At 36.9% G+C, this 144,179-nt stretch overlaps 1 pseudogene; it reads left to right on the forward strand.

The window, feature by feature from the left end:
• Positions 1 to 12,466: 12,466 nt before the first annotated feature.
• Positions 12,467 to 69,577, forward strand: LOC101617148 (annotated as a pseudogene).
• The last annotated feature ends 74,602 nt before the right edge of the window (positions 69,578 to 144,179 follow it).

The raw sequence follows: 144,179 nt of genomic DNA on the forward strand, positions 1-144,179 counted from the left end.
ATTGTGTCTATGTGCCAAATTATCTTTATCCAGTAATCTATTGATGAACATCTGGACTGGCTCCATTTCTTAGTAAGTAGTACCACAATAGACATGGATGTGCAAGGATATTTCTGTGGAAGTAATTAGAATACCTTCAGTATTTACTCAGCAGTACTATAGTGGAGTCCTATAGTTGTTCTATTATTAGCTTTTATAGATACCTCCATACTGATTACCATATTGGTTGTATCAATTAAACCCCACTAGGAATGAATATGGGTTCCTTTTTCCACATATTCACCAGCATCTTCTTTTTTATTTGTTTGCTTATTGTTAGCTATTTTGACAGGGATGAGATAGAATCCCAAAGATGCTTTAATTTTAATTTCCCTGATGGCTATAAATGTTATGTATTTAAAAAATATATATTTACTGGACATTTGTGATTTAGTGAGCACTGTCTATTAAGCTCATGATCCCATTTTTGAAAGATAGAATTTTAGTAAATTAATGTTTACATTTATTATATATTCTGATATTCATTCCTTGTTGGAAGTATAATTGATAAAACTTTATTCTATTCTGTACTATCTCTTCATTCTCCTGAATATTTAGTTTGCTTTGCAGAAACATTTTAAATTCATGTAATTCCCATTTGTAAATTATGGGATTTTTTTTCTGTACTGTTGGAGTCCTTCTCAGAATGTTCTTGTGTATACCTATATCATGAAGAACTACATTTATGTATTCCTCTAGCAGTTTCATAGGTCTTGGGTCCATTTGAGTTGATTTTTGAGCAGAATGAGAGGTATAGATTCAATATTATTCTTGTGCATGTGGAAATATGTTTATTGAAGACATGTGGCTGTGGTGGTTAAGGTTTATTTTTAATTTCTGCATTCTACTTCATTTATGTGTATATCTTCTTTTTTCTTCCAATTCCATATAATTTTGTCACTACAACTTTGTAATATAATTTGTAATCAGTTATTATGACACCTCAAACATAGTTCTTTCTGCTTGGGGTTGTATTTACTACTAGGTTACTGAAAATATTTTATCATATCTAAAAGTTTCTTGGTGGTTCCCTTAGAGTCTGTTTATTACAGAATCATGTCACCTGCAAATTAGGATGATTTGATTTCTTTCTTTTGTCCTAGTGCTCAGATGACTTTGAGTCCTATAGTGAGTAGGAGTAGTGAGAGTGGCACACTTGTCTTCTATATTTTAGAGGGAATGCTAGCAACTATCCCTATTTAGTATAAAGTTTGATATTTTTAATATGAGCTTTTACTATGTTGATATATATTCTGTCTAATTTTAATTTCTTTAGGAATTTTATTATGAGGCAATATTGAATATTTCTAATGCCTTTTCTGCATTTATTAAGACAATCATGTGTTTTCTGTCCTTAAGTCTCTATATGTTTCATTGTGTAAAGATTTGCAAATGTTGCTAATCTTTCATTCCAAGGATATGTCCAATTTCAGCATGATCTATGTTCTTAATGTGTGCATGAATTTGTCTTGAAAGTTTTTGCATCTATGCTCAACACAGAAATTTATCTACAGATTTTTGTTCTGTCCTTATCTGGTTTTGGTGTGATAGTAATATTGGCTTCATAGTATCAGTTTGGTAGTAAACCTCCCCTTTCTGGTTTGAAAAACACTTTGAGAAGTATTACCTCAGCTCTTCCTCCAAGTTTTATAAAATTTCACAGTAAACCCATCCAGCGTTGGGGTCTTCTTTGTGGTAAGCCTTTTAGTTAACTGCTTCAACTTCAGCTCTTGTCAAAATTTAAATCCAATAGTTTCTTTTTTTTTAATTTAAACTTGGTGGGTCCTATATATCTAGAGCTTTATCCGTTTTTTATATGTCTTGAAGAATTTTAAAATATAAGTTTTGTGTTGGAGAGGTGGCTTAGAAGTTAAGGTGCTTGCCTGTGAAGCCTAAGGATCCAGGTTCAATTCCCCAATACTCACATATACCAGATGCATATGGTGATGGATATGTCTGAAGTTCTTTTCCAATGGCTAGAGGCCCTGTCATACCCATTCTTTTTCTGAAAAATAAATAAATAAATACATAAATAAAACTAAAATATTTTAAAAAATGAAAGTTTTCATTTATTATTTCATGGTACTCCGGTTTTTATGAGAATTTATTGCTACATTTTTCTTTTGTCTCTAATTTTATTAATTTTGTTGAATTTTCCCTTTCTTTTGATTAGTATGGCTAGGGGTTTCATAACATTGCTTATCTTTTCAAATAGCAAACTGATTGATTCTATTATTTGTTCAGTCTCTATTTCATTAATTTCTTCCCCAATTTTCATTATTTCTGGATATTTATTGCATTAGGCTTGGCTTGTTTTTGTTTTTCCAGAATCATCACCAATATCACAAGATTATTTATTTGAAACCAATCTGGCTTTAAATATATGTTCTTGTAAGTATGAACTTTACTTTTAAACTGGCTTTGGTGTATTTCAGTGGTTTGGGGAAGATGTATGATTATTTTAATTTGATAATAGGAACTTTTAATTTGGTCCATGATTTCTTCAATGACTCACTTTTGATTCAAATGGAAATTGTTCAGTGTACAAGTATTTTTATTGTTTCTGTGGTTTCTTTCCCTATTGGTATCTACTTGTATTCCTCTATGGCCTGGTAAGATAAAATAAATTGTTTTAATTTGTTTTTGTATTTGGCAAGGCTTCTTTTGTAGCTTATAATGTATCATTTTAGAGAAGGTTCCTTAGATGGTTGAAAAATATCTGAATGCTTTCTTGGTGTTAATATATAGTAGAAGCCACATGTATGCTTACTTGTGTCCTAAACGAAGTGCAGAAACAGAGACATTAGGGGACTGTGGTCGTTTTTAATATATGGCTCTATGAACTTGCTTTTTCTGGGGGGGGGGAGGGTTAGGATCTCACTCTAGCTCAAGCTGACCTGGAATTCACTCTGTAGTCTCAGGGTAGCCTCGAACTCACGACAGTCCTCCTACCTCAGACTCCCGAGTGCTGGAATTAAAGGTGATTAAGATTGAGTTTACAACATGAGTCTAAAGTTGGTGTATACCTGGTGGGAGAAGGCATGTAACTGTGAAAGAATCTTAAGTCCAGCCCTACTAGGTATGTAGAGAGCCAGTTTGAGTTCTGCCTGTTTCTACTTGCTGTTTTTGTTTTTACTCTCTATGCTGCAGATGTAGGTTGGAGTAAGCCAGCTTCTTCTGTCATTGTAGAACTTCCCCTTGGATTCTGAAAGGTTGAAATACACCCTTTCCTTCCATAAGCTGCTTCTGGTCTGATTTTTGCTCCAACAGTATTAAGGCAACTTCAACAGATATTAATTGTGCATGGGAAAAGGAGAAAAGAAAATGTTAGAGCACTACTATATATAAATTAGAGTTATGAAAAATATGAGAAAATATTGTAGAATAGCTAGAAAGAAACAGCCATTATATGTGATTATTGAGGTGAAATTCAGGTTACCATACAAGAATTATACAAGTAAAATATCAAAGCATGAATAAAATTAAAAATTATAAAGATCAGCATACGTAAAAAATAAAATAAAATAGATGGTAACATTACTCAACATTTTACTCTAGTTTGTATGACATGGTTTCTCCTTCCACCTGAATTATCTTTTGTAGTAGTCTCCAATGTAGACAGGAGTACTAGCCTAGGTAGTTCAAATAAATTATATAAGTGCCCTTTGTGTGGGGGATATACTTGCTGCCTCAATTTTCCAGTGTGATCCTTGCCCCACCCTTACCTGCCAGTTACAGCTTTGTCTCTAGTGATTTGTAGACAAGTCTTTTCATGTCAAAGACTGTGTGACAATGTCTTTGCATGGGAGTGGGTGGCCCTTCCGTCTATGTTTACTTTTGTCAATGGGAAGTCTCTTCCCATCTACCTCCTTTAGGAGATTGAGACTTGTTCAACTTTACTCTAATTGAATTCCTATATAACTTTCTTACTCAGTGGCTGGAATGAAGGATAAAGAATTGACTCCCAGGATCTTGCACATAATCTCAGCTTCTAACTCCTACATCACCCTACTCCTCTAACTCCACAGCCTCCTCTGCTCTAGATGGCTTTCACAATGCTATACCAAACCTAGAAGTCTCTCCAGCTTGTTGTGCTCTTTATACCTTTCCTGTGATGGTCGAATACCACCCTGGTACCCACCATTTACACTACCTTACAGTCAGTTGTATGGTATGACTGGGCACCAGTTTGGCTATTTCTTTATAAGGAAAATGTGAACTAGACTCATTTCTTTTCTTTTTTAGTTCAGCTCCTTCTCTGGTAGAAATCTGTTATATTGTCTTTTATCTTAAATTTACTTTTCATCATGCCACACTGGCATGGCTTCTAATATTCTATCTTAATTGGGTGATATGGTCATACTTTTATAAACATAGTGATTGGCAAAATATAAAGGAAATACTGATTTAATTAAATTTTCCAAACAAGATAATTAAACTAAGCTATATGTGCATGCACATTTGATCTATATACATATATATTCTAGTATCAGTAATAAACATTCACATATTTAAGTACTTTCAATAAGAAAAATATCTTTGCTACGCCATTGTCAAGTTGGTATTATTCATGCTATTTTAATGTACTAGTTTCCATTTGTACTACTAATAATACTAAACCTGTTGCCTAGTACTTTTGACTGTTTTGCTAGAGGTGAGGTACTATATAAACTGCATTAAAATGGTAATTCTAATGAATCATAAAGCCATAAATATCATTAGGGCAAGATAAATAAAGTAATTTGTGTGAAAAATGTCATAAAGAAACCCAGTTATTTTTATCCTAACAAATTTTAAATACAAAAAAGAAGGAAAATTCCATTGTCTTCTAGCATGCTCTCTATATAATGATGCTTTTCTTTACATAAATAGGAAATGGTTTGTATTGGAAAATAGTTAAACTTTAATGAAAATAATTTAAAATTTATATTAATAAATTGTGTTATTATTGTTACATAAAATTAAATACAAATATATAACAAAAAATAAAGCCACTTCTAAAAAGTAAGGACATTTAACAAACCCTTACTCTATGACTCATCAATCTCATGCCTATTGCCAAAGTAATTTTAAAAAAAATCACAAAATTCCTTGTACAAAGGATTAGTATAGCCCTATTCATAATCATCTATTACTGCAAACAACTCTGATTTTTCCAGTGGGTGATTAAATAAACTGGTTCACCACAGAATGAAACACTACTGAGTATAATAAAGAAACAGATTACTGACAAATGCATTAACTACGTATGCTCAGTTAGAAGAGCTGATGGATGATAATTTTAACACATAAAATTTCATATACAGAAATTTAAGTTTGTTTATGAACATGTGTGAAAAATGAAATTGTAGTATTCTTTTTTTTTCATAAATTAGGAAATTCCAAGCAGAGGTTGAAGAATAAAAGTAGAACATACAATTTATAAAAGTAATATTAAGAGAAAAATATTTGTATCCTTTGGAAAGGCAATGTTATTTGGACACAAAGTCCACTAACAATAAAAGTTTAAATGGTTAATTTTGACTGCAATATTAAGCCTTGTAACTTTCACAAGACCTGATTACGAAAATGAAAATATAAGTTAAGCCTGGGAAAATACATTAGTGGGTCAAAGCATGTTTTCATTTTTAGGGTAAACAATAAAAGACATAGTGTAAAATATATTTAAATAAGAATAGATGTTTTTACATTCTTTCCATGTGCCATTCCATCATATCAAAATACTCATTTCCACAGATGATGAAATTGTTGGTTCCTAAAAGTTTCACAAATTGCTCTCAACAATTCACTATAGGAGAACATATGCCTTTATCTGGGGCAACCTGTAGTTAATGACTATAAGATGAGGTATACTCATGAGAACTGCCTTCACACTTAAGAACAAATTCATGCAGATTTAGCTGATACCTTCATTTTCTCTCCTTATCCACTCTTGCACTGTTCTAAGTCTTTAATCATGAGGAACACATCCCAGTTAAGTTCTTAGATGTATCACTTCTGTCACAGATACTTTTCTGGGGAAACTAACTTATGACATTTGGTTTCAGGAGCAATTTACGAAGTAAGTAAGTTGGAATACTTGTATTTGGTTTGACAACACATATAATAAAACTGGAACAATACAAAGAATAAGTGGGGAACCAATGACAGGGTCGTTCTGTTGTGCCAAGACCCTGACCAGGAGCCAAGACCCCGGGTCACCCAGGAGTCACCCAGAGAACCGCCACAGAAGCCGAGACACTCAAATGTAAAAGCAGCAGGTTTCTTTATTGCAAGCCTAGGCCTGGGCTGTCCACACAGTCCGGCACAGCCGCAGTGAGGGAGAGAGCCTCCACCCTCAGAGGGAAGGGGTTTATAAAGGAAAGCTTACATCATATTGTGACTTTTTAAATGATTGGTGCTAAGAGGGTGCACAGAGGAACTCTAGCCTACTTCTCTTAGGTCAGTAACTTGTTTGTAGAACCTATTGCAAGAGCTTTTTGCAGAACTTATCTTTAGTAAGAGGCCAGAGCCTGCGTGGCTAGGTATCTCTGGGATGTTCTTGGGTGGGGCTTCCCAGGAATCGGGGGTGGGGAGTGGTGGCTATAGCTAAGCAAACACAGACACAAAAACAAAAATAGCACATCAGTCAGCTAGTTCCTCATCTCAGCGGGGCCTGGGCTCTTTATTTACTCAAAATGGCTGCCTGATTTAATATGGCAGCGCCACTGTCCAGCCACTAGGTGAGGTCACAGAAGCCAGATGCAGCACATTACTTCTCTTTGGTCTCTCATTTCCCCTCTTTATGTACCACGAGGAGCCAATCTTGGATCCCAATTGAGTTAGTGAGTGGAGTCTGATGGTATATATTGTGATCTTAAAACCATAAGATGTACTGGTATTATAGATTTTAGACCTGTGTGAATTCCAGGGATCTGAACTCAGGTACTTATACTTGGTGGCATATGCTCTATCTAGTAGCCACCTCCTAACCCCTTTTGTCCTTTTGACAATAATTCTTACTAGCATGAGGCAATTTCTTATTACAGCTTTAATTTCCATTGACTAGATTACTAGTGATATTAGATGATATGTATGTTTTCCATATTTGTTAGTCACTTATGTGATTTTTATTATTGTGAAACTTCTACTTAGGTCTTCTGTCCATTTTTAAATGAGATCAGCTATGGTTTTATTATTGAGTTAGTAAAGTTAATTGTATCTTATAGATATTAAGCTCTTGTCATGTGGATAGTTTGTATTTCATCCCATTTTATACATTTTATCCCCCTTGTCAATCATTTCCTTTGCTGTCTAGAAGTTCATTTAAATAAATCCACTTTATCTGTATTTTCTTTTATTTGCTGTCCTTTTGACATCTTATACAAATTCTCTTGCAACTTTCAATGTCCTGAAGTATTTTTCCTAGTAGCTTCACAGTTTTCTGCCCTACATTTGTCTTCAATCCATTTAAATCTATATTATATAGTTGGCTAGGTAAATGGTTCAACAGTTAAAGGTGCTTGCTTTCAAGGCCTGCTGAGTTGAGCTCAATTCCCCAGTACCCACACTGAGCAACATAAACAAAGTGGCAATGAAACTTTTAAATTAAAGTAATTGGCAAAATACTGATTTAATGAAATATCTCAAAGCAGTTAGAGTTAACTATACATAATGTATGTGTATGCACCATAATCTATTGAAACATATTCCATTATCTCAGGCAGACATTTGCATATTTAGGCACTTCCAATAAGAAAAATAGTCTTTTGTATACCATGTTTTAATTATTAATGTTGTTTTTAAATGCTAGCTTCCATATGCACTAATAATAATGCTAAACCTGTTGCCCAATGTTCTTGAATATTCTACTAGGGGTGTGGCACTATCTAAAGTGCATTAAAATGTTAATTCTGACGAATTATAAAATCTAGCTTTGGGGCTGGAGAGATTGCCCAGCAGTTAAAAAAAATTATAGCAAAGTCTGATGGCCTGGATTCCATTTCCCAGTACTCACATAGAGCTGGAAATACAGAGTGGTGCATTCATCTGGAATTTGTTTGTAGTGGCAGATGAACATGGCATGTCCATTCTCTCCCCTTTTTCTCTTTTTCATCAAAAACAAATAAATATATTTTAAAAACTAAATTAAGGGCTGGAGAGATGGCTTAGCAGTTAAGCGCTTGCCTGTGAAGCCTAAGGACCCTGGTTTGAGGCTCAGTTCCCCAGGACCCACGTTAGCCAGATGCACAAGGGGGCACATGAGTCTGGAGTTCGTGTGCAGTGGCTGGACACCCTGGTGCACCCATTCTCTCAATCTCTCTCTAACTGCCTCTTTCTCTCTCTGTCACTCTCAAATAAATAAATAAAAATACACAACATATTTAAAAAACTAAATTTATATTATATGAAGAGAAATAGTATCTAGTTTCATTCATTCTTCTCTGAGTGTATATAGCTTCACTTATCCAAGAGACTTACCTTTCAATAAAGTGTGTTTTCAATATCTGTGTAGTAGAACAGGTTATAAACTCTTGAGTTTAATTATAGGATCTGTATTTTGTTCATCTGATCAGTACTTCTGTTTTTATGCCAGAGTCACTCTTTGTAAAGTTATTAACTTTTTGTAGTCTATTGTAAAGAAGTTATAGTGTAATGATCTTTTCTTTATCAACTTTCCTTGTTTACATTGGATATTCATGGTTCTGTATTTGTTTGATTGGGTTGACAAGTGGCAATGACATTTCCATAAGAATATATGGATTGCATTTTTCTACTTAGTTTCTTCTTAACCTGAAGGTAATAATGCCACTCAGTAGCTTCTATAAATAAGTCTTCAAACTTTTAATATCCCTAAAATGACATTTATTGTTGCCTTCATTTTCTTTCTTTCAAATATTTGAAATACTTTAATTCTGAGTATAAGAACCCATTGGATATTTGAGCTATTTGTGTATGCAAAAGAAACCATTTTTTAAAGAAGAAAAGATGTAATTTGTTTCTGAGAGGGTTAGGTTATAAGTCTCGAAACATAGCAGTTTATATCACCATAGCATAATTTTACCTCTCACTTAACGTACACACACATACACAGAGAAACAGGGAGAGAGACTTTCACAGCTGTCAAACTCTTAAGACTGATTTCTTAAAATGCTTTAGAATTCTCTACAACAAATATATTTCTGAATATTTCAAAAAGAGAAATTCTGGATACACCAATATCCCAATTATCACAACTGTGCCATATATATATATATATATATGTATATATATATATATATATATATATATATATATATATACATGATTATAATGTGTCAAATGAAATAAAATAGAATAAGAATTAGAACATCCTTGACAAGTAAAATTATCATTATTAAATCCCATTCTATAAACTACATGTAGACCCTTCAAAGTCCAAATAAGATTGTATGCTATTACAGATTTCTACTGAAATCTTGTACTGTATCACATGACAGATTTTCTACTGATAGTATGAATGTAATGACAGTTTTTATTTGATAATAACAGCCTATAGAAGTCCTTTAGGTAGACAGTAGACATGGCATACACTATCTGAGAAGAAAATTGTGGTCACTTGATAAATTAGGAAGCTGTAACAAAGAGATCCACTAACTGGCTCATAATCTGAGCTAAGTCCAATATTGTCCTGACTGAACCAATTATATTGCTTTAAAGTGAATAATGTTGCTTATACTATAGCTGTTGTAAGTCATGTCACTAGTTTTAAATCTCTGAAGCCTTTGTTTAATATGAAACTTGTACTGGGTGTTCTAGATCATGTCACAATGTAACAATAAACTAAAAAAATAAAACAGAACTGATGGACACCTTTATGTAAGAAACTGTGAGGCAACAGTTGGCCTTTCTCCCTAATTTTCCTAGCTTGCTTGGTTGATTTGTATTCATTCTCTATTGTTTTAGCCTGGACCATATCAAACAGTGGAATGATACCAAAACAGAGAGTAATAACTCAAGCATATGGAAAACACATTCATGTTTTCTAATATTAAGACCATACATCAATATACTGGAAAATAAGTATTTAGAGGCAGGAATGAGCTAATATGTATGGGTGAGGGCCACAGTATCTTAATGTGCAAACCAGATTCATCCCACAGGGGAACATATTTCATGAAAATGTTTCTTTCAAAACTGGCATTCTGTCATTAAGGGAAAGTTTCCAGCCAAAACATTTGCTGGGTGTCAGGAGAAAATAAAAAACAGTCTGTCAGTTTATTGCCTTTAGTATTAAAGGGAAAAAAAAAACACAGCTGTAAGTCTTTGAATAAATTTGGTCACATAGTTGCAAGAAGGGGTGACAAGACTCAGTTCCCAAAGAGAAAAGGAGACAGACTAGAAGACTGGGTAACCACATGTTGATCTCAGATACTTTGTCATGTCCTCTGGTATGAATGAAAGAAGCAGCCATTATGATCATTGCTCCAATTTTTAATTCTGTCCTAACCTGCTCCATTTATTCTAGCAAACATTTGCCTCCAAGGCACATGTCTGGCTTTGCATCCATAGAAGGCTAGATCTAGGCATAAGTAATGTAGGCAACATCACAAGGGGCATATCATGCACAAGTTTCAGAGGCCTCATTTTACAAGGTTTGAAATTCCAGTTTAGACAGTCATTCTTTGTTCTTGGGTGGGAGCAGGGATCAAACTTAGGGCCTTGTACATGCTACAGTCTTTCTTTTATAATCATTTCCCCGACAAGGAAGGAAACACTGTTAAGTGCATTCAATCCAAACTGTTTGGCATAATTAATTTACATTTTGTACTGAGAGGAGAATCCTGGGAAGATAAGAAGCTGCATTATCTGAGAGGAAGACAAGATATTGAAGAGCAAGAGTTGTGAAATGGGGCCACGACAGCAATGACACCATATGAGAAAACAAGAAACCCCAAAGATGAAAAGGTTTTATAGGATTGTTTCTGCTTTTACTATAAGGCAAGGACATCTATCTCAGTTAGACAAAAAATAAAAATTAACGCTGTTCGCACAACTTATAACTAGCATCCCCATGGGGAATACCAATAATCCCACAGACTATGGCCCTCACTGGTGTGGGGACAAGAAGGAGGGAAATGATAGAACTACCATGTGATGTGCCCATACAAAGTATATACTTAATAAAATTTTAATAAATGTATTTTTAATTAATTATTTATTTATTTGAGAGTGAAAGACAGACAAGGAGTGAAAGAGGCAGGAAAAGATAGATAGAGAATGGGCAGGCCAGGGTCTCCAGCCACTGCAAACAAACTCCAGATGTGTGCACTCCCTTGTGCATCTGGCTAAAGTGGGTCCTGGGGAGTCGAACCTCGAACTAGGGTCCTTAGGCTTCACAGGCAAGTAATTAATTGCTAAGCCATCTCTCCAGCCCTATGCTTAATAAAATTTAAACAAAGAAAAATCTCCAGATTCCTCTGAAGTAGGTTTTGCACATTTTAAAGTTGAAAATATTCACATTTATTGGTTAATAAATAACAATAAATCAAATTTTATTTGTAGTCACACAGTGTTAATGTATTACATCTCATCTTAAGTATTGGTAATTATACACGTGGCACTAAAAACAAGCACTAGGTACCTGTATGTGTATGTAACTGTACGGTAGGAACTGAGATAATAATTAAGCACAATCTATTTACTAAGAGACTGAAATTAAGCATGTCATTTGAATATCCATTCAATTCAAAACTTTTGGGAAAATATTTCCTCTGAGATTTTTCCCTTGTCACTTTTGCATTAGCTTCAATGCAAATTAATTTTATTTTCAGATTATGACCAAAAGTGATAAAACAACAGCTATTTCTGTTAAGGATCCAAATATCACTCAGAATAAATAGAAGACATAAACTGATGAGTTGAAATATCAGTTTATTACCAAAGAACAACAGCCATTCAGATTTTCTATCTGGAAATTTTAATCAAGACAAAAGTTTGCAAAAAAAAATCTTTGAAATTCATACTTTTTACCTTTAAGTCTCATAAACTTATATAGTGAGCAATACCAATATCAATCCTACAGTGTTTTGATTTATTGAATTGAAAAATATTTGATGTTCCCAGGAAAGAGGATATCTCAGATTGATCCAGTGCTGTGGTCAATACAGAGCTTAAGAGAGGACAGGGGCTGGAGAGATGGCTTAGTGGTTAAGTGCTTGCCTGTGAAGCCTAAGGACCCCAATTTGAGGCTCAATTTCCCAGGACCCACTTTAGCCAGATTCACAAAGGGGTGCACAAGTCTAGAGTTCATTTGCAGTGGCTGGAGGCCCTGGCACACCCATTCTCCTCTCTCTCTCTCTCTCTCTCTCTATCTGCCTCTTTCTCCCTCTGTCCGTTGCTCTCAAATAAATAACTAAAATTAAAATAAAAAAATAAAAAAAATCAAGACAGGCTGGAGGCTGGGAAGATGGATCAAGGGCAAAAGAGAGCGCTGTGCAAGTGTGACAACCAGACTTCAGATCTCCAGAACCCCCTCAAAACTCAGAAGCTAGCAGGCCAGTTAGACTGGCAAAGGCAGCCAGCAGTTGATAGCAAAAAGATATTGCTTCAAACAAGGTGGAAGGTGAGGACTAACACCCAAAGTTGTCCTCTGTCTTACACATGTACTTTGTAGCACATGCACAGCTCTACTCACAAACATGAATACAAACACATATTATACACACACACAAAAAATAAAAAGAGCAGATTGAAATTCTTTCTAAAGCTTTAGATTTTCTTACAGTATCATGTTCCTTTACTTAAGTGCTAATTTGCATTAATGATACTTAATTTTAAACTGTTAAACATGTATGCTAAATTCAAAACAATTAAAAGTTTTATACCCATGAAAACTTTTTAATTTATATTATTTATTTTAGAAAGAGGGAGAAAGAGAGAGAAAGAATGGGCATGCCAGGGACTTTAACCACTGCAATCAAACTCTAGATGCATGCACCATTTTGTGCATCTGCCTTACATGTGTCCTGGAGAATCGAACCTTGGTTCTTTGGCTTTGCTAAGCTATCTCCCCAGGCCCCCATATAATTTTGTTTTTTACAAATTTGTAAAATAATTGAATAATTCAAGTTAGTGTGACATATTACATTTTGTATAAGAATATTACATACAACTACTGTTTAAGATTAAAAATGTTTCATATGCATAGGTAAGTCAAATATACACGTAAGAAAGAAATATATACTTTTATGCATTGTTTCCATAAATGTACTACCTGTCTAGGAGAGAGTACCAATTTTGATTCGGTAGTATGTCATTTGTTTATGAAAAATTTTGAGTAGATATGCTACTTTCCATATTTGGCTTCCCTTGGATATATTTTTTCATATTATATGAAAAGCTAAAGTTGATAAAATAATCTCAGAATATGAGTAAATTTTATATAATTTCAGGCATATGTAGATTATTTATCACCCCTAAACTTTGGCTAGGGGTTAATAATAAATAGGTTGCAGATACCCAAGAAGACAGCAAACAGACAGCTACAAAGTTGCATAGATACATGCACATATACATGCATGCATACATAGGAAAATTAAAAGATAGTGAGACAAATTATTCTCTATTAAATGTTAGAACATCTGGGTGCTTATCTCAGCTGTAAATTGTTTTTATTCTAAGCCAAATATTAATCATATATTCTTGTCAAAATTACTGAAAGATCCAAAGCAGGGTATCAGAAACATGGAACAGGAGAATTTTTTTTTAATTTTTTTTTGTTTTATTTATTTATTTGAGAGCGATAGACAGAGAAAGAGGCACAGAGAGAGAGAATGGGAGTGCCAGGGCATACAGCCACTGCAAACAAACTCCAGACGCATGTGCCCCCTTGTGCATCTGGCTAACGTGGGTCCTGGGGAATCGAGCCTTGAACCAGGGTCCTTAGGCTTCACAGGCAAGCGCTTAACCGCTAAGCCATTTCTCCAGCCCGAGAAATTGTTTTTTAAATATATTGCATTTTTATTTATTTGACAGAGAGAAAGATGTATTGAGAGAGAGATAAAGAATGGGCATTCCAGAGCCTTCAGTCACTGCAAACGAACTCCAGACACATGTTCTACCTTATGCTTCTGGCTTACATGGGTCCTAGGGAATGGAACTTGGGTACTTTGGCTTTGTAAGCAAGTACTGTAACTGCTTGGTTACAAACAGAACAGGAGAATTTTTTAGTATGTCATGTGCACATATTTTTCCATATTTTCTCTCACTCCAAAATATTAATGAAGGGTGTCATTTATCAACTGAAATGGTAATGTTTAGATGTGTAGATATCTTCTTATACTCTAGTGATATTTTGTTGTTGTTTATTTGTGTGCTGCTTTAGAGATAGAGTCTCCCTCTAGTCCAGGCTGACCTGAAACTCACTCGTTCGCCATGGCTGAGCTTGAACACAAGGCAATTCCCATACCTTAGCCTCCCACCAGAATGCTGGGATTATAAGCATCATGCCACAACAACAGGATTACCATGTGAGTTTTTGTCATGTAAAAATAAAATCCAACATGCAGTGGGAAGTTTGGGCTAAGAATTCAATACTAAGTGTAAAATGGTGTCTTCATTAGCAAGTTTGCAAATGAAACATATTTCTTTATGTTGCTCTCAGTTCAATAAGCACACTTTGTTGGCTTATTATTTTCAAAACTAAACGTGGATATACAAAATGGTTACAAGCAAGGAGATAACTGTAAAAAAGTAAGATTCATCTTCCAAATCACATTCCAAGGAGATGACTGCTATCTACTATATTGAAAGATTCTTCCTGATATCCCATTATGAACTTGGTGTTTATAAGCCACTTATTCTCAAAGCACAGAGGAACAATCGTAGACTACAAGTAGCCTTCCTATGACTCTGCCAGTAAGAAGATTTGAGACAGTAAAAACATATTTTATTCAATTGTGTTTTGTCATAGCAGCCTGAAAACCTAGGATACTGACGACATGCCTGTCTGGGCCTGAGAGAACTGAGTTCATTACCAATAAGTGACATCTCATTATCAAGTGATAGTTCTCTTTCCTATAAAGGCCCAGTAGCATGCCTAGAGCTGTTTTTCAAAGTTCATTTAATTATCTAGTAGAGATAGCATAAACTTTGGCTAGAACTCTAGAGTTCTGTTTTGTGGTTCTCATATTATGGCTTACCATATATTCTGTGTGACATGTTTTCTCACCAATGATAGCTCTATTACAATAAGGCTGGTGATATCATATGACATAAGCAACAGGATCCTTACATTGCAGCACTGACATGATGCAGCGCCATTTCTTGGTCTAGGCCTCACTGAAAACTGACATCTTTCATAACATCTAGGCACAGAGGAAGGGAACAATATTTCCATTTAGGAAATATGCAACCTCTAATTCCCAAAATGGCATACTTGGTGTTGCACTTTCCTTTTAGTGGTGAGATATAGGAATTTCAACAGTTTTTCTTTGTTTTTGAGGATATGTGGCAGGATATTTCCAGCCATTGGACTCCGAAAGTATTCAGTAATTTGCTGAAATTAGAGTGAAGCAAGTAAAGACCTTTCCACAGGGGAAGGAGGAAGTAAAGTGGCAAATCCAGGATTTGAGATAAAATACCACTTTAGTGTAACATTTTAAAAATCAAGCAACATACATATTCAAATTCAAGATATTTCAAATATCAAATATTTAAATATAAACAGTTATTATCTGCTTTTCCTTTCTCCTGGCATTGCAATGTCAGTGCTACTTATATATAGAGAGAGAGACTTCCAATCTATTTGATAGTTCTCACTCATCTGGCCTGATTGATTATTGGTATAGTGGATTGATGTGACACTTTGCATAAAATCAGAAGATCATGTTCTTTTTGGACTATTGTGATGAAAAGTGGGACAGTTATAGCATTGAGACATCACAATCAATGTAAACATTTTCTTTCCCTACTAAATGTGAAGTTTTTTTTTTAAATTTTTATTTATTTATTTGAGAGCGACAGACACAGAGAGAAAGACAGATAGAGGGAGAGAGAGAGAATGGGCGCGCCAGGGCTTCCAGCCTCTGCAAACGAACTCCAGACGTGTGCGCCCCCTTGTGCATCTGGCTAACGTGGGACCTGGGGAACCGAGCCTCGAACCGGGGTCCTTAGGCTTCACAGGCAAGCGCTTAACCGCTAAGCCATCTCTCCAGCCCCTAAATGTGAAGTTTTGATCAATATTTCTAAATAGGATGAGAAAATATAGTTTATATGTATAACATAAATTTGAGGCATGCTTCTATATTTGATCAGAGATGTCACATGTATTACAAATAGAAGTAGGGCTACTGATGGTTTCAGTTCATGGTATTCTGCTGTCATCTTCTAGGATAGGTTTTGTTTTATAGAAGTCATTAACCTTATGGGCTACGGTTTTGAAAGCATGATGTTAATCTCTACAATTCATAGCAAGATGCAGTATTGGTTTTGTCCTTATAATCTTCGTTGCTGACATTACATGAAGTGACTTCTACTTGTCATTCCTCATGATAATAGTTCTTACCCTACTCACCAAAGAAATAAAGTTAGCTATGTGTCAGTTAATAAGTTTTCCATTTATATTTTTGAATACTGGATAAATGTCCACTGAGTGGCATGGTGGCCCCAGTGGACTCACTGGAAACTCGACCTGGTTCACAGAACTTAATTTATTATTTGTCCTTATTCACTATAACTTTAATATTGGGCTATTATTATTTTTACATGTCTGGTTATCAATCCTAATTGGAAGCAAGTCTTTTGAAATATTGGGGCTCTGAGTATTTGTGAGTAAAGATTGAGGGCATGATTACAATATATACTTTCCATGGTAGTATAGTTCTTATGCATGCTTACAAGCCTTATTTCTTCTACCTAGCTTCTAGGTCTCAATCATGACTTAGGTCCAGAAAATGGGCAAGGAATTGTACCACTGGAGAAGCTTTCTTCAGCCCACGCATATAACCTTGATTTCTTCTGTTTATACTAACTGATTGCACCATCCCATTTCCTTATCTTCATGTCTCTCCCTCTCTCTAACAAACAGAACTGTCTGAATTCCACCCTAACATGGCCACTCATGATATTTATTTTCCTGTCATTACCTATTTTTCTACTATTTGATAATCATTCTCCCTCCTTGCTATTGTTAAGCTAGGATTTTTAAGAAAACAGTCTTTTTCCTGAGAGGAGAATAATCGCTGATCTCTATGATGCTGACACCCTCTTCAAGAGTACTTCCTTATTTCATGGATAGGTCTCATATCAGTTCAGTATATCCTAGAAAAGATACTTATGCTGTTCTAGTCATAAATAATATACCCTCTCTAGTAGTCTCATTTCAATAAAACTTTTGTTCCCTTCTTCCAGCATTGTTATTTTTTTCAGGTCTGCCTTCTCCATTTCATGTATGATAGGTCACTGTTTATATCAGCTGTATAAAAATCATCCATGCAGTGTGGTTACCACTGTCGTCTGGGATTCTTACACAGATTGTAACTTTTCTTCTAAATAGAAGATTCTTGTATTGACTTTCCCTGATTCAATTTCCTAATTCATCAACCTAGGCTCATAAACCTTATGAAATATTGTGTAAAACCAGTTCGAATAGATGTATAGTCTTATAAGGCTAAGAAATATGCATCATATTAAGTTAAGTTATATGTTGTTTTTAAAATGCTATATGTGGGCTGGAGAGATGGCTTAGCGGTTAAGCGCTTGCGCGCTTGCCTGTGAAGCCTAAGGACCCCGGTTCGAGGCTCGGTTCCCCAGGTCCCACGTTAACCAGATGCACAAGGGGGTGCATGCATCTGGAGTTCGTTCGCAGAGGCTGGAAGCCCTGGCGCGCCCATTCTCTCTCTCCTTCTATCTGTCTTTCTCTCTGTGTCTGTCGCTCTCAAATAAAGAAAAAAAAAATTTAAAAAAATTATTAAAATGCTATATGTACAAAATTCAACAAGAACATAAGGTTCAGGGAAATTCTTAGATTCAAGTTTGTGCAGTCCTTTAGGTTTGATGCCCTCATCCAATACTTCAGAATAATTATTCCCAACTAGCAGATTTGCAAGGAATGCTGGGAGTTCATTAAATAGTTCTGCGATTATAATTCTTATGCATAACGTCTTAGCCACAACCATTTCTTTTTTGTTTTATGGCTATGAGATATGGCAGACATTATTTTGAATAAAAGAGTTTATCTGGTCTTCATAATTAACCACAAACACAATCACTATCTTGTTCTTCCTCCAATATTATCAACAGATGATTACCAGCCTTTTTGTATATCTCGTTACCACTGTATACTTTTGTACCAGTGAAAGTGTCAGCAATTTCATTACCATATGCTATGACATGTTTGTGTTTCATACACAATGATAGAGACATGAGACTCTCATGGGAAATTTAGCACAGAGACTGCAGTTGTTAATGAATAATTCTGCCTCAGACATATATACAGCAAAAATATAGATGCATAAAAGATAAAAAGTTAAGGTGAAAATGTACAGAAAAGGAGATCCTTACATACACACAGTGGACTACTACTTGGTCAAAAAAGTTTGAAATCCTGCTTTTTGTAACAACATGAATGGGATTAGAAATTACTATGTTAAGTGAAATCTATAAGGAAATGTTACAAACAGAAGAATGTTAAATGTCTCAGTCATTTCTGGGGCTTAAAAATCTTGGAATACTCTTGTGGGTAAGATGTCAGTGTAGGAGCCACACCAAAGCAGCCTAGTACAGGAATAAGGAGAAAAACAACAAAATACACTCTTCTACCAAAAAGTGAAGGTGCATAAGAAATTATCAACCACAGCAGAGAAGTAGGAGAGATCCAGAGCTTGTAGAGACCACTGAAGCAGGCAGAAGTGGCTCCAGCAGTGGCAATGTGGGCCCACAAGATGGCCAGGCTCTGCCTGAGCCACAAAAGAAAGCAGGTGAAGTGATTTTCTACTCACACTAGCCTCCTTGCAAACTCAAGAAACATGAAGGAGAAGACAGCAGGGACAAGTTGAGAAAGAGGATCCAGGGAACCAGCCATGCAGCTCCAATAAAATTTTAGGCAGCCATAACAGTCTCCCCTCCCCCAAATACCATTGGTGGCAGCCACCAGAAACCTGGGGAAGGGAACTCAGATAAACAGCACACATTACAGGTGATCAGAGTAGTCACCAAATCAGCCTACTTTAGCCCACAGTGCAGCTGTGGTGGTTTAATTAGGTGTCTCCCATAAATTTAGATATTCTGAATGCTATGTTCTCAGCTGATGGAGATTAGGAAATTAATGCCTCCTGGAGGGAGTGTATTGTTGGGGGTGGGCTTATGGGTGTTATAGCAAGTGTACCCTTGCCATTTTGTTTGGTAAACTCTACTGTTCCTATGGTCCACCTTATGTGGGCCAGGGGGTAATGTCCACCCTGTGCTAATGCCATCATTTTCCCCTGCCATCATGGAGCTTCTCCTCAAGTGAGTAAGCTAAAATAAACCTCTTTTTTACCCACAATATGTTCTTCATCAGGTGATTACTACCAGCAATGTGAGCCTGACTGCAAGAGTAAAGTGTAACCAAGGAGTGGAATTGCTGCTAGACACCTGACTGTGTGGCTTTGTCCTTTTGTAACTGTTTTTCAAGTGGAATGTGGAAGGATTTGAAACCTTTGCCTCACAGACAACTTGCAGTGCTGTAAGTCCAGTTTGATGGACTATTCTGGTCAGAATTGAAAGATCTGAATGCAGTAAGAACAATGGACTGTGAGGGTTGACATTTGATGGTCAGAAAGAGCTTTGCTTGGACTTGGCTAGAAGCAGATTTTGTGGGAAGCTTGTTGTTATGCTCATGTCCTGAGAAGTTGTGAAGGGTTGCTTTGCATAGAAATGAACTGGTGTGAGTAGAGTAATATAGCACAGAAAAATATAAAACCTTTGGGCCCAAACTGCTGCCCATTCACTTGCAAATTGTTTGAGAGATTGCAACTTTTGTGATTGGGCCAGCTGACCTGCACTGGAGCAACAGGAAGAATGTTGACTCTTTGCAAAGGGCCTGAGTGCTCAAGGAGTGTCCTGTTCTTCAAAGTCTGCTTTATTCCACCCTGGATTAACGAATTGGCTCCCCACCTGGCATTGTGGAGCATAAGAAATGCAAAAAAGAGAGGGTCATTGAATTTGCGACAGTCTTGTGTTTTCGAAATGGCCATGGGCAGCGTGAAGCAGGTTTGCTGGATGCCTGCATGGAGACCAAATGGAGCCATGAGGATGAACTGTGGATTTCAGTGGAGACCCAATGGAGTTGCTGAGACCACAGGATGGCTGCTAAGGAAAGCTGCTGGCACGGATGAAGTTTTCCAAGATTAGAGGGGCAGAATTAGTATACCAGACTTGTTGCTGGTTAGAATTATCAGACTTGGTGATTTGTCACTAGCTAGGATTGTTGGACTTGGAGCTACAGTTTGGTATTTGCCCTGTTTAAATCATGTATTGCTTGAGTATTCCTTTGCTGTGCCCAATGCCATCTTTTGCAGTGTGAATGTTTATTTTTTGCCATTATGTGTGTGTATTTTGGGTTTTTTTTTTTTTTTGGTATTATGGCTCAGTTAAAAGACCTTGGACTATGGGGATGTATGAACATCATTGTTATTGATAAACACTATGGGGACTTTTAAAATTGGACTGAATGTAGTACATTTTATATCATGTATCAATATCCATCTGTGAGGGCCAGGAGCAGAATGCGGTGGTTTAACTCATGGGTCCCCCATAAACTTAGGTGTTCTGAATGCTAGGTTCCCAACTGATGGAAATTTGGGAATTAATGCCTCCTGAGGGAGTATATTGTTGAGGGCAGGCTTAGGGGTGTAATAACCAGTGTCGCCTTGCCAGTTTTTGGCACACTCTCCTGTTCCTGTTGTCCACCTTATGTTGGCCAGAGGGTGATGTCCACCCTCTGCTCATGCCATCATTTCCCCCTGCCATCATGGAGCTTCCCCTCAAGCAAGTAAGCCAAGATAAACCTCTTTTTTTCCCTACAATCTGCTCTTGGTCAAGTGATTTCTACCAGCAATGTGAACCTGACTGCAACAGCAGTAAAGAAGAATGCTAGCAGACATGCCACATAGCTGGGACCAAAGCCATCCCAAAAGGCAACAGGGCCTACTTCCACCAGGTAAATATGGAAATACTAGATCTTCAAAACCATAGACTAATTAGACTTTGTATAAATCTACAGAGCCTTCCACCTCAATTCTATAGAATACACATTTTTCTCAGCAGCTCATGGAACCATCCTCAAAGTAGAACATATATTAAGACAAAAAGTATACATTCTCAAATCCAGGAAAATTGCTGCATCATATCTGAACACAAAGCATTAAAGTTATAAATTAACAAAGGAAAATTTATAAGTTAACAGGAGAAACAATAGAAAGTACACCAGTTCATGAAGACTGAACAAGATGCTATTAGAAATTGGAAGAAATCAAAAAGGAAATTATAAAATTTCTAGAACTAAATGATAATGAAAACACAACATACCAAAATTTATGGGACACAGACAGATGTTAAATTAATAACTGAAACATACACTTAATGGCATTGGGGGAAAATAAGAACACTCCAACCCTAGAAGGGCTGGATATAAAGATAAAAATTATAAAGATATAAAGAAAAAAATTAAAATCAGAGCAAATTAATAAGTTGGATGCTAAGAAAATTATTCAAAAATTTGACAAAATGAAAAGCTGGTTATTTGGAAAATTAAGCAAGGTAAATAAACCTCTGTCCAATTTAATCAAAAAAAAAGAGAGAGAGCTCAAATTAACATGAATTAACATGATTAGAAATAATAATGGGGATATCATAACTGACACCAATAAAATAGAAAGAATCATCAGGACATGATTTTAAAACCTCTACTCCACAATATTGGATAACCTGGAAGAAATGGATGAATTGCTAGATATGCCACCTACCAAAACTAAATCCAGAACAGAAAAATCTCCCAAACAAACAAATTACAACCAATGAGATTGAAAATGTAATTAGCACCCCCTAAAAAATGGATTCTCAAACAAATTCTATCAAACCTTCATTGAAAAACTGAAAGTAATTTTCTCAATTAATTTCACACAACTGAAAGACAGGCAGTATTCCCCAACTCTTTCTCTGAAGCCAGCATTACACTAATAGCAAAGCCAGACAGACGCAAGGAAAGAAAACTATAGATCAATATCCATGATGAGCATAATGGCAAAGATTCTGAACAAAGTCCTTGCAAACCAAATTCAACAACCCATTAAAAGCATTGTCCACATGCAGAATTTGCTAAATGTAATATATCAAATAAACAAACATAAGCACAAGAATTATGTGGTCATTTCAATAGATGTAGAGAAGGCCTCTGCTAAAATAGAACATTGCTTCCTTATCAAAACACTGAAGATGGCTGGAGAGGTGGTTCAGTGCTTAAGTCACTTGCCTGCAAAGGCTAACAACCTTGATTCAATACCTAATTACCATGTAAAGCCAGATGCACAAAGTGGCACATACATCTCAAGTTCACTGTAGCCACTAGAGGTCCTGGCATGCTCATTCTCCCTGCAAATAAATTTCATATGTGTATATATATATATATATATATATATATATATATATATATATAGAGAGAGAGAGAGAGAGAGAGAGAGAGAGAGAGCGCTGGAGAGACTAGGGATTGTGGGAGCATTTTGCAACATAATAAATTCTCAAATTATCCTAAATGGGAAAGACTCAAAGTGTTCCCATTGAGATGGGGAACAAACAGGAGTACCCACTCTCACCATTTCTCCTCAACATAGTACTAGCAGTCTTAACCAAAGCAATAATATAGGCGAATGATATAAAAGAGCTATAAAATGAAAAGGAAAAAGTCAAACTAATCCTATTTGGAGACGATATGATCCTATACATAAGTGACCTGAAAGATGCTACTAAAAAAAACCTTCTAATGATGATAACTTTCATCAGCAAAGTGGCAAGATACAAAATCAACACCAAAAGAATCAGTAGCCTTCCTATATGCAAAAGGCACATATACAGAGAAAGAAATCAGTGAGGCTGGCAGTTTTCAATAGTTAAAAAATTAAACTCTTGGAACATCGCTAAACAAGGAAGTAGAAAGAACTATATAATGAAAACATAAAAACATTCAACAAAGAAACTGAGGAGAACATTAGAAGATAGAAAGATCTTCAATGCTTATGAACATGTATAATTAATACTGTGAAAATGACCATTCTACCAAAAGTATTACAGATTCAACATAATACCAATAAAATATGAGAATAGTTCTTCTTAGAGTTAGAAAAAAAATCATCTGAAAATGCATATGGAACTCCAGAAGGCCTTGGATATGCAAAAATATCCTCAGCAAAAGTAAAACCTGGATTGCTGGGTAAGATGTCAGAGTAGAATCCATGCCAAAGCAACCTAGAAGGGGGATAAGCAGAAAAACAACAAAATATACTCTTCTTCTGAAAAACGGAAGTATATCCAAAATTATCAACCACAGCAGGGAAGTAGGAGAGATCTAGAGCTTCTAGAGTCAACAGAAGCAGGCAGAAGTGGTTCTAGCAGTGGTGTGTGTCCATGTGGCCACCAGGCTCTGTCTCACCTTCATGAAAAAAAACAGGTAGAGGAATTTTCCACTCACACCAGCTTCCGTGCATACTGAAGAAAGCTGAAAGGGAGGACAGGAGGAAACAGCTGAGTGACTCTTAAGGTAGAGGATCATGAAGATCAGCCACACAGCTGCAGTACAATTTCATGCACCCTTCACAGCCTCCCCTCCCCCAACAACCAGTGCCAGCAATCACTGGAGACCTGGGGAAGGTAACTTAGGTATATAGCACCTTGCATTATTGATCAGAGCAGTGACTCACAGTCCTAGCCTGCCTACCTAAGCTCAGAGCTCAGAAAAGATGGGCCCAATTGGGCACACAGCATAGCTGAGAAAAAAAGCCATCCCAAAAGGTAACAGAGCTAACACCAGGTCAGTAACCACCAAAAAAGCCAGACATATAGGCCTGCATTGGAAGTGCTAATTACACCTTCTATACCAGACCAAATTATACATTAAATCTGATGGTCATATTTGCCATTCTTAAATAAGCTATATTTGGGGGTTGTTAAGTATTGCTTCCTGATTTATAGTGCCTTTGTCTATTCCTCTGTCATGAGGGGGTCTCACTCTGCCACAGGTTGTCTTGGAACCCTTTACAGACCAGGATTAAGGATGTGGGGCAACATTCATCCTTAGGGATCTTAACTTTATTAGATGATATGTTTATTTTAATACCCACTCTTACATAAATACATCATGCTGGTTTGGATTGAATGTGTATAATGTTCATTTGAATTTTAGAATTTGACTGTATTTTGCTCCACCCAGTCTACTAGGATACTCACATAGCAGGCAAACGCAACACCTAGGGTCACTTTTGCTATTACTCTGAGAGTCATTTAGAGGCACAACTGACAACTTAAGCCCCTATTTGGAAGATATATAACATCAGATTTACACATCTAAGATTACTTCCAGATAATTAGAAAGCCAAAGCATCAAATTAGCCTAAGAAGCAAAAGTCTCTACATTATGATACAAGAAATACAAAACATCAAGACAACATAATTCCACCAAAAATTATAAATTCATCAGAAATGACCTCCAGTGAGACTGATTTAGATGAAATGCCTGAGAAACACTTCAAAGGAATGATTATAACTATGTTCAATGAAATCAAGGACAAAATCTAACGAATCAAAGAAGACAGGAAACCAACTTAATGAAATATGGAGGTCAATAAAAGACACAAGTAAGGAAATAGAAATACTGAAGAAAAACCAGTCAGAAATATTAGCAATCAAAAACACAGCAAGTCAAATAATAATAATAATAATAATAATAAACTCTATGGAAAGTCTCACCAGTAGAATGGATGAAGATGAGAACAGATTATCTAAACTAGAAGATCATGTGGAAGATCTAATAGAGTCCAACAAAGAGAAAGATAAACTAAAAGGAGGGTATGAATGGGAACAGGAATTTCAAGATATCCAGGACACTATGAAAAGGTAAAACATAAGAATTCAGGGTATAGTAGAAGAAGAAGAATTTTACTCCAGAGGCAAATTATAGAAGAAAATTTCCCCAAACTGAGAAAGAGATTCCAATGCAAATACTGGAAGATTTTAAAACACAAAATTGACAAAACCTGGAAAGAACCTCTCCTTGCCATGTTAAAATTAAACTTTAAAACATGCAAATCAAAGAAAATATATTGAAAGCAATTAGAGTAAAAAAAACATGTCACTAATAATGGCAAGACCATCAGGATAACAGCAGATTACTCAACAGAAACAGAAGAGCTTGGCATGATATATTCCAAGTTCTGAAAGACAACAACTCTCAACCAAGATTACTTTATCCAGTGAAACTATCCATCCACATTGAAGGAGATATAAGGACATTCCACAGCAGCAACAACAAAACAGGCTAAAGGAATATATAACCACTATGCCAGCTCTACAAAATATAGTTGAAGGGATCCTTCATGCTGAAGATAAAGCATAGCACACACATGAGTAAACAGGCAAAAATAAACAATACTCATATAACAGTTAATATTTAAGAGAGTAAAGGGAAAACAGGAAGCACTAGAATACAAGAATAATTACAAGAATAAATATATTTCTTTCCATAATAACTCTTAATATCAATGCTCCAACCCAAAGCCATGGGCTTTCATATTGGATTAAAAGTCAGAATGCTTCTGATTTTTGTCTACAAGAAACTCACCTCTCCAAAAATGATAGACACTATGTTATGGTGAAAGGATGGAATGTGGTATTTCAAACAAATGGGCCTAGGATAAAAGCAGGTGTTGCTATCCTAATATCTGACAGCCTAGGCTTCAAATCAACATTAATGAGGAAAGATCAAGAAAGTCATATTATATTGATTAAAGGAAAATTTCAACAGAAAAATATTACAATTCTAAGCATATACACCAAGCATGGGTGCTCTCAATTTCATCAAACAAACACAATTCGACGTAAAGTCGCAGGTAACACCATGCACAATTATAGTAGGTGCCTTCAATACCCCATCCTCATCAATTGACAGGTCATCCTGGCACAAACAAATAGGAAGACATCTGGAGTAAATAATCTCATAGAACAAGGGACCGAACAGATATCTACAGAAAAATTTGTCCAGAATTCGTGAAGAATACACATTTTTTTCTCAGCAGCACATGGAATATTCTCTAATATATATCATATATTAGGACACAAAGCAAATTTTAGCAAAACAAGAACATTGAAATAATTCTTTACACTATCTGATCACAGTGAGATCACAGGGTTATTAAAGTACAAATCTGGGTTTTCTCACGCTCACCATGCTTTTCAACATAGTACTTGAAGTTTTAGCTCAAGCAATAAAATAAACAAACAAAATAACCTCAAAATAAATGCAAATTGACATAGAAGAACTCAAACTAGCCCTACCTACAGAGAAAGTTTATGTATGTGTCCCAAAAGGCTCCACCTAAAAACCCTACAGGGGATAAATTCTTTTAGTAAAGTGGCAGGATACAAAATTAATACACAAAATTAATAGTCTTCCTATATGACAAAAATAAACATATGGAAAAAGAGATAAATGATGCTATACTATTCATTCCCCCCCCAACAAAAATTATATACCTTGGAATATCACTAACCAAGGTAGTGAAAGACCTATACAAATAAATCACAAAAACAATGAAAAAAAGAAATTCAGGAGGACATAAGAAGATGGAAAAACCTCCCAGGCTCATGGATTGGAAGAAATTAATATTGTCAAAATGCCCATATGACCAAAAGCATTATATGACTCAATAAAATTCTAATGAAAATTCTAGCAATGTTCTTAACAGAGATAGGAAAATGGTCTCACAATTCATATGGAAGAACAGAAAGCTTCTTCAGTAAAATAAATATTTCTGGATGTATCACCATACCTGATTTAAAGACATATCACAAAACCATAGTAACTAAAACAGCATAGCCTTGGCACAAAAACAGACATCCAGATCAGAAGAATATAAACTACGGCTAACTCATCTTTGACAAAGGAAGCAAAAACGCAAACTGGAGAAAATATAGCATCTTCAACAAATAGTGCTGGAGAAATTGCATAACCACATGTAGAAGAGTAAATTCAGATCCAATTCTCTCATCCTGCACTAAAGTCAATTCCAAATGAAATAAGGACTTCAATAATAGAGCTGAAACTCCAAAAACTGTAGAAGAAAAAACATTGGGAGCACTTCAATATATAAGTGTAGGGAAATGGAATTTCAAAGGGGAAAGGGTGGGGGGGTATTACCATGGGATTTTTTTAATAAACATGGAAAACGTTAATAAAATTAACAAAAAAAACCATTCCCCCCCAAAAAAAAAGTGTAGGGAAAGACTTCCTGAGTAAGACCCTAGTAGCTCAGGAAATTAGAGCAACACTTAACTACTGGGACCTCATGAAAATAAAAATAAAAAAAATACTGTACAGACAAGCAAAGTAGCAACAGAGTCAATAAACATCTAAATAATGGGAGAAAATTTTCACCAGCTATATGTCTAACAAAGGTCTAATATCTAGAATCTATAAATAACTCAAAAGACTAAACCACAAAAAAATCATACAGCCCAATAAAAAATGGGGTAGAGAATCAAACACAGAATTCTCAAAGGAAGAAATACATATGGCTATTATACACTTAAGGAGATGTTCAAAATATTTATTCATCAAAGAAATGCAAATAAAAATGTCTGAGATTTAATCTTACTCCAGTCAGGGTAGCATACATCAAAAAATCCAATGACAAGCTAGGCATGGTGGTATATACCTTTAATCCCAGCACTTGGGAACCAAAGATAGGTTGATCACCATGAGTTCAAGGCCATACTGTGACTACATAGTGAATTACAGGTCAGCCTGTGCTAGAATGAGACCCTACCTCGACAAAACCAAACGAACAAAAAACTCAAATAATAGAAAGTGCTGATGAAGCTCTGGAGGTAAAGAAATCCTTATACTCTGCTGATGGGAGTACAAACTTGTACAACCATTGTGGAAACCTGTATGGAGACTTCTGAAAACAATGAAAATAGATCTGCTATTTAACCTAACCATACAACTCCTGTTCATATATCCTGAAGACTCCACTCTTTACTACAGCCCAGATGCCTTATCACCCTCTACAAGTAACCAACTGTTCTCTGATTGGACATGATGGCCATTAAATAGGAAAAACATTATGTCTGGTACTGGAAACCAGGTCAGAATCCCATGGTTAGGAAATCCAGACTTCAGAGAGAAGCCCACACTGCTCTCTGAAAAAGAAGAATGGGCTTGCACTCTAAAAATCTCTCAAAAAAATTTCCATACCACCTTTAACCCAAACTGCTATCATGCTTGGATAGAGAATCTGTTTCATTTTACAGATAACAGAGAATATGGAGGAGAGCCTAGATCCATTAATAAGACAAGAAAATAGCCACCTGCCCAACATGAGATATGCCACGTCTATCACAACTGCTGTGGCCCAGGATAAATTGCAGTGGAAGCAATATCATGAACATTGCTTTTACTGCTAGCCTGATAACCAGCCCAAGGTTGATGGTGACAGACACAAATAGACAAAATCTATCAAAGCAGAAATATAGAGCCCCCAAAGAATTCAACAGTATATCAGACTGCCAAAAAACCTTCCATGGCTCAAGGATCATTATGGAAGAAGGACCAGAAATATTGTAAGAGTGACAGAGTGGGTACGAATATCCTGATGTATGGTCCCCCTGCTAACCCACAGGGACTTACTGAGGCCTTCATGATCCTACAGCGAATATCATAATCCTGCTGCAGAGGGGCCTCAGGGTAATGCAAGTCAAAACAAGGGAATAAAAGAGTATAATCTATTATGTATTTATGTGTAATATATATATATATATATATATATATATATATATATATATATATATATATAATTTTAATTGCAGGAAAAATGTCCTTCTAGGGTCACTAATTCAAATAAAATAATATTTAGCAAATTGTAAAAACAGTGTTGGAACTTTTACAGACTATGAGGACTTTTTAAGTTGGACCGAATTAATTTTGCATTATGAGATTGTCATGAATTTATGAAGACAAGGGGTGGAAGTTTATGATTTAACAGTGATATATTTGTGTGTCAAGTTGACAAGGCTGAAGGACTTGGGATGGTTTAGATTTGTTGTCAACTTGACATGACATAAAAACTCTTGCAAGGGATGATCTAGAATGGTTTAGCCTCTGGGCATGCCTGTGAGGTATTTTTGTTTGTTTGTTTTTATGGGGGTAGGGTGTCACTGGAACCCAGACTGACCTGGAATTCACTATGTAGTCTCAGGGTAGCCTTGAACTCAAAGTGATCCTCCTACCTCTGCCTCCCAGTACTGGGATTAAAGGCCCTGGTGGGTATTATTTTGATTAGATTAATTGAGGTGGGAAGACTCACTTTAATTGAGGACAACATTATTACATGGGTCAAGGTCATGCACTATATAGAAAGGAGATGACTAGATAAGCACCAGAATTCACTGCTGTCTGTTCACTGTCTGCTGTCTTCACTATGGACTGAATACGACCAGCTGCTTTAAACTCTTGCCACCATGCTTCCACCCAACTTCATGAAGGACTGTAACTTCAAGCTTAAGCTGAAATAAAACCTTCTTTCCCCTTTAACTTCTTTGTCTTGGATTTTTGAGGTAGGGTTTCATTCTAGCTCAGGTTGACCTGGAACTCACTATATAGTCTCAAGGTGGCTTTGAACTCATGGAAATCCTCCTACCTCTACCTCCTGAGCACTGGGGTTAAAGGTGTGCACCACCACTCCCAGCTGGTCAGGTATTTTTTTTTTTAATAGTGACATTTATTATATTTTTTGTTTTCCTGCTTACTTTGGAAATATGGATAACCATTCATTTTACTTTATTTATTAATAAACATTAATAAACATAATGTCATTATTATTAATATTAAATGTCCTGCTGCCATTGATAGCTTTACCATACTGTAAGTTTATATTTTTTGTAAGTTTATATTGCGCATTTTGAAATTACAATTAATCATTCACATCAGGTGAGTAAAGAACATAAAACTCTAACGTAATTATATATACATTTCTCATTTATTCACAGAGTTGAAACTTATGAGGAGAAGGTGTTTACTGTTGTTTTAACATTATAAAAAGTTTTTCTATGGTTGTGTAAGATTTTGGACAATTTTCCATCTTTTTCAAATTATAAGTATTGAGTAGATATTAAATTTGGGGACCACCTTTTACTAAGGAAAAGGCTTGTACTCTTCCATCAACAGTTTCCTAACAATGTCTTACAGTTACTCATCCAAATGACTATGAATAGGAAAGTTTTCCAATCTCTGGTCAGGTATTTTTACCTGTACTAAGAAGATAACTAATACCTACTAATGCTACTTAGTGTCAGATCTGCCAGCAGCAGAGACCAACACTGAACATTTGATATGGCACCATTACCCAAAGTGACCAGTCAGCAATTTGGTAGCAGGTTGAGTAAACTGTATCACTTCCATCATGGAAAGGGTAGTGTTTTGCCCTAATTGGAATAAATACTTGTTCTGAGAGTGGATTTCACTTTCTTGCATGTAATGTTTATGCCAAATCTACCATTCACAGACATACAGTATGTTTTGTCCACCATCATGGCATTCCCCAACATTGCTTCTGACAAAGAAACACACTTCACATTAGGCTCATGCTCACAGAATTTATTGGCCTTACTACGTTCCCCACAATCCTGATATATCTGACTTTATAGAACAGTGGAACAAACTTTCAAAGAAATAATTATGGCACGAACTAGGTGACAATATCCTGGATGACTGGGACAGCATTCTCCAGAAGGCTCATAATCAGTGTCCAATATATGCTACTATTTCTCCTATAGCTAGTATTCACAGGTCCAGGAATCAAGGAATAGTAATGGAGTGATATAACTCATCATTCCCACCAGTGACTCACTAGTCAGAATTTTGCTTCCTTTTCCTGTTGCTTTATCATCTGCTGGTCCAGAAGTCCTGATTCAAGAGAGTACAATGCTTCTGTCAAGATATATTGAAGAATCTCTTTCGAATTGGAGGCTAAGACTTTCCCCTGGCCACTTTGGACTTCATATTCCCTTCAGTTAACAGGCTAAAAAAGGAGTTGCAATATGAGCCAAGATAATGTGACCAGTTGCAGAACTGAGGATTATAATTCCAAGAAATTTACTATCTTATTTTGTTAAGAAGATACTTGTGTTTTGCTTTATTCTATTTTGCTTATACTATTTTCTTCCCATGCAACATAATATTTATTGAAATAATAACAGTAAGTTAATATTTTACAGCTATATTATCACAACTAAATTATTGATAGTAGAGATTAAGTATTCTTCATGAGTCTTCGTCATATATTTGAGAGAAAACAACAGTGTGTGTTGCTTGTACATGGGATAGTTAAATCGTGTTTGGTGGAATGATGACCTAGTTAATGTCTTCGATAGAAAATTGAGCATGGCATAAGGAGATGTAGTTTTGTGTCATACTGACAAGAGGTAGTCTTGTGTTGGTTAAGTTTTATTGCTAACTTGATCAGATTGTGAATGAAATAAAGTAAATATCTTTTGGGCAGGTCTGTGGACATGTTCCAGGAATGTATGATGGAGGGAGGAAGTCGTTCCCTGAAAACAGATGAACCATCTAGTGTTGGACTCTATATAAAGAAGCTCTGAGAGAAAATAGGGCTTTTTTCCTGGCTGCTGATAACACTTGCTGGTGTATTCATCTACCCTGTTGCTGCCAGCATTTGTGAACATTAGAACCCATATTCATTTGCCTTCCTATGTGAACTAAAAACCAAAAGATTTCCAGGAGTCCTCCAGGCATTTGGTGGCAGATTGTCACTCTTGAGGCCTATAGCCTCATGTACTAAGCAGCTATAGGGTTCTCAGATTCTCTATCTTGCAGACAGCTATTTTTGGACTACCCAGACCATATTTGGTATGACAATCTAATAAATTCCCATTATAATATATACTAATTCTATTGGCTCTGTTAATCTAGAAAATTGTGACTAATAGAGAGGTTGAGCAAAAATAGAAGTTATGAAGAACATTTTAAAGTAGTGGGAGAGATTGGAAAAGGTTGATCCATCGGTTCTCAGATAGAGGTAAAAGAAATTAAGAAGTTCTAGGATATTATTGTACAGTATAGGTGTGATGGATGACAGATATATATTTCAAACAGGTACAAGAAGGAGTTACACAAGGAAATGATAACTATTCCAGCAAATAAATATGATTAATGTATACATATATAGAAACTTCACTTGGCATCCCATAAGTATAGCTTTTATATGTCTACTTTTTAGTTAAATTATTTTTGTTTTTATTTATTTGAGAGAAAGAGGCAGATAGATAGAATGGGCACGCCAGGGCCTCCAGCTAACGCAAACAAACTCCAAATGCATGCACCACCTTGTGCATCTGGCTTATGTGGATCCTGGGGAATTGAGCTTGAACTGGGGTCCTTAGGCTTCACAGGCAAACAGTTAACCACTAAGCAATCTCTCCAACCCTTATGCATCAACTTTTTAAAAGAAAGAAAATCCACATGGTTTCAAAAGAGACAGAGGTGAAGTAAAGTGCTTGCCTTGTAGGCATGAACACCTGAGTTTGAGTCCCAGCACTCACAGGCATAGGGGTACATTCATGTAATCCCTGTACCAGGACAGCAGAGACAGGTGAGTGCTTGAATTTCCTTGACCAGCTAATGTAGCCTAATTGGTACACTCCTCACTAATGAGCAAGCCTGTTTCAAAAAGTTGGATGGGACCTGAGGAACACTGAGGACACTTACAGTTGTCCACTCATCTCCACATAAAATACATACATGTCTGAAGTGAAGGAGATTCTTTAAGGTGCCTGTTGGTGTTACTGTTCACTTTAATAAATGTCAATAGCAAACTACAATAATCCAATCAAGGTAGGGTGAAAATGGTAAAAAACCTTTGGGAATAAAGGTGTTGATCACCTCCACAGGGAAAGAACCAAGACCTGCTGAGGTACTTGCAGAGGGTGGAGAAAATACAGAATGTGTAGTTGAAGAATGTAGGTACAAATACCTATGAAGACCATGTGACTAGTTTCAATGCATACTAGTTTCAATGCATACATATGGGGATATATATATATATATATATATATATATATATATATATATATATGACCTGTGTTTTCTTTCTTCTGTTTCTTTCCCATGTAATATATATTTATTGAAATAATAATGGCAATCAAATGTTAAATCTACATTATCATAACTAAATTGTACACACCTACTCAAATATATATACTCAAAGACATATACATGTATGAAGAAAGAGAGAAAGATGGAAGGAGAGAGATGGGGGATGGAGAAAAAATAATCTATGGAATTACACAAGGCAGTCATTTCAGCATGTGTCTCTAGTGTAGCAGGTCATATCAACCACATCAAACTATGTCAATTTTATTTCTTTTCATTTTAATTTTTTTACTCAATGAATATATTCAACTTGGTACCATTGTTAGACTCCTCCCTGTCTATCCCCCTCCACTGGGACACTCCTTGTTGGGGTCTATGGGTCAAATTGCATATTTTAGATATTTTATTGGCTCCATGTTAAGACAATAATATGAAAATTAACATTGTGGAATTGTGTGGTATTTAAGCACATTTAAAAATAGAAAATTCCAGTGAGCTACAGAGGAACAGACCACAAGGTAGAAGAACACGTGGAACAGCAAGAGAACCAGAGCAGCTGCGGCTCCCTCCCCTCCCCCACCACCTGAGCCCAGCTCCGGCAAACAGAGCAGCGATCCCGGGACCGGCCATGCCAACCTGAGCTGACAGCGGGACCCAAGCAGGAGCAGAGTTCGGAGGCAACATCAGTGGCTCCAGCACCGGTTATAGCGGCCCAAGCAGCAGCAGACCCAGGAGCGGCAACAACAGCTGACCCAGCAACAGAAGTTTCAGCAGCTGACAAACCCAGCAGACGCAGCTTTCAGAGCAGCAGTTCCAGCAGCGGGGATGCTGATCTGCAGGGCCACAGTTCCCAGGCTTGGCTTGCCCCTCAGGAAAAGCCAGTGCCCAGCTCCAGAAATCACAACAGCAGCCCGTCGACCCAGGCAGCAACTTGACTGAGACCAAACTCATCCAAGGTAACTGGGTTTGCACCAGGGAAGGGTATCACTTGGTCGCAAGCTGACTTGGATCCCACAACAGACCAGAAATCTTAACCTCTATGTTGATAGAGGATCTGGTTGTTATAATAACTACTCTGGAATACATACTTGGGGCTGTTTTTGACAGAATGGGTACAGTGTTTAGTTAACTTTTAGAATCTAACTGTATTTTATTCCACTCAGCCTACTTGAATACCCCCATATCAGGGAAACTCAACCCCTAGGAGCCCCTTTGTAGTTACTCTCAGAGTATTAAGAGCCACATCTAACACCTTAAGCTCCTACCCTGAAAATATATAACATCAAACCAATTGATACAGCTAAGAATACACAGCTAGCTAGAAAATCCAAGCATTAACTTATTCCAAGATGCAAAAATATATACATTATAACATAAGAAACACTAAAAAGCAAGACGATATAAATCAACCTAAAAGTATTAATGCATCAGAAATGACCTCTAGTGAGAATGAGTTAGAGGAAATGCCTGAGAAAGACTTCAAAAGAATGATTGTAAATATGTTCAAAGAAGTCAGAGAACAAATCAAAGGAGTCAAAGAGGAACTTAAAGAGGAAATCAAAGGAATCAAAGAAGATGCAGGACACCAATTTTATGAAATAAAGAAGGCAATATAAGACATAAATAAGGAAATAGAAATAATAAAGAAAAACCAGTCAGAATTACCAGCAATGAAGAACACAGTTAATGAATTAAAAAACTCTGTAGAAAATCTCACCAGTAGAATGAATGAGGGAGAGGACAGAATATCTAAGCAAGAAGACCAGGTGGCAGATCTAACACAGTCCAACAAAAAGAAAGACAAACTTATAGAAAAGTATGAGTGGGAATTTCAAGATATTGGGGACACTATGAAAAGATGAAATATTAGAATTCAGGGCATAGTAGAGGGAGAAGAATTCCACTACAAAGGCATAGTAGGTGTCTTCAACAAAATCATAGAAGAAAATTTCCCCCAAATTGGGAAAGAGGTGTCAATACAGATAAAGGAAGCCTTTAGAACCCCAGCCAGACAAAGCCTGGAAAGAACCTCTCCTCGCCATATTATAATCAAACTTCCAAACACACACACCAAAGAAAAATTATTGAAAGCAGTTAGAGAGAAAAATAAAGTTACCTACAAAAGTAAGCCCATCAGGATTACAGCAGATTATTCAACACAAACTTTAAAAGCCAGAAGGGCTTGGAGTGATATATTCCAAGTTCTGAAAGATAGCAACTGTCAACCAAGGTTATTTTACTGCAAAGTTATCCATTTAGACGGAGAAATAAGGACATTCCATGACAAAAGCATGTTAAAGGAGTATTTGAAGACAAAACCAGCTCTAAAGAAAATCCTTGATAGAATCCTCCATGCTGAAGAAAAGGAAAAGCACACATATAAGGAACCTAGAAAAAAAAAGCAATACTCAAATACTTGTTAAAAGAGCACAGGTAGAATGGGAACCAAAAAAAAAAAGGCAAATATAAATACACACCTTTCAAAAATATCTCTTAATATCAACGGCCTCAATGCCCCAACGAAAAGACATAGGCTTGCAGACTGGGTTAAAAAGCAGGATCCTACAATTTGTTGTCTCCAAGAAACTCACCTTTCTACAAAGGATAGACATTATCTTAGGGTGAAAGGTTGGAAGATGGTGTTTCAAGCAAATGGGCCTAGAAAACAAGCAGGGGTTGCTATCCTAATATCTGACAAGGTAGACTTCAGTCCAACGTTAGTCAAGAAAGATAAGGAAGTTAAATTTAAATTGATTAAGGGCACACTCCAACAGGAGGACATTACAATCCTAAACATATATGCACCTAACATGGGGGCTCCCAAATTCGTCAAACAAACACTATTAGAACTAAGGTCACAGATAACAACAAACACAGTGGTGGTGGGTGACTTTAACACCCCACTCTCATCAATTGACAGGTCATCCAGGGAAAGAATAAACAGAGAGGCATCTGGACTAAATGAGGTCATAGAAGGAATGGACCTAACAGATATATACAGGACATTTCATCCAAAGGCTGCAGAATATACATTATTTTCAGCAGCACATGGAACATTCTCTAAAACAGACCATATATTAGGACATAAAGCAAATCTTAACAAATTCAGGAAAATTGAAATAATTCCTTGCATTCTATCTGACCACAATGGAATTAAACTACAAATCAGTAGCAAGAAAGGCTATAGGGCATACACAAAATCATGGAAACTAAACAATACACTACTAAATGATGAGTGGGTCAATGAAGAAATCAAGAAGAAAATCAAAAAATTTATAGAGTCAAATGATAATGAGAACACAACATATCAAAATCTCTGGGACACAATGAAGGCAGTTCTAAGAGGTAAATTTATAGCCTTAAGTGCCTATAGTAAGAAATTAGAAAGGTCACAGGTAAACGACCTAATGCTTGACCTTAAAGCCTTGGAAAAAGAAGAACAAGGCAAACCAAAAATCAGTAGATGGGAAGAAATAATAAAGATTAGGGCAGAAATTATTGAAATAGAAACAAAAAAAAACTCCAAAGAATTAATGAAACAAAGAGTTGGTTCTTTGAAAGGATGAACAAGATTGATAAACCCTTAGCAAATCTGACCAAAAGAAAGAGAGAAGAGACACAAATTAATAAAATCAGACATGAACAAGGTAACATCACAACAGATTCCAGAGAAATTCAAAAAATCATAGGGACAAACTATAAAAGCATATACTCCACAAAGCATGAAAATCTGAAAGAAATGGATGATTTCCTTGATTTATATGGCCTACCAAAATTAAATCAAAATGAGATTAATCACTTAAATAGATCTATAACAAACATGGAGATCCGAACATTTATCAATAATCTCCCAACTAAAAAAAGCCCAGGCCCAGATGGATTCACTGCTGAATTTTACCAGACCTTTAAGGAAGAGCTAAAACCATTATTTCTCAAGCTTTTCCAGGAAATAGAAAAAGAAGGAATTCTACCAAACTCCTTCTATGAGGCCAGCATCACTCTGATTCCAAAACCAGGCAAAGATAGAACAAAAAAAGAAAATTACAGACCAATCTCCCTCATGAACATAGATGCAAAAATTCTCAATAAAATATTGGCAAACAGAATACAAGACTATATCAAAAAGATCATTCACCCTGACCAAGTAGGCTTTATCCCAGAGATGCAGGGATGGTTCAATATACGCAAATCTATAAATGTAATACATTATATAAACGGGTTGAAGGACAAAAATCACTTGATCATCTTATTGGACGCAGAGAAAGCATTTGACAAAATCCAACATCCCTTCATGATAAAAGTCCTACAGAGACTGGGAATAGAAGGAACATATCTCAATATAATAAAAGCTATTTATGACAAGCCTATAGCCAACATATTACTAAACAGGGAAAAACTGGAAGCTTTTCCACTAAAATCAGGAACAAGACAAGGGTGTCCACTGTCCCCACTTTTATTTAATATAGTTCTGGAAGTATTAGCCATAGCAATAAGGCAAGAGACACACATAAAAGGGATACAAATTGGAAAGGAAGAGATCAAGTTATTATTATTTGCAGACGACATGATGCTATACATAAAGGACCCTAAAAACTCTACTAGCAAACTGTTAGAGTGGATCAAAACCTACAGCCATGTAGCAGGATACAAAAGAAATACACATAAATCAGTAGCCTTCATATATGCTAACAACAAACACACAGAGGATGAAATCAGAGAATCACTCCCATTCACAATTGCATTAAAAAAAATAAGGTACCTTGGAATAAGCCTAAACAATGAAGTAAAAATCTCTACAATGAGAACTTTAAAACCCTCAAGCGAGAAATTTCAGAAGACACTAGATAGTGGAAAAACATCCCCTGCTCCTGGATTGGAAGAATCAATATTGTGAAAATGGCAATCTTACCAAAAGCAATCTACACATTTAATGCAATCCCTATCAAAATTCAAAAAGCATTCTTCATGGAAATAGAAAAAACAATCCAAAAATTCATTTGGAATCACAAAAAACCTCGAATATCTAAAATAATACTGAGCAACAAAAAAGAGGCTGGTGGTATCACCATACCTGATTTTAACCTATACTACAGAGCCATAGTAACAAAAACAGCATGGTACTGGCACAAAAACAGACATGTAGATCAGTGGAACAGAATAGAGGACCCAGATGTAAGCCCAAGTAGCTATAGCCACCTGATATTCTATAAAAATGCCAAAAATACTCATTGGAGAAGAGACAGCCTCTTCAGCAAATGGTGTTTTGAAAACTGGATAAATATCTGCAGAAGGATGAAAATAGATTCTTCTCTCTCGCCATGCACAAGAATTAAGTCCAAATGGATTAAAGACCTTAACATCAGACCGGAAACTTTGAAACTGCTAGAGGAAAAAGTAGGGGAAACCCTTCAACATATTGGTCTTGGCAAAGACTTTCTGAATACAACCCCAATTGCTCAGGTAATAAAACCACAGATTAATCACTGGGACCTCATGAAATTACAAAGATTTTGCTCTGCAAAGGACACAGTGAAAAAAGCAAAGAGGCAACCTACAGAATGGGAAACAATCTTCACCAGCTATATATCTGATAGAGGATTAATATCAGGATATACAAAGAACTCAAAAAGTTAAATAATAAGGAATCAAACAAGCCAATCAAAAAATGGGCTATGGAGCTAAATAGAGCATTCTCAAAGGAAGAAATACGAATGGCATATAAGCATCTAAAAAAATGTTCTACGTCACTAGTCATCAGGGAAATGCAGATTAAAACTACTTTGAGATTCCATCTCACTCCTGTCAGATCGGCCACCATCATGAAAACAAATGATCATAAATGTTGGCGGGGATGTGGAAAAAAAGGAACCCTTCTACACTGCTGGTGGGAATGCAATCTGGTCCAGCCATTGTGGAAAACAGTGTGGAGGTTCCTAAAACAGCTAAAGATTGATCTACCATATGACCCAGCTATAGCGTGAGAAGGAAAATACTTGGTAGCAGAGGCCAGTAAGTTAAAAAGGAGACATAAAGGGAAGAGAAAGGAAGGGAGGAGGGTCCTTAATAGGTTGATATTGTACATATGTAAGTACAATGATTGTGACGGGGAGGTAATATGATGGAGAATTGAATTTCAAAGGGGAAAGTGTGGGGGGTGGGGAGGGAGGGAATTACCATGTTTTTTCTTTTTTATAATCATGGAAAATGCTAATAAAGACTTTAAAAACTTTAAAATAAATAAATAAAAATAGAAACTTCTGGGCTGGAGATATGGCTTAGCAGTTAAGCACTTGCCTATGAAGCCTAAGGACCCCAGTTCGAGGCTCGATTCCCCAGGACCCACGTTAGCCAGATGCACAAGGGGGCACACACCTCTGGAGTTCGTTTGCAGTGGCTGGAGGCCCTGATGCATCCATTCTCCCCTCTCCTTTCTCTCTCTCTCGCTGTGCATCTTGGCTGCCCCCCGTCACTCTTAAATAAATAAATAAAAATAAACAACTCAAAAAACAAAGGAAATAAATGCTTTATCCTAAATTATAAATTAACATCCTACTTACCCTATATTTTGCTATCCAACCATTTTTCTTGATCTTGTTCTCTGATTCCATACATTCCAGACTGTTGAATGGATTTATAATAGACTGTAAAAAATTGTCATTCATAAAATCATGCAAAAATGGTTAAAAATAAACTACTGAAGAAATAAAAAAATTAAAAAAAAAAACAAAAAAAACCCAGAAACTTCTTCCGTAGGGGGCCGGGTCTTGGGAGCCGACTATGAAGCCTGTAGTTTTCCAGGGCTGCTGGGGGTGCAAGTCTCACTTTCTTCTTTGTCCTGCCTCAGAAGGGCAGCCTCGCAAAGCCTGGCAGGTACTTTCTGGAGCCACGTGACCAGATCATTTCTACCTGGAAGCAGTTAACACTACCCTGGTACAAACCTTCAAGAAAGAAGACAGCATGAGTCGGCAAATGAAGAGAAAGGCCAAGAAAGGCAGCCAAAAAGGAATTTTATCCATTGAGCCCTTCATATGGTCATCTTGTATTTGTGTATTATTTCCTCCAATCCATGAACACGGGTGTTCCATTTATATAGGTCATTTCAATTTCAGCAATGTTTAGTTTTCAATGGTTATTTCACTTGCTTGGTTAATGTAAACATTCTATTATTATTATTATTACAAATAATAATAGTTTATTTTTTTCTGTTCATTTTTGGTGTAAAAGTGTGCAATTGGTTAAAATTTGAAAAAAAAAATGTTAAGGTAGACCTGTGTTTTTATCACTAATATGTAGGACATAATTTACAGGCACTAAAATTAAACAATGAATGTTTAGGTTTTGTTTTGTTATTTGTTTTTCAAGGGAGGGTGTGGCTATAGCCAAGGCTGACCTAGAATTCACTATGTAGTCTCAACCTGGCTTTGAACTCACAGTGTTCCTCCTTCCTCTGCCTCCCAAGTGCTGGGATTAAAGCCAATCACCACCACACTTGTTTGTATTTAATTTTTTGAGGTACCTCCATGCTGTTTTCCACAATGGCTATGTATTTCACCAGCAATGTCCATGGGCTTAATTTTCTGGACATCATTGTCAATACTTGTCTTATTGATAAATAACTGTTGTCACCTGTGTGAGCTGAAAACTCATTGGTTTCATTTTTTAGTTTTTGACACAGGGTTTCATGTAACATTGACTGCCTTCCTACTTCCTATGTACCTGAGGATAACCTTGAGCTACTGATCCTCCTGCCTCCACTTTTCAAGTGTTATGATTATAGGTATGTGCCACCATGACTGACTGGTTTCATTTTTATTTTACTTAATTTTTGTGGCAGGCTATCTTAGTCCAGGCTATCCTGTAGCTCTATGTAGCCAAGGCTGAGCAAAAACTCCCAGTCGTCCTTTGTGCTTTGGTCTCCTGACTGCTGGGGTGGCAAGTATGGGCCACCATCACAGTGCACTGGTACATTCCCATTGTCCGCTTGATACCAGATTATCTGCAAATATGAATTCCTTACATATTTTGAATGTTATTCCCTTGTCATAAGAGATTTTCAAATATTTTCAGTTTACTGTTTTCCTTTGCTGTGCAGAAGCTTTTGTGTTTGTGTGGGTCTGTGTGCTTGGTTTTCTATTTCTATGAAAAATGCTACTGGAATTATGACAGGGTTTGGGCCAAATTTGTAGATTACTATGGGAAGTATGAACATGTTGGCAATATTGTTTCCTACAATCCATGAACATGGGGTGTGCCATTTATATAGTTCATTTTAATTTCAGCAATGATTATGGTTTTCAGTGATTATTTTACTTGCTTGGTTAACATAAATATTCTATTATTATTAATATTATTATAAATAATAGTTTTTTTCTGTTCATTTTTTTGTGTAAAGATGTGCAATTGGTTAAAATTTGAAAAAAAAATGTTAAGGTAAATCTATGGTTTTATCACTAATATATAGGACATAGTTTACAGGCACTAAAATTATACAATGAATATGTATGTAAAATACAAATTGCATTATCAATTAAATTATATATACTTTTAAAAAGATTATAAAGCATTATTAGGTTTTCTGCAAAAAAATAAAAAAATAAAAATTGAAACTTTAAAAATAGTATTATATTTAATGTGTATTTACATTAATTAACTTTATTCTACATCTCAGTTAAATTTTGCATTACTAAATTATCTTTTAAAATGTATACAACTTCACCATTCTATTCCAAACTATGTGGCATACATAGGAAAAGTACATTTTATATATTATATTATTTATAATATTTTAAACTGTCAGTGATTATTAGGATTCATTGAGGCAGGGCCTAATTTTGATGTTGATAATATGACAGTTATGGAATCAATGCCACTTAACAGGAATTTGAATTCATTCCTTTAAAGAATCTATTTCAATAACAAGATATTTTGCACTCATTGATATTCAACTCTTTTTTCCTAAAAAGCACAGTTAAAATTAGAGTTTTCTAAGTAAGCACAATTCTTGCCAAAATAATTATTTGATTGCCTTATTCAATGCTTCAGAAAGAATAAAGTTTGCTTAGCAAATCAACATTCATATAATTCAGTATACTATCATTTCCCATTAAATTAATGAAGAGGAGATATTTTCAAAGGTGACTTAACCATATGCTTAGCTAGGAGACTTTTCACTTATATCAAAAATGAGAAAGCTTGATGGAATTAGAATTAAAAAATCTAATATTGAGGTTACTAATAACTTAATAAAATATTAAGAAGAAATCAATTTTACTTAGAAGTTTATTTTTATCCCATATTTTAGTGTACTGTATGAGTAAAATAGCATTATTATTTTTAATAATAGCAAAGAGTATGCTTTTCTTTTTTGTATGAAATAAATACCTAGTATTCTTACACGTTGGGGAAAAAAATCATAAATTTAAAATTCTGTGTGGCATGGTCCATATATAAAATATATTTGACTTAATATAGTATCACCTAGGACACTGGTGAAGCACTCCTGCTTATGTCTCTGAGAGTTTTTTTATACATATCTAAGTGAACAAGAGAAAACCCATCCTGGTTATAGTCCCATTACCTGGGCTTGGAACCAGAACAGAATAAAACAAGAAGGATCACCAGTACAGGTATTCCTTTTTTAGTTTTTTGGCCTTCCATGAGGTGAATGACTGTGCTCTGCCATATCCTCTCCACTATGATGGGCAGTGATATAATTTAAATCTGAGATGTTCTGCACAGTTCATATTTATTATTGTTGTTGTTATTATTATTGGTTTTTCTGTGTATATGCATGTGTTTGCATACATGTGTGGGGGTGAGAAGTCAACATCAGGGTATTGGTACTTTTATTCTATCATGTTTGAGACAGGGTGCCTTTGGTGGTTTTGTTGTTGGGAAGGGCAGTCTAAGTGGCATTTGAGCTTCCAGATTCTCCAGGCTACTCATCCCACTGTCATAGGTATGTTGGGATTACAGGTGTATCTGCAGCTAGCTTTATGTGAGTGCTGGGGATCAGAATTCTGGTTGGCAGGCTTGGGGCCTTAGCAACATCTCCAGTCCAGGTTCTTATTTAAAATTTGTTTCCCAAATGGTTTGGGGGTGTTTGTAGAACACTTAGGTGGTAAGATTATTATTTTGGGAGACTGTGGAACACTGAGGATCTAAGATTGGCTGGCAGAAGTAAACCAGTAGGGGTGACCCTCTAAGAATTATAGCATAGATAGATAGATAGATAGATAGATAGATAGATAGATAGATAGATAAGCATTGGTCTATACATGTATCTGTCTATCTATCTATCTATCTATCTATCTATCTATCTATCTTCTATCTATCTATCTATCTATATAAACAGATATATATATATATATATATATATATATATATCTTTCTCTTAAAGAAAATATCTATCTATATATATATATTTTTTTTTTCTTTAAGAGAAAGATTGTGCATAAATGCCATGTGCACTTGGGTAGTGTTCTGATCAGAAGCCAAAGATTGTTGCAAGAAAACTACAGTACCAGAAGTGAGATATCTTCCACACTCGTTATGCCTGGCCAGCTTGGTCAAATGTATTAATGTAGTCAGCTTCACATTCCTTGGAGGCACTTCCAAACCAGACACAGTTTTTGGGAGGAACAGGATTTATTTCAGGCTTACAGATCCAGGGGAAGTTCCATCAATGCAGAAAAATCTGACCCATTTTCATGCATACAAGCAGAGAGACACAATCACACAGTCAGCACCACAAGTAAGCAAGCATTAAGCCGCAGTAACAAGACCCCCCCCACCCCCTGAGCTCATTCTGCATACTTTAGGTTTGACTTCAGTTCTGCCCCCAGTGACATGCACCCCCCCCCCATAGCAAGAGTTTCCCTGCTAGGTGCAGAAGCTTTTAACTCAATTTTAGTAATAGCTCATTCTATGGGAGGCATATGTTCAAACTACTACAGGTGCCAGCTGATGCAATGATGACATGTCTTATATGCGGAAAGAAACTGTGTTCTGATTGGACTTGAAGCTCAACAAAGGGAGAGAATTCTAGTTAGGTAATGAACACCTAATCAAAAGCCTATGGCTGGGGAGGTAGTAAGTCCCAGGAGTTAAACTACTACTATTCTTTGATTGAATGGTTATGTTATTCCCACCAAACTGCCCTCTAAATATTAATGTTTATGCTCATATGTCAATGCTATTCTCACATTTGGTTAGAGAAACTTCTATTTTCAGATACCAATGAACACTGATGATACTCAAATCATATTAAATTGCTGAGAAAAAAATACAGTGGTGTGTTCAGCACTAAGTCAAATATTGCTATCACAACCTCTAAGGCTCAGAGACAATTGCCGAAGAAGTGACAAAGAGAATGTAAGAGCCAAAGAAAGGGGAGGAGTACTTTACAATATTGTCTTTCAGTTACTAAATGGCCTTGGCATTTATAATTTCACAGTAGCTATTACTACTTACATAAAAAGGATGACATCAGAATTGAATATGTACTATTTAGAAAGAGGAAGTGATTCAGTGAAGGAAAATGAGGATGGTGGGAGAGGATTAAGATAATGATATATATGGTATATCATGGTGTATTTGTATTGAGGTTTTCAATAAAATGTTTAAAAGTAAAAAATAAAAGGGTGAAAAATATGAGAAAGTTGCTAGAGATTGCTTGCTGGTTACAGACATTTGTTTGCAAAGCCTGATGGCCTGGGTTCAATTCCTCAATGTGCTGCACATGAAGCCACACACACAGAGTGCTACATATGTCTGGAGTTTGCAGCACCAGAAGATCCTGGCATGCTTATATTCTCTTTCTCTCTTAAATAAATAAATAATAAAATAAGTAAATATTTAAAAAAGAAGAAAGTTATGACCTAGATCTGGGTTCCAGTGGTAATAGAGCCTTATACTCCCTAATGTCATGTTTCTTTATTAGATTGCACTTAAATCTCTTATAAACATGAAGAAACACATATTTCTTACCTTAAGTATCTTTAGTCAGATATTTTGGTCACAAAATAACTAATGCTGATGGATATCACTGAAATCATGAGTTAAAACAAAGTTTTTATTATTTAAGTTGTCTCTGCCAGGATTTGTGTCAGTGAAGCACAAAAAAATCACGAATACAGTACAAGATATCTGGTAATTTCCTTAACCACATCATTTTTAGAAAGAAATTATATCCTATCTCATATCCGACATTCTTTGCCAGAGTTCATCCTGTACTAGCAACCATTTCTACTTGATGTTGAGTACTTTTTGAAATACCATATTTGATCCTAACCTTACAACATTTAAACACTCTTTTATACTTCTAGTCAATGAAATGCTTCACTCAAAAAACTATCATTCATTCATTCTAATGTTTTACTCATCCATAAATGTTCTAATCGACTAATGTTTATTCATGAATTTTTTTAATCTTCCTCATAATTGGAAATGATTATGTCTTTTGATACTGTTTTGTACTCCTTTAATAGGTGACATTAACTTTTGTCTCATGCTATAAATCAGTTGTGTGGTGGTTTGATTCAAGTGCCCCCATAAACTTAGGTGTTCTGAATGCTAGGTTCCCAGCTGATGGAGACTTGGGAATTAAGGACTCCTGGAGGCAGTGTATTGTTGAGGGTGGGCTTATGAGTATTATATAGTCTGTTTCCCCATACCAATGTTTGATATGCTCTCCTGTTCCTGTTGTCCACCTTATGTGGGCCAGGGGGTGATGTCCACCCTATGCTCATGCCATTGTTTTCCCTGCAATCATGGAACTTCCCCCTCAAGCCTATAAGCTAAAATAATCCTCTTTTATTCCTCCACAAGCTGCTCTTAGTTGAGTGATTTCTATTAGCAATGCTAATCTGATTGCAGCAAGTTAGATGCTAAATTCCATTGATATTACTAAGTATACTCAAAAGTATAACAAAATTTGTCATAACTGTTTTAGTATTTTCAATCTCTAATCTATTAGCACAGTACATATACTTCACATACCTTGATAACACCTTGATAATACTGGTTCTATAGGCATTAAATGTTTCATTATAGAAAATAGCCATTCACATAATAATGGGCTGCATTCTCCAGAATCTAATTACTTATTTATTCACATTCAGTCATCAGTGGTATGAGCTAATGCATTTTATTGTGGCAAGTACACAAATATGATTCAAATTACTGTTTTATATATGAAGATGTTGCTTTGATGATATGTGTGTTTTAGCAACACACAGATTGGTCTAGTAGAGACTGAGAAGCTCATGGCCATCAGACTTGCTTTGAATCTCAACTACTGCAAAGAATCTTCTTTTCTTTATAGATGACATACCAAGATTTAACTATCATTCATTCTGTTTACATGTGACATGTATTCTTTAATTCCTCCCTCACCCCTCTTCCTATTCATCTTTTCATGCTTGCTCTTAGTTACTATTCTATCTTTATAAGTATTAGCTACATTTGCTTCCCTTTATATGTGTACTTACATAGCCAACCTAGAGTTGACACATCAGAGATAATATGTAGTTTTGGTCTCTTCCTTCCCTTCTTCCTTCCTTTTTTCCGTTCTTCCTTCCTTCCTTTCTTTTTCATTATATTTATTTATTTGTTTAAGAGGGAGAGAGAGAAAGAGAGAGAATGGGCCTCTACCCATGGCAAATGAACTCCAGATGCATGTGCCTCCATGTGCATCTGGCTTATGTGGGTACTGGCTAATCGACCCTGGGTCCTTTTGTTTCACAGGCAAGCACCTTAACTACTAAACCATCTCTCTAGCCAAGTTTTGGTTTTTCTGAACTTGGGTACCTTAATATAACTATTTCTAGATCCCTCTATTTTCATGTAAATTTCATTTTTCTTTACTACTGAATAGAATTCCATTGTATTCATGTGCCACATTTTGATTATGCATTTATCTGTCCATAAGTGTCTAGGCTTACTACAATTCTTAGCTATTGTAAATAGGACAGCAATAAACACAGATGTGCAAGTATTTCTGTGGTAGAGTTTGGAGTCTGTGGTGGTTTGATTCAGGTGTCCCCCATAAACTTAGGTGTTCTGAATGCTAGGTTCCCAGCTGATGGATATTTGGGAATTAATGCCTCCTGGAGGGAGTGTATTGTTGGGGGCGGGCTTAAGGGCTTTATAGCCAGTTTCCCCATGCCAGTGTTTGGCACACCCTTCTGTTGCTGTGGTCCATCTTATGTTTGCCAGGGGGTGATGTCCACCCTCTGTTCATGCCATCGTTTTTCCCTGCTATCGTGGAGCTTCCCCTCGAACCTGTAAGCCAAATAAACCTCTTTTTCCCAGAAGCTGCTCTTGGTTGGGTGATTTCTACCAGCAATGCGAACCGGACTGCAACAGAGTCCTTTGGGAATATTCCCAGGATATAGCTGAATATGTTATTTCTAGTTCAGAGTTTTGAGATATGTCCATACTGATTTCCATGATTTCTGTACTAGTTTGCATTTGCACCAGAAGTGAATGAGAATTCATTTTCACATAGACTGCCTAGGGAATTGGAAAACATCTTTGACAACTATACATGAGACAAAGGGCTAATAACCAGAATGTATAAAGTTCTACAAAAAATAACCACCCAAACATCAAAATAAATAAATAAAACTTCTAATCACCTAATAGGCTAACAAACTGAACAGACAGTTCATAAGGGAAAGAACATAATTGGTCAATAATTACTTCATTAATTGTCCCCAAATTCTATTCATCAGGTAAATCAAATTCAAATAATTCCAAGATTCAGTTTTTACCCCAGTTAGAATGAATATCACCCAGAAAACTAAAAACAAATGCTGGCAAGGATGCAAAGAATGAGGAACTTTTAATCACCACGATTCTTTTCTGTGATCTAGGCTTGACTATAATCACATACAGTACAGAATCCAGCAGATCATGATCATTGGTCATATAGTGCTGAGCATAGCTGACAGCCAAAAAAAAAAAAAAAAACTATATTATGGATGTCCAGTTTTAGTTATGGCCCGATTTACTGCTAAGCCTTACTTCATTCACAGAGTAGACGTTGTATGAGTAGTGTGCTTTATAATATAATTTTCATATTTAGGGACTAGAACAATTGGTTTGAGCAATGGAATCACTCTACTATGTTACAGCATAAAACAATAAGCACCTGTACCAGTTCCCTTGTGTATTAGTCAACTTCTCATTGCTGGGAAACAATACCTGCTAGAAGTCACTTCAAAGGTGGAAGGGCTTATTTCACTTACAGTACCAGTTACAGTCCATAATAGTGGGGAAGACACAGTAGAAGGAGATTGAAGAAACTGGTCACATTTAGCAAAGTGAGGGAGAAGAGAGTAATGAATGTGGATCCTCAGCAAGCTCTCTCTTTTTGTATTGTCCATCATTCCTCCATAATTAATGTCAGTTCCCCACCTTGAAATAGGAAATTAATCTAATCAAGATAATCTTCACAGGTAATTCCAGGTCCTGTCAAGTTGATAATCATTATAAACCATCACATTCTCAATGGTTAGCTATAGCCTCCAAATAAGCTTATGGCTTAAAGTACTTCATTTGTGAAAAGGAGGTTTTAAGGTTATTATTTCTAGAATAAAACAACATATATAAACCCAATTTTATTTCTGGAAAACTAACCCTAAATTGTCTGTGAAAATGGAGTAGGAGCATCTGTGTCTACCATGTGTGTACACTTGACATTAGAGAAGAATATTCATTAAGTAGCAAGCAGGTGGGGAAATACACTCTGATACATCTCAAAATTCCTCAACAAATGAACTATTAACCAGAACATCTGTACCGGAACATGATACCTTTATTAAGAGATTATCCATCTCATTTTTTAGCTTGTGGGAGCACATACCCAATAAGCAAATGTTACATTTCTCTGTATAAAATTATATTATCACTTTTTTCCAATAATTGATTTATATTGTACACTTGAAGCAATTCAATAATCTTGCTAACTATAGCAGAGATTCAATTGGATTTTTAAATAACTATCGTTGGTTTTTATATATCAGTATGTGCTTTGAATATTTGTGTTATTTAATATTGTTTCATATTTTGGGGTTGCATAGAAATAATTTTGTAGACAAATATTAAAGATTTATACTTCTTTGAAAAAGGATTTTTAATGTGGAATCTATCAATAAAATTTATATATTATATGCATGTAGGAAAATATTAAAATGCAAAAATATATTAAAACAACAAATAAAACATTATCCATGAGGTAATAGCTCTAAAATCCTCACATGAATTATTAATAAATGACTTATAGATATATGTTACATAAAGCATAATTTTAAGAGAAAATAAGAATACAAAAAAATTTTTTGAATCTTAACAATTAGATGATATATTCATTTTATTGAAGAAGAGTTAACATGTGTTGTTTTTTTCTGAGAATAGCAGCAAGCTGTTTGGTGCTTTAGTGACAATAGTCAATGTTTGCCATAAGCTTGAGAATATGAGAGTATTACATACTTTCCAGTATTGTGTTCTCTTGTGAACCAATCCCTCTATTCCTCCATGGCTATAACCACAATAAATGAATGAACATACTCTAGTGAGTTATTAGAAGACATTTGGATATAGTTTGTGATATGCTTGATATAAAATCCAAAGTAATCTTTTCTTAAAAATACATAGATAGCCAGACATGGTGGCAAATGCTTTTTATCCCAGCACTCAGGAGGCAGAGGTAGGAGGATAGCCTTGATTCCAAGTCCACCCTGAGATGACATAGCAAATTCCAGGTCAGCCTGGGCTACAGTGAAACCCTACTTTGGAAAACCAAAAAAGAAAAAAGAAACATAAATAATAATTAACAAGCTGCTTAGATAAAGTTAGTGTCTACTGCTATCTTTCTGAATGAGGTTCCCAGGCTAACAGTAAGAGAATCACTCAATAAGATATATAAAGGAACTGAACATGACTCAACAAATGGAAGATCACAATAATCAATTGGTTAAGCTTAATGGAGACTTGGTCAAATGCAAGAATGTATTCCAGTAAGCATCAAGAAAATCAGAACTCAAACTGAAATAAGACCATAACAAAGAGATGGGCATAATTCAAAATAACACAACAGTAAACAAAAATTAAACAGAACATTAAAAAACCTCTATAGAACCCCTCAATAACAATTGCTCATGTGGAAGACAGAACCTCTGACTTGGAAGACAAGACAGAAGAAATTGATCAAGAGACCAAAATCTTTGCTAGGTTCAAAACAATCAAGTGAGGGCAGGAGAGATGGCTTAGTGGTTAAATGCTTGTCTGTGAAGCCTAAGGACCCCAGTTCAAGGATCGATTCCCTAGGACCTACATTAGCCAGAGGCACAAGGGGGCACACGTGTCTGGATTTCACTGGCAGTAGCTCAAAGCCCTGGCAAGCCCATTCTCTCTCTCTCTCCCATCTTTCTCTGTCTGTTGCTCTCAAATAAATAAATAAACACACACACACACACACACACACACACACACACACACACACACACAATCAAGTTAACAGGATATGAGGGAATTGTGAAATACACTAAAATGACCAAACATCCAGATCATGGGTATACCAGAAGGAGAGAAAATCCAGGCCAGAGGCATAGAGAATATATTCAATAACATTACTGAAGAAAATTTTCCCACTCTCTCAAAATAGAGGCCCATCTATATACAAGAAGCCCACAGAACATAAAAGAGACAACTACATACAAAGGCAATCTTATCAGGATTACCTCAGATCTCTCAATGAAAACCCTGAAAAAAAGAAGTGCGTAGACTGCAGCACTTCAAAGTCAAAAAACCCGTGGCTTCCAACACAAGGTACTCTACCCAGCAAAAGTATCCCTAATAATATATGGTGAAAGGAAAACTTTCCATGAAACATGTCAACTATATGAATACAAAACCAGACCTCCAGAGAATACTTCAGGAAGTACTGCACATAGAAGAGTCAAACAACTAATGTCAAGATACAAAAAGAATATTACAATATCCAAAAATATACTTAGCTCCAAAAATACAAAACACAAGAAAGCACCAAACTCCATGAAACACCTCATCATAGCAGGGATTAATTCAAACCTCACAGGAATAACCCTAAATATTAATGATCTTACCTCACTCATAGAGTTATCAGAGTGGATCAAGAAAATGGACCCTTCTATTTGGTGTCTTCAAGAGAACAACCTCACCACTAAAGATAGACACCTCTTCAGAATGAAAGGATGGAAATGATATTATAAGCAAATGTAAATAAAAACCAAGTGAATGAGTGTTGTTATATTAATATATGATAAAATACACTGAAAACCAAAAGTAGTCAAAAAGGAAAATGAAAGCCTTTTCTTACTCATCAAGAGAATGACCTAACATGAGAACATCATAATCATGAATCTATATGTCCCAAACACAGGTGCCCCACAGTTTATAAAACAAAATCTACTTGACAACCAAAATAGAACAACAGAAATAAACACCAACATCATCATAGTTGGAGACTTCAATAATTCACTATCATCAATAGGTCATCCAAGCAGAAAATCAACAGGGATATACTAGAATTCAACAACACCATAAACTAACTGGACCTAATGGACAGCTACAGAAGTTTCCACCACAACTCTACAAAATACATATTCTTTTCAGCAGTCCATGAAATAAATAAAACAAGAAATTAGAAAATACCTAGAATTAAATGATAATGAAAACACCACCTACCAAAACTTATGGGACACAATGAAAGCAGTCCAAAGGGGAAAATTCATAGCACTAAAAGCATTCACAACAAAGACAGAGAGATCCAATTTAAGAAGGTAACTGTCCACCTAAAGGCACTGGACAAAACAAAAAGAATACAACCCTAAGAGCTCCAGATGAAAAGAAATAATCAAGATAGGAGAACAAATTAATGAGTTGGAAACAAAGGAACATTTTTTTTTAAATGATGAAATGAAGAGCTTGTTCTTTGAAAAAATGAACAAGATTCATAAACTCCTGGCCAACTTGATCAAGAAAAAAAAAACATAAGAGAAGTTTCAAGTTAACAAAATCTGAAATTAAAAAGGAGAGGTTACAAAAGACATCAATTAAATTGGAAGAATCATTGGGACATACTTCCAAAACCTCTATGCCACACAATTGCATAATCTGGAAGAAATGAATGAATTCCTAGACACATACTATATATAAAGCAGTCAAAGCCTAAATAATACTTCATGGGGAAATGCTCAAGGAGTTCCCATTCAGATTGGGAGCAAGGTAGGGGTGCCCAGTCCCACCACTGCTCTTCATCATAGTACTGGAAGTCCTACCCCAAGCAGTAAGACAGGAGAAAGAAATAAAAAGGATTCAAATTGGAAAGAAAGAAGTCAAGTTAGTCCTAATTGCACATAACATATTCCTCTACATAAGTGATCTGAAAGTCTCCATCTCAAAACTTCTATAGGTGATTAATTCCTTCAGTAAAGTGGTAAGATTCAAAATCAATGCACAAAAATCAGTAGCCTTTCTATATGCTAAGGACAAATATAAGAGAAAGGAGTCAATAAGTCTGTCCCATTTTTCAATGGCAACAAATATATTTAATACCTTGGGATAACACTAACCAAGGATGTGAAAGACCTATACAACGAAATTATGTAAAAAAGAACTCAAGAAAGAGATGTAGGAGGAATTGAGAATATGGAAAGACCTCCTATACTTCTATATAGGTAGAATTAATAATGTGAAAATGGCAACTCTACCAAAAGCAATACAGAGATTTAATGTAATAACAATAAAAATACCAGCATCATTCTTTTTTTTAAATATATTTTTAAATTTTTATTAATTCATTTGAGAGCGACAGACACAGAGAGAAAGATAGATAGAGGGAGAGAGAGAGAATGGGCGTGCCATGGCTTCCAGCCTCTGCAAACGAACTCCAGACGCGTGCGCCCCCTTGTGCATCTGGCTAACGTGGGACCTGGGGAACCGAGCCTCGAACTGGGGTCCTTAGGCTTCACAGGCAAGCACTTAACCGCTAAGCCATCTCTCCAGCCCTACCAGCATCATTCTTCACAGAGATAGAAAAACATGATACCAAAATTAAATGGAATGGAAGCAGGCCTTGGATATCCAAAAATATCTTCATGAGAAAAATAAATAAAAACACATCTGGAGGTATCATCATACCTGATCTAAAGCTACATTACAAAGCTATTGTAACAAAACAGCATGGTACTGGAATAAGAACAGAAACATAGACCAATAGAACAGAACTGAAGATTTAGACTTTAGGTATAGTAACTACAGCTACTTTATCTTTGACAAAGTTTCTAGTAATATTGCTGGTGAGAAGATAGCATCTTCAACAAATGGTGTTGGTAAAACTGGATGACCATACATGGAAAAATTGAACTAAATGCATTCATCTCTACATATACAAAAATCAAGTCCAAATGGATTAAAGACCACAATACAAGACCTGAAATTCTTCTTCTCCTGGAAGAAAAAAAAAACAGGAAGCACTCTCCATGATATAGGAGTGGGGAAGGACTTCATGAACAAAACCCCAGTAGCACAGTAAATTAAGCAATCATTCAACCAATGGGATCTCATGAAGCTACAAAAGCTTTTGCACAAACACACCATAAGCAGAGCCAATAGATTACCCCCTAGATGGGTGAAAATTATTGCCAGCAATACCACTGACAGAAGCCGCATATCTAGAATATAAAAAGAATTCAGAAAACTAAACGATAAAAAATTAAATGATCCACTGCAAAAATGGGACAGAAAACTGAATAGGGAGTTTTCAGAGGAAGAATTACAAATGGCTAATATACACTTAAGAAAATGTTCAATATTTTCCCTAACCATTCCCTAATCAACATGTTCCTTAACCATTAGGCAAATGCAAATTAAAACAACCATGAGATTCCACTTTACTCCAGTAAGAATGACAATCATTTAAACACCTAACAACAACAAATGTTGGTGAGGATGTGAGAAAAGAGAGACCTTCATCCACTGTTGGTGGGAAAGTAAACTTGTACAACACTATACAAATATATTTGGAGATTCCCAAAAATGCTAAACACAAAGCTACCAACAGACCCATTTATTCCCTTACTGGGCATTTATCCCAAATGCTACATGCATCAATACAGACATTTGCTCAACCATGTTTATGGCTGATCAATTCTTTACAGCTATGAACTGGAAAACAACCCAAGTGCCCATAATTGGGTGGATTGATAATGAAGTTGTGATACATTTACACAATGGAATTCTACTCATCAGTAAGAAAAAGTAATGAAATGAAATTTGTAGGAAAATGGACAGACTTGGAGCCAGATCATACTCAGCGAACTCACATATTCACAGAAAGACAAATACCACATGGTATCACTTATCTGTAGTTCCTAACATTAACCTTCTTGAGTTTCTGACATTCTTGATAGGAAATTCAAGGACGAGACAATAGGGATGGAATAGTTTGGAGGAAGGGGAAAGGGAGCAAGGGGAAAAAAACAGAAAAGTAAATTCAAAATGAGCTGATACCATAGAAATCTTTATCCTTGGAAATACCTTAAAAGATAAAACCATCAAAAGGAGTAAGGGGGAGCACCTGAAAAGTAGGGTTCAGGTGAGGATGGAATCCTAAGCTTAAAATATTTATTTTTCTATCTTCCCAGTATCAGAGATTGGTTGCTAACCACACTGAGCAGAGAAATCTACAAAGTCACCAAATCAAGATACTTTTCCATCAAAGCACTTGATTATCTGTCTGAGGCAAAAGCTAAGACCCTATTGCTGAAGACACCATATGATGCTGATACAGAGCATGGAGAGACCTTGCTAGAATTCAGAAGAAATCCAGTCCCCATACAATTAGCCTGCCTAGTGCTGGAAAGCCCTACATGAGCTACTGGGGGAAAAGGGCCAACAAAAGTCTGAGCAACCAGAGTTCTAAGCTACTCTGAAGCAAACACTCTGATATGATGTATATGCCAGTGCAATAGTGGTACACAGCCTCAGTGGATAACCAATAGCTTTCTGATTGGCTAAGAGATCTGCTCAGTGTAAAGGAACCCATATCTGGCATTGGGAACTAGATGAGAACCCTCTGGAGACAAAGATTCTTCAGTATGAAGCTCTCACTACTCTTTAGCTATAAGAGGGATTAAAAACATCAAAGTTGGGCTGGAGAGATGGCTTAGCAGTTAGGCGCTTGCCTGTGAAGCCTAAGGACCTCGGTTCGAGGCTCAGTTCCCCAGGTCCCAGGTTAGCCAGATGCACAAGGGAGCTCACGCTTCTGGAGTTCCTTTGCAGAGGCTGGAAGCCCTGGCGCGCCCATTCTCTCTCTCTTTCCTCTATCTGTCTTTCTCTCTGTGTCTGTCACTCTCAAATAAATAAATTAAAAAAATTAAAAAAAAACATCAAAGTTTCTCTAAATTAATAATGCTTATCCCATTTAAGCTATGGTGACTTCACTCTCCATTGAAGTGTCTGTTCTTTTTTCAGAAGGTAGCAAGATTGGAAGAGTTAAACAACTCCTTGCACTTCAGGCAAGCCACAGCTGAATCCACAGAGGAATTGGGGAGATGAGCAAGAGTGCTGCTTCCATGCTGAACCTCATAATCAGCTCCGCTGTGTAGGAGAAAGATCCTGAAGATACTTAATACCTACCAAAACAGAGATCCAGGGGCTACTAACAGTTCATCACTGAAGTAGACTTGAAACTCACCCATTAAGGCTCAAGAAGAGGAGGTGGGAAGATTGTAAGAGCCAAAGGTTGAGACATCATGTACCGAGGTATTGCCTCCCCACCAAAAACAATGGACTACTGCTCCAACAACACATAAACCTCAGTCCCTGGGTAATACCTGCAACCCTAATGAGGAGCATCCCCAACGGAATGGGAGCAGGGATCGGGGGGGGGGGGGAAGAGTACCAACACATGATGTACCCATACTAACCATCTTGTTAATAATAATCATCATCATTAAAAGATCCAAATTAGTTGGGCTTGTGATTCTATATCTGTAATCTCAGTACTTGGCAGGCTGAGGCAGGAAGATCAGAAGTTCAAAACCAGCTGGAGCTACATAGTGAGGCAAAACAAAACTCCACACATTTAAATGAAATGCAGTAGCATATTATGTGTATTTATATTAACTTAAATCAATTTATACTACCAAGATTGATTAATGACAAGTATGGGTGAATTGCCAGGAATTATTACTAATAGATTAAAATGTAACTCATTGTTTCATATGCCTCTTATATATATTTTTTGGTATAACACATACAATAATAGAACTGAAAGAAATGCTGTGCTTACCATACAATGGACATTCTGAAGTAAAATACTCCACTGTAGCTATCTGCAAATGGGTTTTCTTTTCCTGATCCATAGCTAATTTCATGCTATAATGGCTAAAATAGCATGGCAAGGATATGAGCACTAATCATCATATAGGATCCTAAATATGAGATAAGATTTTACATCCAAATTGGATAAATAAAGATCTGTAGGGTATACTCATTCCAGCATGCATGTGTGTGCACATACACACACACACACACACACACAAAGACAACAATAAAAGGGGGAACCTAAATACCCCTGGAATATATGTGAAATTTTGCTTGGGCCTGACCTGGAATTAACTCTGTAGTCTCAGGGTGGCCTTGAACTCACGGCGATCCTCCTACCTCTGCCTCCTGAGTGCTGGGATTAAAGGTGTGCGCCACCACGCCCAGCAGATATATTTTTTTAGAATTATTTATTTACTTATTTGTGAGGGCAGAGAAGAGAGAGAGAAAGAGGTAGTATGAGCATGTCAAGGCCTGTTGCTTCTGAAAACACATTACCAGATGCATCTGCCATTTTCTGCATCTGGCTTTACATGGATACTGTGGCACCAAATCCAGGCCAGCAGGCTTTGCAAGCAAATGCCTTTAAACGCTGAGATATCTCCCCGGCCAGAAATATTTTCTTTTAAAAATTTAATCATGCATTACACTTAAATCTACATTACAGTACTTGACTTTAATTCCTAATTGTTTCTCAGTAAAAAGGTGATTTTATTTTAAAGTTTGAAGTGGGTTCCTGTAGAGATAGTAAGTGAATTATTATCATTTTCCCTAAAATACCATAGTGCTAAAAATGAGTAACAAATTTCAATGTTCACTCACCACTGAATTATTCACAATGATCCTAATAATGATACTAATTCTACTAATGATAACCAGCAAAGACATGAGTGTTTGAAGAAAAATGATCTTCATGCTTCCAGGTGCTGGTAGAAAACACCCAACCAAGAGAGTTTCTGGAAGGAAAGGGTTTATTTTGGGTTAGTGACTGGAGGGCAAGCTTCATGATGGCATGGGTAAATGATGGCATGAACAGAGGGTGGACATCATCTCTTGGGCAACATCAGGTGGACAACAGCCCCAAGGGAGTGTGCCAAACACTGGCAAGGAGAAGCTGGTTATAGCACCTATAAGCCCGCCCCAGTAAAATTTCACCTCCAAGAAGCTCTGATTCCCAAATTGTTATAAGCTGAGGAACTAGCATTCAGAACAAATAAGATTACAGGTAACACCTGACTCTAACCACCACACCAATGGACTAGAAACAGAATTGACAAACACTTGTAAATTCAAGATGGGGACAGAAGTTCCTCTTCCCACTGATAACATGGAATGAGAGATGTAGCAAATCTATGAGCCCAGCTTCATACTGCATTCCAATGCCTTGTTTATACCATGTTGAACAGAGGGCTTGGCTTCAGGCAGATGCCTGCTGTATCAAGGGAAGAAGTAAATTAAAAGTGTTGATGCCCAAATTATACAATTATTTTCCCTCTTAATGCTGTGCATGAGAGGAAATTTTGCTCTCAACTGCCAAAAAGTTTTTTTTTTGTTTTTTTTTTTAAATTATTTATTTATTTATTTGAGAGTGACAGACACAGAGAGAAAGACAGATAGAGGGAGAGAGAGAGAGTGGGCGCGCCAGGGCTTCCAGCCTCTGCAAACGAACTCCAGACGCGTGCGCCCCCTTGGGAATCTGGCTAACGTGGGACCTGGGGAACTGAGCCTCGAACCGGGGTCCTTAGGCTTCACAGGCAAGCGCTTAACCGCTAAGTCATCTCTCCAGCCCAAAAGTTTTTAATGCAATACTTTTAAATATCTTCAAAGAAGTGAAATTAAAAAGTTTTCAGTCCATGTAAACTACAGAAAAAATGCTCAATGAAAAAATAAGGTACAATAAAAAAAACTAATGGAAATGACAATACTGAAATTCAAAAATGAAAATTCTAAAGTTTGAAAATCAAAATATTTAGATAAATAAATAAAAACAGATTTAAAAAAAAAAGCAAGTATAATTTGGACTAAGGGTATACCTGGAGAAATTATACACACTGAAGACAAGAATGACAAACGCAAAGTAAAATGCTCAAAAACTCTTTAGAAAATATGTAATATTAGAATAACATAATGTTGAAAGGAGAATAAAGAAAGAGAATATGATAGAAAACAAAGAAATAGGAAATATCCAATTATCATGAAAGATGGAAATTTTCAGATATTAGGTAACACAAACCTAATAAAAATAATATGAATAATTAATATGAGTAGCTCTCTGGTCAAATTATTCACAATCAAGGAAGTGGATAAAGTGTTTTCTATTCAAAAATGAGTGCCTGAGTTGGTATGCACAGTACCAAGAAAAAATTCCAGGCTGGGGAGGTAGAGACAGGAGGATCCCATCAGCTTGCTGGCTATCTTGTCTACTGTAATCAATGAGCTTTGGCTTGCATGAGAGATTCTATTTTAAGAAAAAAAGTTAGATGGAAGTGATCAAGAAATACACTTGCCATTGACCTTTGGCCTCTGCACTTATGTGCACAGCAGTGCATGTACACTTGAACATACACACATGTACTCATACATATTTGAATATACACATACACATACACACATAAAGTCAATGAAGAAAAAAATATTGAGAATAGTATGAATACTTCAAATTCTGAAGCAAAAGTGATATACATGATGGCTGATTTCACATCAGAAACTATGAGGGCAAGAAGAAAGTTTAAGTGCTAGAAGGATATTTGTCAACTCAGAATTCAGTATCATGAAAAACCATTCAAGAATCAAAATAGAATAACATGGGCTGGAGAGATGGCTTAGTGGTTAAGTGCTTGCCTGTGAAGCCTAAGGATCCCAGTTCAAGGCTCGATTCTCCAGGACCCACGTTAGTGAGATGCACAAGGGGACTCATGCATCTGGAGTTCTTATGCAGTGGCTGGAAGCCCTGGCACGCCTATTCATTCTCCCTCTCCCTCTCTCTGTCACTCTCAAATAAATAAATAAAAATAAAATAAAAGAGAGTTGCTGACTTAAAAAAATAAAATAACATTTTAGAATAATGTACTGTCTTTTACATCTGTAAAAATAATCTGTGTTAGCCATAGTTTCAGTTTGAAATGAGTGAGTTTCATATGAGTATAACAAACAAAAGTAAAAGAAAAACTGAAAAGTAGTAAATGAATAACAGAACAAGTTTGAAAAGTGAGGGAAATAAATGACAAAATACATAACAGAACATCAGATAAGGCACACACAGGTGCTTACAACACTTAGCAAAAATGACTGGAGAAGCCTTATAAAACAGTCAGCTGGAGTCCCTGACTGATCAAGAACACTTTGTAGAGTATTTTCCCTCCCATGAGGTTCAACTTAGCAGTTCCCACTACAGGCATTTTAAGAACACAGGGTAGTATATGCCTCTACTCAACTCCTAAGATTTGTGGGGACAACACACAGTATTGGCCCAATACTTTTTCCCAAATAATTAAACCTCCTACTGTTCTCAAGAACATACTCTTTTGACTCATAGAATACGTTTTTCCATGGAATATTTTGAGACATGCTTGGCACCTAAGTGGAAGCAGATGTACCAAATTTCCATAATCAGCTTTAGAAAGGTGTAACTACAATTGCATATGGTACTATACCAATACAAATTATATTACACTATCTTTGTCATTTTAAATAATTTTAAATATTTCAGATGATACATAGGCTTAACTTCATTAATAATAATAAAAATAATGTATACACACATCAAACAACTACATGTACAATTTTTGTTTCTTATATATCAGTTTAGAAAAGTTAGTAAGACATTAGAGTACATGAATTAATCAGCATTTACAATGAAGTACAAGAAACACTAAAGATTTTTTTTAGAACAAGGGGATCTAGTAATAGGTTAAAATTCAGATTCTTAGAGAAGAAAGAAACAAAGCAGAAATAGTTACAATTATTGGGGGAAAAAATGGTTGAACCTTGAACAGATCATTCTCAGTGAACTTACACAATCACAGAAAGAAAATTGCCACATGGTCTCACTCATGTAGAGCACCTAACCTGAATCTACCCAAGATGCCTTACATATCCAGCAAGCATCTTGTGGACTAGATAATAGGATGGGTGGGGAGGGAGGGGGAGAGAAACACAAATCTAGACCCAAATGGCAATGGTGCCATAAAATTCTACATCCTAAAAGGCAGACCAAATGGCTGAACCTTCACCAGGCCCTTAGAGGGAACACCTGACCCACAAGACACTGGAGAGGGTATGATAAAGACTGACCTTAATTTTCTCAGATTCTCTCTCTCTCTCTCTCTCTCTCTCTCTCTCTCTCTCTCTCTCTCTCTCTCTCCTAACTCTTTTATATAAGTTTGAAAATGCTAAATTCATAGATATAATTATGGTCTATAAAGTCTTGACCTATGAAGTTTCAAAAAGGAAGAGAGAAGTTTGTTGGAACTTTACTACTGACAAAAAGGCTAGCTGCTTTCTTTTGCCCATATTCTGAGAATGTGAGCAAAGTTGAATTTAAAAGTAATAGACTGGTGTGCTTGGGAAAAGTATAGAACAGAAAGATATAAAAAGTGTACAGTATATCACAGAATAAATTCAAGTATGTTTGCAGTAACAGGCACAGGGACTGGTTTTAAATAGCTAAAGCTGCAAATGTTAAGGTGATTACTAACATTTAAAGTCGACCAATTATTTTGCACTGGGGCATTGGAAATGATACCCTGAGGGTGAAACCCACCCATGAAATTCTCAAGCTAGTAGGAATGGAAATTCTTTTGCAAGAAGGAGGCTTGACGGAAGAATTCTAAAGGAATGCCCTACTATTCAAGGCCAACGTTTATTTCCCCCTGTATTTACAAAGTTGGCTATGCTTTCCAACTAGTACTGGGTATGGAAAATTCAGGGAAGCTAAAAATGAAATCCACATGGTTCCAAAAGTCAGTGAGATGTGGCAATATGAAACAGAATTGAAATTGATTCATGGTTGCCCAGTATTGTATGGAGCCATGAAGATGAACTGTGGATGTTTTGGATGTAAGAAGAGTGTGGAATGGCCATCATGGAGAATTCACAGCCAAGCTGGAGAGATGGAATGCAGACTTTATCTCTGGTAAGAGGTGTTAGACCTGGAACTGCAAATGTTTGATGTTTGAATGATGGTTATTGATTTTATATTGGCCCAGTTATATTATGCCTTCTTTTAGCATTGTGGATGCTTATTATATTCTATTATGTGTTGGAAATATGTGACAGGGCTGATAGTTAAGAGAAAGACTTGTATCTCAGATGAGACTTTGGACTTTTGAATAATGTTAAAGTTAGCCAATTCTATGAGGACTTTTTTTAAAAATTTATTTATTTATTTGAGAGTGACAGACACAGAGAGAAAGACAGATAGAGGGAGAGAGAGAGAATGGGCGTGCCAGGGCTTCCAGCCTCTGCAAACGAACTCCAGATGCATGCACCCCCTTGTGCATCTGGCTAACGTGAGACCTGGGGAACCGAGCCTCGAACCAGGGTCCTTAAGCTTCACAGTCAAGCGCTTAACCACTAAGCCATCTCTCCAGCCCCTCTATGAGGACTTTTGTAAGTTAGACTGAGCACAGTTTTCATTCTAAATTGGTCATGAGTCTATGGGGTCAGAGGCAGAATGTGGTGTTTTGAATGTAAAGTCCCCATATCCTTGGGTATTTTAATAAAGATTAAACTTCCTACTTAGTCTTCAGGAATTGGCCTCTTCTGGAAAAGGTGTGTCACTGGGAGCAGATCTTTGTAACAACTCTACTAAGTGTGTTCAGAGTCAGCTCATGATGGTTCTGTGTTTTTTTCTCAGTGTATAGATATATGCTGAAGTGACCTAGCTTCTCCTGTAACAATGGACCTTCCCCTAGAAATTATTAATCTAAAATAAATACTTTCCTACCATAAGATGATTCTTTCTAGTTGAGGGTTTGTCCCAGCAACATGAATGTAAGTGAAACAGTGGAGTTATTGGTATTTATTTTGGGGTCACAAATGCACCAGTCAATCTTTGTAAGAGGACAATGTCTCAGGATACTCCTTCCTGTGGCTCTTACATTCTTTCCAACCAAAATTATGTAATTTTCCCTGAGACATAGAGGCTGTGTTATAAATGTTGAGCATTCCATAGCCTGTGATTTTCTGCTTTGATAAGTTTTGAATTTCCTTAATGTCTACTTCCTTCTCCCCAGAGGAGGTTCTGAGGCTAACATTAGCAATGAGATCCATACTTACATTTATTGTGCCACTTCCTCTGTAATGTCTCCTGATCCCTGTCAAATGTGATAGACATCTTTTGAAGTAAGCATCTGGCTTTCTTTTCTTGTCATAAGGATGAATTTTGGATCACTCAGGCATTCAATGCTATATATATAAAGCAAATTTGCCTACCAAGAGTAAGAGCAGCATGGATCAAAATGGAGAAACATGTACATTTAGAAGATTTTTTGATTGTCATAACCTCTAATTTTAGACAAATAACAGCGGTGGCCTCCCTCTATATTTTATGACCTTCTAAACCATAAGCTTTTGACTTGGTCTCAGTACAAGGTAAGAACTCCTTTCCACTGAGTGGGACTCATACCCAATCAGAGAGCCGATGATTACCACCAGAGCCTGTGTACTACTATTGCACTAGTGCATACACACTGCTTGACGGTTGATATTGTAGCTTGGAAGATCCCCTGCTTATTCACATTATTAGTGACCCTTTTTCCTCTGCATCTCACAAAGCACTTTTGAACACTATGAATGCTATCCAGCAAGGAGCTGGCTTCTCAGTTACATCATATTCTCTCAATGTTCTGAAACTCTAGCTTGTGGTGTTCTCAGCAATCAGATCTTATCATATAGATATGGTGGGTAACCAAATGCTTTGGCAATCATTATTTTGGTGCCTTCATGGGCTTCCTTGGTATCCAGCTCACTACTTTTGGGGTAACTCAGTTCTAGCACTCAGATTTATAAAAAAGACTAAAGATTAAATTTTAAACTTTTTCTGCCACTCTTATGTTGAGTCATATATTTTAGATGTTTTATTTATTTATTTAGCTATATATTTATTTATTGGAGAGAAAGAGACAGACATGGAGAGAAATAATGTGTGTGACAAGGCCTCTAGCCACTGAAAATGACCTTGAGACAAATGTGCAACCCTGTGCATCAGCTACACATGGGTACTGAGCAATTGAACATGGGTCATTAGTCTTTGCAGACAAGCACCTTAACCACTAAGCCATCACTTCAGCCCTAGTGTTATATTTTTCATTTGCCAAAGAAGAGGAATGTTTCTATGGTACTGATTCATTCTTTCATTAATATTGTTTATTTTTCCTATCCCACATTGCCTTTTCTCAGCTCTCCCAAGACACTTCCATTCTGTATTTTCAGTCCCTCTATTTGTCTGTTCAGTATACCCTTCTTTCATCCTTCCATGTTTTTTCTCCTACCTATTCTAGTATCCTTGTCAATATTACAACTTAAAAACACATTTTTTTATTGTCAGAAACTGCACAAGAAAGAGAACATGTAGTATTTGCTTTCTGAGCCTGTCTAACCTTGTTTAGTATTATGTTTTCCAAGTCCATCCATTTCCTGAATATTTCATTTTACCAGGTCTCTGAGTAGAATTCCATTATGTCTATGAATCACATCTCCCTTACCCATTCATTGGTTGATGGGGATTTCGGCTGATCCATTTCCTAGATATATCTATTGTGAATAGAGCAGCCACAAACATAACTGAACAAGTACCTCTGTAGTCTTTAGGGTATATGTCCAGGAGTAGTATCACTGAATTAAATAGTACTTCTAGTTTTAGATTAATAAGGAACTTCCATATTATTTGTATAGTGGCTGTAAAAGTTTGCACTCCTACCAGCATTGGATGAGCATTTCTCTTTTCTCACATCCTTAGAATATTTGTCCTCATTTTTAAGTAAATACTTATTTATTTACAAGAAGAGAGAGAGAGAGATTGTCAGAGAATGAGAATGTGCACACCAGGGCCTCTAACCACTGAAAATGAACTCCATATGCATGATCTGCTCCTGTATCTGACTCTACATGGGTATTGTGTAATCAAAGCCAAATCATTAGGCTTTGCAGGCAAGTGCCTTACCTGCAGAGCCAGTTCCCCAGTCCATCATTTAAGTATTTGAAAATAGCCATTGGGAGTGGAATGAGACAGAACATCAAAACAGTTTTAATTTGCATTTACTTTATGTCTAAAGATGTTGAACATCTTTTTAGGTATTTAGGGACCATTTTGTAGCTCTTCTTTGAGAACTCTGTTTAGTTCCCTACCATATTTTTTGAGTGGGTTGATTGAATTTTTTGGCTTAGTTTTTTTTTTTTTTGAGTTTTTTTTTTTATTGTTTGAGGTATTAAATCTCTTCTGGATGTATAGATAGCATAGATCTTCTCCCATTCTGTAGGTTGCCTATTAACTCTGTTGAAACTTTGACTAGCTGTACAATAGATTTTAATTTTATTCCACTTTCTTTTTCATTTTTTTTTTTCAAGGTAGGGTTTCACTTTAGCCAAGGCTGACCTGAAATTCACTCTGTAGTCTCAGGGTGTCCTCAAACTCACAACAATTCTCCTACCTCTGCCTCCCAAGTGTTGGGATGAAAGGCATGTGCCACCATGGCAGGCTAGATTTTAGTTTTATGATTTCAGTGCTTTATCTAATTCCCCTAGCTACTAGGGTCTTATTCAGAAAGTCTTTCTCTACTCTTGTAAGTTCTAGAGTTATCCATTATTTGTTTTCTTTTAATTGTTGTAGAGGTCCAGGTCTTATCATTGGGTACTTGATCCATTTGAAGGCGATATTTTTTATTTGTATAAATGGTGTTGAAAATGCTAATTTTTTATGTGTGTTTTTTTCCTCCACTGTGTGCTTTTGGAATCTATGTCAAAGATCAGGCAGCTGTAGATATTTAAACTTCTACCTAGATCTATTACTCTATTCCATTTATCCTTGTGTCTTTGTAGTGTCAGTGCCATGCTGTTTTATTACTATAGATTTGTAGTATATTTTATAATAAAGTATGGTAGTATTCATTTTGTTAAAGATAATTTTGTCTATAGAAGACCTTTTGTGTGTTCATGTGAGCTTTGAGACTGCTTTTTCTAACTGTGAAGAATGTTGCTGGAAATCTGAATGGAATTCCATTGAATCTGTATATTGCTTTTGGTAGCGTGGCCATTTTCATAATATTAATTCTTCCTATATATGAGTATGGGAGTTATTTCTCTCTCCACGTATTCCTAATAGTGTTTTCATTGTAGAGGTCTTTCACTTTTTTAGTTAGGGATATTTCAAGATATTTATTTTATGTGGCTATTGTAAATGCACTGGTTCCATGGTTTTTTTTTTTTATTTTTGTTTTTTTTTGTTGTTGTTTGTTTGTTTGTTTCTCCATGTTTGTCACTGTTACATATGATGGCTACTGGATTTTGTGTGTGGATTTTTAAATCTGCCATTTTGTTGAAAGGATGCATCACCTATACAAGTGTTTAGTGGAGTCGTTTGGGTAACTCATGTATAGAATCATATCATCTGCAAATAGGGCTACTTTGACTTCTTTCTTTTCAATTTGTATCCCTTTTATTTAACCCTATTTTCTTAGTGCTTAAGCTAAGACTTCAAATATGATGTATAATAGTAGTACTGAGACTAGACACCCTTGCTATTGTAATAGTGGGGTATTAGAGTCACTCACTATTATATTTAAACAAAATAAACAAAAATATATAAAAAATAAAAATAAATACAAAAATAAAAAATATCACCTTCAAATGGATCAAGTACCCAATGATAAGACCTGATGTGATTTATTTCTCATTTAATGTTTAGTAGATTTTGCTTTATAAAATTGGGTGTATCTGTGATTGGTGCACATAGTTTTATTATTATAATGTCCTCTGATGGAAATATTCCCTTGATCAGTATAAAGTGACATGCTTTATAACTAATTCCAGCAAGCAGAGACTATAGTTTCATCCATGTTGGAAGCATGATCACCTGGGACCTGGTCAGTGTACCTTACTCATGGCTCTGGGCTTGGAGTACAATCAGCTCCAGAGTCCCTATTGGTGACAATGTAGGCCCAGGGGTCCCTTAATGTCAGGTTTTTTTTTGGTTTTTTTTTTCTGCTTCTTCTTCTTAGTATCTGTAAAGTCACATAGCTGGGTTATTTTTGCCTTAAAATTTTAGTTTTTTATTGGAAAAAACTAATTTTGTCATAAAAATTTCATCACATAGAGTATATATTTCAAATACAAGTAGAACATTCCTAATGAAAAATCCAAAATATGAAATACTGCAAAATATGAAATGTTTTGAATGCCATCATAATGCCATGAGTGAAAAATTCCACATCTGAGCTCACCTCATAATATGTTAAAAATAACATACCAAGTTGCCTCAGGCTATGTGTATAAGGCATACATGAAACAAATAAATGTGCTAGATTGGGTCCTATCATAATATATCTCATTATCAAGGTTCAAATATTCAAAACTTTTAAGAGAATCTGAAATATGCAAGACTTCTGTCCCCAAGTATTTCAGAAGAGGGGATACTCAATCTTTATTATGTTCAAATTAATTAGAAAGAGACATTAAAAATCTATCACTTTAAAAATTATAACAATAAAAGAAGAATTTATTCAAAATATTGGCTCACCATTTATGCATTTCACTTTTTTGTTGATTATGTATACAATGAATACAGTCCTGTTGGTCCCATTGTTAGCCTTCTCCCTGTCCTTCCCCCTCTGCAGGGACCCTCCTTGTTGGGGTATATGGGTTGTGCATTGTGGGGTTAGCCATCGGTTATGGGTAGGAGGTAATGTGTCTGTGTATTGTGACTCAATGTGTGGCTCTGACATTCTTTCTGCCTTCTCTTCCACAAATTTCCCTGAGCCATGTTAGGTTCATTTTAGGTCTTCTTAATGATGAGGTCTTGGGAGCCTCTGTGTCTCTGGATTTCTGGTTTGGTAGGAGTTGAGTTCTCTATGTGTGTCTCCTTCATCCTTGTGCTGGTACCCAGTTCACAAAGGAAGCAGCACTCTTGCTCATTTCCTCAAATACTCTTAGTTTCATCTGGGGCCCTTTTGAGGTGTAATGGGCTGGTTCTTTCCTTAAATATGCGTTCATCTGAAAAAGAAGCAAATTCTACAATGGAGAGTGAAGCTGTTTTAAAACATTAATGTTGTTCCACTGGGTTTGTTATTGTAAATTTCAACCTTTTATTTTAAAATATTTAAATGATAAGGGCATAGTGGTGCAAAACTTTATTCTAAGCATTGTGGACGCAGCGGTAGGAGGATCACTATCATTTTGAGACAAGCATGGGCTGCTCCGTGAGCTCCAGGTCAGCCTGGGCTAGAGTGAGACCCTGCTTCCAAAAATAAATTAGAAAAAACAAAATCAATTAGGGCTTCAGAGATGACTTAGTGGATAAGGTGCTTGCGTATGAAGCCTAAGAATGCAGATTCAATACCAGTACCCATGTAAGCCAGATCACAAGGTGGTATATGTGTGTGGAGTTCATTTGCAGTCACTGAAGCTCTGGTGTGCCTATCTCTCTCCTTTTATCTCATAAATAAATAAATAAAATATTTTCAATATATACTTTAAAAATAAATAATATATTCAAATGATCCATAACTAAGTCCTTGATTTTATACACTTTTATAGTATACAATCCCCAACAATGATATATACACATTATTTCCAAGTATGCATTCTATGTCATAAAATAAGATCCATCCTCCTGATAAGATTGAAATCAAATGTGGTAGTTTGAATGTATGTCCCCCAATACACTCAGGAATTTTATTAAAGCTTATAACTTGGATTTCCAGTGGCCTGGCAGGAAGGCCCAGGGCTCATCCCAAAGCTTTGTTTTGAGGTGGACCTAATTTCCAGCCTTAATGTATGCAGAGTGTCTAAACTCTGCATGTGCACTTCTGTTTGTTGCTGATTTTGTGTTTGCTTGAGGTGCTGGGTGGTAGCGCTCTCCCTATCTATCTATCTATCTATCTATCTATCTTTGTAAAGCTTCTTCTGCCATTATGGAATTTTCCCCGGATCTGTAAGCTTAAAATAAATCACTTCCTCCCATAAACTGTGCTGGTTTGGAAGTTCTTACCAGCAGTATGAAGTTGAACAAAACACAAAACAGAATATATTTTTCTCTGACAGAAAATTAGTGAGATGAAGTGATTACAGCCTTTCGATTATGACCCCAGTGAGAAAAGTAAACACAAGTTTATGGTTCAGTCTATGTTTGCTCCACCTGACACTTCGGATATGGAGACAGTATGAAAGGAAGCAAAACCGGAAGACCTTATGGATTCAAAACTTAGATGTGTGTTTGAATTAGCAGCAGAAAATGATAAACCACATGATGTGGAAATGAATAAAATATCCACAAGTGCATCAAAAACAGAAGCACCATCGGCGTCTAAATCCTTGGCTTCGTCTCTGGAGGACCCCGAAGTGAGGAAGGTGATGGAGGAGTGCAAGCGACTGCACAGGGAAGTGCAGAGACTGCAGGAGGAGAGCAGACAGCTCAAGGAAGAAGATGGGCTTCGGATGAGGAAGATGGCACAAAGCAACAGCCCCATGGCTGCCCTAGCTAGCACTGGCAAGGAGGAAGGCCTCAGCACCCGGCTGCTGGCCCTGGTGGTTCTGTTCTTTATTGTCCACGTGGTCATCAGGAAGATAGCCTTGTAGAGAAACATGCGAAGGAGGCAGATTGCATTGACGGGTCGCTTCACCATGGGATTTAAGTTTGTCATAGCCATGCGTCAGAAGAAATCAGTGTGTGATGACTCTCATGGGTCTTGCCTTTAAATTACCCCTCCCCAGCACACACACACACACACACACACACACACACACACACACACACACACACAAATATAGCATAATATGAAGATCTTTTAGACAGTTAAACATTCGCAGTAAATGACTGGATGGACAGAATGATCTCTTCTAACGATAAGGAGGAGCACCATGATTAACCGCAGTGGCTTATTGTAGCTGCCACGTTAAACATGGGTAGGCCTTGGCACATGTTGGATCACCTCTCTCAAAGCAAGACGCTCTTCCTTGCCTGCTAGTGCTGGTCCCTGGGATGGGAAGCCCGGCGCAGTCCCTCCCCAGTCACCGGGCTGCTGCTCCTACCCCAGCGGCTCCCTCAGGTTTGCAGTCCATCCAAGCCATCGGTTCCTCAGGCCTGCAGAGCAGCCAAAGCCATGCAGCGCTGTGTAGTGGCTGCTCTGGTGTGCTTGTAGGTCACGTGTGGGGAGCATGTCATCTGACCCAGCACTTAGGAATAAGTCTGTGCTTTCTTCTATAAGTTACGTTGGTTCATGTAATAAAACTGAGGTGTTACGGGAAGTATTGAAGCGTACTTAACTTATTTAGTGTATTTCATCTCGTTTCTCACTGTCTCAAGTCACCTCTACTACAGACACCCTTGAGGGCCTGGCACTGCTGCCAGGTGCTATGACTCTCTGTGTCTGGAGGTTCTGGTTTCGAGGAGGGCTCTGCCTGATTGTCCTGACAGATGTGCTGGGGAGGGCAGTTCTTTGTAGTCCGCTGTGGGTTCTCCACTTGAATGGAGAAGACGAATGAGTCTTCTAGATGGTTCTTCCACTCCTCCCAGCTGCCATTCAGTCTTCAGCACACAGATCCCAGTCTGTCCTGCCCTCCTTAGGATAAAGAGTCAGGCTGCAGAGGGTGAGGTGCACGGGTGGGGTGAGGCGGATGGGCAGGAGGCTTCTCAATCTAGCTATCTGCGGCTGATGTAGTCTGACTGTGAGGTAACTCATGCCCTGGAAGCCCAATCCAATTCTGTTCGACTATGTAGCATCTTAAAAAGAAAACTAAAATAAAGCCCAAAATTAAAAAAATAATAATTAAATAAAATATAGACATGTATAAGAAAATCAAGAACCCCAGGATTTGAGATTAAACTACTTATTTATTAATGTATGAATCAAAAGAACAATTAGAAATTACATTATCTGAATGATCCTGAAATTAGAACATATCAAGATTTGTGTGATGTAGCTGAAGCAGTATGTGAAGAGATATGTCTACCTTTTAATATCTACATTAGTAAAAACACTAAGCTCTTAATTATATGACATAACTATATTTAAAAAACAAGTTTAGAAAAATAAATTCAACGTAAATTGAGAAAAAATTACTAAGAAAGAGAAAAGGTCCATTTAGTAAGAATCAGAAAACTTAGAGAAAATTTAAAGCAAACTGGTTATTTGAAAAATAAATAAAGTTGACAAAAGATACTCTATAGTAAAATATTGTAGATGGTTTATAATTTCATACCTTTCAGAAGTAAACATGTGGGTTGTTGTGATGGCTTGGTAGTTAAGGCACTTGCCTGTAAAGCTTAAGGGGCCAAGTTCAATTTCATAGTACCCACTACCCATGTAATCCAGATGCATAAGTTGGCACATGAATCTGGAGCTCATTTCCAGTGGCTGGAGACCCTGGTTGTTCCATTCTTTTTCTCTATCTGCATCTTCCTCTCTCTTCTTCTCCCTTTCAAAAAAATAAAATAGTTTTTAAAGTAAACATGAACAAACTTGTGAAAATAATTGTGACAACCTAGATGAAATGGAAAACTTAACAGATGAGTTACTGAAAATATCGCAATTTGTAAATTTTATATGTATTAATAAAATGCTCTGCAACTAAAAGCATTTTCAATGAGAAAGTGCTAAGTCAGGTTGAGGAGGTAGCTGAACTAGCTTGCCTAGCATTCATAAAGCCATGGACAGTCCTTATTGCCATATAAAACAAGCATGGCGATGCATTCCTGTAATCCCAGTATTTGAAAGGTAGAGGCAAGACTGAGCAGAAGTTCAAGGTCATCCTTGACTACATGGCTGCATCAGGAGTTAAAGGCCAACCTAGGATATATGAGACCCTAGCTTAAAAGAGCAATAATGAAGGAAGGAAAAGAGAATGAGAAATAAAGAGAGGGAGGGAGAGAAGAGAGAGGAGGGATATAGGGAAAGAAAAAACGAAAAGAAAATTCCCAAGTGGTTTTACTATTATTGAAACATGGATTTGATGAAATTCTTAAGGAAAGCACACTATTGACTTCAAAGAATTCCTTCATCAAAGAGAGAAAAAGCACATACTTACCAACTAATATTTTAAAACTAACATTATCCTGATCCCAAAACCAGATGAAAACACCATTAGAAAATTATGAACTAATATCTCTTGTTCCTACAGATATAAATATTTTAAACTATAAGCAGACACCAATATTCACTGACTAGAATTAAACAAACTAAAATCAACCCAAATATCAAGGAATGAATAAGAAAGTATTATATATAATATAATAATATGCAAAAGGTCAAAATATAAATGCATATATATTCACTGACTAGAATTAAACAAACTAAAATCAACCCAAATATCAAGGAATGAATAAGAAAGTATTATATATAATATAATAATATGCAAAAGGTCAAAATATAAATGCATATAGCATGGATGTTCTCAAAAACAAGAAAGAAAAATATTAAACATAAATGACTATGTGTAGCATAATTCCATTTATAGTCATGAGTCACTTAATGATATGAATATATTGTGAGAAATGTAAAATTCAGTAATTTTGTCATGTGGGAACATCATAGTGTATTATTCCAAAAATATAGGTAGTATCAATCAATTATTCAATGTATCATCTTAAGAGAATTTAAAGAAATGGTAACTATAACATTCATGAGAATGCTGTCAGCATAACACAGCATGTTGTCCTAAAGTAAAGTTATTTTTGAAAAGTAGTATTATACTATGAACTAATTTAAGTGCAGTATTTTAAGTATACAAAGTAATTATAGTCATTTATTAACTCATATGTACAGCAATTTTATAGAATGATATGTGCAGAATTTTTATAGAATATGTGCACACAAAAGCTTTACTTTTATAAACATCACCACAAACCCATGAATAATGTCTTAAGCTATGTTCCGGCAACTATTCTTATCCAAGTGATCTACATTTTCACCTCTGTTATAACTCTGTCTAGCCATTGCTATGTATGCAGGCTTGTGTTGACTGAAACATCACATGACAATACACAAAACTTTATAAAATTCATGATTATTATTATAGAAACAAAATAATTACTTGTATAAATCATGAATAGGAAGAGGATATAAAATGTTAAAGGTAAAAAATAAAACTTTTATAAGATAAAGGTTGTATATTTTGACTATGATAGAAGTTACATGATTTCAAAAAGTTATAAAACTTAATCAAACAACTCTCTTATAAACAGAGAATTTTACTTTATGTAGATCTTCAGTACAAAAACATGAAATAATTAATCACTGATTATAGAATTAGTAGATTAAAGAGAACTAAAGCCCTGAATGTTTACTTCTATTTTTATACTTTATCCACTAGGCCATACTTCATCTCAAATGAAGCAAAATTTTTTGAAGTGTTATTTCTCCTTGAAATGCTCTTTGCAGAATTTCCATAAGAAAGCTGTTAATGAATCCCATCCCACACAGTAATATCAATGCCCACACAGCCATCCAGTGTTCCTTCATAATCTAAAATTGTCATAATTAATTTGGATTTTCAAATTAACTATATTAAGATGACAACACATCTGCTTCTAAACTAAGAAAAATGTTTGCAACAGTACTTCTTATATGCTTAATTTGATACTGATAATATTTAGCATGTTAAAAAAGTAACTTTTAAAAAATATATTTTCTAAGATTTATTTATTTATTAGAGACAGAGAGAGTAAGAGAGATTGTGTGTGTGTGAACGGACACTCCAGGGCCTCTAACCAGGGCAAATGAACTCCAGATGCATGTGCCGCCATGTGCAACTATCTGGCTTACGTGTGACCTGGAAAATTGAACCTGGGTCCTTAGGCTTCACAGACATGCTCCTTAACAGCTAAGCCATCTCTCCAGCCCCAAACAGTAACTTTTTAATGTGTGCTTTCTAAAAGCTGAAATTCTGGACACTTTCACAACCTGAAAACTTTAAAGAGGGGTCAGACATCATTACAAATGTGAAAAATATTCTCAACATCTCCCCACAGACACACAAAGTAAAACAGATATCCACATACCAAATTAATGAAAACTAATGCAATCAGATAAGACAACAGAGAGCTCACATCTAGTATAATAAAAAACAAATACTAAAATGGTATATTGAAGAAACAGGAAGTATAGGTACCTACAACAAATCACTCATTTAACTCCAAGAAACCAAGCACAGAGTGGAAGAGAGAATGAAAACTAAGATCTGTACTTGAAACTCAATACTAGGCCCACCTCAATGAAATTTAGCATTACCTAATCAGTGTTTACACATAGGATTCTAAAATTTCCCCAGCATCAGTGAAAGAATTGTGCCTATGTGGAACAAACTCATGTTTCTAGATGCAGCAAAAGATATAAGTGCTTTCCCAAGATGTTCAAGTCAGGATGCTGCACAATGATAAACCCAGATTAGCATTATTTCAGGAGGCTGAAAATTTGTTTTAGACAACAAAATTGTAACCTCAGGATGGTAATAATTAAAACTGGGAGGATCATAATAGCTCACATCCTTAGACTTTCCTGTGCATAGAGCCTTGGGACCATCTGCCAAGCCAGAGGAAGGTGTACAGCCTGAGTAATAGAACTTCAATCCAAGCTAGCTTTACTTGCGGTTGGTTGTTGAAGTCTTAAATCACAAGTTCAAATTATCAGTAGGGAGTCCACACAATTGTCTTAATCCAGTATTGTGTTGGTCTTGTTAGGGTGTGAGCTAATTTTTTGGTGCATTTTGACAACTTTGGTGGCCACATGTATGTCATAGAATCCTGAAAAGTTTTCATACTCCTTTAATTGGCTCAAAGCTGTGCAGAATTCTACAGTACCAGACCACAGGCCAGAAATAGTTGAAGACACATCTAGACCTAACTTGTCTCCAGAAAGACACTTGTAGGGATAAACTATTCCATTCTCTAAATACTCTACTGTTTTTTTTTTTTTTTGAACCATACCCAAACTTGGAACAAAGTTGGTATTAGATTTCCCTCTAGTATTGAATGTGACAGTCGGAGGATGGAGAGATGGCTTAGTGGTTAAGCGCTTGCCTGTGAAGCCTAAGGACCCTGGTTCGAGGCTCGATTCCCCAGGACATACGTAAGTCAGATGCACAAGGTGGTGCATGCATCTGGAGTTCGTTTGTAGTAGATGGAGGCCTTGGCGTGCCCATTCTCTCTCTCTCTCTCTGCCTACCTGTCCCTCTCAAAGAAATAAAAATTAAAAAAAAAAAAAGAAAGTGACAGTCCATCACCTGTAGACTGCATGGAAATCTGAACCTGGGTAATTCTGGTGCAGTAGCAATAGAACTGATGTAAGGTTCGGGAAAAATAAACAACCTGTTCAGAATTTCTGGAAAGACAGGAATGAGTATAGCCTGATTAGGAAATCTAAAGTATTTATTTGTGGTCTATCATATTGAAAATATGTGACATTGTGGCACACCAACAAGCATCAAGAGCTTTAAAGAAACCAGTTTTCAAATTGGATGCCACAACTGACCAGGAAATAATCAGTATATAATGAATTTAACCAAATAAGTGAAACATACCTACAATGAAAATAGTGTTTTTCTTTAATTGCTAAAAGAAACTGAAGAGTACACAAAATATGAAAACCTATATTAATAAATTTAAACTGTTGATATTGGTAAAAAATTGTCACAGTATCAAAATAATATAAAGATTCAATGGAATTTCTGCAAAAAATCAAGGACATTCTTTACAAGATGAGAAAACATTCTAAAATGTTTACGGTAACTGAAAAAGTAGTCAAATACACCAAACTATACTGACAAAAAGAAGAAAACAAGAGATATAATACTACTTGAATTTAAAACACAATACAAAGCAGTAATGATCATGATATTGTACCCAAAGAGAACACAAGTACCAATGGAATAAAAGAGAGGGACTAGACCCACACCTCAACAGCCAGCTGATTATGGACAAACGTGGTAATACCATGTACTGGGAAAAGAAATGACTTTTCTACTGGCAATGTTAGAATATTTATATATCTACATGTTCATTTCAGCATTATTCATGCCAGCCAAAAAAGACAGTCTCATTGTGTATGAATGGCCAATAAATAAATTGGGGTACATATATGCAAATGAAATATAACCAGTTATAAAAAGAATAAATATATTTCATTTATGACAACATGATTGGAGATGACATGGAAAGACAGATACTCAACATCCTCACTCATGTAACAAAGGAAAAAAATGATCTTATAGAACTTGATAGCAAATATAGACAGCAACCATATACTGTAAATACTAGGGAGTCTGAAAAAAAAAAGTTTTGGGGGATTGATGGCAGCCTGAGCTACGTAGTGAGTTCCAGGCCACTCTGGACTACATAGTAAGACCTTTTCTTTTAAAATATGCTAACCAGGAAAGATGCCACATATCTCTAATTATAGCACTAAGGATGCAGAGCCAGGATAATCCCCACAAGTTTGAGGTTGTCCTGGTCTACACAGTGAGTGCCAGGCAAGCCAAAAATATATAGTGAACTTTCTAAAGAGAAAGTTCAAAAGAGAACAACAAAAACTACAAGAAAGGATTTATTTTTTCCAAGAAAACCTGAATTAAATAGTTTCCATTGTCTTCCTTCCTTCCTTCCTTTCTCTTTCTCTCTCTCTTTCTTTCATCTATCATCTATCTGTTTATCTATCTACCTATCATGTAACTATCTATCTATCTATCTATCTATCTATCTATCTATCTATCCATCTATCTATCTATTATAGTCAGGTTCACATTGCTGGCAGAAATCACCTGACCAAGAGTAGCTTGTGGGGATAAAAGGTTTATTTTGGGTTATAGACTCACAGAGAAGATCCTTGATGGCAAGGAAGAATTATGGCATGAGAAGAGGGTGGATAACACTTCCTGGACAACATCAGTTGGACAATAGCAACTGGCATGGAGAAACAGGCTATAATACCCATAAACCCACCCCCAACAGTATGCTGCCTCCCAGAGGCATTAATTCCCAAATCTCCATCATCTGGTAACCTAGCATACAGAACACCTAAGTTTATGGGGGACACCTGAATCAAACCACCACATTATCTATCCATGTAATATCTATCTATCTATCTATCTATCTATCTATCTATCTATCTATCTATCTATCTATCTTATCTATATATCTGTCTTTCTATCAATGATTTAAATAAGTTGAACACAACTTTCAAACTTAGAAATAAAAGCATCAAACACTGCATGGTACACTATCAACAGCCATGACATGTATTTTTGTATATCAGCATGAATAATATAAGTATTCACATAAAATTACAACTTAAGGCTAGGGAGATGGGTTAATGGTTAAAGTCACTTGCTTGCCAAATATGATGGACTGAGAGTTTGATTCCCCAGTACCCACATAAAGCCAGATGCACAAAGTGGTGCATGTGCCTGGAGTTCATTAGAAGTGGCAAGAGGGGGCTGGAGAGATGGCTTAGCAGTTAAGCGCTTGCCTGTGAAGCCTAAGGACCCCAGTTCGAGGCTTCATTCCCCAGGACCCATGTTAGCCAGATGCACAAGGGGGCGCATGCATCTGGAATTTGTCTGCAGTGGCTGGAAGCCCTGGCACACCCATTCTCTCTCTCTCTGCCTCTTTCTCTGTCTGTCACTCTCAAATAAATAAATAAAAATAAATAAATAAATAAGAAGTGGCAAGAGGTCCTTGTGCACCAGTTCTACCTCTTTCTCTTTTTCTCCTTGCAAACAAAGAAAAAAAATCTCAAAATAATAAAAGAGAAAAAATGTTTTATAAATAAAACCACATCATCAAGTCTAGTATCTTAAATCTTTTATCATATTAATGATGACTGATAATGGTGATTGAAACTATTATTACTCAAATATTTAACTTTATATTGAAATTCAGATGAGATTGTGTTAGAGAGTACTTACAATGTAATAATAGACTAAAATAATTTAATAGTAAATCCAACAAGAGTACAGTGACATTCAGGAAAGACTGCAGAAATATATATAAAAGGAGTAAGTGCAAACTTGTACAAGTATGATGAAATCAGTATGGAGACACCTAAAGATGAAAATGGAGTTACGATTTGATGCATCAATACCACTTTTGGGCATACACACTAAATATTCTGCTTTCTAAGACAGAGATACTTGCTCAACAATGTTTGTTGCAGCTCTATTCACAATAGCTAGGAACTGGAATCAGTCCAGATGCCCATCTACTGATGAATGGTTAACAAAGATATGGCCCATATACACAGTGGAAGTCTATTCAGCAAAAAGGAAAATGAAACTAGAAAATTTACCAGTAAATGGATGGAATTGAAAAAAAAAATCATTCTAAGCAAGATTACACAGGCACAGGAAGACAACCACCATACATACTCTCTTCTAGGATTAATTATAGATGAGTGCAAATAGTAGTCAGCACCAGAAATATGGACATAAAACTAGAATGAGACAGGTAGAGAGAAGAACTTGGGAGAGAGGAGTAGTTACCTGACAAGTCATGATAGGGCACAATACTGGGGATAGGGTGTTTTGGGAAGGATAGGGAGAAGGGAAAGTAGGGAGGGAATTATAAAAAAGTTAAGACAACATGAATCAGTCTGACAGAAATACTAATTTTCACTAGCATTTTACAAGTAATAACCACCAATAAAGGGGCATGGGAGAAAGTCTGGACAGAAGATGGGGGGAAAAAAAAAAACCCTTAAACTTCTTAAAACCACAAACACCAGCAGGTAACTTCCAGGCCCAGAGTTGGGTTGCTTCCCAATGTGAGCTGTTGGCCAAGGAGACCCATGACGTCCCCAAAACAATGTAGGCCATTGCCAAAATACTTGATTACCTGCAAGAACATAAGGGTAAGACTCTATTGCTGAGGATACCACAGGTCTGGTCACAGGACATCAATTTACCAAGCTGGAACAAACTGGCTTCCCCTGGTTAGCCCTCATAGTGCTGGAAAGCCCTGTGGGAGCTGCTGGAAGAAAATGGTTACTAATAGCATGAGTAAGCAGGGGCCCCTGCAGACTACAAAATCAACGACTGGATAAAAAGTACACACTTGTGAAATGGTGGCACACAGCCTTTGCAGGTAATCAATTGTTCTCTGATAGGACATGAAGTTTAATCAGTGGGAGAAAACTCATACCAAGTTCTGCAAAACCATGTCAGATTCCCATATTCAGGAAACTCATACTTCAGAGAGAAATCCCCTCTACTCTCTAGACAAGAAGAGTTGGCTTTGCACACCAAAAATCTCTCAAATAAATTTCCATGCCCCTTTTAAGCCAAGCTGCTCTTACCCTTGTTTGGAAGGAGAATCTTCTTTATTTTACAGATGGCAGAGAAAGCAGAGGAGAGTCAAGATCCATCAGTGAAAAAAATAACTTACTACCCCTTGTGAGACTTGCCATCTCATGCACATCTGCCAGGGCCAAGGAGAACTTGCTTTGGAAGTGCACCATGAACACTTCTTTTACTGCTAAACTAATAACCAGCTCCAGGATAATGGTGGTGGCAGTTACAGTGTTCAAGTACAACCTAACAAAGAAAAATGCCAGTGGCTACAAAGAACTTAATGTTCAATAAGAGTGCCAACAGGCTTGCCATGAATCAGGAGTCATTTCAGAGGAGCAGGCTTAAAAATTATGAAAGCCACAGAATTGATGGGAGTATTCAGAGGCATGGTCCCCCCCACCACACAATTGGGACTAATTTAGGCCTTCATGAGCCCACAGTAAATCTCATAACCCCACAGAGAAGGGCCCCTAGAAAATGGGATCATGGGAGAAGGAATAAAATGGTATAATCTGTTAAAAAATAAATAAATAGACTTGTGGCCAAGATGGGGACCACCTAGCTGTGCTGCAAATTGCGGGAAAAGAAAGGCAAAATATTAGGGGGTTTCTGTGCCTTCTTGTTAGTGGGAATCATGGATTCCCTCGCGGGTGGGTAGACCACCCCTCCCACCACATACAAAATAGCCACCATGCACGCAGCAGCCGCCGCGCTCCAATTGCAGGCCGATTGCACCAATCAAATGCCAATTGATCCCTGCATGCAGAAGCTTAAACTGCTCTGCACACTTGCCCACATTACTGCTCCTGCCACTGCATGTTCAACGAGCCCAGTCCCACAGCAACACCACACAAGTACAACTGTGTCTCTCGCTTGTGCCAGCTCAGGTGCCATCCCCAACCTTTCTGCCACACCAGCCATCCCCATTCTCCTGTGGTTGGGGAGCATAGACTGTTTCCAGGTCCCAGTGTGCCCAGCCAGAGATTAGGCTGCTTCAGGGCTTGGTACCTCAGTCCCCCTCCAAGCTCCAAGGCAAGTAGCTTTGGCACATTACTGCTTGAGAATTCAAGCAACTTTGGCGCCCCTCTCAGGCAGTAGATAGGCAACTTTGGCAAGTGGGAGCCAAAGCCCAGGCTGATTGGCAACAGCCCCAGGCTGCCTCACATTCCCATTGCGCTAGACCCAGGCTGATCCACCCACCTACCTGCCAATACACTGTCATGGGCAGACCACAATGCAAAAGAAATAACATGAAAAATCAAATTCAAGAAAATCCAGTTACATCACCCAGCCCTACAATGAATACATCCAACAAAAACAAAGAAGAGTCATTAGGATCAGAACATCAAATTGAAGCTATGAGCAATTCAACCCTGAACAACCTACTGGTAGAATTTACAGGAAAGCAACAAAGGACCGATAATAGTGTGGATGCTACCATCACTAAGCTAGAATAAATTGATAAGAGATTGGAAGGAGTTCAAAGAGAGTTAACACAGTTGAGGAAGAGCAAAAAAAAAAAAAAAAAGAGGACCTTAAAAATCAGCTGTCCATATTAAATGAAAACATAAAGAAATGCAAGGATGAATTCCAAGAATCATCAAGAAAATCAGAAAATGATGTGAAAAGGGAGCTTGACAGGGCAATGGACATGATACATAGAAAAGTAGTAGAAAATGCCCTAATTGAACAAGCCCAAAATTGTCTAAAGGCTCTCAGGAATACAGTCAGTGAAGTGAAGGATAGAAATGCTGATCTGGAAGACAAGGTGGAAGTAACAATTTGAGAATTCAAAAATTTCACTAAGTTCAAGAGTTCCTGTGAACAGAACATGAAGGAATTGTGGGATACACTTAACCATCCTAATATCAGAATCATTGGAATACCAGAAGGAGAAGAACTTCAGACCAAAGGCATGGAAAACTTATTTAACAAAATAATAGAAGAAAACTTCCCCAGTCTCTTAAAAGAAAGGCCAATCAAGATACCAGAAGCCAACAGAACTCCAAACAGACTGGAGCAAAGGAGAAACTCTCCAAGACATATTATCATTAAGACTCTAAACATTGACACCAAGAGAAAATCCTAAAAGCAGCTAGGGAAAAACAGCACACCACTTTCAAAGGTAACCCCATTAGAATTACTGCAGACTTCTCAATGGAAACCCTGAAGGCTAGAAGGACCTGGAATGAAACTCTCCAAAGTCTGAGAACCTATGGTTTCCAACCCAAACTACTCTACCCAGCAAAAGTGTCCCTCATAATAGATGGTGAAAGAAAAACTTTCCATGACAATACTCAGTTTTACAATTATATGAACACAAAACCAAACCTACAGAGAGTATTTCAGGAAATTTTCAACAGAGAAGAAAAAAATAACTAAACTCAAGTGCCCACAAGAAGCATATCACTATAACCAAACTCAGAGTAGGCACAAAAACTCTACAAAGCCTGTGAAAATACGAACACACATCTACCATCACAATATGGCAGAGATCAAATCAAATCTCACACTCATTGCCCTAAATATTAATGGCCTTAATTCACCCATCAAGAGACACAAGCTAACAGAATGGATCAAAAAATTAGACCCCCTCAATCTGTTGCCATCAAGAAACCCACCTTACCACTAAAGTCAGAAGCCTCCTCAGGGTAAAAGGGTGGAAAAAATATTCGAAGCAAATGGGAATAAGAAACAAACAGGTGTACCTATATTAATATCAGATAAAACAGACTTCAAACCAAAAATAATCAAAAAAAAAACCCCAAAAACAAAGAAGGCTACTTCCTACTAATCAAGGGAACGATCCATCAAGAGAATATTATAAACATAACTCTGCATGAACCAAACACATGGACACCACAGTTCATAAAACAAAACCTACTTGACAATAAAACAGAAATAACCACCAATGCCATCAGAGCTGGGGACTTCAATACACAATTATTAGTAATAGATCATCCAAACACAAACTCAACAGGGAAGTAAGAGAGCTCAACATAACCATAGATCACTTAGACCTAACGGACATCTACAGAACATTCCACCCCAAATCCACAGACTACACATTCTTCTCAGAAACACATGGAACATTCTCTAAAATAGACCATATACTGGGTTACAAAGACTGCCACCACATATTTAGGAAAATTGACATAGTTCCTTGTATGATATCAGATCACAATGCTATATTGCTAGAAATCAACAACACCGACCAAGAATCCCAATGGCACCTGGAAACTGAACAGCACACATTTAAACAATAAATGGATGGTGGATGAAATAAAAAAATGAAATTGCAAAATTCCTGGAATTGAATGAAAATGAGAACACATCATACGAAAACTTATGGGACACAATGAAAGCAGTCCTCAAGTGAAAATTCATAGCACTCAATGCCTTCATATAAAAGACAGACAGATCCCAAATCAATAACCTAAGCATCCACCTAAAGGCACTTGAAAAACAAGAAAAATCAAACCCAAAGAGCTCCAGAAGGAAGGAAATAATTAAAATCAGAGCAGAAATTAATGAATTGGAAACCAAGGAAACAATTAAGACAATTGACAAAACAGAGAGCTGGTTCTTTGAAAAAATAAACAAGATTGACAAACACCTGGCCAATTTGATCAAGCAGAAAAAGGAGAAGCTTCAAATTAACAAAATTCAAAATGAAAAAGGAGAGATTTCAACAGATATAAGTGAAATTGGGAGAATCATCAGGACTCATTTCAAAAACCTCTCCTCCACTAAACTGGATAATGTGGACAAGATGAATAAATTCCTGGATGCATACCATATATCAAAGCAAAACTCAGAGCATATTAATCACTTCAATGAACCCATCATGCTCATGGAGATTGAAAAATTAATAAAAAAAAGTCTCCCCAAAAAGAAGAGTCCAGGACCAGATGGCTTCTCAGCTGAATTCTATCAAACCTCCATGGAAGAACTCAAACAAATCTTCCTAAAACTGTGCCACACAATTGAAGAACAGGGAAAGCTACCCAACTCCTTTTATGAAGCTAGTATCACCCTAATTCTAAAACCAGCCAGAGATGCCAAAAGAAAAGAAATATACTGGCCTAATTTCCTAAGGAACTTTGATGCAAAGATCCTGAACAAAATGCTCGCAAACTTAATCCAAGAACACAAATAAGCATTATCCACCTTGACCAAGTGGGATTCATCCCAGGAACACAGGGGTGGTTCAACATATGGAAATCTGTCAATGTAATACACCACATAAACAAGGTTAAACATAAAAACCACATGATCATTTCGATAGATGCAGAAAAGGCCTTGGACAAGATACAACATCACTTCATGATCAAAACATTGGAGAGAATTGGCATGCTTGGTTCATATCTTAACATAATAAAGACAATATACAGAGCTTGGAAGGCCCAAAAAATACTTAATGGAGAGAGACTGGAGGAAATCCCATTAAGATCAGGAACAAGACAGGGTTGTCCACTCTCACCTCTGCTTTTCAATATAGCACTGGAAGTCCTAGCTCAAGCAATAAGACAGGAGAAGGAAATAAAAGGGATACAATTTGGAAAGGAAGAAGTTAAGTTATCTCTATATGCAAATGACATGATTGTATATGTAAGAGACCAAAGGGACTCCATCCCAAAACTCCTGAAGGTGATTAACTCTTATAGCAAAGTAGCAAGATACAAAATCAATGCACAAAAATCAGTAGCATTTCTATATGCAAATGACAAAGATACAGAGAAAGAAATAAGGGACATAGTCCCATTTTCAATAGCAACAACAACAAAAAATAATACCTTGGAACAACATTAACCAAGGAAGTGAAAGATCTATGCAGCAAAAACATAAAACCACTCAAAAAAGAAATTGAGGAGGACTTGAGAAAATGGAAAGACCTCCCATGCTCCTGGATGGGCAGAATTAGCATTGTGAAGATGATAATCCTACCAAAGGTAATATACAGATTTAATGCAATTCCAACTAAAATCTCTACAGTGTTCTTCACAGAGATGGAAAAAATGATCTCAAATTTCATATGGAAAGGCAGTAGGCCTAGTATATCCGAACATATCCTCAGCTAAAGAAATACCTTTAGTGGCATCACCATACCTGATCTAAAGCTGTATCACAATACCATAGTAATAAAAATAGCATGGTACTGGCATAAAAACAGGAGTATAGATCAATGGAATAGACTGGAGGACCCAGACTTTGGGTCAAGCAACTATAGCTAATTGATATTTGACTAAGGCACAAACAATATAGGCTGGAAAAAAGGCAGCATCTTCATCAAAAGGTGCTGGACAAACTGGGTAACCACATGAAGAAACTGAAACTTGATCTCCACATTTCACCATGCACTACAATCAAATCCAAATGTATCAAAGTCCTCAATATAAGGCCAGAATCTCAAATACTACTGGAAGAAAATTTAGGAAGTACTTTCCATGATATAGGAATAGAAAAAGTCTTCCTGAACTAAACCCCAGTAGCTCACAATTTTAACTGTCACTCAACCAATGGGATCACATGAAGCTGAAGAGTTTCTTTACAGACAAGCATACAATAACCAAAACCAATAGATTACCCACAGAATGGGAGAAAATATTTGAGGGTTATCCAACTGATAGAGGCCTAATCTCTAGAATCTACAAAGAACTCAATATCCTAACAGTAAGATGTCAAACACCCCACTCACAAAATGGGGCAAAGAGCTGAACAGGCAGTTCACAGAGGAAGTAACACAAATGGCAAACACACACTTAAGAAAATGTTCATCAACCCTAATCATCAGCGAAATGCAAATTAAAACAACTATGAGATTCCACTTTATCCCAATAAGGATAGCAAACATCAAAAAAATCAAACGAAAACAAATGCTGTCGAGGATGTGGAGAAGTAGGAACACTCATCCACTGTTGGTGGGAATGTAGGAATGTACAACCACTTTGGAAAGCAATATGGAGACTCCTGAAAAAGCTGACTATAGAGATACCAACAGACCCAGTTATTCCCTTACTGGGCATCTACCCTAAAACCTTCAAACGACATGCCATAGAGATTTGCTCAACCATGTTTTTAGCGGTTCAATTCATAATAACTAAGAGCTGAAATCAACCCAGATGTCAAACACTAGAAGAATGGATAACTAAGATGTGGTATATCTACACAATAGAATTATATACAGCAGTAAGAAAAAATGACACAAAGAAATTTGAGGAAAAATGGTTGAACCTGGAACAGATCATTCTTAGTGAACTTAGCCAGTCACAGAAAAAAAAAAAAATTCACCACATAGTCTGACTCATCTACAGCACCTAACCTGAATATACCCAAGACACCTTATATACCCAGCAAGCCTTTTATGTACTAGACACTAGGATGGATGTGGAAGGTGGGGAGGCCATCACAGTGGTGAGAAACACTAATTTAGACCCAAACAGCTATGGTACCATAAAATTCTACTTCCTAAAAGGCAGACCAGATGCCTGAACTTTTACCAGGCCCTTACAGGAAACACCTGAACCACAAGACACTGGAAAGGGTAGGATCAATTCTAACCTAAATCTTCTACATCTTCCCTCCTTCTATCTCCCTCTGTCTGTCTGTCTCTCTCCTCTCTAACTCTTGTACATTGGTTATTTTTTCTTTTCCTAATTTTCTTAGTGGGCACGACCTGTAACTCCCTCTACCAGTATGGGGCTACCATCCACAATGAGCTTTTGATCAAAGAAACCTACAAGGTTTCCTAAAAGAATGACAGATTTCTGTCAGAGTACTTGATGACCCACCGAAGGTTAGTGGTAAGACCCTATTGCTGAAGACACCATATGCAGCTGACACATAAAATGGAACAGCATGGCTGGAATCCAGGAGAGAGTCAGTCCCCAGGTAGTCAGTGTGTCTATTGCCAGAAGGTGCTACGTGGGCGACTGGGGGAAATGACCAATATCTGTCCAAGCAACTCATGGTCTAACCTGTTGTGAAGCCCGCACAAGTGCAATAGTGGCACACCACCATGGTGGGGAACCAACTATTCTCGATTTGGCTAACTAATCCCCTCAGTGGAAAGGGACCCATAGCTGTAGCTGGGAAACAAGTTAGAAACATATCCAAACATAAGCCTACTCTTGAATATCAAGCTACCATCAATCATGGGCTACAAGAGGGCCTACACCTAGTAAACTCTCTAGAAAATAGTATGGGTTATCTCATTTGTCCTGGTGCTAACTTACTCTCCATTGGAGAATCTGCTTCTCTTTTTCAGATAGATGCAGATCCTAAGGAGAGAGCCACCCCATCATACCTCAAAAGGGCCCTGGCTGGAACTAAGGAGCATTGGTGAATAAGCAAGGGTGCTGTTTTCCTGATGAACCAGATACCAACATAAGAGGGAAGGAGACCAACACAGAGAAAAATCAAGGCCCTCAACACCTCATCACTGAAGCAGACCAAAAATGAACCCAACATGGCTCAGGGAAATTTTGTGGAAGAGGAGGCTGAAAGAATGTCAGAGCCACATGTTGGGTCATGATATGCAGAGACATTTATTGTACCAATTAACTGTGGGCTAACTCCAGAATGCATGATCTATATACCTCAACAAGGAGGGGCCAATTGGGAGAGGGTAGGTCAAAGATGAGCCTAGTAATGCTACCAAACTGCCTGTATTTGCTGAATAGAAAACTAATTAAAAAATTGAGAAAAAAAATTTAAAAAATTAAAAGAAGAAATTAAGGAAAATATAAAATTGTTGAAATATTCAGATTTTATGAGCCAAGAAAGCAAGTCCTGAATCCATTAAAATAATGCTTGTGTCAAATACCAGAAGATATATTTGTACTTGGATTGAATAAGTATAGCTAGCATTGAAAAAAATAAATAAATAAAAAGAAATACTGATGAAAATAAAAAAAAAAAAAAAGGAGGAAGGTTACTGGGGATTGTAAGATGTTTCCATGGATAAAATACTTGCATGAGGAGTGAAATTTGGACCCTCAACATCTACATAATTACCATGTTGGTGACGAGTCCTTCCTATAATACCAGTATTAGGGAAGTGAAGATAGAGGAGCACTGGGGTAGCTAGCTGGCTAGATTAGCTGGAATTTGGGTGCTCTAAGTTGAAGTGAGTGACTGCTTCAGTAAATAAAATAAAATAAAAACAAGAATACAATTGAGGAATACTCATGATGTCAATCTCTGGCCTCCACGTGCATACATACACATGCATGCATTCACATATACACAGTGCAGCCATGCATATATGAACACACACACACACACACACACACACACACAGAGTTAACATATTAATATTACAAGTAAGCTAGATGCTGAACTGTGAGGAAAACCCACAGAAAACCAGATATTTTGCAGTGGACAGTAGTTAATGACTCATGTCTATTCAAAACTCTGAGAATAAGTAACAAACTGTTGAATGCTTAGCACTAAATAGGACATTTATATCACCCTCTCAAGTTTCAGGGAACATCACAAATGAGAGATAGAAAAAATGCTAGTTCTGGAAGATAAGCAGGAGTGAGGTGGAACACTGTCTTCTGGCCATGACGTGGCCTTGGTGCTCTTGAATTCACAGCAGTGCTTACTTACCCAAAGACCTACACCAGCTAGGGCCTGTCAACATTTCTCTATGGATGTGGAGGAGATCATAAGATTCCATCTCTCTATGAGAAGCTATTGTTAGCAGTTAAAGGTTGCCTGGAAATGAAAAGTTATTTGTTTCAGTGGTATAAGCATTCTGATGTTGCCCATACTTCACTAAATAACCACTCTGTTCATGCAACACTAACTAAATTCAGTGGGTTATAAAAACAAAGGCATATAAGAGGGGACCAAAAGATATTAATGGGAGTAAGTGTGATCAAAGTACATTATTTACACATGAAAATATCAATAAATAAATGAATTGAAAAATAGAAAAAAAATATACAAATCCTTTGGGGCCAAAAAAGCATAAACAAATCAACAAATTTGTACTACTTTATTAACATTTACAAAAGATGAGTGAGCATTGCTTCACAGTCAGGTTTTCAAAACAGTGTTTGATAGAAACAGTTGTCATCAAAAAACCACATGAAGCCAATACAACGTCACAAAAAGATTTTAAAAAAATGTATTTTCAGATTTGTTAGTAAAGCCTAAAATGTCCTTGCAACTATGTTAGTTATTAATACATCAGCACTCAGGCTTCCTAAAGGTCTAATCTGTGCAGGTACACATTATAGAAACTATCTGGTCATTCTTCCACATGTAATTGCTATTTTCATTCTTCTTTGGGACAGCATCCAATTTCTTTTTTTTTTTTTTACTTTTTAAAATATCACTGGCATATAATGAAGCAAACAAGGTATACTAAGTGAACTGATCTTCAGTTTATCAGTATTTATTAAGTTTGAGTTTAAAAGCAATCTGCATAAAGAGAGAAACTAACTGATTTATGTCAAAAGAATGAAAAAAGGTGCAATGTCTATTACTGACATAAAATTTAAAAGGGCAAAATTAACTTTATTTATTATTCTTTATATATGAAAATAGAGAGAATCTTCTTTAATGAATTTTCTTAGAAACTTGCTAGCTTTATATAGTCAGGTCAGCTTGAGTCGTGCTCATTTCAACAGTTACATATTCTTATAAACCCTTCAGACATGATCATCTTATCTTTTATTCATTAAAAATTTTCTCTGAACTGTCACTTAGACTCAGTCAGTAATTAGGATTAATATGTTAATTTTTGACCTTCTTGTTGAATGAACATTGTCCAATATGAAAAAAATTACTGATATATTTAATATCTCAAATGAATTTGATAATAAATGTTAGTGAGTAAAAAGTAAACTAGGACTTCTGGTTAAGATGGTGGCATAGGTATCATGCCAAAGCAGCCTAGGGGAGAAAAGCCAAAAAAAAAAAAACCTAGAAAATTACACACTTTTACTAAAAAGTGAGGTGTATAGAAAATTGAAACAAGCAGAGGAGAAGTAGGAGAAATCAAGAGAATCCAGAGCCCACACAGGCTGGCAGAAGCATCTCTGGTAGGTCCATGTGCATGCAGTGGTGGTGCGACAGCCAGCTGCCAGTCTCAGCTTGAGACACAGGAAAAGCCAGGTGAGGGGATTTTCTACTCACACCAGAGTTATCTGCAAACTCAAGAAATGTGAAAGGAGAATGGCAGTGAACAATGGATGAGCAGATCACAAGGTAGAAGAACACATGGAACAGGAAGAGAAGTAGATAAGCATCAGCAGCCTCCCCTCCCCCACTGCCAGTGTCAGCTCCAGTGAACAGAGCAGCAGTCCAGGGACCCAGCCACTCCTACTTGAACCAACAGTGGAGTTCAAGCAGGAGCAGAAACCAAAATCATCCCAAAAGTTAACTGGGATCACACCAGGTCAGTACCCACCTAATAATCCTGGTATATAGGCCTGAACCAGAAGTGCTAATTGCACCTTCCTTATCAGGATAAATTATATGGTAAATCTAATTGATGGTCAGATTTGCTATTATTTGTTATTTGTTCCTTCTTTTTTTTTTTTTTAAATTTTGTTATTTATTTGTTTGAGAGCGACAGACACAGAGAGAAAGACAGATAGAGGGAGAGAGAGAGAATGGGTGCGCCAGGGCTTCCAGCCTCTGCAAACGAACTCCAGACACGTGCGCCCCCTTGTGCATCTGGCTAACGTGGGACCTGGGGAAGCGAGCCTCGAACCGGGGTCCTTAGGCTTCACAGGCAAGCGCTTAACCGCTAAGCCATCTCTCCAGCCCTATTTGTTCCTTCTTGATTTATAGTGGCTTTGTTTCCTCTTCTGTTATACATTAGGGAAGGGACTCACCTGGTCACAAGCTGACTTGGAACCCTGTACAAACCAGAAATCATAACCTCTGTGTTGTCAGGATTAAGGGAGTGGGTGAGGCACCACACAGCCTAAGGGACAGACAGAGGATCTGGTTGTCATAATGCCAACTCTTGGATAAATACCCTGTACTGTTTTCCATTGAAAGTGTACAATGTTTAGTTAAAATTTAGAAACCATCTATACTTCGATCCACTCAGCCTACATGAATACTCTCATAGCAGGCAAACCCAACACCTAGAGTCACTTTTGTAGATACAAATTAATAAAATTAGAGGTGAAAAAGGTAACATCACAACAGATACCAGAGAAATTTAAAAAATCATAGGGACATACTATAAAAGTATATACTCAACAAAGTATGAAAATCTGAAAGAAATGGATGATTTCCTTGATTTATATGACCTACCTCAATGAAATCAAAATGAGATTAATCACTTAAATAGACCTATAATAAGCATGGAGATATAAACAGTTATCAGAAATCTCACAACTAAAAAAAAGCCCAGGTCCAGATGAATTCATTTTACCAGACCTTCAGGGAAGAACTAACACCATTGCTCTTAAGCTTTTCCATAAAATAGAAAAAGAAGGAAATCTACCAAATTCTTTTGATGAAGCCAGCCTCACCCTGATACCAAAACCAGGCAAAGATAGAACAAAAAAAGAAAATTACAGACCAATCTCCTTCATGAACATAGATGCAAAAATTCTCAAGAAAATATTGGCCAACAGAATACAAGAATATATCAGAAAGAACATTCACCCTGACCAAGTAGGATTTATCCCAGAGATTCATGGATGGTTCAACTTCTACAAATCAATAAATGTAATATATTATATAAATGGACTTAAGGACAAAAATCACATGATCATCTCATTAGATGCAGAAAAAGCATTTGACAAAAATCCAACATCCCTTCATGATAAAAGTCCTATAGAGACTTAGAATAGAAGGAACATATCTCAATATAATAAAGGCTATTTATGACAAGCCTACAGCCAACATATTACTAAATGGAGAAAAATTGGAAGCTTTTCCACTAAAATCAGGATCAAGACAAGGGTGTTTATTGTCCCCAATTTTATTTAATACAGTACTGGAAGTCTTAGCCATAACAATAAGGCAAGAGACACACATAAAAGGTATACATATTGGAAAGGAAGAGATCAAGTTATCATTATTTGCAGATGAAATGACTCTATATAAAAATGACCCTAAAGAATTTATCAGCAAAGTATTAGTGCTGACAAACCCTACAGCCATGTTGCAGGATACAAAATAAATAAACAGAAATCAGCAGCATTCCTATATGCTAACAACAAACACAGAGAGAAAGAAATCAGAGGACCACTCCCATTCACAATTGCATCAAAGAAAATAAAGTACCTTGGAATAAAACTAACCAAGCAAGAAAAGGATCTATACAATGAAAATGATAAAACACTCAAGCGAGAAATTGCAGAAGACACTAGGAAATGGAAAAACATCCCTTGTTCCTGTATTGGAAGAATCAATTTTATGAAAATTAAAATCTTACCAAAAGCAATCTACACATTTAATGCAATCCCCATTAAAATTCCAATGGCATTCTTCACAGAAATAGAAAATCAAACCAAAAATTCATTTGGAATCACGAAAAACCTCAAATATCTAAAATAGCACTGAGCAACAAAAATAAGTCTGGTGGTATCACCATACCTGCTTTTTACCTATACTACAGAGCCATAGTAACAAAAGTAGCATGGTACTGGCACAAAAGCAGACATGTATATCAATGGAACAGAATAGAGAACCCATATGTATGTACAGATAGATATACCCACCTGATATTCAATAAAAATTCCAAAAATACTCATTGGAATAAAGACAGCCTCTTCAGCAAATGGTGTTGGGAAAACTGGATATGTATCTGTAGAAGAATGGAAATAGATTCTTCTCTCTCTCCATGCACAAAATTAAGTCCAAGTGGATTAAAGACCTTAACATCAGACCACAAACTCTTAAACTGCTAGAAGAAAAAGTAGGGAAACCCATCAACATATTGGTCTTGGCAAAGATTTTCTGAATACAACCCCAATTGCTCAGGCAATAAAACCACAGATTAACAACTGTGACCTCTTGAAATTACAATGATTTTGTACTGCAAAGGGCACTGTGAATAAAGCAAAGAGGCAACCTACAGAATGGGAAAAAATCTTTGGCAGTTATATATCTGATAGAGGATTAATATCTAGGATATACAAAGAACTCAAAAAGTTAAATAATAAGATATCAAACAAGCAAATTTAAAAAGGGCTACTAGATAGAGTTCTCAAAAGAAGAAATACAGATGGTGTATAAGCATCTAGAAAATGTTCTACGTCCAAGTTATCAGGGAAATGTAGATTAAAACTACATTGAGATTCCATCTCACTCCTGTCAGATTGGCTACCATCATGAAAACAAATGATCATAAATGCTGGTGGGGATGTGGAAAAAGAGGAACCCTTCTACACTGTTAGTGGGAATGCAATCTGGTCCAGCCATTATGGAAATCAGTGTGGATGTTCCTAAAACAGCTAAAAATTGATCTACCATATTACCCAGCTATAGCACTCCTAGGCATATATCCTAAGGACTCATCTCATTTCCTTACAAGTAGGTGCTCAACCATGTTTATTGCTGCTCAATTCACAATAGCTGGGAAATGGAACCAGCCTAGATGTCCCTCAACTGATGAGTGGATAGTGAAGATATGGAACATTTATACAATGGAGTTCTACTCAGTGGTAAAGAAAAATGAAGTTATGAAATTTGTAGGAAAATGGATGGACCTGGAAAGGATTATACTAAATGAGGTAGCCCAGGCCCAAAGAGCCAAGTGCCACATGTTCTCTTTCATATGTGGATTCTAGCTACAGATGTTTGGGCTTCTGTGTGAGAAGGAAAAACACTCAGTAGCCAAGGCCAGTAAGCTAAAAAGGAGAGAGAGAGAGAGAGAGAGAGAGAGAGAGAAGGAGGGAGAGAGAAAGGGAAGAGAAAGGAAGGGAGGATGGTACTTAATAGGTTGGTATTTTATATATGTAAGTAGAAGAACAGATTTACAGGGGTGAAAAGGCCCAAAGTGAGGTCAGGGTAAGAGATTGAGTAAAGGAAAGGTGGAGGGAGGGCTAATCAAAATCTAAGAGGATATAAATAAATCATAAGGAATCCTCAGTTTTGGACAATGGAACACTCAAGAGCTGTAGATCGTTGCTAGAAAATTTTCAGTGCAAGGCATGGGATACCTTCCAGTGAGTTTTTGGCCAGGGAGTTCCCTGATGCCCCCAAAACATTATAGGCCATTGCCGAGGCCCTCGGTTTCCCACCCGGAATAGATGGTGAGACCTTATTGCTGAAGACTCCACATACTTGGGCTGCAAGGAAACTGAGAAATCCTGCTGGATCTGAGCTGATATCCTCCTCCATGTAGACAAGCTGACAGAAAGCTGGAAGAAGCCATTCTACATGTAGTTCAATGGGAGAAAGAGATATAACCAGTGAAGGTACTCAACAGTGGACACTTCAAGCCTTATAATTGGCCAGCCAGGCCAAATGGGCCAATGGATGCAATAGTGGCCCATCTATCATGGTGTTAACCAACTGCCCTCCAGTTGGTCTGGAGGCCCATTCCATGGAAGGGAATACATCCCTGATACTGAAAACTTAAAACAGGTGTAGTCATGAGCCCTAGGGATGTAACATCTGTTGATGTCTGGATAAATGTATATACTATGCTTATCAAACTGCCCAGTAAGCCCTTTTCTTAATATTTATACCCTTATATTAATGGTACTCTAACTTTTGTTATAGAATCTTCTTTTCAGATGGCAGTAACCTTGGGATGACTCATAAGGTATCATAGTGCTGGAAAGAAGTGACTGGAGTACTGAGTAACATCTTGGTCACAGCTTCCAAGGCTCAGGGTCTAATGTGGAAGAGATGGCAAAAAGAATGTGAGAGCCAAACTAAGGGTAGGACTCCTTACAACGTGCTCCCTCCAGACATAAAATGGCCTGGATTTCCATGACCTCATAGTGCTTGATACTACCTGCACAATACCATCATAAGAGGAGGAAAAGGTCATGACATCAAAATAAAAGACAGACTGATTGAGATGGGGAGGGGGTATGATGGAGAATGGAATTTCAAAGGGGAAGGGGGGAGGGAGGAAATTACCATGGGATATTTTTTATAATCATGATAAATGGTAATAAAAAAATGAGAGAAAAAAATATTTTATTAGCGAAGCACACGCCTTTAATCCCAGGTAGGAGGTAGGAGGACTGCCATGAGTTCGAGGCTACCATGAGACTCCATATGAATTCCAGGTCAGCCTGGGGTAGAGTGAGACCCTACCTCGACAAACCGATAAATAAATAAATGAAATTTTTAAAAAATAGTAAACTACCTCATTTTTCTTGGTAAGTATTTTTTAAAATTATTGCTATTAATTGTCTTAGAAAATCTGAATAATAACAATTAATGCAGTAATTACAACATTATTGACTGACATCCTTACAATAAAGATATGAAATGATATTTGATTTATGATAATGCTAAAGGTAATATGACATAGCAAGTCATAAACTGCTACAAAATTATAATATTTGAACTAGTCAATATTATTTCAAATCATGCAGTCGTTCACCTGTACACACTAGTGTACTTTGTACTTACAAATACATATGTGGCATATATGCATAGTACTATACTTCTCTGCAGAGCTATGAAACAGTTGTAACATTGATATATAACATTGCTTTTGAAAGTACTCCTGGGCTGGAGAGATGGCTTAGCAGTTAAGCGCTTGCCTGTGAAGCCTAAGGACCCCGGTTCGAGGCTTGGTTCCCCAGGTCCCACGTTAGCCAGATGCACAAGGGGGCGCACGCGTCTGGAGTTCGTTTGCAGAGGCTGGAAGCCCTGGCGCGCCCATTCTCTCTCTCTCCCTCTATCTGTCTTTCTCTCTGTGTCTGTCGCTCTTAAATAAATAAATAAAAATTTTAAAAAAAATCTTAAAAACAAAAAATATTAAAAAAAAGAAAGTACTCCTTTAAATATCTTGAGTCCTATCAAACTTAGAACTGCTTTAGAAGACATGTATTGTACTTCTATCTGTTTTCAATTTTTTCTTCGAAAAAATATGTTTTAACTATGATGGATGGAACAAGTTATTATTCATATGTGAAGGACATAAAGAAAGAATAAGCAGCCTGGCATGCTGGCACATGCCTATAATCCCAGCATTTGGGAGGCAGAAGTAGGTGGATCGTTGTGAGTCTGAGGCCACCCTGAGACTACACAGAGAATTCCAGGTCAGCCAACAAACAAAAAAAACAAACAAAAAGAATATTCAGTGAATAGGAAACATGAGTAGAATCAATGTAAAAATAAAGATATCTATATGAAAAAATTCAGACTAACAAGTTACAGTATCATTTTACAGCTATATTCCTAGTTCCACACTGAACTGTTCTTTCTTCTCACTCATGAACTTCACATACTAATGGGAACTGAAGTGTCTCACAAAGTGGGTGCTAAGTGTACCATGACCATAGCACCTGCATTAGGTTTTTATAAATTTTGACTTTATATCATTTCATCCTCACAAAAATTCTATTAAGGTGAATGAATGCTATTATTACACTGAAATAATTGTATGTGATGTCATTGCATATTAGTACATGATTGTGTGCCTTATGATTATACATTACTATTCACGTTTACTTCAGAGGAAACTAATGGGGACAATTTATAATCCCATGTCCCTTTCAACATTAAATGAGTAATTATTATTTAAAACTATGACAGTCAAACTTAATCCAGAGTTACAACTTTACAAACCTTGGCATGGATAGCAACAGTCTTGGCTAAAAAAAGCAGAAAAATTAAAATAATAGTAGAATATTGTTAAAAAATAACCCACACAGTTGTTTTTCTTCTTTGTTGATCATTCTTTCCCTATGCATCCCTCACATATTCATAATATTTTGAATTTTTCAAAGAAAAAACTAAAATAACATTATTAAATGCATTGCATAATTTAGTAATTTCAAGTTGTCTTATAATCCCTTTGAGTTTCACTGATGGTTTGAAATAAGATCAGTATGTGGACTACCTAAGGAATTGTATCTTCTTCCTGAAATTCATGCATAAATTCCATGTTCAGTTCTAAGATCCCTGCACATCTCCTTTTGGATGCTTAAGAAGTACCTCTGAATTAATGTCAGTAACAATCATCCATCATTTCAAATTCTGATTTCCTCCACTTGTTCTTCAGTTCCAGGGTGAGCAAACATCTTAGATTTTGATCTTGGCTACTTGTGAAAGTAAATGAGTTGAAAATTCTGGACTAACATGTACAAACCAGGACTTTCCTGAATAAACCCCAAAATATGGTCATTCTGTCATTTCAGTAAATGTTATCACCTACAATTCATTTCAAAATCCTGAATCACTGGAATTGGAATCATCTTATGATTTTTAATTCTGTGTGCATGTGTGTGTGTGTGTGTGTGTGTGTGTATGTGTGTTTGTTTACAGGTGCACAAGCTGTGGCACACATGTGAAGTAAGAGGACAACTTTAGTATTGGTATTGGTCATTGTCTTCCATTTTGTCTGAGGAGGGGTATCTCATTCACTTGCTAGGCTAGCTAGCCCATTAATTTCTGAGAATTTTCCTGTTTTCCCCTCCCTTCTCACCATAGAATGTTGGAATTATAGCCACTCACTACTGTGGCCCCGTTCAGATGGTTCTAGTAATTCAAACTCAGATCATCATGCTTGTACAGCAAGTTCTTCCACACACTGAGCCATCTCTCCAGACCCTTATGAGCTTTTTAACCTTACATACGCTGTTGAATTTTTCGTAAATTATTATTTGATATGATTTATTCTTGCATTACTTCACTGTAGTATTATAGCTGAGAGGGAAAGGACTGCCACCTGTAATCAGAACCAATGCCAAAGCATTTACAGATGAACCTAGAATTGACCAAGCCAAGGTCAAGATGTTTCCACCCTGTCTTTTTGACAGCCATGTATTTCCCTGAGATTGGGTGTGGTTCAATAGCATAGGCCTTTCCTGTGGTATGATGAAATACCAGCAGGGAATAGGAACTCTCCCTGCCAGTCCATGCCCTTTCATTTTTTGAAAGCTAAGTGTTGCTTCTTGGCCTTCACCAAGACAAAAGTAATGGAACCACTATTTTTTGGCAGGTCCTCCACTTTCTTTTCTTGGCTGATTTGCTCTTCAGATTGGGGCCCATGCTTTTTCCATCATTTATATACACTCAACAAATCAGAGCCCACCTGGGTCTATATAAACCTATGTGCCAGGCTATAAGTCTCAGACTTCTTAGACTCTCTGGATGCTGATGTGTAAGACCTGCTCAAAGAAAGAGGATCTGCCTCAGAGATCACAAGAAAAGCTTTGGCTTGGGCCTTGCAGGCAAACTAACCCAAGATCAATAGAAGAAGGGCTTCTGCACCCATCCTGAGGGCAGATACTCCTGATCTTTGGAGGAAGATTTCCTGTGCCTGTATTGGAGGCACATCTGCTGTTCTTTAATTCTAGTCCCACTACTTTGGCTACTGTTTTCACATGATCATTCTTGACATGTATTTCAAAGGTGATCAGTGATTCAGATCTACAACACATGACACCACCCGATTTGTTGACAACCCACATCAACAAAGAGTCAAAGCTGTAATCTCCACTATTGGGTCTTCTTGGTTGGCAATATCCCAGTACATTTTTCATTCAAGTTGTATTCCCATGTAAATAAATGTTTCTTATTTGGCCACTGTTCTGTGCTTCTGTCTTTGGGATTAGAGGCATGAACCCATAAGAATCACCCATTGCATAGCTATACACAGAGAACTATAATTCCTGGTCTGGATTATTGCAGCTGACTTCTAAATTATCTTCTTCCTCTCTCTCTCTCTCTCTCTCTCTCTCTCTCTCTCTCTCTCTCAAATAAATTATAAAAAAATAAACAATTTAAAAAAAAAATTTTAAAAAGGGCTGGAGAGATGGCTAAGTGGTTAAGTGCTTGCCTGTGAAGCCTAAGGACCCCGGTTCAAGGCTCGACTCCCCAGTACCCACATAAGCCAGATGCACAAGGTGGTGTATTTATCTGGAGTTCGTTTGCAGAGACTGGAGGCCCCGGTGTGCCTATTCTCTCATCTCTCTCTCTCTCTCTCTCTCTTTCTGTTGTCCTCAAATAAATTATAAAAAATAAACAATTTTAAATTATCTTCTTACTTTCACCTTTATCTCTCCATAACCCTTATTAAGACACAGCATCTAACACAATTCTTTGAAACCATAAATCATATATTGACACTCAAAACATTTTCATAGCTTTGACAAAATGTACTATTTCCTATTTATTCCTTTTTTCTTGTACAATGTTTTACTTTCCTTTAAACTTTTCAGACACATTTTAGTCTTTGACCTTCTCCATCCAAACTGATCTCCAAATACTCTTGGCTCTTTCATCTCCCAGATATCATCTTTGCCCAGTTTAGCATATCATTCTCATTTGGGCCCAGTACAAAACACTAACTATTCCCTAAGCTCCCTGTTTAAATTATATTCATGAGTCCAAACATTCTATTTGTTGTCCTATCCCATGTATGTATTGTCTGTAACCTACAACTATGATTAAATTCATGAGGGCATGAGGATATAAATCTATCTGTTTACTGCTCTTATCTACTTTAGGACACAGAACAATATAATGAAATTTTTTTACAGGATGACTGGCAAATTTTGTAAAAATACAGATAAAGCATATACCGAGCATTCTGTAAATGTAGGACATATCTACTAGAAAAAAATGAAAATAGTATCTATATAAAACATATTTTACTGATTACCCAAAATATATAACAATTATTTATACTGCATTACTTACTAAAAGTAATTGAAATGCAACCCCTATAACATTATATCTACAAATACATAGCATTTTTGAAAATTGATATTTTTGTGGAGTTTTGAAATAAGCTTCCATAGATGTCAAGGGTTTGCTTTGTAGCAGGTGTTATAGACTAATGAATATTGATTAAATACATAGATGCTAATATAACTTTTATTTTAGTAAATTATGATTAATAATAGTGTCTACACTACCTCCTTGAATGGTAGGGTATAGATTAATTTTATTTTAATATTTTATTTTTATTTATTTATTTATTGGCAAGCAGAAAAAAATAAGGAGAATAGAGACAGACAGAGTGCCTCCAGCCACTGCAAACAAACTCCAGATGCATGTGCCATTTCTGTGCATCTGGTTTTACATGGGTACTGAGGAATCAAACTTGAGACATTAGGCTTTGTAAATAAGTGCCTTAAATGCTAAACATCTCCCCAGTCTGGGAATTGATTCTTGCCTATTTCCTGTAATAAGAATATTCACTCACATACACATATACACAATTAAAATAAAAATTTGTGGCAGAAATAAATTCTGCCACATATAGCATATACAAAATGCCTATCCTTATCAAATTAGTATATATGAACATCTCTTCTCATTTCAACATATGAAACAGGCAATATGTGAGTATGGCTTCTTTTAACTATGTTCTAATTTTGAATTGATAGGTTAAGGAAGTTATTAACTACTAAAGCATTAAATTTTACCTCAGTTTAAATACAAGTTAATGGGTAAATATACCTTCACAGTGGTAGAACAATTTTAAACATATTTATTTAACTATTTATATATTTCTTTGAGAAAGAGAGAGAATGAGGCAAAGAGAGATATATAGAGAGAATGGGTGCACCAGGGCCTCCAGCCACAGCAAATGAACTCCAGACACATGTGCCACCTTGTACATCTGGCTTTCATAGGTCCTGTGCAATTGAACCTGGGTCTTTTGGCTTTGCCAGCAAGAGCCATAATAGTTAATACATCTTTCCAGCCCATAGAAGTTTTATTTTACAATGTGCAATTGTTAGTTTCTTTCAATTTGGCCTGAACACATGTAACTGCTCAATTATACTAAGGAAAATGTTCTCAAATAATTTTCAAATAGAATAACACATATCCTATTGTGTGTGTGTGTGTGTGTGTGTGTGTTTTATATATGTATGTGTATGGCAATGAATGTGGGCCTGTGAAGGCTATGATGCATATATGAATGTCACAGGACCTCTTTCAGGTGTTTATCTTGCTTTCTACCTTTTTGATGCAGGATCTCACCTTATCCCACATCTGTTTTCTCTATGATAGTTAGAACCACAACCTTTCAGTAGATTCTTTCTCAGCCTCCTTTCTTTTCTGTAGTCATCTTGGAATTACAAACACCTGCCACAGCATCTGGCTTTTTACATGGGGACTAGGGATCTAAAGTTGGGTACTCACCCTGAGTGGCAAGCATTTTTACCACTGAGCTACATTCCCAAACCCCAATTATTTTATTTTAAATTAAAAGTGAGTTTGAATAGGACATTTATTGTAAATAATATGAAAAAATTTGCTCATATTGTAATCATATACCTTTTGTTCCTTAAAACATAAATATACATAAATTAATTTTATCTCTAAGAAGTATAAAATATTTCTTCATAGAAAGTATATGGCTAGCTATAGAAAATTCACCAGGTCACTAAATTTACTGATATGTGGAAAATGTGGTTTATATTTTATGAAATAGTGTAATAAAATTTAAACACACATATGCACACATATGCATATCATACACACAAAAATACACACACACACACACACATATGAAATAAGAGTCATCTGTGAAGAGTATAGTGGTGATACTATAATGGTAGAGAAACTAATGCTGACGAAAGAACAATTGCAACAAATTTTGGTATTTCTAGTGCAAAGCAGTTACAAAATAGCATCAAAAATAAAATGGAGTCATATATTTATTTTTCCCTCAAATATTGTACAAAACTCCTTTTGCGCACAGCTCTTAATATTTACAACATATGTTGATTTAAGTAAAATTAGTATTTTCTCTGCATTCTGACTGATAAACTCTTACCATGTGTGTGGCTTTCTTTGGTTTCACAGGAAGGAACCAGAGCACTAAGCTTAAACATAAGGATTATTCTTGGAGAGAAAGATTGCACAATTCATTCAGTTTTTATTGCCAAAGAATTTCAGAACTCATTTCTCTGTGCAGTCACTCCCTCCAGGACTGGCTCACTTACATGTGGTCTGGTCTCAGTGTGCTGTTCATTTGACCTTGAAAGGTCATTTCCAGATTTATGTGCTTGTGAAATTCCTTAAAGCCATTTCTTTTTAAGGCGTTCATATACCGATTCCACTTTCCCAGAGCAAGATGAGAAAAGCCTTTGTTCATGCTTGAAGTAAAGCACATGGCTGAATGCTACTTTTTTTCAGTGAAGTTGAACAATTCAGAACTCCTTTGATTAATGCAGAAGTGCTCAGAACAGTCCTTCCCTATGTGTTGATAAGATATTCAAACCATGCCACCTGCTGCTGAAAGGTTCCTGTCTAAATGCCACAGGAAGGGTGGAAACATGCTCACCCCAGGCAGTTCTTCCTGGAACAATTAGGGCTCACTGTGATTCTGAAACCCAGCTTTGCCTCTTTCTCCTTCAAAAACACATTGGTCCAAAGAGGAGGCGTCTCTCATTTTAACCTGAAGAGATAGACTTGTTTTTCTCTGCAAAAACTTATATAGATCTATATCTCAGGTGAGTATAATTCTACGTTCTCCTCCCTAACAATTACCATTTTCAAAACTTGTTCTTAACAAATTTGTGTTACACTGAGGTAGAAATAAAAAATTACCTTTTTTAAAATAAATACTTATTTCACTTTTTATTTGCAAACAGAGAGGGGAGAATGTACATGCCAGGCCCTCCGGCCACTCATTGCAAACAAGCCTCAGATGGATGAGGCACTTTGTGCAGTTGACTTTACATGGGTACTGGGGAATCGAACCCAGGCTGTCAGGCTTTGAAAGCAATCATTTTTAACTACTGGAAAATCTCTCCAGGCAAAGACATCTTTCCTAATGAAGATATTAATTTTGGCTCACTGATATACCTTTTTGCAGAAGGGCTGTGGAATTTTATTTTGAAAAAATATTGATATGTTATTGGCAAAGAGTGTTTATCCATTTATACCATATATTTAATTTCAAGAACACAAATATTATTACCCATTAATTACCATAATAAAATTAGTAATATAATACTCCATGGAAAGAATCAACATTTTCATTATTTAGATTTAAAATATACCATATAATAAACACAAATCATTATTTATCTTAAGAAATTTCATATGATTTCAAAATTATTATGTTACCATCTGCAGTGGCTTGATTCAGGTGTCCCTCATAAGCTTATGTGTTACTAATGCTAGGTCCCCTGATGATAGCAATTTGGGAATTAGATCCTCCGGGAGGCAGTGTATTGTTGGGGGCAGGCTTATAGGTGGTATAGCCAGCTTCCTCTTGCCAGTGTTTGGTACACTCTTCTATTCCTGTTGTCCATCTGATGTTGGCCAAGAAGTGATGTCTACCCTCTTCTCATGCCATCGTTTACCCCAGACATCATGGAGCTTCCCCTTGAATACCAAAACAAACTTTTTTTTTTTTCCCCCCCCACAGGCTGCTCTTGGTCAAGTGTTTTTTGTCAGCAGTGAAAATCCAACTGCAACACCATCTGTCTTTAAAATGTGGAAACAAAAGTACACATATACAAGGCACCAATTGCCCAGTGGGGGAACACAGTTCTGGAATTATAGAAACTAACTCTTGCAATTATTTATCCAAGAGTAGGATTAGCTGCCTCTAGCAGATCCTGAGAGAAGAGAACTAACCTTTGGAGTTACACAAAAGCAAGCTTGCTGCCTTTAGCCAAGCCTGAGAAAAATAGAACAGACCCTTGAAGTCATTTAAACAGCTGCATGTGCTGATGCCTCTGCTTTGCTATTCCTGTGGCTGCAGCTTTAAGCACACAGGCCCTCAGTGATATATTTATTGAACAGCCAAGAAACAGTAATATATGAACAAGTAGAAGTATATGAAACAATGACAAGAAACTTTTCACTTTGAATAATCCCTAAACATTTGTTAAAGGAAGGGATTTAGGGATATGACCTATTAGACTCTGCTAATCTGGGACACTTACATACTTCACTCACAAAAGTAGTCACACTAATCCCCACCTGTTGTCTTCAACAACTCTGTGGCAGTTCTGTGGATAATTGTTACTGATCTCATTATATTCAATACTATGTTTATCATCTGTGACATACGTATGTTTCCTTCGGTCAAGAGTCTAACCAGGCTACTAGGGAATTTAGACAAAGAACAAATCTAAATATCATCTCTAAATATTTATTGTCACTATTGGTCATCTGTTCTATTCAAGTACACCAAGGCAAAAAAAAAAAAAAAAACCTAATCTTATTCCTTTAAGCAGTTAGATTCCCTGGTTTTATCATTAACTTCAGGGCACATTACAAGTAAAAAGTTTCACAGAAAAGTCCCTTATACTCTCAGAGAAGTTAATTTTAAGGTCTATAAGAAATGTTACCATAGTTAAATTCCCATAGTTCATTCTCATATTTCATTCTTATAGTTCATTCCCACAGTTTGTTCAAAGAGTTCATTCCAATAGTTGATTCCCACATGACCAAAATAATCTGGGAAACTGACCTAAAGTGTTTGACTTTAAATTGTATTTTCTTATCTTAATAAAAGTGATTTGCCATCAATAAAAATTAAATATTAGTATCCTAATAATATAAACTCATACTTTTGAACACTTATTTTTAAGAGTAGGGGAACTAAATATATTTTAAAACTCCTTTTGTTATTTATTCTTTGTATATTATATAACTTATTCTGTACTAAACTGGGGGGAAATACACAGACACACACACACACACACACACACACACACACACACACACACACATATATATATATAGAACCTGACCCACAAGACACTGGAGAGGGTATGATGAAGACTGAACTTAATCTTCTATAGCTTCTGTCTCTTCTCTCTAACTCTTTTATATTAGTTATCTTTTTCTTCCTTTTCTTAGTGGGCACTGACGTATAACTCCCAGTACCAGCATGTGGCTATCCTCCACAATGGGCTTTTGATCAGAGAGACTTTCAAGGTTTCCTAAAAGAAAGACAGATTTCTGTCAGAGTATTTGATGACCCACCATAGGTTAGTGGTAAGACCCTACTGATGAAGGCACCATATGAAGTTGACACATAAATGGGAATGGCATGGCTGGAAGCTGGAAGAGAGTCAATCCCTAGACAGTCAGTGCCTCTAGTGCCAGAAGGTGCTACATGGGCGACTGGGGGAAAAATGATCAATATCTGTCCAAGCAACTCATGGTCTAACCTACTTAATAGCAAATAACCTGTCATGAGGCTCACACAAGTGCAATAGTGGCACACAGACATGGTGGGAAACTAACTGCTCTTGATTCAGCTAACTGATACCCTTAGTGGTACAGAACCCATAGCTGGAGCTGGGAAACAAGTCAGAACCAGATCCAAACATGAGTCTGTTTCCATTATCAAGCTACTACCAATCATGGGCTACAAGATGGCCTGCACCTATTAAATTCTCTATAAAAAAGTAAGGGTTATCTCATTTGTCTGGTGCTAACTTAACTCTTCATTGGAGAATATGCTTCTCTTTCTCAGATAGATGTAGATCCTAAGGAGAGAGCAACCTCATCATACCTCAAAAGGGCCCCAGCTGAAACTAAGAACAATTGGCAAAACAAGCAAGGGTGCTATTTTCTTGGTGAGCTGGGTATCAGCACAAGGGTGAAGGAGCTGAACACAGAGAAAAATAAACTCCTATCAAATCAGAGATCCAAAGACCCAGAGGCCTCCAACAGCTCATCACTGAAGCAGACCAAAAATCTACCCAACATGGCACAGGGAAATTTTGCAGAAGAGCAGATGGAAAGAATGTCATGTTGGGTCATGATATGCAGATACATTTATCCTACCCATAACTGTGGGCTAACTCCAGAATGCCTGACCCATATACCTCAACAGGGAGGAGCCAAGGGGAGAGTGTAGGTAATGGATGAGCCTAATAATGGTACCAAATTGATTTTATTCACTGAGTACAAAACTAATTAATAAAAATAAATAAAGAAAGTATATATATATATTTTTTTCCATATATATGTTGCTGGAGAGGTGGCTCAGTGGTTAAGGTACTTGCCTGCCTTCCCACAAAAGCTAATGACCCAGCTTTTATTCCCCAGTAACCATATAAAATCAGATATACAAGGTGGTACATGCATCTGATTTTTTTTTCAGCATCTAGAGGCCATTGGTGCTTCCACTCTCTCTCTTTCTGCCAGCACCGTGGTGCACCCATTTAATCTCAGCACTCTGAAGAAAGAGGTAGGTGGATCACTGTTACTTCAAGGCCAATCTGAGACTATACAGTGAATTCTAGATTAGCCTGGAGTAAAGCAAGACTCTAACTCAAAAATGATGGTAATATATATTTCATCCACCAAATATGTTTCAGAGATTATTGAAGAAACAACTAAAGTTTAGTAAATGAGCTTAAACTCCATTTCTCCACTAACTTAATTCCATTATTCAATCATTTATTATTTATTTATTTTATTTTATTTATTTATTTATTTGAGAGTGACAGACACAGGGAGAAAGACAGATAGAGGGAGAGAGAGAGAGGATGGGCGCGCCAGGGCTTCCAGCCACTGCAAACGAACTCCAGACGCGTGCGCCCACTTGTGCATCTGGCTAACGTGGGACCTGGGGAACCAAGCCTCGAACCGGGGTCCTTAGGCTTCACAGGCAAGTGCTTAACCACTAAGCCATCTCTCCAGCCCTTATTATTTATTTTTGTTCTAAGTTCAAATATTCCAACGTGTATCACTGTTTTGTAATAACCTCTCATTGTCCCTCACAAAAACTGATGTGTACAGTAGAATACGTTGCCATGCTTTCACATCCTGTTAACTTAGTCACAAATGGGAGCTAAGATGCTTATCTCACTCCCTTAATTTTGTGGCTTCCTGTATTTTCTTTGAAGTTTTTAGTAGAAGTAAAAATAGAATGTAAGGACCAAAATGAAGGGTACAACTACTTACAACATGGTCCTCCAGACACAAAATGCCCTGAATATCTATGAACACATAGTGCCTACACAAAGTCATCATAATAGGAAGAAAAATCATGACATCAAACTAAAATACAGACTGATTGAGAGGGGCAGGGGATATGTTGGAGAGTGGAGTTTCAAAGGGGAAAGTGAGGGGATGGAGAGAATTACCATGGGATATTGTGGTGGTTTGAATCAGGTGTCCTCCATAAACTTAAGTGCTCTGAATATTAGGTTCCCAGCTGGTGGATATTTGGGAATTAATGCCTCCTAGAGGGACTGTATTGTTGGGACAGACTTATTGGTATTATAGCCAGTCTCCCCTTGCCAGTGTTTGGCACACTCCTGTTGCAATTGTCTACTTTATGTTTGCCAGGGGGTGATGTCCACCCTCTGCTCATGCAATAGTTTTCTCCTGCCATTGTGGAGCTTCCCCTTGAGCCTGTAAGCCAAAATAAATCTCTTTTTCCCAGAAGCTGCTCTTGGTTGGGTGATTTCTACCAGCAATGTGAACCTGACTGCAACAGACATTGTTTACAATTATGAAAGTTGTCAATAAAAAAGCAATTGTTAAAACTTCAGCTAGAGAGATTGCTTAGTGGTAAAGATGCTTGCCTACAAATCCTAAGTGTGGTAGAAAAGAAGCTAAAAGTTGAATTGATTCACTGAGTTACTGTAAGAGTTCATTGCTGAGGAGCTAAACTTTGTCAGCAGATGGACAAATCCCCAAAAAGGAAATGTCCAGAAAGGGTCCAAAGGGATGATAAGAAGGAAAGACAGTTTAGGCTGAAACAAAGTAAAACGGAGTTCATTGTTATGGTGGCCTAAGTACAGAAATGATTGATATGCAAATCACCACATGTTGTTTCTTCACTCACCCCTCCACTTGATTAAGAAAAGTGTAAGATGGAAATAAAATCTCAGCTCAGCACCAGAGCTGATTCAGAGCACTACCACAAGATCTTTGGCCCCTGGAATTAAACTTTTCTACTTTCATCCACACTGGGATTGGAGTGGTCTTCCCAGAGAATTTCTACAACTCTGGAGGCCCCAGCAAGATTTTCCTTCACCAAAATCCCAGTTAGGAAGGACTGCTGCTTCTGGGCCTCCCGGTGTGCCAAAGGGCTCTGGAACTGTGAAACAGATGCCCCCAAATGTTTGTGTGTTCCCCTTCCATGTGGCCCTAGTAGACTGTGAATCCTGGACCTGAGTTCCTGAGTGGAAGGAGAAGAGGCTGAGTCAGATGTCCAGACCAGGTAGGAATTCCCTGGGGAAATTGGGTTTATGACTAGTCATATCTGGAGGAGCTGGTCCGGACTGATCCCCACAAGAGGAATGCCCAAGCATCCATGCTGCTCCAAGGTGACCTCCCTCTTTCCATCAGGTGTGCCCATGGTACTCCAGTCAGCATCAATGGCATTCCAGTCTTAGTTATTATGTTACTAGCTTGATAAGGACCAATTTCTGTTCTCTAGTACTAGCTTTATCAGGGTTATGGATAAGATTAGATGAGAAAAAAAAATGTTTAAACTCTGAATGAATGAATCAGTGCTAGGAAGTTGGCCATCTGGAATCTATATGAAAAGTGTGCTTGACATGAACGTGTGTAGAGCTATGCATGTGGCTCACAGCCTCAAGGCTGCAAAATGATTTGTGTCTTGAGCAGTGCATGCTCAGGAAGGCTTTGTCTTTGTATCTGTTATGCAGCACTATCTCAGTGGAAAATTCATTGTGGAGAATGTCCTCCACCAAGTGCACTGACTTAGATTGCATGGTCAAAAACAAACAGTACTTCAAAAGGGAATATTCAGGAGAATATAATACTAAGAAGACACCAAGGAAACTGAAGGCCTCTTTAAATTTGAAAGGCCAGCTTTTAATGTAAATTGTCTCCCAGAGGAAAATCTGAACATAACTAAGATTATAGATAGTGAAAAATGCAAGATTCTCCTATTCTTAAAAGTTATAAAGTGGCAAGATCAGGGAGCTACCCTGTAGCCCTGAGAAAAATCCAAAACTCTGCCTGGGAAAAACAATAACAACAAGAAAATATACAACTCCAGAAGTTTCAAGACCAGAGATCACTGCCACACAGCTGCCTCCTAACACACTCTCCAATAATGAGGTACTGGCTGGCAGAACTTAAACTTGGCAAAACCCAAGGCCAAAGAAAGAGTGGCAAAAGGTAATAATGTTGTCTGGCCTACTGGAGAATTACACTACTCCAGGGTCTGACACTGAGGAAGAGAATAAATGACAGAAAAGACAAACCAAGGTAAAAATCTCAACACAAGGTTTACAAATGCTTCTGAGCTAAATGAATGTGATGAAAGTCATATATTCTACCAATCACAAATATTGCCTTATGTTAAATTTAAAAATGGTTCAATCATTAAAGGTACTTAAAGAAATCACTTTATGTCTATCATAATGTCTCTAATGTATGTTAAAATCAGACTAATGTAGCTCAACAATGATGAGGTGTGGCTTTATTCTTAAGCTGTGTGTAATCACTCTCAGTCTAGGTTTTACTTTGGTAATTGGTCCATTTCTGGTATCTTATTTTCATTGCTTATAGATATTTTGATACTTAAGACATGATCGCTGCTCTAGAAAAATGAATTCAAACTCTGCTGATCTGCTTCCAGTTTGTGGGTAATTGGTACATACATAGGTGTACAGACTAGCCAAAGTTGTTTGCAATCACAGATGCTAAAATTTTGTATTTTCTGGTCTTTTCCTGACTTTTCTAGATCAAATCAATTGATTTAAAGGTTTGGAGAGAGTATTATTTCCAGGGCTGTTTACATGTCCTGTCTATACTTATAACTGACAGATACTTAAAAGATAAAATGTGTATGTTTTCTGTGTTATAGATATGGTTTACACTATCACCTGACAACTAACCTTAAATGCTAATCAGAATGATTTTTAAAAATATATTTTATTTATTTATTTGAGAGGTAGGGGGAGAGAGGGAGATAGAAAGAGGGGTGGGAGGGAGCATGCCAGGGCTTCCAGTCACTGCAAATGAACTCCAGATGCATGAGTGCTCTTGTACATTTGACTTACATGGGTCCTGGAGAATAGAACTAGGATCCTTTGGCTTTGCAGGCAAATGCCTTAACTGCTAAGCCATCTCTAGGGAATAGAAAGGCAGGAAGGGTGGGGCTTAATAGGATGATATTGTATATATGTAAGTAGAAGAACAGATTAATGGGGGTGAAAAGGCCTAAGTGAGGTCAAGGGAAGAGACTGAGTAAAGGAAAGCTGGAGTGAAGGCTAATCAAAATCTAAGAGGATATAAATAAGAGATATAGAAACCTAATGTTTGGACAATGGAATACACAGAAACCATAGATTGTTACTATAAAATTTTCAGTGCTAGGAATGGGATACCTTCCAGTGAGTTGTTGGCTAGGGAGGTCCCTAATGCCCCCAAACATTACAGGCCATTGCCAAGGCCCTTGGTTTTCCACCAGGAAGAGATGGTAAGACCATATTGCTGAAGACTTCATGCACCTGGGCTGCAAGGTCACTGAGAAACCCTGCTGGAACTGAGTTGCAAACCTCCTCCAGGTAGACCAGCTGACAGAAAGCTGGAAAAAGCAATGCTGCATGCAGTTCAATAGGAAACATCAATCAACAGTGAAGATACCCTACAGTTGACACTGCAAGCCTTATATTTGGCCAGCCAGGCCAAATGAACCAATGGGTGCAATAGTGGAATGTCTGTTGTGGGGGAAACCAACTACCCTCTCATTTGACTGGAGGCCTGCTGCTCCATGGGAAGGAATACATCCCTGATACTGAAAACCTACAACAGGGGTAGTCATGAGCCCTAAGGGTGTAACGTCTATTGGTATCTGGATAAATGTATGTACTATGCTCACCAAACTGCCCAGTAAGCACTTCTCTTAATTTTCATACCCATATACTAATGCTACTCTCACTTTTGGTTAGAGAACCTTATCTTTTCAGATGGCAGTGACCTTGGGATGACTCAGAAGGCACCATGGGGCTGAGGAAAAGTGATAGAGGAGTGCTCAGCACTGCAATATCTCTTTCACACCTTTCATGGCTCAGGGTCCACTGCGGAAGAGGTGGCCAAAAGAATGTAAGAGCCAAAGGAAGGGTAGCGCTCCTTACAAAGTGCTCCTCCTGACACAAATGGCCTGGATATTCATGACCTCACAATGTCTCACATTACCTACACAAGACTGTTATGATAGGAGGAAAAGATCATGACATCAAAATAAAAGAGAGAATGATTGAGAGGGAGAAGATATATGATGGAGAGTGGACTTTCAAAGGGGAAAGTGTGGGGGGGAATTACCATTGGATACTTTTTCAATTATGAAAGTTGTCAATAAAATAATAATAATAAGAAGAAGAAGTAGTAGTAGTAGTAGTAGTAGTAGTAGTTGTCAGGATGGTTTAAACTATATGTCATTCTCTGACCAGATTTGTTTTGCTAACCATACATGCTCTGTACCTTTTTAAACTAAATCTGTTTTGCTAATCAGATATATATAGTCTCTCTTAATGATTAATAACCTTATGTAGAAGCCAAAGACAATTTAATACATCAGAGTTAAAAATATAACCAATATTTTGGTTCCTGCTCCCAGGTCAGAAGACCACAGGAGAAAATGGGATACTTGCTAACTTCTAGCCTCTGGTTCTTTACCTGTCTTCTTGATCAGGAAGGACATGGAGACCCAGAGATGGACTCCAAATCAATGTATTTGTAATAGGAGTGTCACACTGGAGGAAAATCAGTTCTCCAGACTTCCCACAAAGAGGGAGGACTACTTGGTCAGCACGGCCTTGATTTGTCCTAGAAGATGACAGTACTGAGAGTCATAGCACTCCTCACAGGTCCCTAAAGTTTCTCCTACAGAGCCAGGAATAACCTCAACAATATAATACATAGATATTTTTTGCTGCTTACATGGTCATAAACACACAGTAAGAGAATATAACTATAAGATCTTATAATATAAACCAATATTCAGACTATTAGACTGCCCTGCCTGATTATGGCTTATAGTAATAAGTTAGTAACTCATGTCTTCTGCCTCTGCCTGGCCCTGATTAGTCAGCCACTGTTTGCTTTAAATCAAACATCCAAACTTGCACTCACTAATTATGTTTACCTGACAGTTATTGATTTGTATTAGTTCAATCTTTCCTTGATATCTGTTATTAAAAGGCGGTATATCACTAAGCATAGAGCTCAGATCCAAGTCCTAAAGTACATTTAGGGCAAAACTAGAGCCTAGCCCTAAGATGTGAAAACAATTTAGAGTTCTGGCTATTTGTAATCTCTAATGTTGGTGGTACAGATTGTTTGATGGTATCTCTTTGCTTATATTTATAGAGGCAAGACAGATTATAATGCCACTGATGACACTCCCTTAAAATATATAATACAAATTAACCTACATACCCTTGGAAATTGGGCCCACACTCAGCAGCCAAAAGATATAAACTCATCACATCAGAATCAAGAAGTCAGTATCTTCAGCAAACTGTAAAAGCTAACAAGTCACCAGGGACCCAGTGGTTCCCCTCAAAGTTGAGCTTTGGAGAAAATCTGCCCCTGACAAAAAGACTATTGCCCTCCTACAGTCACAATCATGAAAGCTTACTGATCCACACATGACAGAAGCCTGAGAACTTCAATATTTAATTTCAAAAAAATTCAGACACATGGGTAGACTCTTAACTTCTTCCATTTGTTGGACTGAACAGCTCATTTTATAACCTATGGGATCCATAGAGAAATGGTTCCAAGAGATGTTTATGTTTTTTACCCCTGAGCAGATACAGTTCTTTGCTATTGCCTCATATTACATCCTTTTCTTTCCACAGGACTATCTGGTTCTTTTTGAGGAATGTGGGATGACTCTCTCCCTCTAACTTCATGGGTGTGCTGTGCACTCCTCCTCATAATAGGTTTAGTTACAGTCATTCCTACTGATTAATCTTGTACAGAGAAAGACCTTCTGACTCTCTTTCACTGGTTTTATTTCATTATAATAATTCTTTTGTGTTCCCATCCACATATTCAAGGACAATAAACATGAAACAGTTCCTGTTGCTGAAAATTAAATATAAGATTCAATGGTAAAAGTGTCAGTGTTCCCAATGACAATTGACACATGTTTGGCACTCAAGGTCATGCTAATCCAAGACTCTGTAGGTCTTATAACTGACTTAACCCAGACCTTGGGCCTGTCCCCAAGGTGAACTACATGGACACACTGGATAGCTACTTTAATGGAGCCTCTCATAATAATTATGCTCAGACATATGTTAAAATCCTATGTTCTAAAAGCTCTGCCAAGGTTCAACCACTCTAGAATGGAAATAAATAAAATACAGGTGATACACCAGTTCTACCAGTCATTACATAAAAAAAAAAAAAAACCACAAGGTGATATGATGATAAAGAGAAGGGAGTGTGGTAGAAAAGAAGCTAAAGATGAACTGATTTTCGGAATTACTATAACAGTTCATTGCTGAGGAGCTAAAACTTATCTTTGTCAGGAGATGGAAAAATCCCAAAGAAGGGAATGTCCAGAACAGGCCCAAAAGTGATCATAAGAAGGAAAGACAGTTTATGCGAAAACAAAGTAAAATGGAGTTTATTTTTATGGTGCTCTTGAAGGAAAACACCCCAGCAGGGGGTCCCCCATGCTCTGCCCGGATAAGACGACACCCCAAATCACTCACGAGAAGCGGTCTTGATGCAAACTGCAAGAGGATTTTATTCCAAGCGCGCTGGGGCCCACAGTCATACACCTCACAGGGGTAGAGGACTGCAGAGCCCCGAATGCAGGAACAGGACAGTTTTTTAGGGTTTCTAACAAAGCCTGTGCATTAGACCAATCATTTTCTAATATCAGGAGCCCACAGGGTGTTGGCCAGTCAGTTTGTGCCACCCCATAATTTCTAAGCCAATTAGTTTAATTTGTTCAAGCCCCTCGTGGACCAATCATTTTCTTATGACCTTGGTGGTCGGCATTTGCGCAGGTCCTTGGGTGGGAGTAGCAGAGTGTGGTACCAGTCTCCTATGACCTTGAAGGTCAGCCTCTGCGCAATTCCTTAGGTGGGGGTAGCAGAGTATGGTATCAGCCTCCTATGACCTTGGTGGTCTGAGGCAGGCTGCTACAGCTTATGGTGCGAGCTACTAAGGCTTACAGTGTGGGCTATTAAGGCTTATAGTGTAAGGCTATTTACAGAAATCAAATAAGTGGTTCAGTTCATTACTCATTCCCCATCCTTGAGGGCTATCTCATGCCCTTTTACCTAGTTTTATATTAGGAGCGGGCTCTGTTATAATGAGAAGAGGGATTCTTCACTTGCTTCCAACAGAGAGTAAAGCCTGGAGTTTAAAGTATGCAGGGAGCCCGCTTAAGCTCCCCTTGGAGCATGATAGTATTTCTAAGCTTCTGAATTCTTGGGCCTTTCACTCTGACTGTAGAAATCATGGATATGCAAATTGCCACATCTTGTTTGTTCAATTACCCCTCCCCTTGGCTATGAAAACTATAAAATGGAAATAAAAGCTCAGAGCCAGAGCTTCTTTGGAGGGCTACCTCGAGGTTTTTGGCCTCAGGGAAATAAAATCCTCTCCTTTCATTCATACTGGGATTGGAGTGATCTTTCCAGAGAACTTCTACAATATAAGGACCCAGGTTTGATTCCTCAGGATTCACATAAATTGGCATATGCATCTGGAGTTTATTTGCAGTGGCTGGAACTCTGGCATGTCCATACTCACTCTTTCTATCTGCCTGTTTCTTTCTCTCTATCTCTCTGTAGCAGACAGCTTCAGGTTTGCTGAGATAAACTTCCAGACCAGGCACAGTTATGAAGGAAGAGATCTATTGAAGCTTGCAAAGCCAGGGGAAGTTCCATAAAGGCAGAAAGAAATTTTCTCCCTATCAAAAGAACAAGCAAAGTGCCGGGGCTCCTTACTAGTCAGGTAGTGCCATGGGAAGGACCAGGCCTGCTGGTTTCTCCCTAGGGGTTGAAGGAGGATGATGAAAGTCAGAAGACCCAGACCTCTCCTGGCCACTGGAGAAAAACCACACTGAGTCGGGAGTCTTTTCAATGCAGGAACTTGCAGGAACAACTAGCTTTATTACTCTGAGCAGTTGTCTATATCATGTTGGGGACGAAGGCAGGGATTTTAGGATGGGAGAAGAGGTAAGGGCCAATAGTAAACTTTAACTATTGAAATGGTAATTACAATTGCCTAGCCCAGGTAGCAGGCCTGAAGCCATTAGGCGTCTTGCTGAATCCTAGCTGGCCAGAGACAAGTTGCCAAACTTAACTAGGCTCAGGAAGTTCCACTAGGCCTCACACCTGGGCCTTTGAGGGCCCAACAGCAAAGAGAGAGAATTCCCAAGCCAAAAGTCACACCACATAACACACTTTAGGAACTCCTGTTAGGCACACTTTGCATATCTTTAGATTGGAATCTCAAACCACCACCATACCTTAGGGTTGGACCCTAAAATCCACCCAGTGACATCACCTCCAGCCAAGTGACTACAGATCCAAACTACAAGATAATAAAACACTGAATGTATTGGAGGCCATATATTCAAAGTACCCTCTCAAATAAATAAATAAATAATTTATAAAATAGGTAAAATTTGATTCAGTGTCTTTTTAAATACATTTTACCAATAATAAGCAGTTATTGAAAAGTATTTGATCTATTATAGATGTTTTGTCTTTATGATGAAAGGACAATTATTCCACTCATTTTGTAGACAGAAGGATTTTAATCTTTACAATAAAACAGAGTATATTCTGGAGATTGCTACAGAATCCCTGTGAGAATTTCTATAGTAATTTATGTTCCTAAACATCTTAAAAAATGATTCAGATAATTTCAGAGCTATTCAAGAATGACAAAAACTTAAGATCATTCCCACAACTCACTGACTGCTGGTTTTGATCTGCCACTCATTACTAATGGACTACATATTACCTGCATGTATTAAGTAAAATCCCACTCAAACCTACTAAGCAATCAATATTGATCCGCATTTATGCATGTTTCTGTCTATATAATAATGAAAAATATCTCATGGAGTAAGTTAGGTTGTTGAATTTGGCTAATTTCACTCCCCTTACACTCTCAATTATATTTAGTGAACTGTTGAATTTGGATGTAATTAAGGAAATTTAAGAATTATTAACTGATAATGGTTATATACGCTTGATATAAAACTAAATAGAATTAGTGTAAGGATTTCTGTATTAAAGTCATAAAAGATAGGTGAGGGAAAAAAAAAAAAAAACATAACACTTTGTTTTGTAACTATTTCCTCTGAATTGAAACATTCTCCCCTGGAGGGAAAACAGAGGGTTATGAAACTCAGGAAGCTCACTAAATTTACAAATCTCTGGAAGCTCAGAAAGTTACAGGACTCATTAGGCCCCTCTCCAGGATTATATAAGACATAAACAATTGCTGAGGAAAATAATACTCTTCATGGGAACAGCTGACTGCAAATTGGGCAGGGAGCTCCAGGGATGCAGCTTTCTTGAGTCCTCAGATATTTTGGTGAGTGCTTTTTGATAAGGCAGCTATATGAGTCACCCATGTTTCTACAAATAATACTCACCCATTCTTCTGCAGGTAACCATAATAAATGCATTGGTTCATAAAGCTGTACTTAGATGAAATTATTTCTTTGGTCTATCATTTATGCCTCTTTATCTTTATAATACATCACACTTCATCAGGAAAAGTCACATAGTACACAAGTACAGGTATAATTTAGAAATATGAAGATTTTGTACAAACTATACAAGAAAGACCCATGTATTATGTGACAAATAAATATGAACATATGTATGGAAAAAATAAGGCTTGGAGTTAATCACAATTACATATGTCCAGAAAAGAGTAAGGAACTTTTACTGGTAATATGTAGGCATTATATCAGGGCATTTGAATAGTAAATTGAAGAAAATAATTCTCTGTGATAGGCCATAATGTAAATGAGTATATAAGAGTAGTATAGTTGCTTTTATGTCATCATGGAAGGAGTATTTTGGATGTAGAGGAGGAAAGAAAGGTATGCTTAATGCAAAGAGTACTTCCAATGGAACTCATGAATATTTCAAGTCTTCTTAGCTGTTTATAAAATGGTACAGGGACAAGTGCCATTATGTTTGCTACAATATGTTACATTACATTATTCTACACTGCATGTCATATCATGTAATGCCATAATATGATTTGATATATTTATCGGTGAGTGTAGGTCTGAATGCTCACTAAGTCTTCTTTGGGCACTGTGAAGGATAGAAAAAGTCAGAGCCTTGCTTCTTCAAGGGTATGAAATGATTAAAGTAATTTCTACAAAGCCATACTTTCCATAAAGTTCAAAGAAATAGTAATGCATACTAGAAGTGCCTAAATTGCTAAAGCCATTTTTTGCTTACTTTTCATTTGCTTACTTTTCAAAATTCATTAGTTAGAAGTAAGCACTTTATATTAGATGAATTGTTTCTTGTGTTCCTAATCTGGTGCTCAGTTGGGCTTCTGTTGTTTTTGCTCTGTTGTGGTTAATATGCTTTCATGCTGGGTTTGAACCTAAGAATGACTGAGCACATACTCAGCAAGCCTACCTTTGGCCTACACCCTCAACCCTGATAAACTGGTTTTGTTTTTGTTCTTTGTTACAGCAAGTCATTTATACTGGTATTTGCCAGAACAAAACTTAGATAATCTTGTTCTATTTTATGCCCTGACAGAAAATTGTATATTGAAAGATACCTACTGAAACACAGTCTAGAAATCACATATGGCAATTGTCTTTCCTTTAAAATATTAGTCTTATAATACAAATAGTAAGCAGACATAATGAATAATTAAAAATGAAATGAAAGCTAGCTGCATGAAAATGTCCAACATTCAGATATTTCCACAGCTTTTCAAAAAATTCAAAATCCAGTTAATTTGTATTATAAATCATTTTTATATCCACAGATAAACAAAAACATGCACAGACACAGTCCATGATATAAAGTGGATTTCTAAAAATTAGTATGTATATTTATGTTTTTATACTTTCCATTGCCTTATAATGAGAAATTCCCAGTGTTTTATTGAAAATTTGTTTCTAAGAATTAATTATAGGGCTGGAGGGATGGCTTAGCAGTTAAGGTGTTTGCCCTGCAAAGCCACAGGACCCAGGTTCAATTCCCCAGGACCTATGTTAGCCAGATGCATTTGGAGTTCATTTGCAGTGGCTGGAGGCCCTGGTGTGCCCATTCTCTTTCTGTTCCTCTTTCTCTGTCAAATAAATAAATAAACAATAAAGTATTTTTAAAAATAATTAATTGGATATAAAATGAAGCTAGTTAATCTCAATCTCAAATCTTAACTTCACTATGAATAAAATAATCAATACAGATCATTCTGATAACAAAGGATCTTTCATCTGTAGTTTTGCATATAGGCATGAGGAGTAAGTAATACATGTACATTAAATGCATTTATATTGTTATTGAGGTAGGGTCTTGCTCTAGCCCAGGCTGACCTGGAATTCAATATGTAGTTTCTGGGTGACCTCAAACTCACTGTGATTCTACTGTTTCGGCCTCCTGAGTGTTGGGATTAAAAGTGTGTGTCACCATGCCCAGCCTGATTTATACTTTTAAAATATTCAATACTGTATAATTTACTAAAAATATTAATGATACAATATTGTGTTAGAGTATATGATATGGAAAATTATATGTGTGAACTTTCAAAGAACTTTGTTAAGTTACCTATATCTATAGATGAACTTTGGTCTTAATCTATAGAACATGACAAAAGAAAACCTTAATATTCTCTATTTAACTATGGGAAGAGTAGTAGACTAGTAAAATGTACATACTAATGTTGGGAGCTATGAACCAAACCTTGGCCATGTTGACAGAAACCACCATATAGCAAGTTAAGTTTCTATTTCCTCATCTAATGATCTATTACCTGAAATGAAGGAGCTGCTACGCCTGGGTGACAGCCTCATCTGGTGCTGCTGGTAATTGATGAAGAAACAAAGAAATTACATTTAACCAGTAACCCTGTGATTTCTGGCCTGGTTATGATTCCTTCCCCCTACAACCCTATAAAAACCTATGTGTAAGAATAAACTTCAAGACCTTGACAAATACCTAGCTTGGTCTCCTTCTTGTGTCTGTTTGCCTCCCCCATTCATGTTAGCTTCTCCGTGAGTCCTTGTTCTACTCCCCGCTGGCTGGGACATACTAAATGTTAAATTTTCATCATTCAAAGGTAACATTTAATCAAAAATTTCTTTCCTTTTTCTGTTTTTTAAAATTTATTTATTGACTAGTTTTGTACTCAGTGAATACAGTCAAGTTGGTACCACTGTTAGACTCATTCATGTCCTATCCCCTCCCACTGGCCCCTTCTTGTTGAGGTATATGGGTCATGCATTGTGGAGTTAGCCCACAGTTATGGGTTGGAGAAATGTCTTTGCATATCATGACTCAACATGTGGCTCTGACATTTTTTCTGCCCCCTCTTCCACAAAATTTCACTGAGCCATATTGGGTTCATTTTTAGTCTGCTTCAGTGATGACATGTTGGGAGGTTCTGTGTCTCTAGATATCTGATTTTGTAGGAGTTGATTGTTTTGTGTCGATGTCCTTCACCCTTGTGCTGGTACCCAATTCACCAAGAAAACAGTACCCTTGCTTGTTTTGCTAACTATTCCTAGTTTCAGGTGGGGCCCTTTTGAGGTATGATGGGGTGGTTCCCTCCTTAGGATCTGCATCTATCTGTAAAAGAAATTAGATTCTCCAACAGAGATTAAACTTAGCACCAGACAAATGGGATAATGCTTATTTTTTTATACAGAATTTAATAGGTATGGGCCCTCTTGTAGCCCATGATTGGTGGTAGCTTGATAATGAAGAATGGGCTCATGTTTGGATCTGGTTCTGACTTGTTTCCCAGCTCCAGCTATGGGTCCCATTCCACTGAGGGAATCCGTTAGCCAAATCAAGAGCAGTTGGTTTCCCTCCATGGCTGTGTGCCACTATTGCACTTGCATGAGACTCATGACAGGTTATTTGGGGCTCAGTAGGTTAGACCATGAGTTGCTTGGATAGATATTGGTCATTTTTCCCCAGTTGCCCAAGTAGCACTTTCTGGCACTAGATGCCCTAACTGTCTGGGGACTGACTCTCTTCCAGCTTCCAGCTATGCCATTTCATTTTATGTGTCAACTGCATATGGTGTCTTCAGCAGTAGGGTCATACCACTAACCTACTGTGGGTCATCAAGTACTCTGACAGAAATCTGTCTTTGTTTTAGGTAACCTTGTAGGTCTCTCTAATCAAAAGTTCATTGTGGATGATAGCCACCTGCTGGTACTGGGAGTCACAGGTCAGTGTCCACTAAGAAAAGGAAGACAAAGATAAATAATATAAAAGAGTTAGTGAGAAGAGAGAGAAGCTGTAGAAGATTAAGGTCAGTCTTCATCATACCCTCTCCAGTGTCTTATGGCTCAGGTGTTCCCTCTAATGGCCTGGTGCTGGTGAAGGTTCAACCATTTGGTCTTCCTTTTAGGATATAGATTTTATGGTTTCATTGCCTTTTGGGTCTAAGATTTGTGTCTACAGCCCCTCCCTTGTCTTCCGCCCTCCCTATTTTCTAGTCCTTAAGATGTTTGCTGGGTATGCCAGCATCTTGGGTAGATTCAGGTTAGGTGCTGTTGATGAGTGAGACTATATGGTGATTTTCTTTCTTTGACTGGGTAAGTTCATTGAGAATGATCTGTTCCAGGTTCAACCATTTTTCCTCAAATTTCATTGTGTCATTTTTTCTTACTGCTGTGTAGAATTCCACTGTGTAGATATACCACATCTTAGTTATCCATTCTTCTAGGGATGGACATTTGGGTTGATTCCAGCTCTTAGCTATTATGAATTGAGCCACTATAAGCATGATTGAGCAAATCTCTCTGGACTGTGGTTTTAAGGTTCAAGGGTAGATGCCCAGTAAGGGAATAACTGGCTCTGTTGGTAACTCTATAGTCAGCTTTTTCAGGAGTCTCCATATTGCTTTCCAACGTGGTTGTATCATCTTACATTCCCACCAACAGGGTTGGATCAGGGTCCCTAATTCTCCATATTCTTGCCAGCATTTATTTTCATTTGAGTTTTTGATGTTTGGTATCCTTACTGGGGTAAGGTAGAATCTCATAGTTGTTTTAATTTGCATTTCACTGATATTAGGGATGAAGAAAATTAATGTGTAGAAGAAAGAAAATGAAGAATGCCTGAAGAAGTAAACAAAGCCTGGTGTAGTAGTGTCTCTAATCTCAGCTCTTGGGAATCAGAGATAGCAATCCCTGGAACTCCCTGGCTAGCTAGTAGTCAAATTTTTGAGATCTGGATTCAGTGAGAGACCTGGTCCTAAATAATAAGATAGAGAGCAACTGAAGGACGACCTCTGGTCTCCTCATGTACACACATGAGTGTGCATGTGTTCCTACAAACATAGGAACACATACACACATGTTGTACATACACATTCAAAATAAATGAAAAGGGCTTGGGGCTACGGTAATTAACTAGATATGACTAGGGGACTGGTGAGATGGCTTAGCAGTTAAGGTTCTTGCCTGCAAAACCTAATGACCTGAGTTCAATTTCCTAGTACCCACATAAAGCTAGATGCACAAAGTGGCACATGCATCTGGAGTTCCTTTGCAAGGGTTAGTGGTTCTGTCATATCTTTTTCTGTCTCTGTCTCTCTTTCTCTCTGTGTTCTCTCTGATTGCAAATAAACAAATAATAAAAATAATTTTTAAAATGACTAAAGTTAAAAAAACTTTAAAAATGTCTAGGAAAAGCTGGAGAGATGGCTTAGCAGGTAAGCACTTGCCTGTGAAGCATACGGGCCCAGGTTCGAGGCTCAATTCATCAAGACCCACGTTAGCCAGATGCACAGGTGGGTGCATGCGTCTGGAGTTCCTTTGCAGTGGTTGGAGGCCCCGGCGTGCCCATTCTCTCTCTCTCACTCCCTCTCTCTCTGTCTTTTTCTGTGTGTCTCTGTCAAATAAATAAATAAAAATAAACAAAAAATTTAAAAAATGATTAGGAAGAATTAGGTTGACATCCTGTTTTTAGAAAATCCTCTTAATCTTAAATTTCCATGCTTATTAAGAGTATTATTCTTTCTAGTAAATGAAAGACATCATCCACAGGAGTATTGTGTCTCTCATTTTTTAAGAAGCAAAATGAAAGTCAGACTGATATTCTTGCACCTACATTTTTCACTTTGTCTTTTACAACATAGTAAATGTTCTAAAACTTAATAGATTGGCATTATAAATTCTAAATTCCTTCAAAACAAACTTTTCAAAATTATAGTAATAATAGTATTTTAACTTATAACCACTACTAAATACCTAATAATGGTATCTAGAGAGGTATTTATATCCCAGTGAAGAATGAGCTTTCTTATAATCTGTGTACCTGGCAGTTCTCTGGTTCTTTTCTTTGCACATGTCCAATAGCTTTCTTGATTGATTTGTAACCCTGTAATATGGGATGGCATCTCTTTATATACCATATTGCTATTGAATGCTTATTCTTTGTTAAAAGCATGTCATAGTGTTCTAAATTTAGTATTTTCAATGTGTTTTCTATACAATATTGGTTGTTTGGATCCATGAAAATGTAAACAGGTGCTATAAAGAATGGTACTTAGGTCCAAGAATAGATGAAGAAATGTTATGCATTTTGGAACTTTGCAAAGTTCTACAGTGGGAACATATTTAATAAGATTCCATAATTTATTAGATCAAAATTTTGATTTTCTTTAGCATGTTTAAACAGTGACTTAGTAAGCATATCATACATAAATGTTATTTCCAACATAGATACCAGAACATATAATGATTTAAGTAATGTATTCATTAAAATTGGAGAGATATTAGTATATAAACTCCAACTTTAAAAAAAAATTCTATTTATTCATTTGAGAGTGACAGACACAGAGAGAAAGACAGATAGAGGGAGAGAGAGAGAATGGGCACGCCAGGGCTTCCAGCCTCTGCAAACGAACTCCAGACACGTGCGCCCCCTTGTGCATCTGGCTAACGTGGGACCTGGGGAACCGAGCCTCGAACCAGGGTCCTTAGGCTTCACAGGCAAGCGCTTAACCGCTACGCCATCTCTGCAGCCCAAATTCCAACTTTTGTATTGTAAATGTAAGAAAATTAGGTAACAGTTTTTGACTTTTAGCTAAGGCTTATATTTATACCATGTCATTTTAATAGCTCTATGGAGTAATAATTCAATTGCAAAATGTTTTATGCATGTAGTGTACAATTTTGTGACTTTTACTAATTTAGACTACAATCTATTTCCACTATCAAGTTTAGAATAACTTATCATAGAAAGAAACTCTATGCCTCTTGCTAGTTTGCTCAAATGTCCTTACCACAAACTCAACTCTAGGAAATTAATAATCTGGGTTTTTTTCTCCATGTATTTTTCTATTCTAGACATTTCATATACAGTAATTTTTATTGTTATGACTTGTTTCATTCACTTATTATAAGGTTTTAATGTTAATCCATTAAAAAACCTATGTACATATTGTTTCTTTTTATTATCAAGTACTACTCCATTATTGGGATAACTATCTTTTATTTACCCTTTCATCACTAGATTTACATTTGTATTGTTTCTTCTTCTTGGGTAGCATGTAAAATGCTGAGAATGTTCATGTACATTTTTTGTTAGTGAATATGTGTAAAAAATTACACATAAAATTTATAATAAATAAATCTAAATATTTGAGGATTTGCCAGATATTATTTTTTCAAAGTGGATTTTCCATTCTGTATTCTCACCAGCAGTATATTAGGGTTCTGATATATCGCCATCTCACATACATTTGTAAGTGCCTAATACATTGACTCTTATGATTTTCAATGTTATAGGACCTACAACCACCTGTGAGGTATTATCTAGGTTTTGTTAGCCTCTGAGCATGCTTATGAGGGATTATCTTGTTTAGATTAATTGCCGTGGGTAGACCTTAACTGTGGGTGGCACCATTCTATATGGCGAGGTCCTGGACTGAATAAATAACGAGGCAGCTGACTAAATACCAGCATTCACTGGTCACTGTTTCTTCACAGTGGACTTAATGTGACCAGCAGCTCTGCTTTAAGTTCCTGCCGCAAGGCTTCCTTGCCTGGCTGGAATACAACCTGTAAGCTGAAATAAACTTTACACACAAAACTTATTTTTGTCAGGTATTTTGTCTTAGCAACGAGAAGGTAACTAATATAATATCTCAGTGTATTTGAACTGGTATGCTGTTGTGGCTTTGATTCTGTGATAGCTGGCTTGTGCTGTTGAAGATCTTTACATATGTATATTGTTTCCAGTATTTTTTAAGGCTGCTATTTCAAAAATTGGTCTATTCTTTTGTTGTCAGTTTGTAAATACTATAGATAAAACTCCATTGTCAGATATATGAAAACATATGTTTATAACACTCTTCTCTCATTCTGTTGATAGACTTTTCACTTTCTTAATAGTGTTATTTGAAATATAAAAGATTTTTTAATTTAGATGATGGACAATATTTAAATATTTTCATTTAATATAATAACTAAAGCTGCATAGTGTTAAAGAAATTCTTTTACTTTGCTCAAAATTTTGGTGGCTAGAAAATTCAATCAGCCTGGCCTTGATGTCTGCCAAGGACTTTCTAGCTGAATCCCAACATAGCTGATATAGAAGATGCATGCAGAACAAGCACAGGTTAGAGACATGAAGTGAGATAAATAGCAAAAACATCAATCTGAGCTTGTAACTATCTTCTTGCACAGTAACCAATCTGTGCCTACCTTACATCCTTGAAATAAACTTAGTTTTTAGTTAGTTTTGTGCCCTATTACCTATATTACCTATTCACCTTTTGCTGGCATTCTCCTCTTAAGTATTGACCATCTCTTCATATCATTCACATTAGAAACCACACTTACAGGTCATGATCCACTGTGGAATTAACCATTTCATGTAGTTTATTATCTTTTGTTAGTTTCATTTTTAATATTATATTTAAGAAAAATATCCAAATCTATGCTTAGACAAATATATGGGAACTTTTTTCTAAGCATATCATGGTTGCAGCCCTTATATTCATGCATTTGATTTGCTTCATTTTGAGTTTAACTTATATACAGAATTAGATAAGTTGTTAAAACATCATTCTGTCCCATTGAAGTTCCTTTTCACTGTGCATATATTCTTAAATTTCATACTACCTTCTCTAGACTACACAGTTTAATAGAAAACTTGGAGCTAGAAACTATTTGCCTATATTCTTGATGATGTATATATGGTACACAATTCTGGCAAGTGATATTAGCTATTTTAACATGCCATCACTTTTGGCATAACATATTTTTGAACAGTATCTGTTTTGATTCCCATAGGATCCTAAAAAGTTTTACAAATTATTCAATTATTAGAAGAAAGGAAACAAATTATGAGAGACAAGTGACTTGGCCAAGAATATACAGTGAGTGGTACCATGATTTATACCTTGTACCCTATAGCCAATCGTATAGCAGAGCATGAAGAGTCAGAGCTTTACTCACAGAAACAGAGTGGTGTGGAAGGAAAACTCATTAAGCTAACATGTTTACTTTTTCAATGCATCCTTTGACAAAATACTTAATGCCTTATATAAATTAATTTTAAATGTTTTTCTAAAATTTTTGCATATTTATTTTCAATCAGAAAAAGCCTGAGTGTAAAAGAGAGGGAGAGGTGAAAAAGAAAGAGAGAGAGAGAGAGAGAGAGAGAGAGAGAGAGAGAGAGAGAGAGAATGGGAATGCTAGGGCCTCCATCCATTGTAAATAAACTCTAGATGCATGTGCCACTTTGTGCATCTGGATTTGCATGGGTACTGGGGAATCAAACCTGAGTATTTAGGCTTTTCAGGAAACTGCCTCAATCATAGAGCCATCTCTCCAGGCCTACATTAGTTGGTTTTTTTTTTTTTAATATATATTTAGTTATTTGAAGAGAGAGAAATACAGAGAGAGAGAATGGGCACACCAGGGCCTCTTGCCACTGCAAACTAACTCCAGATGCATGCTCCACTTTTTGCATCTGGCTTTACATGAATATAGGAAATGGAACCCTGGGTCCTCAGGCTTTTCAAACAAGTACCACTATCAGCTGAACCAGTCCTTAGATAATTTTTTAAGTCACAGAAAATTATCCCTTGTTAGCTTATTTTAAATTCTTTATCAGTTTAAATATACTTCAAGCATCACATATGAGCACAATTTAATCAAGACAAAAAGATCAACATGTACAAATATGTATTAATAAGTAAAAATGAGCTCTTATAGTATGCCTGGAACTAATTTTTATCCTTTAACACTGAATATCTTGATTACTATTCATTAACATTTTTCAATGTCTTCGCAACATTTAGACTGTTATAAAAGAGAATGTGTATAGCTACTATCTTATTATTTGTTATCTTATTTTTATTCCTTTATGAGAGAGAGAGAGAGAGAGAGAGAGAGAGAGAGAGAGAGAGAGAGAGAGAGAATGGGCACGCCAGGACATCCAGCCACTGCAAATGAACTCCATACACATGTGCCACCTTTTGCATCTGGCTTATGTGGGTCCTGTGGAATCAAACCTAGGTCCATTTTCTTTGCAGGCAAGCGCCTTAATTGCTAAACCTTCTCTCTAGCACAACTGTTTTGAATATATGACCAAAAGAAATGATTAAATAGTAAATGGAAAGAGGCCCTTTAAATAAAGTTGACTTGGCTGTGGCAGAATATATTTGCCATGAAAAGTTCTAAAGTAATTGTACACTAGTGAAGGAAAAAGATATACTCATATCATGATTAAACCTAAATCCCTTTCCAATCTCATGTAATACTCAAATTTTTGTGATACTATCATTATCTCCCAAAGTTATAACTTTCATTTTAAATATCTACTCAGATTATATTTACCAGTACATAATTTCTCTTCTAATTCTGTTCTCAATCATTCAGAATCATAATTCCACATATCTCATCCACTTATCCCATGGTATTCTGGACAAATAAGTTCACTTATGACAAAGAGCTGAATAGAATATACTACAAATGATACTATTTATAGTATCATTTTTAACCACATAGTGGATTTTCAGGATCTGTTACAAAACTTTTTGTATTTCACAGACTAATAAATATTGTCCAGAACCCATAGCATAGTTATGCTATTATAATTTTTATCTCATCTTCAATTTGGATAAAAACAATTAAATTTTCTGTACAACTCAATGATCTTCAAATTCACTGTGAAAAATAAAAAGTAAGGGGACTAATATTGAATTCTTGACAACTGTGAAAATGCAGCACAGTATACATAAGGCTTTGGAGCATGAAATAGAGTAGCATGTTTAAACCAGAGGAAAATGGAGTGCTTCATGTATACAGTGATGATAGTAGTTCTTCCCAGAACATTTGAATATGAAGATGTGCTTTCTAGATGTTTTAAAAGTTTTCAGTAGCTGATTTAACTGTCCCTGAGGGACACACTAATGCTCTAAATACATAAGAAAAAATTTAGAGTAATACTGAATCTGCCTCTTCATGTTTAGTTTTAATTGGCTAAATCAATCGATTAAACTTAAAGGAGATTTAATTAAAAAGGGGGGAGCAAAATTAGTGCTGGTAAAATCTTGCTGACTTACTGGCTGAGCATATTTAAATACATGCACTCATACACTTGGACTTGAATATTGTCCAAATGAAATTTGATGAACTTTGGTGGAAAATAGCCACTGACTCTAAAGGTATTACTTCCTAAATTTAGTCCTCAAATCAATGGTACCCTTGTGTCTAGTAAATGGTCCTGACTGTTTAAATATTGTCTCATAACCTATATCATGTGCAGCTCGATCATGAAACTAATTTCCTCAGTAAAGTCTTCTCAAAATAGATTTAACTAATTTCCCACTAGGTTTAATATCTAGAATGATTAAAAAATCCTTGAGTGTAGATAGTACTATTCAAATGAGAAGCTTTAAGTACTTAGATATCATTTCATTTACTTGCACAATTTCCCAGGAAACAATGTGAGTTGTGCTGAGTTAAAGGTGGGGCTTTAATACTTACTGGTTTTGTTCTTCTCTACATCTAACTATCAGGAAACAAGGTTATAGGAAACCAAAGAGTATATTGCACAAATTCAGACTGAATAGAGAATAGAAATAACTGCAAGATAACTGGGCATGGTAGGTTACCTGTGAAATTCCAGCATTCATGTGATGGAGATAGGATTGTGAGTTCTAAGTTTGCTTAGCTACATAAAGTGACCCTGAGTGGTAGTTTGAATTGATGGCCTCCAATATATTCATGGTTATATTAAAGTTTGTAATTTAGATTTTCAGCCACCTGGAAAAAGAGGTGTCACTGTAAGTAGATCCTAGTGTCCAGCCCTAAAGTGTAAGGGTAGATTTGGAATTCTAGCCTAAATATATGCAGAGTTCGTCAGTTTTGCCTGGAGCTCCTGAAGTGTGCTTGCTTGCTTTTTGGTGATGGATTCTCTCTCTCTCTCTCTCCCTCTCTCTCAATCTCTCTCTCTCTCTCTCTCTCTCTCTTCTTGAACCTGTGAAATCAGGCCAGCTTCTTCCACCATTATGGAACTTTCCCTGCTTCAATAAATCCCTTCCTCCCATAATTGTGCCTGGTCTGGAAGTTCTTCCCAGTGACATGAGGCTTCCTATTACACCCTGCAACAAAACAAAACTGAAAAAGGTATGTGAATCAGGATGCTTTGTATTATTACAGATACCAGATATACATAAAAGGAATATATAAAGGGCAACATATTGAAGAATGTGATAAGATAAAATGCAGAAATGAACTCAAAGTTAGACAAGAAATTATTTCAAAATATTTTGGTTAGAACCCTGAAAATGCTATTTCTACCTTATATGAAGTTGAGTGCATTTTTGTAAAATAGGCACTTATCTTTTTCTCAGTTTTAAATGAAGTAAAATATGAATACTAGTGTCTATCTAAATGATAAATGTGTAAGACATGGAGTAGGCAAGCAGTATGGTCAAATAAATTTAACTTAATTTGAGTAAAACAATATCTAGTTGATAATAATTAGATATATATATGAATTTTATATATATATATATATATAATGTGTGATACACACACAGACATATGTGTGTGCATGCATCCATTTGTTTATCCTTGATATGAGAGAGAGAGAGAGAGAAAGAGAGAGAATATGAATATTGGAGCACCGATTCTCCGGCCATTGCAATTGAACTCCACAGGCATGCACCACTTTGTGTGCAAGTGTAACTTTGAGTGCTTGTGTCACCTTTTGTGTCTGGCTTATGTGAGACCTGGAGAGTTGAATATGGGTCCATTGGCTATGCAAACAAGCACCTTGAACCTTAAGCCAGCCATCTCTCAAGCTCAAGATATTAAGTATTTTGAACATGGAAGAAAAATCATGAGATGTAGATAAGATGGAGAGACTGAAAAAAACAGGGTGTATTTTTAGTCTAATACATATCAGTCATGAAGAATTAATGATTGGTAGATAAATTTGGACATATTAGAATGAAGAATGATCAAAAACAAAGGTAAGAATTTGTGGGTCATTTTAGCCCCGATTCAAATCTTAGGTTATTATTATGGATAAAAGCACAATCATTCCAGGCCTTGCCTGTCTCACTATGCATATCCACTATCTGTTACCATCTTTCTTCTGGTTCCTGTAGGAATATGTTCACTCCAAGTGTTTAAACATGATCTGTTTATCCACATCATTTTTAATCCATCTGAAACATATGTTTTCTCTTTATTCCACCATAAAATTTCAGTTCAGTAATTAGAACCTATGAAGGTCTTCCCTACCTTACCTGACTAAAATGCCCATCCTGTATTGCAATTTCACACTTTACGCATCATTTTCTTACTACTCCAGAATGTCATTCCTTTTTGTTGTTCATGGTGCTTAACACAGCCAAGAAAAAAATTTCAAAAACTGAAATGATCAGTTCTTTTGCTGGATCCTCTTCTCTCCACCCCAAACAGTAGAATGGACAGATGGTGAAGGATGACAAAATGAGAATTACTTATATAGGAGTACAACAACACCTTGAATAAAACCTGAACTCCTGGAAGCAGCAGCTTGCTGACCAAGAGAGTGCAATGCTGGAGCTGGAGTCTTGGGTCTTGGTGGTAGGAGCAAATAACCTTCAAGACAAGCACAGGAACTCTTCTGATAATCTAGGACACATATGACCCACAGATGGAGCAGGAGCTTTCCCATCCTGGAATCTTTGTTCTTTTGTTCTTTGAGCAGGTCTTCTCTGTTCATATTCTGGTGAATCTGATTCTCTGAAGAGAGGGATGAAGAGCTTATGTAGACCCACATGCTCCCTGAAACAGACACCAACCAGCGTAGGCTGTCATCTCACAGAGTCCAAAAGTTCCTGTCCAGTATCCCCACTTCTGTCATTCCAGTAACAGTGACGCTGCAATGAACTTTAAACTATGGGCAATCATGGAGTAGTAGACTGTGGGCTGGCAATGGGAGTTCCCTAATGGCCTTATCAAACACCACATAGGAAGAGCTGATAGGTCCCAGAACTATGAGGAGGGGAGCTAAGCAAGGAATTTTTCCCCAGGGCTTTCCACATGCTGCAGGTTCTAATATGCCTGCTGCCAGCTATCAAGTGTCCTGCATACTGGCATCAATCACAGTCAGGGAAGCCCTCCTTTACCTTCTCACATTGACCACCAGAAACAGATTAAGCAGGGCAAGAAAATACTTGTCAGTTCATATGAAAAATTCTGAAAGAAGTTGTTAATGAGAGGAACAAGATAATATAATCTATGTTTTAAATATTTAAGTCTAATCAGCTTTTTAGAGTCTGGGAGCAGAGAAAATATGGAGTAGAGATACATGGGAATATTGCATTAGAAATATGCCAAGGGAACACATACACAACACTGTAATTGTCTCAGGAAACAATAGGAGATTTCATCTGCTAAAAGTGATGGAGGCTAGTCAAGCTGTTGACGTTATGACAATGGAGAAGCCTCAATATAATCTCTGTGAGGAGTTAAAAAAGAAAACAAGAGTGGCCTGTTAGTTGATAGTATACTGGAAAAACTATGAAAAGTCTTTAAGTACTTTTAAAGATAAAGGCATTCTAAATGCTACAGAAATCATAATTGTAGCTTGGTATTATCAGAATTGAATGATTTTCTTTTTTTTATTTCCAGTAAAGTTCTCTTTTATTTATTTATTTTTTTCCATTTTTTTATTAATTGGTTTTCTACTCAGCAAATACAGGCAGTTTGGTACAATTATTAGGCTCATCTTTGATGTATCCCCTCCCCATTGGCCCCTCCTTGTTGAGGTATATGGGTCATGCATTGTGGAATCAGCCCACAGTTACGGGTAAGATAAATGTCTCTTCATATCATGACCCAACATGTGGCTCTGACATTCTTTCCCCCCTCTTCCACAAAATTTCCCTGAGTCATGTTGGGTTCATTTTTGGTCTGCTTCAGTGCTGAGGTGTTGGGGGCCTCTGAGGCTCTGGCTCTCTGATTTGGTAGGAGATGATTTTTCTCTGTGTTGGTCCCCTTCCCCCTTGTGCTGGTATCCAGTTCATCAGAAAAACAGCACCCTTGCTTATTTTGCCAATTTTTCTTAGTTTTCGAGGTAGGGTCTCACTCAGGCTGACCTGGAATTTACCATGAAGTCTCAGGGTGGCCTCGTACTCACAGCAATCCTCCTACCTCTGCCTCCCGAGTGCTGGGATTAAAGGTGTGCGCCACCATGCCTGGATGAACTAATATCTTAAAGGTGGTAACTTTTTTTATAATTTTTATTAGGAATGTTGCTATATGGATAAATCATATATTGGTCCCATTTCCATCCTCCTGTCACCATTTCACTAAAGGCCTTCCTTAGTGGAGTGTGGTGGTTTGATTTCAGTGTTGCCCATAACTTTTGGTGTTCTGGATGCTAGATTCCCCAGGTGATGGCAATTGGAAATTAAAGCCTACTGGAGACAGTGTATTGTTGGAGGTGGGGTTATGGGTGTTATAGCCAGTTTCCCCATGCCAGCGTTTGGTACACTCTCTTGTTGTTATGGTTCACCTTATGTGGGCCAGGGATGATATCCACCCTCTGCTCATGCTGCCGTTTTACCCTACCATCGCGGAGTTTCCGCTCAAGCCTGTAAGCCAAAATAAACCTCCTTTTCCCACAAGCTGCTATTGGTTGGGTGATTGCTACCAGCAATTTGAACCTGACTACAACCGTAAAGTGGTACCAAGGAGTGAGGTTGTTGCTGGACACCTGACTGTGTGGCTTTGGTGTTTTGGAGCTGATTTCAAGAGGAATATGGAAGAATTTGAAACCTTGGCCTAAGAGATGCCTTATAGTGCTGTAAGTACAGCTTGATGGATTATTGTGGCCAGAGCTGGAAGACCTGAATGCAGTAAGAATTATGGAGTGTGAGGTTTGGCTTATGAGGGTGAGAAAGAGCTTTGTGTGGATTTGGCTAGCAGTTTGTGCAAAGCTTGCTGTTATGCCTGAGTCCTGAGAAGTTGTGCAGGGTTGCTTTGTGGAGAAATGAACTGGTATGAGTAAAGGGATATGGCACAGAAAGAAAAATCTTTGGGTGAACTGCTGACCTGCCCTGGGACAACAGGAAGAATGTAAACTCTTTTGAAGGGGCCTGAGTGTTGAAGGAGTCCTGTTCTTCAAAGTTTGCTTTATCCACCCGCCCTAGATTGACAAATTGGCACCATACCTGGTACAGTTGCAGATAAGAAATGCTGAAAAGTGGGTCATTGAGTTTGCAATGTGTTGTCTTGTGTTTTGGAAATGGCCATCGCCAGTGTGAAGCAGGTTTGCTGGATGCCTGCACGGAGACTTCATGGGGCCATGAGGATGAACCATGGATTGAAGTGGGGACCCAGTAGAGATGTCAGGACCTCAAGATGACTGCTAAGAAATGCTGCTGGCCCCAGATGAAGTTTTCCAGGACTGTGAGTAGCCTAGCTAGAGGGGTGGAATTGGAATGCCAGAGACTTGTTGCTGGTTAGAATTATTGGACCTGGAGATTTGTCACTGGCTGGAGTTGTTGGACTTGAAGGTACAGAGTTTGATGTTTGCCCTGGTTGTTTTAAATCTCGTATTGGCTGAATGTTTCCTTGCTATGCCTAATGCCATCTTCTGCAGTGTAAATTTTTATTGTGTGTATTATGGGTTATTTGAGGTTATTTTTGGCATCATGGCTCAATTATAAGATCTTGGACTATGGGAATGTATGAGCATCATTGGAATTGATTAAAAAACTATCAGGACTTTTAAAGTTAGATGAATGCACTGCATTTTACATCATGTATGGTTTTCAGTTTATGGGAACCAGAGGCAGAATGTGTTTGTTTGATTCAGGTGTCCCCTGTAAACTTAGGTGTTCTGGATGCTATGTTCCCCAGCTGATGGCAATTGGAAATTAAAGCCTCCTGGAGGCAGTGTATTGATAGGGGCAGGTGTCATAGCCAGTGTCCCCATGCCAGTGTTTGACAAACTCTCCTTTTGCTATGGTCCACCTTATGTGGGCCAGGGGGGTGATGTCCACTCTCTGCTCATGCTGTTGTTTTTCCTTGCCATCGTGGAACTTCCTCTTGAGCCTGTAAGCCAAAACAAACTTCTTTTTCCAACAAGCTGCTCTTTGTTGGGTGATTTTTACCAGAAATTTGAACCTGACTGCAACATGGGGTTACTGGTATTCACCATAGTGTTGAATTGAGAGCAGTAGTCATTTATTGTGGTGAGGGGACAATTCCTGTGAATACTCCTTACAACCCTATGGCTCTTACAGTCTTTCTTCAGCCTCTTCTGTAATGTTCCCTAAGCCCTGGAAGGTTTGTCACAAATCTACTTTAGTATTAAACTGTCAAGAACTTCTGAATTTCTGCTTTGATATACTTTGAGTGTTCTTAGTGTTTATCACCATCAGCCTGGCATAGGTTGTCAAGTTTGCCATGAGTGCAACATTCTTACTTAATTTCCAATCCCTCTGTGGTTAAATCTGGATTCTGGCTGAAGTGTAACAGGTGGTCCATCTCATGATCAGGAGTTACTTAACTTTTCTTGTCATATGGATGCATTTTGGTTCTCTCTGGTTTTCAATGCCTTCTGTAAAAGAGGAAACAGATTCTCCAAATGAGATTGAGAGCAGCACGGGTTAAAGAGGCTAAGCATAGTTAATTAAGAGAGATTTTGATGGTTGTGGCCTTGCTATTGGCCAAAGTCTAGTTGGAGCTTTCACTAGAGTTCATGACTCTGCTCCCCGTTGGATTCTGACTTGGTTCCAGGTATGAGTTCCTTCCCATTGAGCAGGTTTATTATCCATTCAGTGGGCCAGTGATTACCTAACTAGGCTGAGTGCCGCTGTTGCACAAGTGTACATATTGTCTTGCTAGTTGAATTCATATCTTGAAGGATACTCTGCTAGTTCACAACGTTGTTGGCCATTTCCCCCAGAAGCTCATGTAACACTTTCCAGCATGGGTGGTACTGTTTTACAGAGTTTATGAGAGTATGACATATTATAGTCCCCACATATAATGAAATGGTACAGCATAAAAATAATATTATGAAAATGTTCTAAATTCATTGACAAAAAGAAGAATACATTCCAGATTTTTAAACTGTTTTGGCAAAATAAGTACAGTGTCAGGACACATGAAATAGACCAAATAGTTACCCAAATTCTCTCACTTATCATATATTAATATTTATATTCTAAAAAAATTAGTCACTTAATTGTTTAAACAGTACATTTCTCTAATCTTGTATGAGATTTTATTCAATTACTAGAATATTTTAATATAATTGCATAGTAATCATGCAAACAATTTACACCACATGCTAGATTAGATAAAACACATTACAAAGAAAAGGAAGTATTAGAGTTATATTCATATGATACTGATCAATCTGCTGTGTATACCTATTTTTATCACAGATGAAACAATAAAACCTTATGTAAGTTAAGTTGATTTCATAAACGTGTTGATTTTTATTCAGTAGAATGGCATAGAAAAGACAATACTTATTACTAATGAAAAAAATTAAATTTTTAATTCTTTCCTAAGTTCAAATTTAGTCAAAATCATTATGAACATATCCGTTTTTTTTTAAAATCATGTTTGTTTATTTATTTGAGAGACAGAGATATAAAAAGGAGATAGAGGGAGAGAATGGGCCTCTAGCCACTGCAAACGAACTCCAGACACGTTCTACCTTGTACATTTGGCTTATGTTGGTCCTGGGGAATCACACCTTAGTTCTTTGGCTTTTCAAGTTAATTCCTTAACCACTAAGCAATCTCTGCAGCTTGTGACTATATTCTTAATAAAAAATTTTATATTTGCGTTTATCCATTCAGGAAGTATTTATTGATTACTTGTTAACTATTAGATAGGTAATTAGTGAAACTACAACTTTTAATGTCTAGATATATTTAGATATCATCTTTTCTTTTCTTTTCTTTTTTTGTTTTCTGAGGTAGGGTCTCACTCTAGTTCAGGCTGACCTAGGATTAACTATGTAGTCTCAGAGTGGCCTCAAATTCACAGCAATCCTCCTACCTCTGCCTCCTGAGTGCTAGGATTAAAGGCATGTGCCACCACAACCAGCTTAGATATCATCTTTTCTATGGTTCAACCAAATCAATAGCAATGATGTATGTGTTAAATATGATTCGGAACATAGCACATTGTTTTGGGCCTTGATAGTGAATCCATGATGATATAAACCAAGAAGTGAGACAACAAGGCACATAAGTATATACTTTAGAGCCAAAATACTATGGGCTATTAGAAAAAAAGAGAATATTAATATGATCTATAAGGTATAATAGGCATATGGAACTGAACATTTATATATATATATATATATATACACACACATATATATATACATATATGCACATACAAGTTGTAAGATATATATATATATGTATGTGTATATATGTATTTGTATATCTATATATATTCTTTTTATGTGTGTAAATAGTTGTGAAATAGTTGGAAATCTTAGTATGATGTTAATCATCTTTAACATTAGAAAACATCTGGATATTTAATTTTATTTTTTTCCTAAAAGTAATATACCTATTTGATTCCATAAATGAAATATGACAAAACTTTTTTTCCAAACAAGCAAAAAAATATGATCACAGTGCCTAGCAATGTTTTAGTAATTTTTTAAACTTTTAATTTTTTTTATTTATTTGAGAGAGAGAAGCAGAGAAATGGAGAGGGAGAATGGGTACACCAGTGCCCCCAACCACTGCAAACAAACTCCAGATGTGTGCTCTCTCTTGTGCATCTGCCTTACTTGGGTCCTGGAGGGTCAAACCAGGATCCTTTGGCTTTGCAGGCAAATGCCTTAACCATGAAACTATCCCTCCAGCCCAAAGTTTTAGTAATTTAATAAATAATTTATGATTTCAAAATATCATGGTAGCATGATTATATAAATGTTTTTAAGGATTTAGCATTAATGTCTTATTTTTTTTAATTTTTTTTTTTATTTGAGAGCGACAGACACAGAGAGAAAGGCAGATAGAGGGAGAGAGAGAGAATGGGCGCACCAGGGCCTCCAGCCTCTGCAAACGAACTCCAGACAAGTGCGCCCCCTTGTGCATCTGGCTAACGTGGGACCTGGGGAACCGAGCCTCGAACCGGGGTCCTTAGGCTTCACAGGCAAGCGCTTAACCGCTAAGCCATCTCTCCAGCCCTAATGTCTTATTTTTAAATGGAAGGAAATGTATAGGGAATGGAGAGATAACTGTGGGGTTCAAAGATAACTGTCTGCAAAGACTGTCTGGGTCTGATTTCCTAGTAAATACTCAAAGCCAGACATACAAAGTGGTACATACTTTTGGGGCCATCAAAACTACGTGATATTTCCATATGGCTGTAGATACCACATGTATCAGTTGTAAGATATAGAAAAAGTGAATTTGAACTGAGCTGGAAGCTTCCTCCCTGTTGTCTAGCTTTCTTCATGCCAGAAGATTCTATGAAAGCTGCTGGGAGAGAAAAAAGCATCAACAGTCATAAGCAGCAATGGACTCTACTGCACAACAGACCTGCCAGGTAAGTTGTGCCTACTGTTGCAACAGTGGCATGAATGTTATGAGACTAACCAAAAACTTCTGATTGTACTGGATGCCTGATCCCCAGGAAAGAATTTATGCCTAGTAACTGTAAACCTGGCCACATGCCTATGGCAAGACAAATATGTCTTAGGGGAAAATCTACTGCTGTGGTTATTCTAACAGGACAGCATGTCAAATGGCTTTAATATATATATATATATATATATATATATATATATATATATATATATATATATATATATATATATATCTGTGTTTGTTCCCATAGATAGGTACTGCTTGAACTCTTGGTCACAGAAGTTCCTTACTACAATCGGCATTGATGCTGAGATACATACATGACAAAATTGCTGAGAATAAGTGACTACTGTGTGCTCAGCCTCAAACAGGCCACCCACCCTTTGTCCATTCTTAGCTGAAGCAAATGAATACTTTAAACATAGACTAAAATACTTGTCATGTTTGGTGCTCAAAATGGAAGAGTGTGACAAAGTATCTGGGGCCTCACTTTTATTCAATACCATTTGAAACTAACAGGATCTGAAGCAAACAGGGACTGAGCTTCAGAAAGCCAAGGGAGGCTGGTTGAATAGAATGCAAAGGAGGGGTTAGATTTAGAACTCTGAGAATAGGGAGAAAGATTTTAAGGGCAGTTAGCAGGGGAAGACGGTAAGCATTGCCCTTTGAAGGAAAGGGATTTAGTACCCATAACTCGAGGTGACTCAAGACTACATGATGACAGGGGTTGGCATTTAATTTCTGAGTCTGCCTTTTTTTGACCACTCTGGACTCCCTGCAGAAAGTCCCTCATGAAAGTGAAGTCTGTATTGCCACGTATCTACACAGGGCCACAGTTGGTGGCTAGGACAAGCTCTCATTCTTCATCCAGTTTCTGGGGCAGCAAGGTTCAGCCAATTTCCACAACATTTGATAAGGATTAAAGTTGGTGGTGGGCATGCTTATTGGTAGAGTGTAGATAGGAGAGGCAGCTTTCTTGACATCTAAAAAAATCTTACTTGAATAAAAGTCCTATCAGTATTAGCACCACCTATCCAGATAGCACCTGTATGTCACTTCAATTTTCTTTGTATTTAAATTATTTCATTTATTTATTTATCTTAATTAATTAATTTTGTTTTTTCATGGCACAGTATCACTGTTGCACAGACTGACCTGGAATTCACTTTGTAGCCTCAGGGCAGCCTCAGACTCACAGTGATTCGCCTATCTTTGTCTCCCAAGTGCTGGGATTAAAGGCATGTGCTACCATGCCCAGCTTGCATTTAATTTTAGTACTTGACAAATCACCACCAAAATAATTATTATTACAAAGTAAATAAAATGTAGCATTTCTTTAGTAAAACTAAGCATTTTGTTATCAATGAGTAGTCTTCAAGGGAAAACATAAAAAAAAATTAATATCAAACATTTCAAGTGATTAAGTGCCAAGAATTATGTCCTGCATAAATAGGCAGGAAATACACTAGCCAGAAAAAATTCATTCCCTCAAATGTTATTTTGTCAGCAGGTTGTTTCTCCTGAGGAGGAGGAGAAAGAAAAAGAAGCAGTTGGCACAAACTGCAGGTGGCCATTGAGGGGGAGGTATCATTTGGAAAATTCTTTCAGGGGGCTTCGACTCCTGAGAAGGAGGTGACATTGGAGATGGCAGCAGGTGTTTACTGTGAAGGAGAAGGACCTCTCACCAGTGTTGTCAAAGATTGTTTTCCTGCATTCTCCCTTCAGTAATTTGGTATTTGGTATGTTAAGTGACAATACCCAAACACCTAAAAATAATTATGAAACCTAACTTTTGTAGGCTAAAAAAATTGCCCAGGCTTAATTTCTGTTACTGATTGACTCTAAACCTTGATGATTGACAATATAATAAAATACTATAGTTTGTAAATATTTTGTTTTGTTTTTAAACCAAAATACTATGAATACTTTAAGGATAATATATCATCGTGAAAAATATAAAAACAAGTTTTCAATCTTTAAATCAGAAAAACAGACAGCTAGCTATTACTTACATTGGTTTCTTCATGAACAAATTCCAAGCCACTATGGCTATTCCGTGGTGCATAATTTTTCTATGCCAAGTGTTATCTGCATGTCATCAGAGTAGAATTAATAAAAGTGGTCATATTCCAGCTAACCTACAAAAGGGACTGAATTAGAATTATAAAGACTATCATTCAAACAGCTTCTTTGTGAAATGCTAGGAAATAAGCATTGCAAAGCTCTCAAAAAAGTAACAGAATTGTCAATATTGGTAGTGTTTAGATTCCGGCAATAATTCAACATGGAGCACTTAGAGAATAATTCTAGGACACAAGAAAGCCCCCACAATACCATGGGAAATTTCATAAGTATGGATATTTGTTGTTAATGAATTTATCTACCCTGATAGTATTTATTTTACAGTTCTGATCTGAATTTCGAAAAGAAGATGATAGTGCAAAGGCTGGAAGAAGATTGACCAGTTACCAACATTCCAACTCTCCACAGCAGAGACTTGACTCAGAAATTCCAATATATAAGAGCAGAGAGCAAGCAGTCATGTATATCAATATTTATTTTGTAACTCTTAAATGTAAGGGAGAGGAGTTTTTTTTTTAAGTTTTTGCTGGAGTGACTAGTAATATTGATGGGTAACAATTTTCACAAAAGAGTTCATGTACTCATTAATTTGTATGATATTTAAGAAGCCAGATATTGAAACAAATGGAAAAATGACAAAGAAATGGAAGGAACATTCAACAAAATACAGTGAATATTTTTTAAAATATTTTTTATTGTTTAGTCATCAAAACGATGTGTGATTAAGAAGTACTTCAACTTACCAAGCTGAGTTTAAATAATGTGAAACATTAAGTGTAACATGACGAAATGAGAGTAATATAATGAAACTTGTCTTAGCTGTAAGGTAGATTAGATATTGTGTGTTGTAATATTAAAACAAAGAAGGAGAAAAGGATCATGCGTCATATGCCTAAAACTACTTCTTCTGAAAGCGTTGACCATGTTTGTTTTACCCTCACTGAAGGAAGATGCTCACAGTGAAAAATGTACAATTTTCAATAGTCTTCCTTAGACAATTAACTTGCAAATATATAAATTTTGGTGCATTATATATGATGGGATATTGCTGAAAGCAAAAGGAATAATACTGTTTCTAAGTTTATTCTCTCAGACGATGGAGAGCTTAAAATGAACTTTTCATTTGGTTTACTCTGAGGGCTTCTTCTTCACAGTGTGATTAATTCTTTCCACACATGAATAGAAATCCTCTTGGAAAAAAAAAACCTTTGATTACTGTGGTTTGTAAACTTGTCATGCACAAAATGGAATTTGTGTTATTTAGCTTGAATTAAGAATACTTGGAAGCATATCCATGGCTCCCCTTTTTGCCAGAACAAAATGATATGAGCATAGCACAGCAAATTCCAAAGCAAAGCAAACTAGTGCCTTGACACTACAGAAAACACTAGAAATGATATGCAAACATATGGTCCAAAATTGAGAAGCAACTCATTCCAATTGTTACCTTTTCAGATATAAACATGTTTTTATTCAAAGCAAATTGTCAATAATGGTGATAACAAGGGATTTCAGACATGTTATACTTTACAAAGAAATTAATATTTATCAATAAGAGATGTTGGTCTAGGAAATAACTTCCTTGAAGATAGTTGAGATGGGGAATGGCCTGGGGAAAAAGGACATTTTTATATAAAGCAATTTTTTTATTAACTATATATTCTGTTTGGACACATCATGTGTTACTGCCATCATTTTCTCTCCTCCCTGTCCCCACTCCACTGAGGGCCCTCAGTGGGAATGCTTGGTATTCACCATGGAGTTGTGGCTTATGAGTTGGGAGAGCAGCAATCAGTCATGGGGGGGGGGGGGCAGAGGGCAATGACTCTGAATATTTCTTCTCAAGCTGTAGCTCTTACAATGATGCCACCACTTTGTACTGCCATTTGATTACCTGTAAAATATAGACAATATTGGTTTCTGGATCATAAAATTCACACTAAGGTTACATGAAGTAATATATAAAGGTAGTTGGTGCATATCTTTTTTAAAAAAATATTTTTGGTTCATCTATATTTATTTATTTCAGAGTGACAGAGAGAGAGAAAGAGGCAGATAGATAGAGAGAATGGGCACACCAGGGCTTCTAGCCACTGCAAATGACTCCAGGCGCATGCCCCCCCTGGTGCATCTGGCTAATATGGGTCCTGGGGAATTGAGCCTCGAACCGGAGTCCTTAGACTTCACAAGCAAGCACTTAACCACTAAGCCATCTCTCCAGCCTGATGCATATCTTAACATAATAAAGGTAATTTACAAAGCTCCAAAGGCCCAAATAATTCTTAATGGGGAGAGACTGGAGGATTTCCCATTAAGATCAGGAACAAGACAGGGTTGCCCACTCTCACCTATGCTTTTCAATGAGGTACTAGAAGTCCTAGCTCAATCAATAAGACAGGAGAAGGAAATAAAAGGGATACAATTTGGTAAGGAAGAAGTTAAGTTTGCTATATTTGCTGATGACATGATTGTATATGTAAGAGACCTGAGAGACACCATCCCAAAACTCCTGAAGGTGATTAACACCTTTAGCAAAGTAGCAGGATAAAAAATCAATGCACAAAATTCAGTAGCCTTTCTATATGCAAATGAGAAAGATACAGAGAAAGAAAAAAGGGACATAGTCCCATTGTCAATAGCAACAACAACAATAAAAAATACCTTGGAATAAGGTTAACCAAAGAAGTGAAAGATCTATACAACGAAAACATAAAAGCACTCAAAAAAGAAATTGAGGAGGACTTAAGAAAATGGAAAGACCTCCCATGCTCTTGGATAGGCAGAATTAACATTGTGAAGATGACAATCCTACCAAAGGTAATATACAGATTTAATGCAATTCCAATTAAAATCCCTACAGTGTTCTTCACAGAGATTTAAAAAAAATGTTCTCAAAATTCATATGGAAAGGCAGAAGGCCTTGCATATCCAAACGTATCCTCAGCAAAAGAAATACTTCTAGAGGGACCACTATACCTTATCTAAAGCTATATTACAAAGCCATAGTAATAAAAACAGCATGGTACTGGCATAAAAACAGGAGTATAGACCAATGGAATAGACTTGAGGACCCAGACATTGGGCCAAGCTACTATAGCTACTTTATATTCAACAAAGGCCTGAACAATATAGGCTGGAAAAAGACAGCATCTTCAACAAATTGTGCTCAACAAAATGGATAACCATATGCAGGAAACTGAAACTTGATCCACACATTTCACCATGTACTACACTCAAATCCAAATGGATCAAAGACCTCAACATAAGACCAGAAACTCAAATACTATAGGAAGAAAATTTAGGAAGGACTTTTCATGATACAGGAATGGAAAAAGACTTTCTGAACCAAACCTAGTAGCTCACGACCTTAAAGAGTCACTGAACCAATGGGACTACATGAAGCTGAAGAGTTTTTTTATAGACAAGCATACAAATAAAAAAGCCAATAGATTACCCACAGAATGGGAGAAAATATTTGCAGGTTATCCAACTGACAGAGGCCTAATCTCTAGAATCTACAAAGAACTCAATATCCTAACAGTAAGACATCAAACACCCCACTCACAAAATGGGGCAAAGAGCTGAACAGGAAGTTCACAGAGGCAGAAATACAAATGGAAAACACAGACTTAAGAAAATGTTCATCAACCCTAATCATCAGAGAAATGCAAATTAAAACATCTATGAGATTCCACCTTACCACAATAAGGATAGCAAACACCAAAAATTCTAATGAAAATAAATGCTGTTGAGGATGTGGAGAAGTAGGAACACTCATCCACTGTTGGTGGGAATGTAAGATGATACAACAACTTTGGAAAGCAATATGGAGACTCCTGAAAAAGCTGACTATAGAGATACCAACAGACTCAGTTATTCCCTTACTGGGCATCTACCTTAAAACCTTCAAACTACAGACCAGAGATTTGCTCAACCATATTTGTAGCGGCTCAATTTGTAATAGCTAAGCGCTGGAATCAACCAAGATGCCCATCACTAGAAGAATGCATAACTAAGATGTGTTATATCTATGCAATGGAATTCTATACAGCAGTAAGATAAAAATGACACAATGAATTTTGAGGAAAAATGGTTGAACCTGGAACAGATCATTCTCAGTGAACTTACCCAATTACAGAAAAAAAAAAAATATATATATATATATATATATATACCACATAGTCTCACTCATCTACAGCACCTAACCTGAATCTACCCTAGTTACCATACATATCCAGCAAGCATCTCGTGGACTAGACACTAGGATGGATGGGGAGGAAGGGGAGGGCATCAAAGCAGTGGGAAACACTAATCTAGACCCAAATGGCAATAGTACCATAAAATTCTACTTCCTAAAAAGCAGACCAAATGGCTGAACCTTCACCATGCCCTTACAGGGAAGACCTGAACCACAAGACACTGGAAAGCATAGAATCAAGGCTAAACTTAATCTCCTACATATTCCCTCCCTCCCTCTCTCTCTCTCTCTCTTCGCTCTAAGTCTTGTATATTAGTTATCTATTTCCTCATTTTCTTAGTAGGCACTGACCTGTAACTCTCAGTACAAGCATGTGGCTATCATCCACAATGAGCTTTTGATCAGAGAGACCTACAAGGTTTCCTTAAAGACAGGCAGATTTCTGTCAGAATACTTGATGACTCACCAAAGGTTAGTGGTAAGACCCTACTGCTGAAGACACCATATGGAGCTGACACAAAATGGAATGGCATGGCTGGAAGCTAGATGAGTGTCAGTGCCCAGACAGTCATCGTATCTAGTGCCAGAAGGTGCTACATGGGCAACTGGGGGAAAATGACCAATATCTGTCCAAGCAACTCATGGTCTAACATACTTAGCAGCAAATAACCTGTCATGATGCTCACACAAGTGCAATAGTGGCACACAGCCATGGTGGGGAACCAACTGCTCTTGATTGGCTAACTGATCCTCTCAGTGGTATGGGACCCACAGCTGGAGCTGGGAAACAAAGTCAGCACCATATCTAAACATTAGCCTACTCTCCAATAACAAGCTACCATCAATCATGGGCTATAAGAGGGCCTACACCTATTAATCTCTCTATAAAAAAAGTAAGGGTTATCTCATTTGTCCTGGTGCTAACTTACTCTCCATTGGAGAATCTGCTTCTCCTTTTCAGATAGATGAAGATCCTAAGGAAAGAGCCACACCATCATACCTCAAAAGGGCCCCAGCTGAAACTAAGAAAAATTGGTGAAACAAGCAAGGGTGATGTTTTCCTGTGAACTGGATACCAGCACAAAGGGGAAGGAAACCAACACAGAGAAAAATCAACTCCTACCAAATCAGAGAGCCAGAGCTTCAGAGGCCCCCAAAACCTCATCACTGAAGCAGACCAAAAATGAACCCAACATGGCTCAGGGAAATTTTGCATAAGACGGGGTAGAAAGAATGTCAGGGTCATGTTGAGTCATGATATGCAGAGATATTTAT

This window comes from Jaculus jaculus, chromosome X (assembly GCF_020740685.1).
Source record: "Jaculus jaculus isolate mJacJac1 chromosome X, mJacJac1.mat.Y.cur, whole genome shotgun sequence".
NCBI lineage: Eukaryota > Metazoa > Chordata > Mammalia > Rodentia > Dipodidae > Jaculus > Jaculus jaculus.